Genomic DNA, 143,688 nt, shown 5'->3' with positions numbered 1-143,688 from the left:
CGCCCATTTTTGTGGCTTCTGGGGCCGGCGGTCCCATCTGAGTCTCCATCCAATGTGGCCACCGCAGCCTTGCTTCACCAGGAGGGGAGCATGTCCCCTCCCCTCCCGGCCAGCCCGGCCCTTCTGCCCCGAGGCCTGGCTCTTTGAGTTCCAATTTATTGCAAAGTCTTCAGTATTGACCTAAAGCAGATTTAGGTGATACGAATGCTTTATAGAAAACTCCATTTTCCTCCCTCCTCAGTGCTACCGATTTCCATGTTTTTAGAATGTAAATGTTGAAGAAACCAGAGATTCCCATAAAAAAAAAATTGGGGGGGGGGCCTGATATTTTTACAAGGCTTGTAGTATTTTGTAAAGGGTCTTTGCTGCCTATCTTGGCATTGATCTAAACTCAACCGAAGATTTACTGCAGCTCTTTGTTATGAAAATATGTCTGTCAACTTAAATCTTTAAGAATTTAAACTTGGAGAAATTACACGCATCCCTTTGTTCAGCAATTGATAAACCTGAGAGATATTATCCAGTCACATCCCAGCTACCAACTACCCATGAGACACTGTTTACCTTTCCCACGCCTTAAACTAAAATGTTAATTCAATGAGTTCTAAATTTAAATCTTCCATGGGAAGAGACCTGGAGTAGTCACGTGCATGCAGCTCTTGGTCAGCCTCTTTCAACACTGCTGGCAATTTCCCCCAAATGCAGGACACACTGAAATGATCCTACTCTGACAATAATGCACACATGGACGCATATCCCCTTGGTTCCATTGGACAAATCTTGGAGTCAAAGGGGAGGTTCTAAGGAAATATCTTAGCATATTCAAAAACTACATTTTTTGAAAGCTGCATTTTTAGATTGAACGTATCTTCAGTGATTTGCCCTCTCCAGGAAGCAGATTCTAATTCAGACCACTGACAGTTCAGAAGCTGCGTCACAGAGGAGGCCATGCAGGATCCGAGGTAGGTCCCCGGGAATTTCGCTACAGAGCCCTCCTTCTAACTGTACAAAGAACTCCACACACCCTGGGATCAGAGTGCGGGGACCACCAGGGACCACCAGGGACAGACTCTCCCCCAAGTGCCTACCTGTGAATGCATGCCCCTCCTTCCCTGCGGGGACTGGCAACTACAACTGCTCAGCTAAGAGGAAGAAATGCATCACCACCAAATTCTTCTAAAGTTACAATTATCCCCTTAACTCTTTTAATTGCCTTCTTCTTCTACTTAAACTTTCATTTCAGGTAGCTTCTATATAACACAGAAGTCACGTTCTGGATAGAATTAAAAGAAAATTAACTTGGGGTATAGGGTGGACGTTTTTTGCCTTATATTGCATCTTAATAACCCAAAGTCAGCCTGAATGATGGAAATATTATTAATCCACCTCCGTTTTTCTACTTTAAGTCACAACTTACATTTTGGTTCCAGTTGGTGTTATTTTAATTACAGTAATGAGTATTCCATGTTTCATTATGAGAGAAGCACGTATGAAAGCGTGCTGGGAAAGTTCCACTGGATTTTTGTAGTTCATTTCAGTTTCGAGGACCAACTGCATGTTTCATCTTTAAATGAATACGTTAGTGCTGAATTCCTTTCTCCATGGCTAAGTTATTAAGTTGAAATTATTGTATTTCATTCTGTCTCCAGGCGGGGGGAGGCAGGAGCGCAGGGTGGACAGGTGAATTGTTTCTTAAGCCACGTTAGTTTCAAACAGCTAAGAAGCCCAAAGTTTAAAGTGGATTAAAATGCTGCCTGCCCTGAACTTCAGAAATTGAAATAAACATGGTCTGTAAAAGAAGATGATCTCTGTTTTGATGACAGGCACATGCCTTTGCAGTCCTTTTCTTCCAGGTGAAGTAAACATCTATGCAATAAGCATGATAAATATGTTTCTGAGCACTGGGTATTGTGACTGTAATTAGCTCTTCCTCTTTGCGAGGCGGTGTGCATCAGATTACGTCTAATTACTCCCGAGCAGTTTGCTGGTTTCCTATTTCTGTGAAAAGTCTCACAATACATCTTTACAACTATACAGACACTCATTTGCTTATACTGAGGGCTTTGTGGACAACTTGCTCCCGTTTATTTGAGGGGGAAAATTAAAGGTGAGCATCGTTACAGCTCTCCCTTTAAAGCCAGCAGTCTGTGCACCCGGAAGAATCGATGCCCGATAGGCTGGCTGATACTCTGTAATAAATTCTTGTGTTTATAGACTTTTTCTTGACGAAGTAGCTGGTAATGCTACAGGAATTGATTACCTGGGATGTTCTCATCACTGTTTAAAATGTCTAATTACTTTTACTCCACAGATTTAGGTTTGACTCGCTGAATGCAGGGTGACGAACCAAGGAAGCCCCTTAACCGGACAGACTGTCCCTGCGCACAAGGTGGTGTTGGTAGCAAACCTGACCTGAATGAATCGCATCAGGTGTGATTTCCGTGGAATGTAAGTCCCAGAAATTCAGATGCAACTGAGTTTTCTGTGCTTCAAACGCTTCTTTTAATAAAACCTTCACATCCTACAGAAACTGCTCATAGCATACAGCTTTGCTTAAAACACATGGACATTGATAAACATATTTTCCATGGATATAACACATCCTGTAATGTTTATTTTGATTAGCACACGGTGACGTGTGACCTGGAATTCTAGGGATGATCTTAAATGCTTAATCCAGAGATTAACACAATTAAAAATGAAATTAAAATAAAAAGCAGGGTGGTAGACGTGAAGGACTGATCTTCCAGAAAGGCACAATCTTAGAACAAGAATCCAATAGTACCTGAACTTAACTTTATGCGTGCAACTACTTCTGGGTGTTACTTGGTCTCCTGATTACACAGAAAAATATCAATTCATGACTAAATATTGTTTCAATACCTTTTCATGCCTTTAGACAAGCCTTGTTGTTAGAGCAGCATATGCTAAAAAAAAGGTCAGTTACCCCAATATTGAAATGGATGGCCTTGCTAGTGCTCTAATAGTTTGGGGTTGAGTTGAACCAACTGTGCTTCTGTCCTGATTGGACATTGTTCTGCTGGTCTCCCAACCTGAGCTCTCCACCTTCGGTAAGCTCAGGTGAAAATTTTATTCTTGCTAAAACTACTACATAGACAGATTTCTTAGGTGAGTTTTCCCAAAGCATCATGCCAGGCTGAGCCAGTTCTGTCCTTCTGAAAATACCAAGTCTGCAGGCAGTGCCAAGATCTCCCTGCTGCCCGAGTCCCACGTAGCCACATGGCTTTTCCAGAGCACGGCCGTTTCTAAAACTGCAGTTTCTTTGCATAGGGTTGATGCTTAATAAGCACTCTCTGCATTTAACTTAAAGAAACTGAATTAAAGTGTTTAATAAGCATCACTTTGACATATTTCATGCTTTCTTAATTGTTTGCTAAAGTAACTGTCTCTGAACCAGACTTTTGAGAAGGGGGATTCTGTCTGATGTATGTCACCGACATCTAAAAGAGCACTTAATGGCTCAGTGCTGGGTGAGACTCAGAGGGAAGACGGGTTAGCGGAGGATGTGATGCATGTGCGGGTTCAGCCGCTAGTCCACCTCGACCAGGAGCAGAACGGGGGATTTTTTCATTATGCAAGACTGTTGCTTCAAGAAGTCAAAACTATGATAAATCGAGAATGAATCAAGTTCCTACTGTAGAGCACAGGGAACTATATTCAATACCTTCTAATATCCTATAATGGAGAGGAATATGAAAAGGAATAGATATATGCATAACTGAATCACTATGCTGTACTCCAGAAACTAACACATTGTAAACCGACTGTACGTCAACTAAAATTTTTTACTGTATTTTTTTCTCATTCAGAAAAATTGAAATTAAACTCAACCTGTAATAAAGGATGATTCCTAGATAAACAAGAGAAATCTATGCAATCAAAATCACCCAGACGTGTTAGAGTGATATTCTCCCTTTCAGCAAAGAAGAAAAATCTTGTTGGATTTAGAGTGAATACACGTTTCTCAGAGAAAAACGCGATCCTTGAAGGTGTGTAGCTTAGTATTTAACTTTCCATAAAAGGTTATTCTTTCATCTTGTACTTTGAGGAGGCGGGAACCGATAAAGTACAGCCGGCAGGACTCGAACGCTTTGCATATGATTTGCGAGATTTCTGATTAAAAACAAAAAATAGTCATTTTTTTTACAATTTAAATGATAGAAACTAACATCACAGGGCACATTTTGGTCATTGTTTATTTCACAACCATGTGCTGAGTGCCCACTCTATGCTGTAAATGCTGAGAAGACCAAAGTGAAGAACAGAACAAGGTCTGGCCCTAAACAAGCTTTGGCAAAGTAGGAGGGACCGAACTTAATGGTTAAATTTCAAAAGTTGAACCTGTTGAGCCTGCTGGTCTCTCCTGACCCTCAGGCTTTCTGCCCCTAAGACGTGTCACCAGGGAGCCACCGCGGCCTCAGAGGCAGGTCACATCGCAATCGGCACATATGACGAATGTCTCCAGTGATCCGCCTTCTGCCACGTGTTAGATTCAGGGGTGCTGTCTCCTAAGAACTTGCAACTGTCGTCCTGATCTGTGGTCTTTCTTTTTACAGCCAGGACTTGGTGAACCTGTTTCTGCCTGTCCCCTCCACCCTCCCCCTTGTCGCCACCAATTTCAGAAGTTGGCCTCCTTGGCACGGAAGAAATGTTGGTGCGGTTTGCAGCGCGTCCCACCTGTGCCCTCGGCCCCAGCGAGCCCGTTCCAGTCGATGGGCGACCCCACTGTCGTGGCCCATTACCCACACTCTCCATTTCCTGCCATGCCTGAGGCTGAGCCGGGAAACACGGGCTGGTCCCCCTGTGCGTGTGACGGCTCAGAGGACCGCAATAAATAAGCCTTGCTTTACCCAGTCCCCGTGAGCAGGTGTGGAAAGCTTCCTGGGTCAGCTCTCCTTAGTCACTGATTCACAGCCGCCTTTTTATGAGATGAAGAAAAGAACAATGTGATCGACTGTGTATTTGGGTTTTTAAAAAAAAATCAACACCCAGCTGTCAGGATATATCAGGGAAGTCGCTGATGCCGCCCCCCACGCTCTCGCCACATGAATTTGGGTGCTGCAATTTTTAAAAAGTACTTCCTCTAAATTCATAGCTCCATTTTTTAAAGGCCACCCATCAGTATTTAGTTTTCCCATAGCCTGAGCCCCACCACATCCAAGACATGGTCCCTCTGCTCAAAGACACCATGGCAGAAAGCGGAGGCGGGAGACATGGATGCAAGCACTGGGTTCAGTTACTAAACCTAGGGTAGGGGAGCTCTGTCTGGATGAGACACAAAGACAGAGATGGGGAGAGAGACTGAGAAATCAGTGGGGGGGGGGGGCTGGAGGGAAAGGGGCTGCAGGACAGAGAAGATGAAAGATACCCCAGGTGGAAGGCGGGCAGTGACCCCACAGAGGACCCTAAGCTGAGAGCAATGCAGGGAACAGGGGAAATAATGCTGACAAGTTTCTTCAGAACATTTAGCATCCAAGTTCACCATACAAAAACAGCCAGGACTCTCTGGTTGTGCCTGTCCCTGTGTACCGTGTTTTACAGTTGTCTTAATCCCCAGAACGACACTTGGAAGTTGGCCTTATTCCAAGAGGGAGAACCTGACCTTCAGGGATGGTAAGCAGATCAATAACTAATGAGAGAGGAAGTTAGAGCTGAAACCCAGATCAGTCTGGCTCTGCATCAGGGGCTGCCCACACTGCCTCCCTGGTGGCAGCATAACCTTCCACGCCCTAAACCCAAGCGCAGGAGGAATCCTCCTCGGCTCTTCTAGCTGAAATCAGAGCCACCCTCATTTCCAGAATGCTCCAGGGCTCAGCACGTGATGGGACCCTGCTCACTTCCCAGGTTATCCGAGGGCAAACCCTGCAGGAAGTACACCTGCTGAGGGGGGAGCTAATTGGTTTCTAAGCCTGTCCCCTTGGGGCTCGATGGGGAGGCTGGGGGCAAACAGCCCTGCCTCCACCTTCAGAGACAGTGCCCTTCAGCCCTCGACCTGTCTCCGCGGGCACTTAAAGCAGCAAAGGGACTCAATGATCATCACCATGGTGGGCGCTGTGGAGGTAGCACTGAGCGCCCAGCCACCACTTTGAGAACTAACGCTGACGTTTGCTTGGGATCTCCGTGGATCCAGGGGACTTTGTCTCCTTGTGGGTGTCAGAAGGGAAAACACTATTGCATAGAGGGGGTGCTGGCATGTTTAGTCAGCCTGTCACTTGCCCTTGAAAGTGAGCTCTAATCCCTACCTTAAAAATCTGCAAACTGAGAGAACTGAAGAGAAATTGTTGAGCTTTCTGCATTTAGCCAGGGCGACCGAGTGTCTTGTTCAAACTATGCACTTCTCAAAGTGACAAGGGAGTGTCATTAAGAAATGTACTGTAACAACAGGTAGGAAATAATCTTCCTTCTACTTCTTAGACTCTCTGAGAGACTAGATTTTCTTTTAATTGTGTGACTTGTCCACCTAGTAATAGCTATTAAATGCATTATTTGTGACCCATAAGAATGGGAAGGATCTGGATAAAGGAAAGAGAATTAAGATGATATTTCAGCCAAGAGATGCAACCGCCCTGAAGTTATAGCTAACAGATAATTAAGTATGATGCATTGGAACAGTTGTAACCCTAACGTGTACTAGGGACACTTGTAAACATAGAATAATCAATAGCATTATACAAAGAAGTATAACTTTATCCAAATTTCCTCACAAAGGGAATCTACTTTCATAAGGAACAGCAGCTCCTACACTTTTGCATTTTCATTATTTGAAAACAATTCAGCAGTAGGATTCCAACTGTATCTGTCAGTTACTGCTGCGTAACAAACTGCCCCAAAACGTGGTGGCTTAGAACACAAACATTAATCATCTCACAGTTTCTGAGACTCAGTCCGCTGGGTGGTTCCAGCTCAGGGTGTCAAAGTGTCAACACTTTACTTTGTGTTGGTAATTAGCAACGGACCAAAGCTCAGAATGAAGACTTTGGGCCTCAATCTGGAAGTTAGTCTTTCCACCCAAAAGGGCAGAACTGGTCCAGTTGAATGCACACATGACAGACCAAGTCTGTGGTCCCACAAAGCCTCAAGTTAGAGACATAATCACGCAGGCTAAACCATCTCAAGGTACCAAGGGCAGGAACGTGCCAAGACTGAGGAATAATGGGGGTGAGGTTGGGTCTTTAAATAGAACTTGTGTCTATGATAAATGCAGACATTGAAAAAAGCAGACTTAAAAGGAAGAGTTTCTCATCTTGGCTGAATTTTTGTGTGCTTTTGAAGGATGGCGTAACAAAGACCAGGAAGGCTTATACTTCTGCTCGGGGTCACAGAGGTGAATCCAGTCAAGGTCAATGGCCTCTCCTCCTCCTGTTCTTCACCATCTGGGGTCTTCACCATCTGGGTCACTCCCAGCCCCCACTCCCAATCCCATCCCAGGACAGACAGACTCAGCCCAGGATGGCCCTAGGGTCCTCAGACAGGCCCCCTCCCCTCACCCCTGTCCCCAGGGATGCCCCCACCACCCAGATGGACCTGGAAACCCCTACTCCCCCAGTTCCAAGAAGCCAGAGCCAAAGTGAGCTCAGCATCACCTTGGCAGTTTATTGCTGAGAAATCCCCCCTCCCAAAGGAGGCTTAGTGCACAGGAGTTATAATTCAGCCCACAAACATGCTTGACAAACCCTTCAGCTTTTCTTAATTCGGACACACCTTGTTTCAAGCAACAGGTGTGTTTCTTTATAAAAAGAAAAAGGAATGAATTTTAAAACACACACACACACACACAGTAATTTAAATTCACCACAGAGTTAGCTATTTAGAGGAACCCTGTAGTAAATCCTTTCACAAACTGAAGAACATTTAAGTAATTACCCTCTAATTTATGTGCTCTGTAAGGTAAACTATTTAAATGTCTGGCTTTCTTAATTCGAGGCACACCCGCATTGATAGAACTGCTTTAGAACTCATTATGGCTGACAAATGGATTTCCTTCTTTTCTTTAACAGGAAAAAACCAATATTTTGGTGAAATAGGCAGATGATATCTATTATCCTAGCAAGTGTTGTAACACCAGCTTATTGCAAAGAAGATTTCTAGCTGATCTAGGCTTACTATGATCTAGAATCAGATTGTCTTACATCTCAAAACATATCGTGAGCACAGACATCTTAAGTCGCTTGCAATTTTTATTTAATCTGTGAACGCTTGTAATCTGTATTCAACCTAGTCCTAATTGCTAGGATGGTTAACCAAGATGTGTTTTGATCTCCTCATAAGCTTAACAAGAAAGTGATTGACTGGACTAAGTTAATCATAAAAATATTAAAAATTATTTGAAAGATTCAATTCAGTAAAATCATATAATTGAAATATTTGGAAAAATTCATATATACGTGTGTGTGTGTGTGTGTGTGTGTGTATATATATATATATGAGCAACATGTTATCTCTCACATGTCATTAAGCCAAAATAAAAAGACTCAATGACCATGTAACTTTCCAATCTTGATCATTATCGAATGGAAGCAAGTATGCTGCAGACAGCTTACTGGAATGTACACCCTGAAAGGAACAAAACACTGTCTATAATTAGGAATTGAAGTAGCTTCTTGGCCATTAAAGCGAAGAGCTTGAAAGAATGAAAACAGAGGACAGAGAGGGCTGTTGAGTCCTGTGGGTGAAGCCACAGGGGCCCATGAGAGCTCACCTGTCTTGGGACCTGTCCCGGCGCAGAGCCACTGTGCATCTCCTGGGACACCTCCACCTAGAGTCCAGTACACAGGGCGCCCCCTAGAACACAGGTCAGGGACTTCTCACACACAGGTTACCCCAGCCCTGGGAGTGTGCCAGGACCCCTACTATTCTCTCCTCTCTCCCAGCTAATCCCATAAGGCTCTGGGCTCAACACAGGCTGAGGGAAGGGCATTGTTTCAACCACCCCAACTCACCCAGGGCATACTCAGAATCAAATGGCATCTGGACACCCCCCAGACAATGGAAGCTATTAACTCATCTACATTTCAGGCCCCAAATGCCCAGGACTGACTAGTGGATGTTCAGTGGGTGAACACAAGAAGTAGCTGTAAGGCTAGAGAGCCTGGTGGGGGCTGTACTCAGATAAGATGGCACAGATTCAAAGCCATGTAGAGGGACACAGCTTGGGGACCAGGAGGGCAGGCAGACTCGAGAAGCTGGAGAAGACGAGGAATGGGGTCTCCCCTGGAGCCTCCAGAAGGGACCTGGCCCTCTGACACCTGCTGTTCACCCTGCAAGACCCATTTCAGACATCCTACAGTCCAGAATGGTAAGATAACAAATGTGCAGTGTTGTAAACCACTTAATTTCTGATCCTTTGTGACAGCAGCTGGAGGAAATCAAGTAACCCAGGTGACTCAGAGATACTCAAAAATAGAGATAATTTACAGCCATTTTTTAGCCCTAGTAACTCTCTCAGTATTGGGCAGAGAGGAGGAGAACCTGAAATGTTTGCCGAATTAAGTCAAAACTAAATGTCCATTGACAGATGACTATATAAAGAAGTTGTGGTGTATATATACAATGGAATAATACTCAGCCATAAAAAAGAATGAAATAATGCCATTTGCAGCAACATGGATGGACCTGGAGACTGTCATTCTAAGTGAAGTAAGCCAGAAAGAGAAAGAAAAATACACATGATATCACTCCTATGTGGAGTCTAAAAAAATGACATAAATGAACTTATTTACAAAACAGAAATAGGAAATAATAAAGATCAGGGAGGAAATAAATAAAATAGAGATTAAAAAAACAATAGGAAAAAATAAATCAAACCAAAAGCTCGTTTTTTGAAAAAGTAAATAAAATCAACAAACCTCTGGCCAAACTCACAAAGAAGAAAAAAGAGAGAGCACAAATAAGCAAAATAAGAAAGGAAAATGGAGAAATTACAACAAATAACATAGAAATACAGAATATCATATGAGAATATTATGAAAAACTATATGGAAACAAAATGGATAACTTAAAGGAGATGGACAAGCTTCTGGGAACATACAGTCCACCCAGGCTGAACCAAGAAGAAACTGTCCACTTGAACAAACCGATCACTAGAAATGAAATTAAATTAGCAATAAAAAAAAAAAACCTCCCTACAAATAAAAGTCCAGGACAGGATGGCTTCAACAGGGAATTCTACCAAACATACAAAGAAGAACTCATACCAGTACTTCTCAAACTCTTCCAGAAGATTGAAAAGGAGGGGATACTCCCAAACTCATTCTATGAAGCCACCTTCACCCTGATACCAAAACCAGGCAAAGACACTACCAAAAAAGAGAATTATAGGCCAATATCACTGATGAACATAGATGCCAAAATCCTCACCAAAAGATTAGCAAATAGAATCCAATGGCACATAAAAAAATTACACATCATGATCAAGTTGGGTTCATCCCAGGGACACAGGGGTGGTTCAATATATGCAAATCAATCAATGTAATACATCGCATCAACAAGAGAAAGGACAAAAACCACATGGTCATCTCAATAGATGCAGGAAAAGCATTTGATAAAATTCAACACCCATTTATGATAAAAAAAATTCTCACCAAAGTGAGTATAGAGGGAACATATCTCAACATAATAAAAGCTATAGATGACAAACCTACAGCCAGCATAGCACTCAATGGTGAAAAACTCAAAAGCTTCCCACTAACATCTGGGACAAGACAAGGATATCCACTATCACCACTCCTATTCAACATAGTCTTGTAAGTCCTAGCCACAACAATCAGGCAAGAGAGAGAAATAAAAGGGATCCAAATTGGAAAAGAAGAAGTAAAAGTGTCACTATATGCTGATGACCTGTTACTATATATAGAAAACCCTAAAAGGTCCACACAAAAACTACTAGAGCTGATCGAAGAATTCAGCAAGGTAGTAGGTTACAAGAAAACATTCAAAAATCAGTTGCATTTCTTTACACTAACAATGAATCAACAGAAAAAGAAAGTAAAGGAACAATCCCCTTTAAAATAGCACCCAAAGTAATAAAATACCTAGGAATAAATCTAACCAATGAGGTGAAAGAATTATACACAGAAAACTATAAACCATTGATGAAGGAAATTAAAGAAGACTTTTAAAAAATGGAAAGATATCCCATGCTCCTGGATTGGAAGAATCAATATTGTTAAAATGGTCACACTGACCAAGGCAATCTACAGATTTAATGCAATACCTATCAAATTATGCAGGACATATTTCACAGAACTAGAGCAAATCATAATAAAATTTATATGGAACCACAAAAGACCTAGAATTGCCAAAGCATTACTGAAGAAAAAGAAAGAGGCTGGAGGAATAACCCTCCCAGACTTCAGACAATACTACAGAGCTACAGTCATCAAGACAGCATGGTATTGGTACAAACACAGACATATGGACCAATGGAACAGAATAGAGAGCCCAAAAATGAGCCCACAAACTTTTGGTCAACTAATCTTCAACAAAGGAGGCAAGAATATGCAATCGAATAAAGACAGGCTCTTCAGCAAATGGTGTTGGGAAAACTGGACAGCAGCATGTAAAGAAATGAAGCAACAACACTCCCTTACACCATACATAAAAACAAACTCAAAATGGATCAAAGGCTTAAACATAAGACAAGAAAGAGTAAACCTCCTAGAAGAAAACATAGGCAAAACATTATCTGACATACATCTCAAAATTGTTCTCCTAAGACAGTCTACCCAAGCAATAGAAATAAAAGGAAGAATAAGTAAATGGGACCTAATTAAACTTACAAGCTTCTGCACAGCAAAGGAAACCATAAGTAAAACAAAAAGACAACCTACAGAATGGGAGAAAATTTTTGCAGATGAAACCACCAGAGGCTTGATATCCAGAATATATAAGCAGCTCATACGACTTACTAAGAAAAAAAAACAAACAACCCAATCCAAAAATGGGCAGAAGACCTAAACAAGCAATTCTCCAAGGAAGAAATACAAATGATCTATTATCACTAATTATCAGAGAAATGCAAATCAAAACTACAATGAGGTATCACCTCACGCCAGTCAGAATGGCCATCATTTAAAAGTCCGCAAATCACAAATGCTGGAGAGGCTGTGGAGAAAAGGCTGTGGGAATACAGTTTGGTGCAGCCACCATGGAAAACTGTATGTCGATTCCTCAAAAGACTAGGAATAGACTTACCATATGGCCCAGGAGTCCTGCTCCTGGGCATATATCCAGAAGGAATCCTACTCCAAATGACACCTGCACCCCAGTGTTCATAGCAGCACTATTTACAGTAGCCAAGACATGGAAACAGCCTAAATGGCCATCAACAGATGACTGGATAAAGAAGAAGTGGCATATTTATACAACGGAATACTATTCAGCCGTAAAAACCAACAACATAACACCATTTGCAGCAACATGGGTGTTCCTGGAGAATGTCATTCTAAGTGAAATAAGCCAGAAGGAGAAAGAAAAATACCATATGAGATCGCTCATATGTGGAATCTAATAAATAAATAAATATATAAATAAATAGATAGGTAGATAGATAAATAAGTAGAGAAGTAAATAAATACAAAATAGAAACAGGCTCATAGACATAGAATACAAACTTGTGGGTTGCCAAGGGGGAGGAGAGTTGGAAGGGACAGACTGGGATTTCAAAATGTAGAATAGATAAACAAGATTAGACTGTATAGCACAGGGAAATAAATACAAGATCTTATGGTAGCTCACAAAGAAAAAAATGTGACAATGAATATATATATGTTCATGTATAACTGAAAAATTGTGCTCTACACTGGAATTTGACACAACATTGTAAAATAAATGTTAAAAAATATTTTAAAAATAAATGTCCATCGACAGATGACTATATAAAGAAGTTGTAGTGTATTTATACAATGAAATACTACTCAGCCATAAAAAAGAATGAAATAATGCCATTTGCAGCAACATGGATGGACCTGGAGATTGTCATTCTAAGTGAGGCAAGCCAGAAAGAGAAAGAATACAAATGATATCACTCATATGTGGAGTCTAAAAAAATGACATAAATGAACTTATTTACAAAACAGAAATAGACTCACAGACATAGAAAACAAACTTATGGTTACCAGAGGGGACAGAGGTGGGAAGGGATAAATTGGGAGTTTGAGATTTACAGATAGTGACTACTGTATTTAAAATAGATAAACAACAAGTTTCTACTGTATAGCACAGGGAACTATATTCAACAACCTGTGGTAACCTAGAATGAAAAAGAATATGAAAAGGAATATATGTGTGTATATGTATGACTAAAACATGATGCTGTGCACCAGAAATTGATATATCATTATAAACTGACTACACTTCATTTAAAAAAAAACCATAATGAGATATCACCTCACACCAATTAGGATGGCTATTATCAAAAAAACGAAAGATAAGAAGTGTTGGCAGGGATGTGGAAGAAAGGGAACACTGGTGGGAATGTAAATTGGTGCAGCCACTATGGAGGACAGTATGGAGGTTCCTCAAAAAACTAAAAATGGACCAGAAATCTATGATCCAGAAATCCCTCTTCTGGGTATAAACCCAGAGGAAGTGAAAGTACCTCAAAGAGAGATCTTCACCCTCATGGTCATTGCAGCATTATTCACAACAGCCAAGACATGGAAACAACCCAAGTGTCTGTTGACAGATGAATGAATCAAGAAATGTGGTGTAGCTATACAGTGGAATATTATTCAGCCTTGAACAAGAAGATTCTGTCATTTGTGACAACACGAATGAGCCCGAAAGACATGATGCTAATTGAAATAGTCCAGACCCAGGAAGAAAAAAGTCTTCATGATTTCATTTATATGTGAAATTGAAAAAAGTCAACTCAGTGGAGGTAGAGAGTAGAACTGCGGTTACCAAGGGTGGGGAGGTAAAGGGGAGATGCTGGTCAAAAGTCAAAGTCAAAGGTTGGTCAAAGGGTATAAAGCTGTAGTTACATAGAATAAGTAGGTCTAGAGATCCTACTTACAACATGATGGCAAGAGTTAATGGTACTGGATTAAATACTGGAAATTTGCTAACAGAGTAAGTTTCAGGGGCCCTCATCACATATGTCCACAAAAAATGGTAACCATGTAAGATGATACATCAACTTGATGGCAGTGATCATTTCACTACATAAATCAAATCTCCACTTTGTACACCTTAAATGTATACAGTATTTATTTTTTTAAAAAATATGTCTGCTGAACTGAACGAAAGAGGCCATGATTGTACACTAACTTTTATTGGTTTCACTGCATTCTTCCCTATTAAATGTTGATACAGCCTTACTGAGGAGGAAGGTGGGTCTACAATATATAAGAAATTATAATTCAGATTTATTCAGCAATTATCAAGTGGAAGATTAACGCTATTTTCTTCTTTTTGAGTCTTTGATTTTAAATTCTCTTACCTTTATATCCTCATATTTCTGTGCTTTTAGATTTCGGTGTTTCGAGTCGCTAATAACTAAAAAAACCCTTAAGTGTTATTCTCAGATCACAAACACTGTCCCTCTTCAACCTACCTGAAAAGTATCTGAAATGAGTGAACCCTTCATCCCCTAAAAACCAAGCCTGGAAGTGTTGGTGAAGAGGCACAATCGTACGGAAGTTACAAATAAGCAAAAACAGGAGTTCTGCTGCACGTGACTTTAAATTTTTAAATATTAACCAACCTTGAGCTTTTCTAAAAATTAACCTGAGAATCAAAAGGGCAAGTTGCTGCTGAAAACCCAACTCTAATGTAGCCAGCATGAGAAAAATAAAAGGAGGAACGGAGACCACAGGCAGTTCCGTGATTTGCCAGAATTAAAACTGAGAATTAGAATAATAATTGGAGTCAAGATTCCAATTCCCAAATGTACCAGGGAATTTTGCCATTTCAGTATAGCGATCACATCCCAATAATGACCATGCAGTGCTCTCTCGCCGCGGGGCAGTTTCGGTCACGAATCACTCAGACTGCAGCACAGAACAACACACCTGGCTCTTTGCCGCTGCCTTCTGCTTGGTGGCTGTATATTTATATCCAGCCTCCACCGTCACTCCTCCTAACTCAGCGTGCCCTGGACAACGTTGCGCCAATCAAATACGATGCACAGTATCAAACCTAAAAACTGAAATAATGTGAAAAATGCAAAAATAGATAGCATGTTTTATCTTTTGTGTTTAAAGACATCTTAATTTTCCAAGGTCTTTCGGAGCCTGGGCCCATCTTGGTTCCTCCAGATCCCGGAGAACGCAGAGTCAACCTCGAAGTCCAGCCGCAGCTCCTTCACAATCACGGAACCAGGATGTTGGCTCTGCCTCCACTACCCACACCAGGGAACCTCGTCCGCAGTGGGAACCCCGTCCGCAGCAGGAACACATGAGAAGTCGCCACCAGCCTCAGGACATGGTCACCGGATAACACACAGACGTCACTTCATACAGCTTGTCGAGCATGGAAATGAATGAGGTGGGTCTCATCAATGCCGTTTTAGTTTAGGGAACTGAGGCTGGGCCAGGTGAAGGCATCCACCCAGACCCCATGGGATTCCACCCACCACAGCCCGGGCGCTCCCGCCAATGCCTTCCCCCTAGAGGTGGGCAGTGACAGCAGCTCCCTGACCGTCCTCCCACAGGGAAACCTGTGCTCTTGGCTCTTCATTGGTATCTATTCACACTTTCACTAAAAAGACGCTTTTCTTCTTTTTTTTATTTAAGTATAGTTGATTTACAATGTTGTGTTAGTTTCTGGTGCACAGCATAGCGATTCAGTTATGTATATGTGTATATATATATATATATATATATATATATATATATATATAATCTCCATCGCATATATATGTATGATCATGTGTATATATATAAAATGATCTTCATCGTTAATCTGATTTTTTTTTATGTTTCATTGAGTCACGTTTTAAATGACCACCAACACAGAGAAGAAAAAAAGACTTCCAATGTTGAATAAACATTCCTTCTGAATCCAGTATCATGCGACCAGATAACCAGACGGACCATTTTTTCCTGAATGGATCTATATATTTTTTGTTCAGAGAACTGATTTCCTCTTGAATCCATGTCAGCACAGTCTATGAGTCTATCTTGGTTCTGTGCAGAAAAGGATTTCTTTTCCTTTCATTGTGATGCAGGAGCCCTGACATCTACATATGATTTTAGGGTAAAAACCTGATTTTAAGGACAAAGAAGCTTTTGTTTTTTTCCTCTCTAACCCAGCATCTCTGCCCACTCCAGATATGAGGAGACTTGGATTCCTTCCACATGCCCCAGGGTATTGTCAGCATCTGCATGTTCAAAGCTGCTTGTAGACTGTTCTGTGTTTTACTATCAGAAAGGGCTGCGTGTTAAGGGTAGACCTGGAAATCTCTCCTATCACTTCGGCTCACGTTTCACTGGCAAGAACTTAAACACAGTTCTGCAAGTGAGGCTTGAAACACGGTCCCTCGCCGAGAGGCCACACGTCCGCCGACAGCTAGATTATCACGTTGCGAGAATGGAAGCACAGATTTGGTGGGCAGCCAACTGCCTTCACACGGGGGTGTGCTCACAGTCCTGGGTGTAAGCGTATGCAGCGCAAGTCCACACTACACAAAAGAAACAACGAACCAAGGAGAGAAGACCTGAGGAACTCAAATACACAATAAACAAAACGCTGTTTTCCCCACGTGTGACTGTGAGCCTGAGTCTTCCAGCCGCTTACTGCCAATCCCTGTTTCCTTTGGACCAACCTTTTGAGAACGAAAGGACACAACACCTTTCTGAGCATATGGAAATAGGATTCATCTCAGAAGAAGAGTATCAGATAATAAAAATATTGCTGCGTGACCCAGAGGGTCAAGGACATACCCAGGATGCTTCCAAGTCCTGCAAATGATGCTGAAATCAAAACGAAATTTAAGACCCTTCAAACCCAAACATACGGGCCTTCGACACACATATGGTTTCCATCTCCAGCTGAGAGAGCTGGATCTAAATGGAGTTTCAAAGCACATATGCAGTTTCATAAATAGAATTAGGTAGATCAGGATAATTTCCAACCCAATGTCCTTTGCACAACTAAAGATCTGCTGTTCTAAAATCTAGTCTTTGTTAAAGTTTCCTGGCTGGTCTCGGATTCTCATAAAATTTGGTTTTCACATGTGCTGGGGAAGCTTTAAAGGTTTGCTCTGTGAGGAGGCTGATGAGAATGCCAGAATTTTCATCTTGGGGATAAAGTACATAACTAAGCCCTCCACAATTTGAACATTTGAAAAGTGTTTCAGTAACTCGGATTTGGGGGGTTGACCTTTCAGTAAAAGGTACAGGCCGTTGAAAGAGACTGACCAACGGAACAGTGATCAAAGTTAAAGCTAAGGTATTTCTGTGGGCAAGAGGAATTTATAGAATCTAGAATTGTAGCTCTTTCTGGTTCCTCTGTTAAGAGGCAGCAGTCAGCCTCATCTAAGGACCATAAACATGAAAATATAAAAGAAAAATCGAAAATTATGAATCTAAACCAAGTAAAGGAGTTGTGAGGATGTATCCTGGGGACCTGATGGTCCCTATTTCTTCTAAAATTAAACAGCCACAGCTTAACTCTCAATTTTATCAAGGCAATGGAGACATATGTCAGAAAAGTCCCAGCTGAGGGATTTTGTACATGGAAATTTTATATCCTGTCTATTTCATTTCATAAATGTGCTCTTTTAACACATTGTGTTCCAGGAAACCTCTGTTTGATTTGGGGGGGGGCATGGTTTAACGGTTTGATTCTCCACTGCCTTTGGGCTGGGGGTGGCTGATTTAGCATGCCCGGTTTCGTGATATGACTCCTCTAATTGCTATGGGTCTAGAAAGAAGAAAAAAAGGCTAGAATGTTACTTCCGCTTCCCATTGGTAAACTGACAAACACTTTATCATTTTAATAGATTTCTATCCATCCAGCATTATCTAAATATAATAGTCATGAAATCATTAATGAACATATTCCAAGGAGGTCTCTCACATTAACCATATCAACTGTACAAAAACAGGATTTCTCAGAGAATTTCCAACCTTGTTCCCTTGCTCTGTGATACAGAGGCTTGACAGTAATTGTCTGGATGAATTAATCTACTTTGTTCAGAGAAGGCTGGAAGCCAGCCAGTGTGCAAGTCTTACAGGTAAGTGATTGAAACTGTGTCTCCATATGAAATTAAGATGGTGCAACTACCAGGTGAATTCAGAATGCTCTCAAACTAGTCTACAAAGTCACGGCGGGAGAGTGGACAAATGCATGTCTTGCAATGTGCGTTCTCTCCTCTAGAGCACAGTTTCTTAGGACTTAGAGGACCTGGTAATTAGAAGCATGTTCAGTCCACCCTCTTCTCTATAGTTGGTGAGAATGAGGTTCAGAGAGGGGAAGCGACTTGCCCCAGCTCACGGCCCCCTCGGACGCCCCTTCCAGGGCTCCACTCTCATCACATAACCTGCTGCCAAACCTTCCCGATACACATCTGGAGGAAAACTCATTGTGCCAATCCTGAGAGCCCACAGTCAATGCTGCAATAACCTCAGTTTGTAGTCAACCATTTCCAAAGCTAAGAGGAGGTCACGGCAGTGGAAAATGTGGCCAGTCACCAGGCATCATGGAAGGAAGAGAAGATTCTCCAGGGAAACGGGCTTATGCACAGGCTGCAGCCCTTCTGAGTCAGGCTAATGGGATCTTCTTGGAGTCTCCTGGAAAGAAAGAAAGAGGGAAGATTGCATTTTCTCTCTCTTTTCTCAATAAGACAAGTCAATGTTGGCAGCCCACCCGCCTGGAAAACGGGATTAACAGCCCCAAGGACCCGTGAGCATCCTTCTTCCAGGGACGGGGTCACTGAACCCACAGACAGCCCTAAAGCTCCATGTTGAGGGGATCAAAACCAGCCTTTTTGTCTGGGAGAGGTGTCAGCTTGGGGTGGTCCTCTCCTTCTTCAAAGGTGGAACTCCAAATGCCAGCTTAGAAAGGTGGCATTTAGTTAGACAGACCCTCGGGCTCTTTGTCGGGCAGTTGGAAGGTTTCCTTTCTCACGAAGTAATCCTCCTCTATCCCAGCGTTACTTCTGCGCTTCCGTCTCTGTGAAGGGGTTTCCTAGAAGCAGGACAGACGACACAGCTGAGTAGGGTCACCCACCTGCTCTTCACGCGCAATTTGGCTTTGTTACTGGAATGAACGCATCCAGGTGGCGCCAGCTGCCCCTCTGGTGGGATGTCCGAGCCACAGGAGCAACCTCAAAGGACACGGGATGGAGACTTAGACATGGGTCACCGTGGGGAGTCACACACAACACACAGGACGAGCCGTCCCAGACCTTGTGGTTCTTGGTGCCAGTGGGTGAGCTGCGCTGAGCAGACGTTGTTGACCAGGACCCCGTGCTTTTTCTCCACTGCCAACGTGACTTTCTAAACAGCAGTCTCTATGACTAACTGGCATGGTCCTTCTTAACTCATCGTCACCATTCAATCAAGATACAGTCACTTAGTGCTTTATTCTGCACTGTATTCAGCACTCTTTAAGCTTCCAAGAGCAAATATGTGAATTCTCTACACCCTGATCACCCTGGGGGCTGCCTTCCCTCCTCCTGCCTCTCTACCAGCAGTCCCACTTGGCTGGCATTCAGAGCAGACAGTGGACCTGACCAGAATGGACACACAGTGTCCACAGCTTTCCTGGGCTGTTGTGACATGTGTTTAATTGCTCTGTTTGATGATGACTGTTAGAGGTGGAGCCTGGACTCCCAGTTGCGGGAAAGGTGGACAGAAACACGTAGACTTCACACCACCTCTCCCTTCCCGCTAGCCTGCGGGACCCCTGTGTCAGGTGGGAGGAACTGTTCCAGGACAGTGTACCTGTTAGGCACCAGACGCTTGGGGAGGTGGGGGGCGGTGGGGTGCTCAGAAACCATCCTTCTAGATGCTTCTCTCCAATTCTCTCTGCTGTTATTTCTGTTCCACACCTGTCCCCTTATCACCTAGACTCTTTAAAATGATAGCCACTTAAGAAAAAACAAAACAAAGCAAAAAAACAGAAATACATAAAGGATACAGAAAATCCTTCCTTTCTTCTAATTCCAAAACATCCCCTGAGGACCCTCTTACACTGCTCGTGGGAATGTAAGTTGGTGCAGCCACTGTGGAAAACAGTATGGAGATTCCTCAAAAAACTAAAAATAGACTTACCGTATGATCCAGCAATCCCACGCCTGGGCATATAGCCGGAGGGAACTCTAATTTGGAAAGATACATGCACCCCAATGTTCACAGCAGCACTATTTACAATAGCCAAGACATCGACAGATGACTGGATAAAGAAGCTGTGGTATATTTATACAAAGAAATACTACTCAGCCATAAAAAAGAATAAGATAATGCCATTTGCAGCAACAGGGATGGACCTAGAGATTGTAATCCTAAGTGAAGTAAGCCAAAAAGAGAAAGAAAAATGCCAAGTGATATGACCCATATGTGGAATCTTAAAAAAAGAAAAGAAGGGGGGAAAAGACACTAATGAACTCATCTACAAAACAGAAACAGACTCACAGACATAGTAAACAATCTTACGGTCACCAGGGGCTGGAGGGGGTGGGGCGGGCAAGGGGATGGGAGGGGATAAATTGGGAGTTCTAGGCTGTTATCCTCCGGGACAGATGGGAGGTCACCTGACAGGGGTCAGGCCCCCACCCCCGTGACTACCGCTGCCGGGCACCAGAGTCTGGCCAGGGGATTCCAACTCATCTGTTATTTCATTGGCAGTGATTTAAAAAAAAAGAAAAAAACACCCGTACGTTTATGCTGTTTTCTTCTTTCACCCGCCTTAACAGGTACTATTGCATTTACTCTTCAGAACACCTTTTAGAAAGGAGCTGTGAACAACAGTGCTGTTGCCTCTCCATCCAGGAATACAGCACGCTGTCTGGGTAGCGGACTTCAGAGGTGGGCAGTCCTCCGATGGGTGCGGGATTGTCTGACCCTGCAGACGGGTGTGCTCCGGTCCCCAGACGTCCTGGCTGTTCTTTTCCCAGGGGCATCAACAGGCAACGTGCAGCGAGCCGCGTGCTCCCCTCTGCTGTGATTTCATTGCTGAAGCGCTGGGGGAAGGTCACCATCAAATTAACAGAGCGGGGTGACCTGTGGTGGGGTTCACCCGCCAGGGCAGAGGCGGCCGTCGGTCAGCATCCTGGCTGCGTGTGCAAGGCAGCGGGAGGAGGGAGTGCCGGGCCTTCAAGTCAGCCAAACGAAGCAGCACAACCATATCTAGGCAGTGTTTTCTCTTCTAGAAACTAGAAAGGTCTTTAGAGACAGATGGACTTCCGGTTTCCGAAAACTTATGTGAAACAGGGAGACAAGATGCAATCTGCACGGAAAATCGGTGTCATTTGTGTTTATGCCTTTTTTTTCTTTGCCAAAAAAACAGTAAATTCACTCTTCTTGTGTGATGAAGGCTATGCTCCGTTTTCTTTAAAGTCTAATTATACTTTGGGTAACAAAGTAGAAAAATCTGAACCTTCCCTCTTTTTTTTAGAGAATTGATCAGAGCTGATTCATGAACACATTCATTTATCATGTTAAGAAAGTAGAATTGCTTGTTGGACGGCCGCTCAGTGCCAGGAGTCGACTATGTTAGCCTTTAATCTCTTCGCTCTGTTCCTCCTGAGGTGGGTTGAATTGGGACCATTTTGCAGATGATGAAACTGAGGCCCAGGGAAAATGAAATACTTTTGCTGAAATCACACAACTAGTAAGCATTAGATCTGAGATTCAAAGGTTGTAAGGACAAAGCTCAGGGCAGATCCCCCACGGCCCACTGCGGTATCGGTAAGGATTTTACACACGGCTAAGGTAACAGCATGATAAATCCTCTAACCGTTCTTGAGGGTTGATTCAGTGCCACTGTCACATTTGCACTGTTTGAGAGTGTCCACATTAAATCCTTGCTGTGCCATTGATCCCGCCGTCTACACTCCACGCGTGCTGGTGGAGGTGTTCCTCGTGCATCAGTCCTGGCACCCTGCCTCCTGCTCACGTTCACACCCATTGTAGAGATGAGGAAAGTCGAGCTGAGTCCATAAATCACCCAGTGTCTCACACATCAGTAAATAGTGCCAGAGCCAGGAGACGCTCCAAATTCTCTTAAATTCCCAAGTCCATATCCCTTCTGCTACTTCTCATGTTTCCATCAGTAAAGATAGGAAAGACCCTCCAAACCCCTTTATGTGCTTATTTTAAAATGGAGCTCCCATGGAGGGGGCCAGCCAAGGTCGGAGGTGGGCAGGGAAGAGCCCGGCAGGGGCTTCTGCTCCTGGGAACTGACCATCAGGCAGGTTGCTCTGCAAACGGGGTTGGAGATGCCGGTGCCTCAAAGGGAATACACGGCGTTTCATTTGGAAAATGACCCAAGAACTCAGGGAGAGAAGATTTGGATAAAAAAGGATTGGACCTTTTACGGGAAACATGAGCTCAGAAGTTCTGGCGAGTGACCAGCGTTACTAAATAATGAAACAAGAGCAGGCGGGCATCAGTTTGAAATGTAAATGGGCGGATGGAGGTGTGCTGCTGTGGTCCAGGACCCATGACGTGACTGGAATGGTGAGCCCGCCCCCTCACCTGCTCCAAGGAAGGCTCAGGCACAGAGGCCGGGCAAGGCTACCAGATAAGGGACCCGGAACCCCAACCCCGGACTCCGGCTGCTGGTAGTGTTCATGGCCCTGTCCCCTGGGGGCCCTGACCCCATGAGATGGTAAAAAATGATGAGGAACTGCGAGGCATGAGGGGCAGAGGGAAGCCATCTAAAGAAACGTTCCCTGACCAGGCTGCAGGGGACACACTGGAGAAGACCTTTATCCTCCTGTGTGTCCCTGCTTCTCAGGGGCTGGTGTGGGGAGTACCTTTTGTCTTTCCTCCCTTCCTTCTTCCCAGACTCTCCAGCGCTCTTCCTGCCAATGGATTCCTGTCGCTCAGAGACAGACAGCATCTGCATGCAAAGGAGCAAAAACTACTGACCACCCAGAGGAGCGAGGCAGGGAGGGGAGCCCCCACCTTATCACTCTGGAGATGCCAGGGCCAAAAACACAGATAAGTCCAGTCTGCAGAAGGCAGGAGGTTTCTCCTCCAACGAAACTCTGATCAGAAATCTCTGTTCTGGAAAAATCTGACAGCTTGGAGTGCACACCACAGCATCTTAGATCTGGAACACCTTTTCCACATGGCAAGAAGCCTCTTCGGTCCTAGAAATTCCCTGGAAAATGGAGGCCATCAGAGCCCCCCCCCACACACACACTCTACAGATCTGTTGTTTTTCTCATTCCTGACTGAGACAGTGGCCTGGGTAACTCCAGGGGAAAGCTCGGTTTGTTTGGGGAAATCACAGACACTTCTGTTCAAGGTCAAGGTGGCAGGAGAGGCAGGGAGGCAGTCAGGGGCACCTGCTGTGTGCTTTGGGGGCTTCTGGGGCCCAGGAGACCTGGGTCTACAGTGGGGTGGGGTTAGATGGCAGGGCTGGGGTGGGACAGGTGCCTAAGGAGGTCCTGGCCTAGCCCATCAGGGTGGCAGTGAACATGAACATGTCCAGGATGCAGATGAGCACAGTGTCCTGTGTGACCCTAACGCCACCCTCAGTGCCTGGACAGAGTGAGGTTGGGAGTGGTGGCTGCCTGGCCGCCAGCTGGTTTAGTGGCTGAATCCACCAGGCAGGCTTTTAGCAGCCCTGGGGCTCCTCTGCCCTGAGACAGCACTGTTATCTTCTGCCACTTTTCCCAGAAACTGGCAGCTGTGGCCCCGTGGCTCTCCCCCCTCCCTCTGCTTCTTCCCCTTCTGTCTGCTCCTCCTCTGCCTCTCCTCCACTTTGTACCTCTCCTCTCCTCCTTGTCCTCATTCTTACCGTCTCTCCTTTGGACCCAAATCGGAAGTGATTCCCTTCCCCAGAAATCTGTGCCCTCCTTATGGGCCCCTCTGAGGTTTTCCCATCTTCCTCAGGCTTCTTCGTGTTTTTCTTTTTCATAGTAGATTGTATTCCTTCTCATCGTTTGCAAATATTTTCTCCCATTCCATAGGTTATCTTTTCATAGCCCTTTGCTATGTAAAAGCTTGTAAGTTTAATTAGGAGCTGGAGGAATTACGCTCCCTGACTTCAGACCCTACGACAAAGCTGCAGTCATCAAAACAGTCTGGCACTGGCACAAAAACAGACACACAGATTGATGCAACAGAAATACAACCCACACACTTACGGTCAATTAATCTACAACATACCAGGCAAGAATGTACAATGGAGACAATTAAATTATGCATCATCTATGGCACCTTCAAACTTCAATGCCAGAGTGAAGTTGTGAAAAGAACATACAGCCTGCAAACAGTAAAATATTCACTACATGACCCTTTACAGAGAGCCCAGAAATAAACCCACACACTTATGGTCCATTAATCTATGACTAAGGAGACAAGAATATTTGATGGTGAAAAGATAGTCCCTCAACAAGTGGTGCTGGGAAAACTGGACACCTGCTTGTGAAAGAATGAAATTAGAGCATTCTCCAACACCATATATAAAAATAAACTCAAAACGGATAAAAGATCTAAATGTAAGACCAGATAATATAAAACTTCTAGAGGATAAATAGAACACTCTTTGACATACATCACAGTAATATTTTCTGGATTCATCTCCTAGAGTAACGGAAACAAAAGCAAAACTAAACAAATGGGACCTAATTAAACTTAAAAGCTTCTGCATACCTCTGCATTTTGCTGGTAGTTGTGACTGCAAAGGTCAGGGCCCGGAGCAGAAGGGAACAGAGCGGCCGAGAGGAACAGGGACGTGGTGCTTTGTCCCCAGGGATGCCTCCTGACTTCCCGCCACCCTCTCCTCACCCCCACCCACCCCCAGCCCATTGCTTCAGAAAAGCAATGGAAAGCAACTTGTGCACTTGGAGAATCCTGGCTCCTTTCTGAATAGAATCCCATAAAAATGCATAAAAGTAATCCACAATGGAAATCAGAACAGAGTCAATCACCAAACACTGTCCTCTTAGAGAGAAGAAACTGCCTTGGAACTTATGTTTGGTCTTGATGCCTTAAGATTCAGGGAGACAATATGACAAAACTCTTAAGTTTGTGGACACTTTCCTTCCAAAAATGCACTGTCTATGGCGTGTATTTCTATAGGAAGATATTCCAGCTCATAATTTCAAGTTTATCGGCAAGACTCTAAAACACTGTAATTTAAGGAGCCACTGTTCACTGTAAATACACATATGCGGATTGTATCCACTAGGAGATACTATTTTTGAAAAATTGGAAGTTAATTTATATTTAATCTGGGGAATGTTCTCCGAAGGGAGAAAAAAAAAAGCATCCTAAAGGCAGAACTCTGAGCTTGTGACTCTAGCAGCAAAGGCATGTAGAGGATCTGGGTTTTGTGTGTGTGTGTGTGTGTGTGTGTGTGTGTGTTCGTTTCTCAAAGAACTGTGTGTTTACACACAGGAGATTTCAGCCAGCTCTTCCTTACTCCATTTAGTAGGGAGTAAGAATCGAGTGGCTGAAACTCGAGGGAGAAGAATTTGAGTTCAGTAGGAAGAAAGGAGGCCCTGACAACAAAGCTTGTTAGAACGTGAGGGGAGGTTGCCAAAAAGGAGCTTTGACATCCTTCCAGGAGGGCGTCACCCGTCCTTCAGACCCTCATCTCTCTACACTAACCATCCTCTCAAAGGAGTCAGATTAAGAGGAAAGCAGTGAGGCAGTTCCCCGAGGTCCCCCACCCCACATCTTCCCAGGACCCCCTCCTCGTCCTCATGGGTGGGGTGGTGAAGGGGGGCCCTCCAGGGGCAAGGGCCAGCTCAGCCACTTGCCAGTCATGAAATTTTGGGAGAGTCACTTAACTGCCCCATCTCAATTTTTCAGCCTCACAATAAGCATGACAATAACCACACATCCCTCCTAGGCTTGTGATGAGGGCAGAGCAACTGTAAGATGCCCATTACTGTGGGCCCCCTGGCTTGCCAGGCAAATTCTAGAGCTCCTTTGGGACTGGGAGCGGATGCCCCGTCCCCAGGCATCCCCAGGCTGCTGGGGTCATCACAGCTGGAGGGCCAGCTATGCTTGAACTTGAATGACCTTGTGTGCATTCATGAGGTTGAGTTTTTGTTCCTGCAATTCCTAGATCAGGGGTGTGTTGCCACGGCTTGAGGACTGTGCATTGTTCCTCAGTGTTTTAGAGGAAAGCAGCCCGGGTGGGTGGCGTGTGCCCCTCTGATGTGGGGGGGGGGGCATTCGGTTGACCAGTAGCCCGTGAATTTAGCACTAGCCCCCCCCCCCACTTCCTCCTCTCCCTTGAGCATCCCTTATGTTCTTACTCCTTTGCCAAAGTGCCCAACAAGAGTAGAAAATAAAATCCTTGCAAATCAAGAAATGTAGAAGGGAGAGGGTGCAGCTCAGTGGTAGAGCACCTGCTTAGCACGCACGAGGTCCTGGGTCCAGTCCCCAGTACCACTATTTAAAAAATACTTTTTTAAAGAAATTTGTTATCTTGCAGATTTATAATATATAAATATAATTTATAATATATAAATATAGTACATAATATAATTATATAGCAAGAATAATATAAGGTAACGAGTCCTGTTCTCAGAACCCAAAGATCAGGGTTCAAAAGCCATCTCCTTCCACGTCCAGCTGTGTGACCGGGAATTGTCTGAGATCCGGTCTCCCCCGCCTGCCGTGCAGACATCCCCAGACACTTCCTGCCTCGTGGACTCCGTGTGGGGCTGAGCGGAGGTGAGGCCCCGCCGCCACTGAAAGCGCTGGATGAACGCAGACGGCGGGGCAGTGATGCAGCGCAGACTAAAGTCACACCAGCACCGGCAGAAGTCACTGGATTCCACTTCTGCAGGGTCTGCACCCACCTGTGGAGGAGGCGGCCACACCCTCGTCTCTTCTTTGAGGCCACACTCTTCGCATTTCCCCAGGAACCTGTGTTTTGTGGGAAAATCCGAAAGCAGGTCCCAGGCACCCTGGAATCCGAGGACCAGAGAAGCGCCACCGGGAGGCAGAGCGGTTGTGGCTGCAAAGCGGAGGACGAGCCCCTCCGTGGTCTGCAGTCACAGCCTGGCCCTGCCTGGACCGCCTGGACCACCTGCACAGGAGCGCGGGCCCCTCGGGCCGCGCTTGGAGAGAAGGGCTAGACCGCGCGGGGTCGGGGACGGGGACGCATCTGCCGGGACAGCGCCGCCCTCCGGGGCCGAGCCCGGCAGGAGGGGCTGCCCTCTGAGGACCGATGACCGCGGGCGGGCAGGAAGGACGCGACCCGTGGCACCTGGAGGCCCCAGGGCCCCGAGGGGAGGAGCAGCGCCGCAGGGGCGCGTGCAGCCTGGTGACGCCACGGCCGGCCCCGTCCCAGCGGAGCCGCACAGTCCTCCCTGCGCGGTCCCCTGCTCACTTCAGCCCCCAACGCGGCAGTACTCCAGGTTCAGAGGTCCCGGCCCACGTGCACCCTCCGAGCCCTGCTGAGATCCGGGCGCAGCCCTCAGGAACCTGGCCGGGTTGGGGGCCGCAAACGGGACCCACCTGGGCCCCGGCTGCCCGGTTCCGAAGGGAGGTGCCGCCTCCTCATCCCTTTGCTCCCCATCTGCTCCTCCTTTATCTTCATATCAAAGTCGTCACCATAACCTCATCACCGAAATCCCCCGTCTCCCCTCTGCCTCTCTCCATCTTTTCCTGTTTCTGTCTCTCTCCAGTCTCAGTTCTGCCTATTTCACTTTAAAAACGTGTCTCCGCTCCGTTTCTTCCCCTCCCCCTCCCCGGCTCAAGGTGGTCTTCATAAGCACGTGTCCGTCACCTTCAGCACCCGCTTCCTGCTTTTGCTCCAGGACCCACATCTCCCACCCTCCACTCCTAATCTAGGAACCAAAACCCTTCCCAAGTGTTATGTGTCTGCCCCCTGCTGAAGACCCTCAGTCACCCCCACAGCCCCGGAGGGCTCCCCTTCCCCCAGTAACACGGAGCTCCCACCATCTGCCCTCACTACAACCCCAGTCCCCCGCTAAGGTCCCCCACTAAGCTCTTCCCACAAAATTTCCCAGTGAAGCATCACATCACTGGGAGGAGGCCCTGCCGTCCCAGCTTCACAGGTGGGGAGACCCACACTTTGCCTGCTGCCAGGAAGCAGCCCAGCCAGGAGGCCCGCCCAGACGGACCTGGTCCCCAAGGCACTGCCCTCTCCCACCTCTATTCAGCACCCGGTGTCACTTAGGAATTTTCAGTCCTCCCCCCCTTCCCAGGGCCAACTGCAAAAGGTTTCCCCCTCCCTCTGAGGGGCCCTTATAACTAGGGTGTGTGTCGCTCAGTGGCTTAGTTCCAAGTGTCTGTCCTCCCTGCAAGACTGATTCTTTAAAGATAAAGGTCATTTTGTGTCCCCAAGGCTGAGCACAAAGCTGACACTGGGAGGTTTAAACAAATCGAGTGACGGTCAGATAAACAAGTGAGTGGATGGATGACTGTGCTGAATTCAAAGTGGTCACACTCCTCTGTGTCTTCTGTAATAAAACTCAAAGGGTTGGCTTTGCCACCTCAGAAATTTTGGAAGTGAGTTTCCTGGTGGTGGCATGTCATCAGGGCAGGACCCAGCTCCCCCCACTAAGGGTGGAGTCATCCTCACGACAAAGGCGTTTTTGTGCTTTTTCATTGTTGTCGCGGTCCTTGTTTACTCCAGCTTGTCACCGCACTTGAATTTTAAGCAGATGGGTTTGGGTTCCATTCATAATTTCCCTGATTTAGGAAAAATCATCATCGCAGACGGGGACACTGGCACCTGCCAGCAGCCAGTGCCCAGCAGCCTCTTCCGTCTTGGCACACGTGGCTGAGATCTTCCTCTCCCGGTGATCTCTCCGCAAGCTGCCTGTGATGTTGGTCCCGACGACAACGGGGCGAAGGAGGAGGCCTGGGCTCACCCTTCTGGGGGGGACATTGAGATTCCTGGGCATGGTACCAACTCAGCCATATGTCACCCCAGAAAGTAACTGCTTTTTCCATATATGATCATAACTAATGTTGCAAAGCCTGTTTTGCCTGGATCCTTTTACAGGACCTGTGCAAAATATGCTGTGAGCTTTCACTCCAGATTTCTTTCTGAGGATGAATGGCTCTGCACACACGGAAACACGCTCCTACTCTCTTCATCGGGGGTGATAATTATTCCACCGGCTAATTCCCCGAGTGTTAGTTATACAGGGTGACGTTCTGGCTCAGGAGCTGATGGAAACAGGGATCCTAATGGCCAAATACATCCTGACGTTCTCCTTTCAATTCTTTTTCATTTTTTTTCTGTCTTTACCTTTTAGAAAATGTTAATGTATTCCTGATGAATTCAGTGTGAAAAAAAATATGTTTATCAGCTTGGGTTTCAAATTTTTATTCATAATAAGAGAACAGTAGCACTGCCAGCGCTTTCCAACGTCAGTCCGAGAAGCTTTGCCAGCAATTTAGGGCGTCGCAAATAAGATGACCACATGGAAGGGTTGCAGGTAAGGAGCTGGATGCCCAGATGATAGCCAGCCTGTTTTAATCGGGTCCTGGTGCCTCACTCTTGCCAGGCGTGGGGTTCAGGAAAGCGTGCTCTGGGAGAAGATAACCCTGCAAGTTGTCATTTGGTGACTACAGAAGTTAAGCCTTTAGCCAGGGCCAAATGGATGATAAGTTTGTCACTGTTAACAGGTGCTGGTTATTTGGAGCAAACCAGGCTTTCTCTTGCAAAATCAAGCTACTGAGTTTCTTGCCTGCATTTCCCCCCCATCCATCAAATGGGAGCGAGGGCAGGTGGGCTCTGTGAGCCTCCCATCCTGCCTGCTTGGATTTCCAGCAAACCCGCGCCCCCCCCCCACTCTCCTGAGAAGCCCACCATGAACCACCCGCACACAGCATCCACGCCGCCCAGCCAGCGGGCACCCCACTGGACACAACGAGTCCACCCGGGGGGCTGAGCTGTCCCCCCACCAAAATCCCAGCACATGAGAAGCCTGCAGCTTCGCAGGGCTCCACCCAGCACCCTAGCCGGGTTCTGTATTTTTTCTTATTTATTTATTTTTCGATCGAAGTAGGGTCGATTTACCACGTCGTGTTAATTGCTGGTGTACAGCACAGTGGGTCTGTTATATGTGTGCTGTCTTGTTCTAGGTTAGTACAAGGGATTGAATATAGTTCTCTGTGCTATACTGTAGGGCCTTGTTATTTATCTATTTCATATTTACAGTAGTCTGCAAATCCCAAACTCCCAATTTATCCTCCACCCCCGCCCTCTGCTCCTTCAGTTTTTGCGAAAAGAATTCCAGCTTGACACAGCTCCTCTCAGTACAAAGAAGGGCTGAAGCCCTGGGGAGGGGCAGAAAGAAGGCCTCTGAAAGCCAGGCAGCGGAGAGAGAGGCAGGGCTGGGTCAGCATCCTCCTTCCCACCCCGGGGCGCGGCCCGCTGGTCCCCACTGTAAACAGCGGGGAAGCCCCAGGCCCAGAGCGCAGGTCCCGGCCGCCGGGCGCCTCCAACACCTCCCGGGCATCTGGAGTAAACAGTGCCGGCCGCTCTGCGGTCAGATGGGGACAGCAGCCCTCCCGTTGTTTGGTTTCTAAACTTGCCTCCACCTCCCTGAGTCCTCAGAGAGCTCAGGGCTTGCAAATCAACACAATGTTTAATTAACTGCACATTAAAGTTTCCATCTTCCAAAGGAGGGAATTGGGGACAGTGCACTTTCGGAAGCACTCATTAATGAGAGAATAAATTCTCCAGCTTCCTGAGTCCAGGGTGGTCCTCCCCTCGCTAGAGGGTTGCCGGCCCTAATTCCCAGAGCTTGGCCCGTTCCTCACTGGAGCAGCCGAGTCCCGGTCCCCTCCCAGGCCCACTGTGTTCACCCCCTGAGGCCCAGTCTTAGTTTCACCACACCCCAGAGCACCCTGAATTCGCCTCCCAAGTTTTCAGAAATACTCAAAAATGTTTCCAGTTATCCTAAATTGTGAATGCTTTCTTCTCAACATTAAAGGTGTAGCCACAGCCCTGCTATGAGAGGCATGAGTAACAGAATTAAGTGTGTCAGTGCTGCCTCTGGAATGGGTGTGAGCCACTGTCACTCCCTGGGCTTGGGAGGCACCACCATGGAGCGGGGAGGGACACAGCGCAGTCAGCTTGGCTTCAGGGAGCAGCAGCTGGGGTGGAAACACTTGCGATGGACCAGAAGACCCCCACGGCAACTCCCCTCCAAAAGGCTGGCACCTGCCCCGTGACACCAGTTACCTGCCACTTCAGGCTGAAGCCACACACACACACACACACACGCTGACTGGAGCTCGAAACCCAGAGAGTGGAGAGAGCATCACTCAGATGTCGGTAGACGCCAGTCCTGTTTCTACCCAAACCCACTCTGCTTCTCTGCTCATCCTTCTCCTCACCGGAGGAAGGGCAGGATGTCCCCCCACACCCTTCCTGCTAGAGTCCCTGTGGTGTCACTCGAGATAGGAGCTGTTCTGCGGTGTCCTGAGGCCATCCGTGTCCACGGCCGCTCCCAATAGTAGGACGTCTCTGAGGAAAGGCGAGGGTCACACTCTGTTTTATACACGCGTTATGCACGTTTAGTGAGTCGTGCTCCCGTGTCATTTCCATGGTGCACCAGGCTCTGTGCTTCCTTCAGAACGTAGAGGCTATCTTTCTGGAGGAGGCAAACAAGTAATTAAACAGGTAAGCAAACTAATTACGAATTATAATTAGTGTTAGCAGGGAATGTAAGGAGAGCACAAGATAGGAACTGACGGAGGGGAGGAGACCAACTCCAAATCGGATCTCCAAGGACAGCTTCCTAGGAGGGGGCCTCCTGGGGTGGGGAGGGGTGCAGAGAAGGAAGAGAGTGGGGCGAGGATGCAGCCAGCAGGGAGGACGGCGTTCCCGGTGGAGGGCCACCGCACGCGGCAGACACACAACCAACGCCCCAGAAGAGTTGACAAAGTCGATCTAGTGCATTCAGATCGGTGAGAAAATCTAGTCAAAACATGCTTGGGTATAAACAAAGCGAGCAGTAGGTGGATTCCTGGCTTTGCAGGAGGACGTAGGACTTAGCATCGCAGGCTCGCCTAGGACAGGGTTCCACACTCCAGCTCGGGGCTGTGCCACCCTCAGCTCTCTCCTTTGCCCCTCCCTTCTGACCAGCACACTAACCAAGACACTTGAGAATTGTAGGTCCTCATCCACAATCCTTTTAAATACATCATCTCTGTCCAGACTCCGGGTTTTCTCACCAGCATGGCATCATGGTGGAGACAGCACTTCAGTTTCTCACATTTTCTTCCTTGAAGTCGCTCATGTGATCATCCCACATCACGAGAATGCAGAGCGGGCTGGACACCATCCTCAAACCCCATTAGCTTGTGTTGTGGGTCACTGAAACGTGTGTCCGTTACGCTACAGGCTTCCAGCCACCTGTCTCCCGGGGTTGCATCACCAAGCCACTGTCTGCCCTCCTCCCTCTGCTCCCGAGCTGTGGGGCTGGGACCCAGCCAGCCACATCCAGAGGGGAACTTGGGTGGAGACTCTGAGCGGTAGGGAATGTCTAGTGATGAGGACTTTCCTGGCTGGACCCTGACTGAGACACTCACCCACGAGACAAGTGCCCCTCTTTGTTACTGATAATCACCACCTATGTGCACAGGAACCTGGGCTGCACGCCTCGAGGTGGAGCAGGCGAGGGGAGGCTGAGCATCAGTGTCTGTGTCATCTGATGTGGCTGTGCTGCCCGCCCCTCAAAAACCCCTTCTTCCTTTCTCCTCCCCTCTGCCTTTCACCCTTTTGGGGACCCAGCCCTGCATTCAGCATCAGGACCACACATATGATGATAAACGCTTGCTCTCAGAATCCCAGTCTAGCGGGGACACCTGAGCAAGGTGCTCAAGACTGTGGTCATATTCGAGGTGGACAGGGGTGGGAGGGAGCACAGTCGATGACCCCGTTCCCCAGCCCCGGGGGCGGGTGAGCTTGATGGAAGGCTTCTTGGAGGAGCACAACACAGGGTCAATCTTTGAGCTGCTCAAGTGGTAAGACTGACGCTCAGCAAACAGCAGAGAATTTTAGGAGGCGCTGCATCAGGAAGCACGTTCATGAGCGTGTGGTCCTTTATGCTGGTTCCCTCGCAGGTCCGGTGTTGGAGAACTGGATTTTGCTGGCCACGCCCAACTCACGGAAGACCCTCCTCTCCACCCAGAGAGCCCGATCCACTAGGGGTTTGTATTTTCCCAGAATCCATCTGTTTGTTTTACTTCTCTAATGAGGTATACAATAGGTGTCCAATTATTTCATTCCCAGAACATTCCTTCGAGAGCCAGGGATCTACTCCGCCCCATTAAAACCATTTGCAGGGATCAGCCAGCCCAGTGAGGCTGGAACCTGTAAGTCACTCAGACCCAGGAGTAGCACAATTGAACCCCCACGGGTCGGCCAAACGCTTCCTGCTGCGCCGTTTTGATGAATGACGCTTCTTCTTTAGCCTGGGCCAAGATTTCATTTGTGTGGCAATGGAACACTTTCAATTGTCAACAACAAAAGGCAGTATTTCCAATATTCCTTGAGAATAGGCTTCAAAGCATTCGGCTCCTTTTTCAAAAGCTCCTCAGCCTGATTTTGACGTGGCAGAAAAGTTTTGCGTGCATCCTCGCATCCAGTGTTGTGACAGCTGCATTTAATGAGTGCAAAATGATCAGAAAAACAGCCCTTGCCGTGGATGGCCGCTTGCTGACAGGGGAGAGGGGGTGCTGTAATCGGAGAGGGAAGTCACGCACACATCTGCTGAGGTGGATTTCCTGCCCGTCTGGCCTGGACCAGGCAGCTCAAGGCACGGCCTCGAAGCCAAATTAAGACCTGCAGACGCACATTTCACCGACCCCGTCTTCAAACAGCAGGATGAAGACTCAACCAGGTCGTCCCAGGCCATTCTCGCTGGAGGTTAAACTGTCTAAATTTTCCGTCTTCCTGAGAGAAGTTCTTTCTGGCTAATCTAACACACTTTTGATTAAAAAAGTCATGAGAGGAAAACAAAAAAGGAAAGCTTTACATGATGCATGTATAAAAGCCCACATCAGAAAATGAAGACGTTTTACATGGAGGTGGTCACGGTAGATCATTGTTCAGCAAATATTCACTCCCCCACCTTCACCCCCACCCTGGACACACACAACACTGATTTCCATGGGAAGAATTTACTCTCTCATCGCATGGATGTTGAGTTTGACCTGGAGACTTCCTTTAGCCAATAAAATGTGGGCAGACACGATCACGTGCCAATCTGGCATCTAGACCTTAAGGCACACGTGCTCACTCTCCCAACTCAGAGAGTTTCCATCTCCACCTTGAAAAGATCATGAACCAGACACTTCTGAGACCTCAGAGGACCCCTGCAGAATAAAAGGCAGGTGAAACAGAACAGAACTCCTGCAGCCCGTGGCAGAGTTGTCCCAACTGGCCCATGCACCTGCGGACGTCCCTGGAGGTGATCTGCCCAATGCAGCCAGCCTGGATCAGCTGAGCCGCAGATGACCCGCAGCCCAGGGACATAAGCCAAACTGGAGATTCATTTAAGTCATTGAGATTTAGGGCTATTTGTTACTAAGCATCATTGTGCGGCTTTGTACACTTCTGAGAGAAAGTCCCAACAAGGGGCAACAGTTAATGGCCTAATTATGCCACAGGAAAAAAATTTCAGCTACACCTCAGGCTTCTAGCTCCATGGGCTTGGTGTACAGGATGCAGATGGAGAAGGTACTCCAGCCATTCAGTCCTACTTATGTCAGCAAGGCGACCAACAGCTCCTGCATTTTTCACCTTTGGGTTCCATGTTGGGGTCAAGGAGTTTCACTTGAGAGTAACGTTTCCAAAGCAGCTCCTGGTCCCAACATGCTTCATAGGTTGCTACCTTCTCACACCTTACAGGGGAAGCCACAGGGACCCACCTGTGTCTGCCTCTTTCTCTAGAGTCAGTTTCGTTTCCACGGCTCCATTTCTATCTCCTCTCTTTCCTCCATCACCGAAAGACAGCAGAAGTAAACCGTCACGCTGAACCATCATGACAACGGACTCTTGAGGGGAGAACCCTGTGGGTGTCCAAAAGCTTACTCTAAGTCATATTTGTTTAATTTACGCTTCTCCTGATGAATAATTAGGGCAGCAATTAATTTTAAAATGCAAATGTGCAGTGGTCTCCCTTGTTCTGTTTTGTTTCAAATATCCTTTGTCCTCGGTTCTACTTGTGTGAGAGTCTTAATGGATTTAGTTTAGCAAAGGAATGAAATTATGTCTTCTAACGCCTTATTTACTTGATTGAATCGGACTTTTTATCAAATATTGACTACAAATGTTTGTTCAAGATCATATGCCATAGAGTTTAATAGAGATGAAAACCCATAGAACGGAAGCATCTTTTTTATGTGGCCGGTGGGTCATCTATTCAACCAGCGAATACATGGTAGGCAGAATTTGTTTATGGCAACATATCTGTCTGTATGAACTGGTGGTGGTTTTCTACTCAGAGGGGAATCTCCCTATGATCTCTGAAAATGCCACCAAGATGTCCTTTGAGAAGAGAAAATGTTCCACCCATAAAGACGTTAAAATTAGCTTTTTCTTTTTTTTTTGCATTCTCCGGTGCTGCGAAGATTGAGAAGATGGCTAAAAGTCCACCAAATGCTCCCTTCGACTCCTCATCCATTGACCGCCTACCGACACCTCTCCCACGAGAGTGCTCGGGTCCCTGCTGAGTCCCCCAGGACCTGCTCCGGGATTCAGCGGTCTGGGAGAGCCAGACAGGAAGGCTTCTGCCTATTTCTGTCATCACACTGCCTGGCGTCGTTTCACACGTGTGTTCACTGTTCCTCCTGCACTGGAATGTGACCCAGGGGGGCGGGGATTGTGTCTGTATTCTCAGCATCCAAGCAGGGCCAACTGCGAGAGAGGCCCTCAGGGAACATCTGTGGCTGTTGGAAGGAGAAGTGTGGTATTTTGGAGATGTGAAGAGGAGGAAATGAGAGTCCAGAGGATGGATGCTCTTCTCAGCACAGGGCCCAGTGGAAGGTGGGTTGGCGAGAAAGGCACCAAGGAGAAGGGGAGGGCGGAAGCACGGGGCTCCCATGAGGGCACACGCAGGAAGCTGCCCACAAGAGCAACGGCAGGAGCGTACCCCAGCCGTACAGCCACGGAGGAGGAAGTGATCTGGACTGGTTTGGGGACACCAAGGAGGTTCCACTGGAGCACGAGACCCCCTGAGAAGTGACCAGAGCTGGGACTAGACAGGTAGGGGGATCCAAAGCGGGAGCATCTTGTACCCAGATGGGAACATTCGTCTTTCTCTGGGATCAGTGCTTTTTACTCACTGATGGACACATGTAAATGCCACATTCCTTATTAGTGCAAACACTGAAGAAAAACAGTTGTCCACTTTTGGCAGAAAGCTGAAGCCCTTTTATAACAAACATGTGATGTTTTTCCACTGATAGGCGGCTTGGCTTGAGGGAAAGGACAAGGTCTTATCAACTAACCCCAAAGGGTGCCCAAACCACGCACATCAGACGTGGCTACGTTTTTCTTCCATTGTCTACATACTTAAAGCAACTCAGCATTTTGGTCTGAATTATCTAAATAATGCCACAATTCTTCATTTGCTTTTAGTCGACACTGAAGGCAAATAAAACATAAGTATAAGACTAAGCATTATTCATGTTAAAAGTCTACTTTAAAATAGCAAAGTTATTTGCCTCTGTCTTCACCCATGTGAGAAAATATTTCATACACCAAGAGCTAATAAGAGACCATCAAACAGGCTGTTTGGAGGGTGGTTTTCTTTTGCTTCCTAGACTTTTCTGTGTTGTTAGAGAAAAAAAAAAACCACTAAACGGAGCACGTAGGCAGGGACCACCACCTGCCTCCTTCCTGCTTCAGGTCGAGAGCGTCAGTAAGTGGGAAGCGGCCACCTCTGCGCTAATTACGAATTCCTCTCGTGTGCACAGACTTCAGCCCATGGATGCCAAGGATTTTTGAACTTCAAAAAAAAAAAAAAAAGAGGAGGAATCACAATAAATATTTCATCGTCTAGTCAGCCCACTTTGCTAAGCCCAGTGATCTGGCTCAGCCTCCGGGGATGACTACAGGAGACTGCCCCAGATGCTGCGGCCAAACTTACGCCTGCATGTCGGGGAGGTGGCCCAGCAGCTGTATTCGGGGAACTCAGCTGTCAGAGAAGAGAGAGAGGGTGGGGTCGCCCACACCTACGACCCTCACCACCCCTGCCAGGACACATAGCCGGTTCCTGAACTGGGCTAGTTGACCAGGGGTCCCCTGAGGCTTCGTGTGCTCAGGGTTACACTCTGATGGTCAGGAACGTGTGGATGGGGAGTTCCAGCAGCAGCAGGGAGCTGACTGCCCTCACTTCCCTGGGCCAACAGAGATCCTTCAAGGATGGTGCTCACTGAGCAGATAGTGGGCAAGCATGCGACAAGGGCTTCAGGGTCCTTCGTGAGGGCCCAGATGTTCCAGTTCCCCCATCAGCACAACATGGCCCCATGGCCGTCAGAAACATGTGTCTCCGTGTGCTCATGTTCCCAGGTGTCTGCCTCATTTTCAATGGCTTCCTGGAAGTCCATTGTATAGATGTGTCACAACTTACTTTATCAGCTCCTGCTGGGAGGGGGGAATGGAGAGGTGATGGTCCAAGGGCCCCGAGTTTCCATTATGCAAGTTAAATAACGGAGATCTGCTATACAGCACAATGCCTTCAGCCAACAATTCTGTATTGTGCGCTCAAAATTTGCTAAGAGGCAGCTCTTACGTTAAGTGGTCTTTCCAGAAGAAAAGAAAGACCCGTAATAATAATGAAGGATCGCTAAAAAATTTTTTAAAATAATAATAATAATAATAATCAAAGAGGCAGGAGGAACCTTTGAGGGTGATGGGTGTCTGTGGCCTTCATGTTGGGGATGGCTTCGTGAGCGTACACTTACCCCAACTCACCAAGTTGTGTACGTCAAATATGTTCACGTGTCAACCCCACCTCGATAAAGTGTTCTTAAAAAACCACCTGATGAGAATTGAGGTGGCTTCCAGCTTTTCAGGGCAGAAAGGAATACCTTTGGTTTCTGTTTCTGGCGTTTTGGGTGCTAGTCTTCACTCAGGGGGTCCACAAGGAACATCTCTACGTTAGTTTTGTATATGTTAGAGGTCCAGGACACCAGGTCACTGGACCTGAAGGTACTGGCATTTATAGGTGTGCCCTGCGTTGCCAAATTTCCCTCCAGAAATACCGAAGAGTCCTTTCCGCCACACCCTTAACATCACTGGAGATTCTTAACTTCTTTTCATCTTCATCAAGCAAATAAACAGCAACAAAATGACATCGAGTTTGAATTTACTTTAATTACTGGCAAGGTTGAACGCCCAGAGAGTCATGCTTACAGACCATCGCATTCACTGCATTCTTGCTAGTTGGTAAATCTCCCCCTGATTTATTTTGTGCTTTTCATATTCTTATTCATTTGCCAGGGGTTTTCTACTTTTAGAGACAACAGCCATTTGTCTATAACCAAAAAAAAAAACTTTTCTCAGGTGAATTTTGTTCTAACTTTTAAGCTTTACTTACAGTATTTTTTGCCGTGCCAAAAGGTTACATTTTAGCCAGCTTTATTAAATTCATCCACTTCTGCATGACCGTTTTTTGTCAAGCTTAAAAGAATCTCTCTACTGCAGAATTATTAAGGTAGCCATCAGTCTTTTCTTCCAATATTTTTAGTTTCCTTTTTGCACATTTAAATATTTATGCCTCTGGAATTTGTTTGGAAGGAGTAACAGGGGACCCAGCCTCACAATGTCTATGTGGCTGGTCTCAGGGAGAACCAGCCAGCACTGCCTACTGAGAAATTCATCTCTTCCCCACTGGCCTGGAAAGCCACCTCATGTGTCTCTGTCTGGGCTTTCCCAGGGCCTGCCTATTTCTGTCCCTTAGCCATTACAGCTGTGACATTTTATGTTCTCCTCTAAGGCATCTCCCCAACTACTCTTCTTTTTCAAAATTTTCATGGCGTTTCTATCTTTTTTGTTTATCCAGCTGAACTTTTAATATATGTCCTTATAAAAAAATAAACTATGTTGAAACTTCAGAATTTCCATACACAGTATTATAATAAAGTTTTGCAGGAATGTTATTTACAACAGAAATCAGCATTTTTTTTTTTCTGTGAAGGATCAAATAGTGACTAGTTTAGTCTTTGCAGGCTGTATGTTCTCCTCACAATTTAACTCTGGCTTTGAAGGTCAAAAGCACCCTAGATAGTATGTAAATTAACTGTCTCCCTTGTATATTCTTGCCTCCTTTGTCGTAGATTAATTGACCATAAGTGTGTGGGTTTATTTCTGGGTTTTCTATCCTGTTCCATTGATCTGTGTGTCAGTTTTTGTGCCAGTGCCATATTGCTTGGATTACTGTAGCTTTGTAGTATAGTCTGAAGTCAGGGAGCTTGGTTCCTCCAGCTCCTAATTAAACTTAAAAGCTTTCACACAGCAAAGGGCACCATAAATAATATGAAAAGACACCAACAGGTTGTCCGTTTTTGTGCTTCATCCCGGAGAACTGTGTTTACAAAAGCAAGCAGAGATGCGATGGAATATTGCTCAGCCACACGAAGGAAGGAGGCACTGAAACACACTACAGAGGGGATGAATCTTGAAGACATGATACAAAGTGAAAGAAGCCAGACATAAAGGTCATTGTATGTACAATTCTATTTATATGAAATATCCAGAACTGAGATCCCCACAGATAGGAACCAGATTACAGGTTCCGGGAGCTGGAGGGGAGCCGGGAATGGGAGTAACTAATACTCATGGTGTGTTTTTCTAGGGCAATGAAAAAGTTTTGAAAATAGGCTGCTAGTGGTCACGTATCATTATGACTGGACTAAACGCCCCTGATGCGTACACATGAAATGGGTCAGTTTCATGCTGTGTGGTTTCACCTCAGTTAGAAAACCCCGTGCACTATGCAAACCCCTCTCCGGGTCAGCATGTGGGTGTGGACAGGAGGGAAGAGGCCTGCAGTCTCAGGTATGTGACTGCATCCCCTGCCGTGGTGCACGGGCCAGCCGGAACGACACTCATATTTGCCTCCCAGACCAACGCTCCTTCCATAAAACGGTGATGTTTGGAGCCACAGTGACACTGTGTGGGAACCTCCACGCCCTCTAAGTAATTTGCAGAGGTTGAAATGGACATTGACGAGGAACCAAGCAAAGAGGGGAAGAAAGCACGGAGGAATGTATGTTCAGTAAACACTGTGGCCCCGGGTGATGGATCTGGAGCCAGGACTTACGGGGCAGAGGCACCCACTTCTCCCCACCAGCATCCCCCCAAGTCTCTGCCTGCCTCCTGCTCCCACAGCCGCACGGGCCCAATGAGGCAAGCGGCCAGGTCTGCAGCCAGACCCTCCAATCCCGTCGGAAGTAAAACAGGAGATGGTGAGGATGTGGCCCAGCCAAGGGATCAGGAGGCCATGATTTACCTTCTCTCTGAACACCTGCAGGCTCCACTGATCCCAGCCTCGCCAAGCTGTGCACTCTGAGCCAGGCTGGGCCGGGGTCCAGGGCTGAGCAGAGCTGACCAGCCTCTAGGTCTCACTTAGCTTCTTGTCTGAATCTCATCTTTTAGGAAAAGTGTTTTTAAAAAAACCATCAGAAAAAATATTCTCTGTTCCAATGTCAGAGACTGCGTTCAGGAGCCTCTCATGCAGAGAACTCAACTAGGAGCAGAGTATTTCTATCCTTTAGCGACTTAGTGTCTCTCTCTCTCCATTTGTAGATTGGAACAATATATAATTTTTGTTAACTTGACAAACCGTTTTTCCCATGATTTTTTTTTACCTTTTTGTTCCTGATGGTGCTTGACCCAGCTGATCGTACGTCCGGGCTGTGGGCGGGTAACGTGAAGCCGGTGTCCCTTCTCTCCTACTTTCAGGACAACTGAGAAACCTCAGGGCACTGTACTTCCAGAGCCTTGTGCTTGTTTCTCAGTCCTGCTGCATCATCTGACAGCCGCACACGAGCAGAACCTCAGCCCCCAGCTCAGACCCACTGAACAGAGGCTTCATTTTAACAGGGTCCCAGGCAATTTGGACGCACATTCGAGCTTGGGAAACGCTAGTTTGGATGCTTGTTCCCACGAGTGAAACTCAGACCAGGGACTCGGAAGATGCGTAAGGTGGGCTCCCCGCCCTTGACTCTCATGAGAGCTGGCGTTGGAGGAAGTAACTCTTCCGCTTTCAGATCTCAGAGGATCCAAAACCCATCTAATTCGACTCCCTCATTTTCCAGATGATGAAATCGAAGCCCAGATCGGATGTGCTCAGGGAAAAAAACAGAACTGGAATCAAGGATTTTGCTCTCAAGTTTGGTGTTCTCACTGTGGGTCTGAAGGAAGCCAGGGAACAGTGTCCATGAGAGAAAGGGGGACAGGAATGAAACAGGCAGGACAGGGGGCCACACTGCTGCAGACTCGGGGGTCCCCCAGCATATGGGGGGAGACGACTTCTGCTACCCCTTCCAAGGCTGCTATTTTACTCCCTGAAAGCTGATCCAGATAAAGGAATCCTGACCCCCTTTGACTTCCCAGCATGGGTGTGCCTTTACCATAAGGATGATATCCTGGTCCGTGAGGTCGACCAAGGCACAGGACGATGGATAGCAGGTGTCGTTCTGTCTGCATCCCGCCAGCCACACTCAACAAGTGGTCCCTAGAGTCTGAGACACCCCCATAAAGTTTACCCCAAGGCCCTCAAAACCTTTGGCCAGAGCGCTGTAAATGCAGCAGTACACTCTCGTCAGGCTGTGTGTGGATTACAGCACACTGTGTGCAGACAGGCTGCCCAAACTCACTGCCCCACCGAAAGCTCCACTTTACGTCTAAGCTCTTGAGCAAAGATGCTCAAGGAAGCTGACAGCCCTCTTCCTCCTTCCCCCAGCTCATGATGTACATTCTGCCCTGGACGCTCTCAAATGGCAACTGAAATCGACTTGTAAGATTCTCCCCAAGAACCAGCATTTTTGTCAACAGCCAGCTACGTTAAAAATGAGCACAGCAGCCAGTGGACCTCCACAGAAACCGAGCCCAGTTTGCTGAGCACTGGGAGCGGGAGGCTGGCAGGTCTGGGCCCGGGGTGAGTGACCGGCCGTCTGCGACCTTTCCTTCCCATCCCAGTAATAAATAATCAGTTTGAGGGAGCTGATGGAAGGAGACAGGAGTGAAAAGTGGCCTGACACGTTTATGAGAAGGATTTGTCCTGGGCTTCGTAAGTACAGTGCCCTGCGTTTTTTCGGCTGTACTGGAAGGAGGAGAGAAGGGTCACCTGCTTCACTTTGCCCGCCCACAGCTCCAACGTACGATTAGCTGGATCAAGCCCCATCAGGAAGAAAAGATAAGTGAAAAATCATGGCAAAAACCAGCTTGTCAAGTTAACAAAAATTTTATATTGTTTCCAACCCACAGATGGAAAGAGAGAGAGACACCAAGTCACCAGAGGATAGAAATGCTTTGCTCCTAGTTGAGTTTTCACAAAAGGCTCCTGAACCCAGTCCCTGACGTTAGAACAGAGAGTATTTTTCTGATGGGTTTTCTTAACCCTTTTTCTAGAAGATGGGATTTGGGACCACAGCTTGCTCTGGTATCTGCCAGTTGCACGAGCTGGTGTTTCCTGGGAGGTGAATGGCGGTGAGGACGTGTTCCTTGATCTAACAGCAGCGGCTTTCCAATCGCCAGACACGCGCGGCATCATTGATCAGGTGCCCTCTCCTTGTTTGCATTGGAACGCAGCTCAATTTACACCAATTAAAGAATGCTTGGTTTGGGTATTGAAGAATAATTAAGGGGTGCAAATCCCCAAGGGCTTCTAAAGATGACATCTGACTGGAATGGTGATTAAGGCGTGAAGGCAGCATTAGTATTTGAACAGTTTGACTGATACACGAAATCATTACACCGTCTCTCCAGGAAGAGTGACATCAGGTCAATGTGTGTACTCGCCTGGTCACCCTAAACAAATCTGACAAGTCTAATTTTAAGTAATTGCTCAGACTTGAGTGGCCGCCTCTGTCCCCACAAGGGCAGCTGCCTGGACCACGTCTTGTAATTGAGATGTGTCTTTAAACTCCGTGTGTCAACCCAACATGCAAATGAGCTCTCAGGAAAGGTTAAGGGTTGGTGATGCTCTGGCGAGTTATTTTCCAGTCAAATTTCCACGTGAAAACTAGACTGCAGCCGGAAGTCAACACATGGCCAATTCCTCCTCATCCCATTAGGAAGGACGGGGATTCCTAGCTACATCAGACCCTCCCGTTCCTCTAGAGACCATCTCGAAGTGTGTTCCCTGGACCAGCCACACCACAATCACCTGGAAACTTGTTAGAGATGCGGTTTTGTCCCCACCTCCCCACAGGCCTGCTGAATTGAAAACTCTGGGTTTCCAAAACTCTGGGTTAGGTTGCCTGGGCCGGAGATTTAACAGCCAGTGTCAGAGCCCAGAGAGGTACCGTGTTCTGTCCGTGAAGACCATGGCTGCACGCGTGGAGAACCACCGGCCCTCCAGCACCACCTCCATCACCGTGGTTCCTGAAGGACCATGAGGAGCAGAATCTCCGGGGATCCTCACTAGGTGTGCAGTGAGGACCACAGAGCCGCTAAGCCACAGGCACGTGGCGAACGCTTGTTACTGCTTTACAACCCGGCATCTCACCGGACCCTTCGGGACTTCTGGACGGTCCTCTGGCACCGTTAAAAGTGAGTGATGTGTCGGACAGAGAGGAGGTAAAGAAGAAGCGTCTTCTCCATTTAGAATATAATTGAATGTAATAGGATTTCCTGGAGAATGCAAGGAGGGGACCCAGATTTGGATTACTAACCAGACAACAGGTTTCTGATTTAATCATTGTAATGAATCCCTGTATCTTCTGCGGTCATATTCCAGTCTGACAACCCTTGAGCTGCAAGGAACCGATTTACTTAACGACAAGGGAGGAAATCCAATCAAAAGTGGAAAATAAGAGCAGTCTCATTTGAGGGCTGCAGGAGCCCCAGTCCCTGTGTCCCAGCAAGCTGCCCAGTCAGGCGGCTACAGTGTGCGAAAAATTAAAAGGGCTTTTTCCAACTTGCCCGCCTGCAGCAAGACAGACAGAGCGGGTTCACACCGCCTGCTCCCCTGTCCTTGCTTCCCGGACACCCGGACGGCCCAGGTGAGCCTGTGCACCTGCGCCCGGCCCTGCCCCTCCCCGCCCGCCCCTTTGCCCGTCCCTCTCCCCACAGTGATGCTCAGCTGTTCAGCCTTTCATCCCGGCGCCCTGTGCGGGGCAGGGTTAAAATGTGCCTCTGAATGGGGAGGAGCAGACAGGGTGGATTAATGGCAGCGGCAGAAGAGCGATACAGCCTGAGCAGAACAAAACGAGGGCGACCCGGACCAAACAAAGCAGCACAATAGATCATTTCTGAAAAGTCACCGGGCAGCTTTGAAACCCAGGCCTCCGCGGTCCCGGGCAGTTTTCGCCGCCACGGGCTTTCAAGACACATGAATGGAAAGGGAACAGTAACTCTTTCTCCTCCCTCTTTTCAGGGGTCTTGTCGGCAGAGAAGGATTTACCATTCAATTCCCATACTTTTATGTGGGAAATTAGGAATTGGCCCCTTAAAAAGAAATTGCCTTTTTCAACTCTCATAAATTGTGGCCATTTTATAGATGGACCAACACTTCTTCTTTCTTCTCCTCCTTCCCCTTGGAGTTCATTTTTTTAAATATTCATAAATGCACACACATTTTCATCTTCGTGTTTCTCAAGAATGTTTTCTTCAGAGAGTCTCCAACCAAAGCGGTCTCTCCTCTTTCTGCTCCCCGGAGTGGTTGGTTTTCGTCCTTCGCTGTTTCTGCATTTGACCATGCACCACCATAGACACAACTTCCTTTTTGAGTAAAAAGTCCTCGCCTCGAAAATATGAACGTCTGTGTATTTGGAAAGGTGGCAAGCAAGGGGAAAAGCTGGTGCGAAGGTCAGAAGAGCGATAACATAGGATGTTGTACTGATTCCGGGACTCGGTGGCGGGGCTGTTTGAGCAGCTGCTGTCCTGGCCGGCCTGGAACACATGCTACTTTTGAGCTGCCTGTTAGAGACAGTCACGTTTTCCCGGAGGAGAGCTCAGTAAAAGTCCCCATCTGGGAGGCCTGGCGGCGTGTTTGCAGGGGACAGCACGGATCAGGCTCTCTCCTTCTCCGCAGCCTGCACTGTTTGGCCACGTTAATCTCATTAACATTCCCCATCAGTTTCCAGGGGGCAGAAAGGAAGGTGTGAGAATCCAGAGCTCCCGGCCTGAGCCTCAGGCCCAGAGAAGCCGAGCGCAGGCTCCGGGCCAGCACATCTGACCAGACTCCCCAGGCTTCTTCAGGGGGCGCACACCGGGAAACCTTGTCCCGGGAAATCCAGCCACATCTGACCCCACTCTTCCCTCCCTCCTCCGGCCCCCCAGGAGGGCCCGGCTCCAAGGCCCAGCCCCGGAGCAGCTGCGCTGGCCGCTCTGCAGAGCAGTCAGGCGGACCCAGAGTCCTGGGAGAAGCCTCCAGGGTGAGTGATGGACAGGAGGGTTGGGGAGAAGGGGAGGTTTCCCTCCTCAGCAGGTCTGCAAGGCCAGGCTGGGCCCACAACCATTTCCGGATGTGCAGACGCTGAAACCTGGGCTTCCTGTCTCCTTGGACTCTTCAGATATGCAAAACACTCACCCTGCAAAGGAAGTCTCACAACACACTCAGCTTGGACTCCTCCAGACCCTGACATCACTCATCTGAAAAAAGCAATAAATCAAACAAGTTCCTATTTCTTGGGGGAGGGGGAAGTAATTAGGTTTTTATTTACTTATTTATTTTAATGGATGTGCTGGCGATTGAAGCCAGGACCTTGTGCGTGCTAAGCACATGATCTACCACTGAGCTACACCCTCCCCACTAACAATTTCCTATTTTTCGGACAATATTAAAAACCTTAGACATTTGCAGTAAGTGTATCAAACCCACACGTTGTAAACCTAAACTGACACCAACGTTGTGTCCGCGTATCTCAACAAAGCAAGGGGAAATAAAACCTTCCAAAGAAAACCCCAGGAATAATGGCGTTCACATCAGCAAGGCCAGGAGCTGTGTCGTTCCCTTCCTGAAATAACTTAACTTGTTCAAAGTCATGTCCCAAGGAGTCAGGATATTGCTCATTAAGAGCTAACATCTCACTTAGAAAAATTAATCTCTGAAGGGAATGGTGGTCCTTAGACACAGACCTGACTTGCTGAAGAGAAATAGGTAAGTAGCTTTAACGGTCTGGGAAGCTATTACAAATTCACTTCTCCATTTCCTCCTTTGCTGTCTCTAAACCAGAGGTAGAAATTCCGAAGGCCGGGCCCCTCAGAAGCTTTCCAAAGCCCCAGCACAACTCCTGCAAACACTTTCAACAGCCTCAGCCACAGCCCCGCACTGTGAGTGTGGCCCGCGGGGCAGCAGTGCCGAGTGCTAACCAGCCTTCCCCAGCCTGCCTGCAGCTGGACAGATGTCCGCTAAGAAACCCTCTTGTGGCTTAATTCTTCCAACTACTATTTGATGTTACTACGCAAGATGGAATTGCTTCCTCTTTCACTTCACTCTCTGGAGTTGTGGGTCCAGGCTGGCGGATGCTGCGTTTCACGCAGTGGTGAAGAGACCCAGAAATTCTCTGCCTGTTGTCGCCTCTCGGGCCTGCAGGGCACGGCGCACCTGCTTGGTTTTATGGGGCTTTCAGCACATGCCGGCTCCAGCCCACGGGGAGACAGAGGGGGGCTAGGAAGAGTGACGCCCTGGGAAGACATGAGACGGCAGTGGCCCACGTCACTTCTGCTCACATTTCATCAGCAGAAAATGTCGTCTCATGTCCTGAGAGGGCGGTTGGAAAGTCAAGTCTCCAGCTGAATGATTTCATGTCCAGGGAGAAAGGAAGACAGATTTGGAGAAAGCCGGCCATCTGCTGCGTGTTCCTCAACTCCTCTCTGAGTAGAAAACATTCCGGGGCCTGTCCAGGGGGAGCAGAGCCTGTGTGCGGACTGTCTTTGATCAGAGGAAGAGGACCTCCCACCCAGGACCCCCAGCCACACGGCGGAGCTCCGGAGAGCTGGAGGGGGCAGGACCTCAGGGGTGGCAGGCGCTGCAGGAGATGCCAACATAGTCAGCCCTCCCCTTTGTTTTCACACCTGAATTTTCCCATTCAGCTCTTCACTCACCAGGCAAGGACAAGCAAACAGCAGGGAACCAGGGCGCCCGCTGCTCTGACTTGAAGGGCAGGAAACAGACTGGCAGACCTCTTCCGTGTCCTGAGACAATCCTGGCTTAGCACCCCCCTTCTGTGTGACCTTGAGCAAATTACTTAATATCCTTAAGACTTATTTTGCTCACCTCTAAAATGGGAGCTAACACACCTTGTCACATGCTCATTTTTAGAATTAAATTAGCTCACACAAGTAAAGATCTTTGTATTTTAAGAAACACGTGGAGTATAGATATTCGATCTCTTTTTTTCTTCTGGTCAGTGGCTTTTTTTCTTGCCAAGTCCCAGCCTAATAAGCCATCTCTCTCCTTCAGCCTATTCAAAGTCCCCCAGACCACACCCTGTTGCTTAAAGCCTTCTCTGAAAGAGTCCAGGAGCGTTTGTCTTTCTCCTCTCAACTCCCATCGCATCCTTTTATTGAATGCCTCGTGTTATCCACTGATTGTGTCCTAAGTGTGTGTCCATTCCCACGGCTGGATTGCAAGCTCCCTGAAAGCTCTGGGTACTATGTTGGATCCCAGTGGCTCATAACATCTAACACAATGGGACTGCACAGTAGTCACTCAGCAAACGTAGAAATGGAGAGCTGAGCAGATCAAAGCTAGGTCTGCCCGACCCTGGAAAAAGACATTAATTCAGTCCCAAACGTCGGTTGATTTAGGATTTCCTTTTCAAACAGTAAGCTGGTCTGCCGATGCGGACTGAATGGCTGACTTGCTATCCCCGTGTAGACACTGAAAGCATGGCCCAGAATTATACTGCAGACTGGAACTTCTGGTAACTCAGGATACCGCCTCCTGGGTGGTGTTTATTCTATGCCACAAACATCTGAATCACTGAAATTGAAATCCATCCAGATTCTGTGTCTTGGGTTCCAGCACTTTGTGGACTGGCACACGTGCCTGAGAGGTATCTGGGGAATGCTCGGCCCTTCAGTCCTCTGAGAATTATGCCACGTTCCAAGAAAAGCTAAACAGCTCATTCCTGCTTCACCCTCTCCTCCTCCAGCCTGGTTTCCTGAGGATACTTTTTAGCCAGACTGGTTGGTGTGTGTGTGTTTTTTTTTTAATAAGTTGCTGGAAACTAAGAATTTTCAACTTAAACGTCTATGGAAGGATTCTCGAGGGCGTCATCAAATGAAGAATATGATCCTTATTTCATCTCTCATGGATGAAAAACACATACACAGGAATGGCGGCCACTCAGCGTCCTGCGCCGACGAATTCCCCAGAGCACAGCTCAGATCCACCTGGACTCCCTCGGCGTTCTCCCTGCGGGAAGCGAGCTAATAAGTACCACCAGTAACGAAGCTGTTCGCTTTTTTTTTTTTCTTTCTGCAATGCTTTTATCATCCAGAGAAATGGGGAACTTCGTATTTCAAGGGCTTTTTGCACGGGAAATCCTAGCACGGCTTTAACACACACTGACGTCCCCAAGGGGGGAGCTACAGAGCAACCCTGGAAAACTTGGACACAGCAGCAGCGCTTGCCCGGATGGCATCCATCAGGGCCTTCCAGAAGCAGAGTGATGAGTGTATAAACCACCCACCAACGTGGGCGTGCTCCAGCGCATCGGAATCCTTGGACCCTGTTTCCAAGAGGAGGCGTCGCCGTGGGCTGCAAAGCTCGGAGCCCAGATTCACTCCCCAAACCCAAGCAATGAGCTTAAAGCAGGCAAGGAAAATGCTTGGTTTGGCTTCAGTGGACAGTTCAGGCCAGCGTGAACTGGGCAGGCAGGAGAGCCCAAGAATCCAGTAAAATTCTTTAGAAGAGACGGGCTCGGGGCAGCAGAGGTGACCTGGCCAGGGACAATGTGCTCCCCCACAAGCTAAAGACGAAGACCCCGAGTCTGTCCCAGTTGTTTGTGGTGCTGATTCGTGACAGTGAGACACATATTTTTAACTGCTGTATTTCATGGTCTCTATGGTCAACATGCATTTTTTTCATAAATAAAAAATTAAAATTACAACCTTTAAAAAACGATAAAGCCCCGCCTCTTTCTTCAAAATGATGAAACCGGCGACGGTTCCCAAGAGGACTGTTGAACTCAGCCTTCATCAAGGAGGAATGAAGGGGGTGGGGGGTGGGCTGGGAAGGGACAAGTGGTCCCCTGAGCACCGAGCAAGGGGAGGGCTGACCGGGAGCACGGAAGGCAGGACTGCAGGGAGGGGTCTCAGCAAACCCACGAGGATGCTGGACCCCTCGGTGCAGGCTGTTGGGAGCTCACTGAACTGGTCTGTGGATGGGCGGGCCCCTGTCGGCCCCGCACTCGGTGAGGCCCTGAGCAGTGAACAGGCAGGCGGCATCGGAGGACACGGAGGTACACTTGTCACAGCAAAGGTGGCTTGGTCACGTGCTCACCAAGGAGTAACTGAGTCCTGCAGGAGCAAGGCAGCTTGAAGTCCGAGGACGTTTGTCCACAAGTGTGCGGCTGGCCACATGCAACACTGGGGGCGTGGAAGATATGGCATTGGCCAGGGCACTGCCTCCTGCCCATGGTGGAAACAGAAGGCACCTTCAGATGGGTGCCTGGGGAGAGCGCAAGGGGCGGTCTGTGGATGGAGGGGTCCCTAGGGTTAAGGAAACCCAGACTAGGGTGAGCCGTTATCACCCTGGGCTTGAAGCAGCCCTGGGAAGGGCTGAGTCCCGCCCAACAGAAAAGTAATGGTGTCACCCTCGGGTGTCAGGAGGGACGAGGGCACCAGCACCCTGACCCCACATCCTGCTCCCCAGTTTTGGCTCCAGACCCAGCCAGACCCGAGGGCAAAGAGGCCATTGATGTGCTTTTGCTGACCCCCCTCCCTAGGGCTCCCGAGGGGCACACGGAAAACGTCCAGTCCGCACACTGTTTACTTTCTCAGCCTCTTCCTTCCCTACTGGACCTTACGCTCCCGGAGGGCCGGGATTCGGCTGGTCTGTTCCCTGCTGTGTCCCAAGGACCCACACACAGTCGGCACTCGGAGAATATTTGCCAAATAACTGAATGGGAGCAAAGAAGAAAACCACTTGCCCAGGATTTAACAGCAAGTAAGCAAGAAGACAAGCAGCATTTTATAAAAAGGTAAAAATAGTCCTTAACAGGGCGTTTCCCTCCGGTAAACCGCTTCTTATTTTGGCCATTCTGCCCAAAGCAAAATCCAGCCAACACATATCAGAAGGGGAATATGGGAGAGTGTAAGATTGGCTGAAAAGATTGTATTTATACTTTGCTTGGAGTGAAGAAAAGTTTGGGGAAGGGGACCGAAGAATTTTAAATTGCCTTGAAAAAAAAAAATACAAGAAATAGATCTTTCTCCTGCCTTTCAGACCTGTGGTCTAGGAACGAGGGGACAGTTGCCAGAATTATTAAAGAAACCCTGTGTTCAGCGGTGGAAAGATGTCAGGTTGTGGGTTTCTCCACCACAGGAGGTTTTGGAGACCAGCGTTGTCTGGATTTGATGACAGGTAATGACATTAACTAATTACGAAACTAATCACATTTGGAGCGGTGGAAGCTGAGACCTCGATAAGCGTGGTCACATCCCTGACTTCAGGGCTTCAGGAATCACAGGCTACGTTCTCTCCCTTTGCAAAGCTTGACCAGAAGCCTTGCGGAGTCCTGTGTCTGGACGTTTTGGAAGCTACAGACACCAAGGCGAGTCGGAACCAGCGTTCTGAATGGCAGCGCCCAGTGACCCCGCTGGCACTCTGGAGACCCTCTGAGGGTCCCGACTGGCTGAAGATGAGCCTTGCCCACCCTGTCATCAAGAAACTCCATCAAGGTCAGTGCCTGGCCCTCCACCCAGATTTCTCTGCCCCTAAAAGCCTGAAGACCCATTACCCACCCCTCTGGGCCCCCATCACTGGTTGGGTCACTTTTGACAAATTCCAGTCCATTGGAGCCCCAGTTTCTTCCTCTACAAAACAGAGAAAAGAAATCAGCCCCATTTGCCTCAGCAGATTGACGGGAGAATCCGCTGAAATAGCGTCCACTTAGCGTGTTCACGACTGTACCTGTCAACAAGGAATGTGTGACGGTATCAAGCCAGTTGACAGGCCAAGTCCCCGCGACACAAATGCCTCACTCGTCAGGCAGCTGGCCGCCTTATTCCCAGGGCTCAGCAACCCCCCACCCCGCCACTGCCTCTGCCCCTCCCACTCTCCCCGGCCCCGGGGGTTGGGGGGAGGCCCACCTCCTTCAAAGCATTCTAGCCCTTCAAGGAGATGGCAGAGCCGGAGCCGGGGCCGTGGAAAGGCCCTGGTCATTCTTCCCATCCAGGAGCATTCCTTAAGCCCCGACTCAAAACGTGAAAGGAAATGAAATCCCCAAAGTAAACACTCTCTTTCTGTCACTTGGAAAATTATCTGCATCTCCTTTCTCTTCCTAACTCACTCTCTCCAGTTAAAGCCATCCTTTGAGCTCGGCCTCACTCTGCCGAAGACAAGCCATCGCTTCAGAAAGGGAAAAACATTAAGAGATCCAGATTTCAATTAACTTTGCCATTGATTTTTGTGTCATTCTGGGGGACACATTGTTCTTTTAGCAAAGTGGGGGAAAGAACTCAAAGAAGGTTCTACTGCAGGCAGGGGGCCAGAGCTGAGCCCCACCTTCCTGGCCCCCAGGCCTGGCTGAAAAGCAGAAATATTAGGAAAATGGCCCGGAAGAGAGACCTGTGGCTGGCCTGCAGGTGACGGTGGAGGGCCTGGAGTTCAGGCGGAGAGCCGGGGCGAGCGCGCTTCCTTGTTTCATTCCAATGTAATTTATGTATTTGGTGCTTCGCACAACTCTCCTCTTTTAACTGTTAAAAATATATGTATCCAACCTTTTTTAAAAAAACTGCAATTGTTTCGTAATTGTTGAAAACACATCAATCACAGCAAGGGACCAGTGGCTCACACGCCTGCACACGCGGGCACACGCATACATACGCCTGCACACGTGGACACGCACATGCACACGCTATACAAACACAGTACAGGAAGGCACTGATAGATACAATGTGTCACGTGTCATGTCACTGGCTGTCTCCTGGAGGGAAAGAGTCTCTGGGAAAAGAGATTTAAAACAACAGGCAGTTTAATCAGGTAAGTACACAGCATCCATCTCCGTCCCCCGGAAATATGATTTCAACGCAAGGCATGAACACGACTCTTCTGAGCGGTGGAGTGAAACCCACTGTCATGAGCGCTTTCGGGGGTGGGGGCGAGCCTGCTGGTGTGACGATGAGGAGGAGGAGGGGTTAACTGTTAGAACCGAGCAAAGGCAATAAGCTGTCATTTATAAAGGATGCACTTGGGAGTTTCCTTTTGGAAGGTTGATCCCAGCTATACTAGACTATCCTGAGGGCCTCTGTTCCTCCATCCTTGTCCTGTTTGGGTCTAAGAGACCCAGTAGGCACTTCACGAATAGTTGTAGGGCCAAAGACACCCCTGTGTTGTGAGCCCTGGAGCCTAAGCCTTGTGTCCTAACATCTGTGACACTAACCAACACTATCTTTAGTACAACTAAAAATGATGTGCTTGTCAAAAAATGAAATAAAATAGAAACCGTCTCTGTCTACCTTCGTGATGTAAGAACCCAGGAGGCAAGACTCTTGTGTGCTTGAGCAGACCATACCTGAAGCTGTGCTGCATCACGTAAGCTTCCCAGTGAGGCAGAGGGCGACAACATGTCCAGAGGAAGGACTGGTGGCCACCAGCCACAAAAAGAATACTCTTCCACAGCGTCAGAGTTGAAGAAATGGAGAGTGCTTTGCCTGGTAAGAGAAAAAGAAGAAAAAGTGTCTTCAACCATTTGGAGAGTGCTTTCGGGCATAAGAATGAGCCCTATTTTATGTGCATCAGGAAGAAAAACTAGAGCCAGTCGTGGAGTCTACGTGAAGATGGGTTTGGAGTCAACTGAAAGAAGAGGTTTCAGTTACTGCATTTGAAGGTAAGACGTACAGCCTGGAGCCACAGTGAGCTCCAAACGCTGACGGTGTTCAAGACTAGGGAACAGGCTCCTGACGGGGATGCCCTATCACACCTGCTGACAGGGCTGTGATGAGGACCAGGAGATCGTGGCTTCAGACGCCTGCTATGCATGTCATGGGTGGTGCCTTGGCCACCCTGCTCTGGGCTGCCCCCACCAGATTCAGCTCAACTTCCCAGCAACAGACTCCCGAGGGAGCAACCAACGGAGCCCCTCTGTGTAGCTCATGACTAGGCTCTTCCCTCCCACCCTGGGGCTCCCCTGGGACCCCTGGAGCATGGGACACTCCAACAAAACTGAGCAACCATGCTCAGCCCGGAAATAAGAGGGGGAAGGGAAGGGGTATTAATGTCCTGGGAGGAAAACCGTTGACCAGTTGGAGCTTGGTGCCTGCAAATAACTGTTTTCTCTTTCTTCCTCTCCCTCCCTCCACCCAGTCAGTCTCTCCCGAGACCTCATACTTGGCGCTTTGAGAGGATGGTCCCTGCATTATTGCCCTGTGACTGCTATAACAAATTACTGCAAACATGGGGGCTTGAAACAGCAGCCGTGCATTGGCTTATGTTCTGGAGGCCAGCAGTGCTCACTCAGTATCGCTGGCCCACGTGGAGCTGTCAGAGCGGGCTGAGCTCCCCCCCGGGGCTCTAGGGGCGGGTCTCTTCCTGGCCACTGTCAGCTCCCGGGGACTGCCCCCATTCCTCGGCTTGGGACCCCATCACCTCTGCCTCCACAGTCAAACTGCCTTCTCCTCTTCTGTGCGTCAAATCTCCCCCTGCCTCCTTCTTATTATAAAGACAGTTACATAATGGGAAAGAATCTGAAATATATATATATATATATATATATATATATATATATATATATATATATATCTGAATATATATATATTCATTTATGTATAACTGAATAGCTTTGCTGTACACCTGAAACTAACATTGTACATCAAGCACACTTCAATAAAAATTAAATCTAAGAAAAAAGGAATAGTTACAGTTGGATTTAGGACCTACCCAGATAATCCAACGTAATCTCGCCATCTCTAGATCCTTAGTCACATCCTACACTTGGATTGAACTCTCCACTGAGGAGACAGCACGGGAGCCCTTCCTCCAGCTCTCTGTTCTCCCACAAACTCGTAGATGTGACCCATTAAGAACTCTGCACACAGGCGCGGTGGTGGCAGCGGTGGTAACAACGCAGTAAGGGTTCCTGAAGTTTTCGGCGAGATTTAACTTTTTTCCCCAGAGCATTGCTTAATCACTTAAAAACAGGCTTATACGCTGAGGAATTGGAGGTAGTCTGTTTCAGTGGAATTTTACGCTGTGTTGAAAGATTTATTTCCCCTCTACAAAACATTTCCAGCGTGGTGACTACTTCTCAGTAGAATACCTGCTCAAGGATTAGAATCAGAAAAAGAAGGGTTTTCCCACAGCAAACGGAAGAAAACTCGCTTCACCACAAGAAAGTTAAATGAATTAGTTAATGCTTACAAATTTCTTCGAGATGAGAAGCGTTGTCTGTATCGGTGTTAAGCCCTGCAATGAACACACCACGTTTTGTGCTGAAACAAGTTACGTTTGTTACAACAGCAGCGTCCTGGGTCCTGGACCTATCGGAGAGGTAGCACGGACCCAAAGCTGACTCGCAGAATCAGATGCCACCACCTCCAGATTCAGTCCACAGGGTCGTGACTGACTGACGCAGGAGAAGGAAGAGAACGAGGCAGAATTTTCTAATGTACCTCCCAGAGGGCTTTGCTGGTGACAGCTGCATGATGGAAGGTTCTGGAAGGTTTTGTTTTGTTTTGTCTTTAGGAGGCCACTTCACTGGTACCTTGTTTCAGAGAATCATATGACTTTCAGGTTCACAGAATTTGAAGAGCTTAAGTAGCCAATGACACTGACTTTGAGTGAGAGGGAAATATTGGCAAACTTCCCCATGAAATGGGCAAGTGTCAAACACGGAAACTTTCAAGAACTTCCCCTTCCCCTATCACGACACGGCAGGTTCAATATTCTGGTGGAAGCTGCTTCCTCTGGGCACATTTGATAATCATCACTTCCAAAGTTACAAGAGACATCATTGAAAGAATACAATCTGAACGAAGACCGTCTGGAACAGTATAGTAAAGGAAATCCACAGCTGGCAGGTTTAATAGACTCGATTAATTTGACAGTTGATACTTGAAAATGTCTCTGATGTGGATTCCCTTGGACTTTCTGTACGAAAGCCTAACTTTCAAATCTTCCAAACCTAGATTGTCTCCATCCTTTAGCTGCTGGTACAATCTGCTAGTGACATTTCAGTATCTCTCATCCTCTTTCTTGGTACGTACATGCATGCACACACATGCACACACACACGCACACACACGCTACCCAGAACAACATCTCAGGCAACAGTTTGTTGAGTGATAGGATTACTCCCCCCCCCAACACACCACCAACTCTCTTTCTTCGTGTCACAGATAAGGGCCAACCACTTGGGCAGCATGGGAGAAATCTACGTATTTCTGGAGGACGGCAGCCTTAGGGATCCAAGAACAAAATAATTCTGAGTCTTCCAACTCTTTATACAGTCATCGCTCTCCCTGAAAAATTCAGTCCTTTTTCCAGTTCACAGCAGGCTCTTAGATAGTGTTGACTAGTGAGTGAAGGAAGGAAGGAAGGAACACGTGGACTAAAGAACTGAGCATTCCTGACGCCATGGAAAGAAGCATGACTTACAGAATCACGCGGTGCCCTGGAAAGAGCAGCGACTGAAACCAAGAGACTCAGCTTCCTGTTCTGCCACTGGCTTTGCTCTTTGATATTGGATGGGCTGCATGTCCTCGTGTGCCAACAGAGACAACACTCATCCTAACGTTTTTATAGATAATGTCTAGGCCACAAACACAGCACCTTGTGGCCCAGAAAACACTTGGATTCACATCCTCTTGCTTGACCCACCCTACCACCAACTGGTGGCAGAAGGTACCCATCTTTTGGCCTGGAACCAGAAGTCCACATATTGGCTGTAGGTCTTGAAGTAGTTCATAAAGGTGCGCCCCAAGCCTGAAGTTCCAGCCGCGTCAGCATCTCCTCCTGGTAGCGGACAAAGGAAGAGCCCAGCCGTGATCCGCGACTTGCCACCAAGACAATCATGGCAGAACATTTTCTCAAACCATGACTTCTTCCACCAGATCCTTCTTACTCCCTGATACCTACACACCTGTCCTGGACACCCGTGACACAAGCACGTTACCAAAGGCCATCAGCCTCCCATCCAGTGAGGACCACTCTGAGCATCCCTGCACACACGTGTCTCAGCATGGAGTAGATATTTAGCAGATACTCAGCGCATTCACTGGATGGGTTATATCAAGAGTCAGCAAACTTGTTCTGTAAAGAACCCGAGAGTCAACCTCTTCGGCCTCTTGGACGGCACATTCTGTCACGCTGCTCCACGCTGCAGCGCAAAGGCAGCAGCAGACCACACGTGCACAGGTGGGTGTGGCTGTGGTCCCATAAATCTTAACTTACAAAAAGAGGCAACAGGTCAGATGCCCCCTGTGGGCCTTTGTTTGCCAAACCCTAGGACTGGAGAAAAGCCTTGATGTCAACATGATTTCAGCCCTTCCTCTTAGAGGCCGGGTCCTGACAACTCTGGATTCCAGCTCTATCCAGGCCCTCATGTCCCTCGTCTTCCACTGTCCCCTGAGAAACACCCCCTGGCAGCAGGGACCTGGAGCACTCACCCTTCACATGCAGTTGTTCTGAAAGACAAAGCAGGGGCAGAAATTAAACCCAGACCCCAGTCCTCGTGCCAGTCCCAGCACATCAAGGGCCCCTCTTCAAACGGGACCGAGGTCGCTGCACACCTAATAAAGAAAATAGAACTATTCTGTGGCTTAATCGTCTTTTAGTAAGGGTATGGGGGGCCAGGTTTACTAAAGGCCCTTATAAAACGCCAGCTGAAAGGGAAAAAAATGCTTCTTGGCACCGCAGAACCTTTTTCATGTGAAGCTACATGATCACTTTTCATTCTGTTTCCCAAGCACCCCAGGGCACCCATCCATGTATTAGGCCCCTAATGGCATGAATCTAGTTAAAAGGAACCAAGCAATTATTTTAATTAGAAGAGAACAAAAAAATAACACTCCTGGATTCTGTTTTAAGGGACAAGAAGGAAGTAGTCGGGGTTCAAAAAGATCCCACAAAATATTTTTGTGAAAGGAAAAATAATTAAGGCCAAATTTAGACCGTACTTGTGATAATGGGCCAAATAAAATGAATGGCACCACTGTGCAACTAAAACCCATTCATAGCCAGGAGCCCCAGAAAATCCATTTTTATGTGATACCGTTCGGAGGGCAGAGCCACTCTGACAAAGTGAAGTGAGCGTCGAGGAGAGACTTGAAGATCCCAGTGCATCTCCTACACAAATCCTTACAGCATTTCTGTGTAAATGCTTTGATTAACCAGAGAAGAGGGGGAAGGATCTTGGTCCATTTGCTTTTTGTGTAGGATTATTCTTTTTCCATTGAAATTCTGAGAGTAAATTGTTCAAATTTGCTACTCTGGAAAAATCTATCTCTATAGAAAACCCTTGTTGCTAATCCGTCTACACAAAGCCGAGGCCCTCGTTAGAGAGTTCTAACCACTGGAACGGAATTCAGTCACAGAGGAGGAGATTGTATCTGTGGATTTGCCAAAACCTTGGCCTTCCTTCTGGTCACGGCATTTTGGCAATTTTATTCCATCCCAGGCTTCCAAAAAGAAATGAAACTCAAGCCAGCCAGCCGGTCAGTGTTGTCCTGTCTGTTCAAGTCCATAGGTGTTTTCTGAGCACCTGTAATGCAGGGAACACAGCAAGCCATGGATATATGCAGATGGCTGAGACCTGGACCCTGCCTGCAAGTCTCATCACAGAGAGATGCACGGGCAGGAAGGAGACCACGCAGCCCCAGCTGGGAGGGGTCAAGGCTGTCTGGGCTGAGCTGACTGTTAAAGGATGGATTCTCCAGGAGAAGGACCAGGACAGTCTATTCCTGGGGGAGAGAGCAGCACACACTCACACTGGAGCAGAGAGCCCCGTGGTGCCCAGGGGGAGCCATCAACAGCTGAACGTGATGGAGTTTGATGCCAAAGACCAGACTGGGGAGGAAGAGCCCAGTCACGGGGACTCCGTAGCGTGGTCATGAGCCTGAACTTCACCTTGCACAGCGACGGAGAGCCACCAAGGAGGTTTCAGCAGGGGCTAAGGAGGCCAGCTTTCCACTGTAGAGTGAGCATGTGGACAGCTGAGAAGAGGATGAAATGAAGGCATGTCCCACAAATGCAACAGCCCAGAGGACAAGTGGGAGTGCAGAGACGGGCGAGTCATGAGATGTGTACCATTGAAGGAGACTCTAAAAAGCAACCCTGTGGAACAGTGAGTGACTGAGAGGTCAAAAGGAGGAGATGAACTGGCTTCAAAGAGTCTCACTGGGGTCAGGTGTTTTACCCGAATGCTTGCCATTTGTCCAGAAAGTTCGCATCTTACAGGTTCTCCTTTAAACCCTGGACTGGCCTTGACCATGAGTCCCAGGATTGAGACGCAGCGGCAGATCTCAGCCTTAGGCACATGAGCATATGACTGCTAAGCGTCGCACAGAAGTCCTAGAAGAGGGTCTCACTTCCATCTACCTTCCCATGCAAAACTCACACAAAACCAGCTTCCTGCCCTAAGTTTGACGTAAAATCTACAGAAGCCTAGAATGAAAGACGGTTGTGGTGAATTCTTACTGTGATGGTTGAATCTATGTGTCAGCTTGACTGGGCTAAGGGAGTTCTGGGTGTGTCTGTGAGGATGTTTCTGGAAGAGGTGAGAATTTGGACCACTGGGGTGAGAAGAGATCACACTCACCACTGCGGTGGGCACCACCCAATCCACTCAAGGCCTGAATAGAACAGAAAGGCAGAGGAAGGGTGAATGTTCTCCTTCCTTGAGCTGGATGTCCATCTTCTCCTGCCCTTGGACTTTGGAGCTCCCGATTCTCGGGCCTTCAGAATGCAACCAGGTGTATTATATTCTCTTGCGATAACTTTTAAAGGAGTATAATCTGTAAGAACACTGAATCACTATGCTATACACCTGAAATTAATATAATATTGTAAATCAACTCTATTTTTATTTAAAAAAAAGAATACAACCAGGACTTACACCACTGCCCCCACCCTCTACCCCCAACCCCGCAACTCTCAGGCCTTCACACTTGGATTGAGTCACACCACCAACTCTCTTGGTTCCTAGTTTGAAGATGGTGGGACTCCTTGGCCTCTAACTGTGCTAGGTGATAGGCTTCCTCTTGTACATCTATGTGTATTCTATTGGTTCCATTTCTCTAATATATAGAACCCTAATATACGCAGGACAAATGACATATATGTTTAACCACTATATGAGATTAGATTCATTTGTGTTTTAATTTCTTGAAGACTATAAAGAGGACAATTCTCACCTCATTTTATAAGCCAAGTAAACCTCAGTAACACACCTGGCAAGGACACTGCACTGAAGGGAGATTACAGGTAAATTTTATTCACGTGTATTGTTGTAAAAGTTATCACAACATGCAGTAACACATAAAATAGACAACACAGCATAACAGAGTTCAGTCTAGTCCAGAAACGTAAGATTGGTTTGACATTCAAAAACCTAGTGAATAATTCCCCACATTAACAGAACAAAGAGAAACAGTCATGTGATTCTTCTATAAATAAGTGAGTGCTTGATTTATGACAAAAGTGTGACTCCAGAGCACTGGGGAAAAGAAATCTCTTCTATTAATGGTGTAGAGTCTATGGTTATGATGGAGAAAAAAAACAAACCTGATCCCAACCTCACACCATATACAAAAGTCAATATCATGTGGGTTGCAGATCTAAATGTAAAAGGTGAGTCGGTAAAGCCTCCAGAAGGCAACATCAAAGACTATTTCGTGGCCTCAGGACAAGCAGAGCTCTCTTAAATAGGACATAGAAAGCATGACTTATAACGGAAAATATTGGTAGATTAGACTACACTAAAATTAAAATCTTCTGTTCAGCCAAAGACAGCATTAAGAGAGTGAAAAGTCAAGCTCAGAGTGGTATATGATGTTTCCAATATATATAACCAAGAAAGAATCATATTTGGAATATATCAGTGTCTTCTACAAGTCAGTAAGAAAAGATGAACATTACAAGAGGAAAATTAGTAGGACCCTTGAGCCCATTCACAAAATACCCAAATGTACATGAAAAGATGCTCAACTTATTAATAATCCAGGAAATCAAATGAAAGCCACAATGAGATTCAACTGCACACCGTGGAATGTCTAAAATCAAAAAGACTAAGAGCAGCCAACTTCAACAAGGACGCAGAGAAACAGAACTCTCACCCACTGCTGGTGGGAATGGAAACAGACACAACCTCTTTGGGAAACCATTCGCCCTTATGAAAGCCAATGACAGCCATGCCCTAGAAAGTAGTTAAGTTCCCCTCTGGTCTACACACCCAGCAGAAGTGCATGCACACGCCCACCAAAGATTTCCACAAGAAAGCTGACAGCAGCCCTCTCTGCAATAGCCTGAAACTGGCACAACCCGAACGTTCATCAAGAATAGAATGGGTGAACTGTGTTATGGAACTGATACAATGGAAGGAAATACAAGGAGGGAGAAATACTGTATTTCCACCCAGCAACGTAGGTACAGCTCACAAAAATAACATTGAGAGAATAAAACCAGGCACAAAAGAACAGCTGCCATGTGATTCCATTTATATGATGCCCCCCCATCAAAAGAAAGAAAGGAAGAAAGAAAGAAAGAGAGAGAGAGAAAGGGAGAGAGAGAGAAAGGGAGAGAGAGAGAAAGAAAGAATCTATGGTGTCAGAAATCAGCATGGTGTTATCTTTGCAGAGGAAGGAGGGGACCCATCACAGGGACAGGAGGGGACATGGGCTACGTTCTCTTTCTCCACCCAGGGATGGTTACAGGGAAGTGTTCACCCCAGGATAACACACCGAACTGCATGCTTCTTCGTGGAACTGCAACAAAGCTTCAAAAAAAAGTTTCATAGTTTGATTTCCATTTCTGAGGGGAAGTCAATGGAGGGACTAACAGAAAATAGTACAGAATCTCTTTATTAAAATCAATCAGTGACTTGCTTTACCTGGGTTCAGTTTGCTGTCCTGAGGTCAGAGCAGAAAATGGAAAGAAACCGGGGGTACGATCACAGGTCAGTGGGGCTGGGAAGAAGAGACTGCCAGAGAAATGAATAAAACCGGGACCCTCTGCAGTTTAGCTGAGAGGTGAGGAATGCATGAGTGAAAAAAGAAAGAAATTAAAGGCTCAATGTATAAACTAATGGCATTAATGAAGGACCCCCGGGGAGTCTCATATATTTCTAGCCTTATCATATAAAGCAGAATTAAAAGGTAACAAATTTCGGCCATCTACAAGGAAATGAATACTTTTGCGAAATGTATAATTAACCTCTACCCAATGGTTTAGTCAAATCCCACTCCTCCCTCGAAGAAAAAAAAAAAAAGATTAGCTATTTATAGCAGCCGAACCAGCATCCGCAGTTACACTGACTAATATTGTGTTACAAAGTCGCCCCTGCTTCCAAGCAATAACAGACAGCCAGCTGGGGTCAGGAAGGAAGTTCCCCCTTTGGTGTAGTACCTCACCGCTCTGTCATCTCCGAGTGAACCATCCAGGCGGTGCCTGGCATGTGCACCCCGGTTCCCGGCACCTGGCTCTGGGATCCCGGCGGCTGCACACAAACCGGCTATTGTCTCCCTCCTGGATGACAACACCTGTAGCCCGTATTTAGAAAACACCTTGTGTTTCCAAAAGGTAAACACAAGGAATATAATCAAATTGTTCCTAACACTACTGTTTTTATATCAACAGTCTATAAATATATGGAAGAACTCAATATATGTGTGAAATAAACAAGGCAGGGATGCCTCTACGGAGGTAATTCAAAAGACAGCTCAGTAATTTAGCAGCTTGGGTTTTCAATTGTTGTAGTTTTCGGCACAAAACACATAGATATTATTCATCAAAGTGATTGTCCTGCACACTTGTATACCTTCTATAATTTATTTTTTTCAGGGCTTTTTACTTCAAAGAAATCACTAGCTAATGACATTTCAGACTTTAGAAATTTTTCTGATAGCACGCTGGAATTCCCTCAGGGACAGGATTGTGAATAAGTGAATTTTTTTTTTAAAGATCATTAACAGATATTACAAACCAATTCAAACTGAGCATTTTCTTTGCAAATTACCTTTAACTTTTAAAGCCATTGGAAAAAAAAAAAAAAAGGCAGTGAGTGATTTAATTTACTCAACCTGTCTACAAATTGCCGCTTTGCACTTCAGCGGTGATTGCATTTTTCAACCCAAAAACATCTCTAACTGTCTCTAATAGAGATATTTTTCCAAATTATCACACTCAATGAGTGATATTTCAAAAGATGGTAGGGTTTCATTTTTTATCATTTACAAGTTGCCCTGGAATAGAGATCTCTCTTTTTTTTTTTTTTTTTTTTTTTGATTAATATGGTTAAAGTCAAAAGAGCCCTGCACTGTCTATATCTGTTGCTTAATTAAAACTCTCAGGTAATTAGCAGGTTTATCATTTTCTGGGCAAATGGACAGTGGGCTTTGGTGGTAGGCTGTAGGGGTTTTGAGGTGAGGAGGGGCTCTTTTATTTAATGATCAAACCGTAGTTGCTGAGCTAAAGAGCTAATACTTGGGGTGGGAAGCACCCTTACTCTCCCGCGTACCGTCAGGCCTGATTCCTACTTCCATCACACCCCCCGTTGTGTGTGTTTTCCATTCAAAGAGCTCCCGGGGACTTCAAAGAGGGTTGACTGCAAGCACAGGCTACGTGGGAGTCCTGAGCATCTCCAGAGCAGGCCCAGAGCAGGGAGAAACCATGCCAAGACTAGCTTGCACTCGAGCCCCCGAACCATGCCACAAAATTAGAGGGTGTCCCCTGCCTACACCACCCCACAGTGCATGGGGGACTGTCCCCAGGCTTGCCAAGCGCTGTGCTGGCTTCTCAGGCTACTCCTTATAAATATTTGATGAGCAGTGCACTATTTATGACAGAATGTTAATAAGAATATTCTTTGAAATTGGAGTCCAAGGTAGGTTTAAAAGGGGTCATTGTTTGAGGGACCGCAGGGTTGTTTTTTTTTTTTCCCCATTTAAAGTGCAAAATCCATTTACCACAAACCAAAGGACTCCTGCACCTTTTTGGGTGTCCCATCAACATAAAATGGGTAGGGGTCTACTATGAAGGATTCTATTTTGGGAAGGGTTCATTACATTATTGAGGATAAAGAAACATAAAAACTAATATTTTGCGTGTCCCGTGTGCCACATATTTTAATTCTCCTCTTTGCATCCTCACCAAAATATTATGCTTGTGTTAGATTGCATGACCCCCCTTCTAAAGATGGAAAAACTGGGCCTCACGGATATCCTACAAGTCGTCCACTCCAGAGTCTCACAATGGTCAGTGCAGAGCTGGTCTGGAACCCAGATCTTCCCAACCCCACAGCCCTTGTCTGTTTCTCCACCTGACACCAACTCCCAGGTGTCAGCCAGTTTCAAATGTCATGCTCACCTCTTCCAGCAGCTGCCATTCTCCAGAGCTGGAACTCAGAGCTGATGAGTTCCATCCAGTCAGTCTCAGGCAGGGAGCACAGTAGCCCACGTGCCGATGATTAAGTTGCAAAAGAAAAGTTTGGCCCCAAAGAGTTCCCAGTGGGATCCTGCCAGGAAGTGTGGAACCCAAGGTGGCCAGAGAGCTACACGAGCCTGTTTGAGTGCCATGTGTGTGTCCCCCCAAAAGCGGGTGCACCCAGATGGACCTCAGACAACGGGTGGTCCTAGCCATCATTGCCAACTCCCTGGGAGACAAGTTTGAGAAGAAGGACGGGAACAGGCAAGAACTCCAGGAGGACAGAGGACCCAGATGCTAATCTGTAGAGGCAGCATGTCCACAGTCATCACAGCCCACATTGTTAAGTGTTGGGACGGGAGGAGGAAGCTGGACCTTCCACTGATCTCCCTGGATGCTCCCCAATCTCAAGATGTGGGAGCCCCGGTGAGGTCCGAGATGTGGACACTAGGTGGTCAGAGAGTGAGATCGGGGGCTGAGCCTGTCTACCTGTGGGCAGACATGGAACAGGGGCCTGGCTGCCCCACAGAGTAATAGGAACCCCCTGACCACCCACAGGCTCCTTCCTGTTCCCTGCAGCAGGAGTCCCCAGGAGCCATGGAAAAGAGCCCAAGCAACTCCCTGAGGTCACTGTATCCATCACTGTCCCTGGGCTCACGGAAAGGTCACCAGAACAGAGACAAAGGTTCCAGGAACTGCGCACAGGGAGGTGGCTTTGCCAAGCCTCTTCCACTTCTCCGAGGCTGTCTCCTCATCTGGGCGATGGGCGATGGTGAAGACTGGGACCCCACTTCTGAAAGTTCTTCATACAGTCCCTGCTGTGGAGACAGAGTCTCGTTAACCTTTTCTTTAATTTCAGGCATGTTTCTTAACCTCAGACTTTTTATTCTCATCACTGTAGGTTGGTCTTCTTGTGAAAAGAAATCTAAATGGGAGTGATTGTTCATGTAATAGAAACTACTGCATATAAAACAGATAAACAGCAAGGTCCTGGTGCACAGCACAGGGAACTATCTATATTCAATATCTTGTAATAACCTATGATGAAAAAGAATATGAAAAGGAATATACATGTATGTGCATAACTGAATCACTATGCTGTACACCAGAAACTAACACAACATTGTAAAGCAACTATGCTTCAATAAAAAAAAAAAAATAGAATGAAATGAAACAGGATGTTTTCCAAGCACGAAACATCAATTTGTTTATTTGCATTCACTCAAGAAATCTTTACACACGCCAAGCTGAGGTTTCAGTCAGGCGTTGTGATTTTGGATTTCTAAGAACACTTTACCTTGCCTTTGCATTTAGGATAAAAATCAAACTTCAAAACATGAACCATGTTTGAGCCCAGGCATGACCTGCCGGCCTCCCAGACCTCAGCTCAACCAGCTCACGGCTCTCCCGCCACTCTGGGGAGAGGCTGAGCTGAGTCCCACCACCTCTGGGGTCTGCTGTCCCTCCTCTGCTGGCCTGTCTCCTCATTTTTAAATGTGCTCTCCTCAGAAAGACCTTGTGTTGCCTTGGGATCCAAAATCCCCAGCCTTGATCGGCACCCCTGTTTCGACTTCCCTCAGAGCATCGTTTCCATGTGTGATGCACTCTGTTTGCTTGGTCCCTTGTGTGCCGTCCATCTCCTGAACTCAGCTGAGCCTCTAGAGAGTCAGAGATCATCTCAGTCTACCCCCCGCTTTGTCCCCAGGCCCCAGCACAGTGCCTGGCACACCAGGGACACAGGAAATGGTGTTGCCTTAAAGCAGGTCTACCTGGTGCGAAACAACGTAACACCCCAGGCAGACATTTGCAGCCACATGGATGGACCTGGAGATCGTTATTCTAAGTAAAATAAGCCAGAAAGAAAAAGAAATATACCATATGATATCACTTATATGTGGAATCTAAAAAAAAAAAGAAAAAAGATGACACTAAAGAACTCATCTACAAAACAGAAACAGACTCACAGACATAGTAAACAAACTTATGGTTACCAGGGGAAAAGAGGTAGGAAGGGATAAATTGGAAGTTCGAGATTTGCAGAAACTAACTGTATATCAAATAGATGAACAACGAGTTTCTTCTGTCTAGCGCAGGGAACTGTATTCAATACCTTGTAGTAACTTATAATGAAAAAGAATATGAAAAGGAACATATGTATGACTGAATCACTATGCTGTACACTAGAAATTGACACAACATTGTAAACTAACTAGGCTTCAATTAAAAAAAAAAAGAGGTCTCTACCTTGTGTCATCAGCTGCAGGGGCTGCCCTTGAACTGAAGGAGGGAGGATCTCATGTTTCCTCCTGCACACACTCAAGTTCTTTCCCCTGCAATTAATCCCTGCCTCCTCCCTGCCAGGTGGCAGCGTCCATCTGATCTGGAAGGAAGGCCAGTGTTTACTCCCAGCCTGGGAACGTCTTACCTATTCTCAGGGTCCTGTCCGCCAAGAAGGCAAGGCTTCCCCGTCATCTAAGTGTGAGGTGGCGATGAGCTCAGTGTCCTGCGGGGCCCAGGTGTGACTCTCAGGGGCTCCCTGGGGCTCCTCTGTCCGAGTCAGCACTGGGGCCAGTGACAGCGCAGAACTCAGCTCCGGTCACCTGGTGAGTTGTGGACTCCTGCTGCAGGGTGGAGTGTTGCAATTTTGTTTCCTTATTAGATCATTTTCAAAGTACAGAAAGTATATAGTTGTAACAAGTGAATATACAGGGTAACAAGTGAAACAACGCTTAGAAATGTGAATAAAAGCAAAGATACTTATTTCTCCTCATCCCAACTCAGTACCACTCTCCGGAGACGACCACGGGCAGGCTTATGCCTACATTCATGTGTTGTATGTGTACCTGTACAATGTGTATAATATAGTTATATTAATACATAGCTATATTATATATAATTTTACAGAAGTGGGGTCTAAACACTGGTGGAATTTTAGTGCAGAATCCTGTCTTCACTGGATTACTTCTTATCTACGTATATGGTTTGCCTGTCTTAAGCATGGCAACTCCAAGTACTTCCCGGAAAGCACAGGTGTGTTCTGGCCAGAGGACCACACCTGTGTGCGGCGGATTCCATCTCATTTTTGTTCTCAAACACACCTGCCTTGGTCGCACTGGAACGCAGGGGAGTCCCCAGAGGGGCGGCCCTGCTGGTGTTTTGTCAGTTGCTGGTTTGAGGACATTTGGGAAGATGCCTGCCCCAACACCCCCCGCCCTGGGGGGGACTCAGACCAGCCCAGAGCAGGGTCTCAGTTTCCTGTTGCTCCCTGGTCCCTTCTGCTCCCGTTTCGAGCTGCCAGGCCCTGGATCGCCTCCAACCTTGTCTACTTTTGGTGGCCTTCTCTCAGTAACAAACCTTTATACCAACGTCTCTTTCCCTTTCTCGCAGGCACCTCTCCCCATCCGTCCATGGGCAGAGCTGTGCAAGTCTTCACTGGGCACCCACTGACTCCAGGTAACCATTCCTTCTGACCCTCCTGGGACAGGTCTGGTCAGGTCACAAATTTGGTTAACATATTTGTTTCTTGCTGTGTAGGCTTCAAATGTATTCAGATAGGTTATTTCAACTAATTCTTACAATAGCCCATGAAACAGACATGGGTCTTCAAAAACATTAACAAGCAATTTGCAAAGAAGACATTAAAATGATCACATGAAAAAATATTCAGTCTTGCTATTAATAAAAGAAATGCAAAGTATAAGGACACTGACATACTTTTTGCCTATGAATTAGCAAATATCTATAAGAATGCCAATTCTCAGTGTTTACCAAGGGAGGACAGTGGACAGACACTAACCTGCTGCTGGTAGGACTATGTATCGGTGGCACTTCTCTGACCAATAACTTGCCAAGAACATACAATGAATTAGAAAAACATGGAATTATGCGATTCCTCTTGTAGGAACTTATCCCCAGGAAATAAATGAAATGATGTGGAAAGTTTAAGCTACAAGGATGTTTAAATATGTGACAGATTAAGTCAAAATCAAGTCATACAATAAGATACTCTGAAAAAATAAAAATAATCACGTGTAAAAAGATACAATATTGCACAAAGCTTTCTGATATAACTCTAAAAAGTTACACAAGAATATGTATTGTCTGAGTCCCACATATATGATAGATCTGCATGTGGATATAAATGTCATGTACCCCAAAGTGTTAAGAAAGGCTATCTCCAAGTAATGCCATTATTGGGGGGGGCGGTATTTTCTTCTGTTCCACACATCTCAATTTTCCAAAATATTTTTAATAACCACATATAATTTTCTAAAGAGAAAAGCAATAAAATGGTAACATTAAAAAGTTGCCTTTGTCTAAATGGAACCAGATTCCATTCTGGCGGAATTCTTTCATCTACTCACTCATTCAGTGAACATTTACTGGACTCCTACTGTATACAAAGCATTCTGCTAGGGGATAAGGGTACAGAGATTTTTTAATTTTTCAACTAAAAAAAAAAAGAGAGAGAGGTGGCCTCTGCCCAGGAGAAGGCACTCTTGGTAAGCAGGAGGAAGCCAGTGAGGGTGCTGGTTTAGACTGGGAATGCCAAAGGCACAGCTGAGGCCATTAGGCATTATTCCTTCCTAAACCCAAGAAACAGCCTCAGAGGATGTTGATGCATCTGGCCCTGCTTGGGTGAGATTTAGCCTCAGAATGGACCTGGACCTGAAAAAAGTGGTTTCGGAGAGTGAAAAATGGAGAGAATGCTTGAGTGTGAGAACCCCCCGTGCTCTGAAAGCTCTCAGTGCGTGGGTCTCCTGCCAGCTTGAGGCAAGTTGGTGGAGTGGCGTGGCTGCCAGAGAAATGGTCCCGGGGGGTGTCTGACAACAGACAGTAATTGGCAGGCCCAAAATGATCATCTTTTGAATAAGTGGTAAGTGAAAAATTCAACAAAATTCCCTCTAAAGCATCCCCCCCTCCCCGAGTCTCCCTCTTGAACAAGCATCCTGCCTCCCACTGTTCCCAGATGACCCTCCCCTTTCCTTGCAGGATGGAAGCTCCCACACACACCAAAGCCAGCTTTCCCAGCATGGAAGCCACCCCGGGAAGCGTGGCACTTGCCGTCTGCAAGAAGTCTTTGCAGCCTCTAGGGTACCATTTTGTCACCCCATGGGATCATTGCCATACTCCAAGTCAACTCAAGGCATCTGCTTTGAGCTGTTTTTTTCCCACGAATAGTGAAGAATTTGTTGATTCTTCCCCAGAAGGCCACTTGTGACCAGTGTTCATTTGGGGGCCTGGCTGGGGTTCCGAGGGGGACCACAGAGAAGTGAGCCAGCCCTCCTGGGGACTTACCTGGTGACCTCATTAGCACAGGGTTCTAATCAACGGAGCCACCAGACACATACCTCATTTCAGGCACTGAGGCAGTAATTTGCTAAATGTTAATTCTTAGATTAACTACAGATGAGTAGAGTTCCTGGGGGAAAAGAATGAGAGAGATTTGTTAATTCTTGAAAGGAAATTTGGGTCATCATCCTTTTGGTGAGTTTTAAGATATGATTCCAACATCTGAAGATGACACTCATCAGGAACCATGCTGCCATGACTTTGCAGGGGACAGGCAGTAGTTACGTTGATTGATTGACTGATTGATTGATGGAGGTGCCGCGGATGGAACCCAGGACCTCGGCATGCCAAACACTCTGCCACTGAGCCATACCCTCCCCCTGCCCCACCATGATTTTTTTCAGTCAATATCCGATCAGGAGACTTTCAAGGAAAAACCAAAAGATGTCACTTCCACACTTGCAAAAACACTGCACTGTGAATCTGTACTGACTCCTTCAAAGTTCCTATTTCAAACTCAGGCACAAAACTCAGGTGGCAACTTGAAGGAAAGGTACCCATATCCAAGGCAGAGATGGTCCTTCCACAGTGGGAGTGGCTGGACCCCATTATCTCTCCCCCCAACCTGAGAACCCTAATTCCTATGGAGAGAAGTCCCTCCCTCCAGGGGTTGGGATCCCAGACCCACAGCCCTGTCTCAGCCCACTCCCCGCTTACCTTAACCCCATCTAGTCCCTGAGGGGCCAGTTTTACAAATAGCAAATATGGTTTGGAACAAAGTTTAGACACCAGCTCAGCATCCTGTGTCGTGTTACGTTTCTATGAATATTTCACTGACTAGTCAACTCCCAAGAAAAGTTTCCACTTTCAGGCCATTTCAGCTTCGGGGGCTCCCACCCCAACAGCGAGCTTTGAAAATGATATGGCCCTGAAAGAAGCCAGAATAACTTTTTTAAAAGATTAATAATGAAGGGTGAAGTTCCCAGCCTTTGTCATCTTGTGGAAGAGCCCCTGGGAGAATTGAACGTGGGCCCCTGCGAGCTCTTCCATAGAAAAGCCTGCTTGAAAATGCACACATGTCTTGCGGGAGAATTTCTATGAACGGAGAAAGGACAGGAAGCCAGCCTTGCATTTTGCACGAAAGGAGCTTGAAGATCACCTTTATATCCAGGCGTCTGCCCGCTGTAAGTGAGGAAGCCCCACAGCATCCCCGGGGAGACCAGCCTGACCTCTGGGGAGCAGCCCCGCCCTGCCACTTACCAGCTCGGTGGGAGGGGCCGTGGGACAGTCAGTATCTTCTCTGAGTTGTCAGTTTCCTCACCTGTGAAATGATGAGAATTACAGTTACTGCAAATAGCAACTGTCTCCACATGATATAATGGACATGAAATTCTTTAGTTGGCTGCCTGGAACCTAGCAACTAGTCACTGAAAGTTAACTGTTGCAGTTACAACCTGTCTCCTACACATGGCGCCCTCCGTGCCCGGGCCTGCATTCCAGATGGCCTTTCCTTTATAAACCCAAAATAAAAATTAAGTTGTCCTACAGCTGTAGCTGTCCACCCATGAAGAAGATACTGACGCTCAAGCTGACCACAGGCAAGCTGAAATAGCGCACTCTGATTCAAGCAGCTGAGAGGTGGCGGCCTGCAATGAAAAGAGCTACCCCTGGTTTCTACATGATGCCTTCAAAAATGTTTCCTCGTGGAATACATTATAAGACGGCAGAAGGAACTTTCCAAACTGGCATGATCAAAATACACAATCTTACATGTATTTCTACAGCTCTCCAGCACACCAGAATTTTAGTCAACCCAGAGATTCTCAAGAATTTCAAAGCTTGAATGTATTATTAAAAATCCACCCATTCAAATCGAATTAGGCTAAGTATATTTTTATGAAAACACAATCTGAGACAACCCCATTTTCTATTCAAGGAGCACTCGTACAAACACTTAGTAGGTTACAGTTTAAAACTTCTCCCCAAGTTCCAGTTGACCATTAGGAACTAAATAAATGGAAACAAAACTGCTGAATAGTATCTGTCTGACAGTCCTGGGCTCCATTTGCTACTTTAATCTCCAGCGGGGATAGTTCAATAAAATAAATATTTTTAATTTCCTCTATGCATTTCCTCAAACCATGCCAATGCACTTATCTATGGCTCACTTAGAAGACTTGTTAAGCAGAAACCCCCCACACTTACTTAAAAGAGGATGTTTGATTTTCTTATAAAAATGGAGCAATGGACGTGAGTGCTCATTGTTTTAATGCACCGAGCCCTTAATCATTTCCAGCTCTGATTCATCAGAAAAATAGTACTCTTGAGGGATTTTTTTTTTTTGGTCACTAAATATTGTCTTTCATTTTGAGGTATTTATTTCTTGCCAGAAAATGATACTGTATTTTTTTTCCTAATGATGAAGGATGAAAGATGGAGAGAATTCCATTTGGTGATTATTGGACCACAAAGAAGTAAACCGATTCAGAAAACAAATCCCCAAAAGAAAAATAAAACACAGTATGTGAGGTGGAAGCATGGAATTCTTGGCGTATATTCAATTGGAGCAAGGATTGGTAATTTAATAACATCCTTGTTTTGTTAATATTTGGATGGGGGTGGGGGCAGGGCGGGTAAAGCTCCAGGGCTTTAGCTCTGGGCCACATTCCCTGTACTCTCTCCACCATTACTTCAGCCAGCAATGGTGTTTAAAGGCACAAATCCTGGAGGCTTTGCAAGGGATTGTTAAGACATAGGCCATGGGCAAGTATCCAAGATGCCATCTTTGCAACATAAGCCAGAGACTACAACAGAGCCTTGATCTCCTCAGGGCAGTGGGCAATGGAATCACCTCCAAAGAAAGCCCACTCTGAACACTATTCCCAGAGGCCCAGAGCATCACACCCAAATCAGAGCAGACAGGTGAACTCATGAAGTGAAACCTGCCAATTGCAATGATTCTGCCAAATCATTCTGGGTAATGGTGCCACTTTCCTTTGAACTGGTCCTTCTAGCATCCCCCTGCTGGTTGCTGAGCAAAGTTTGGCAGGAAAAATCGCCCCAACTTTGGAAATTCTGGCCACACCTGTGCACTTCAAAAGGACATATCTGAGTGGCCTATGCGGTAAAGGAGTTAAAGGTGTGTAGTGATACCGCCCTCCCTGGGACCTGAAGGTCATGGATCATGTCATTTTTAGCTCTGGTTCTCTTTCAAGTTTAAAGGAGGAGAGAAAGTACAACTGGAAGAAAATGGAAGGGAAAAACAAGTCAAATTGAAGAGTGTAATAAGTTTAATCCAAACTCAATCCCAAAGACGGTTCCTTTCTTCCATGATTTTTTAATTCCTAGATTATGCAATGTGTAGAAAAGAAAGCAAACTTAATTACTAAAAAGCTTACCAATGCCATTGTCCCCATGATGGCTTGAAGAGAAACATGATATGCGTCACACAAGTGTGTGTTTATGATAGGTAGTGGTGGTGATGGTGATGATGGTGGTGATGATGGTGATGGTGGTGGTAGTGATGGAGATGGTGATGGTGGTGGTAGTGACGGTGGAGATGGTGGTGGTGATGATGATGATGATGGGGATGATGGTGGTGGTGATAATGGAGGTGATAGTGGCAATGGTGATGGTGGTGGTAGTGATGATGGTGATGGTGGTGGTGGTAGTGATGGTGGAGATGGTGGTGGTGGTGGTGATGGTGGTGGTATTGATAGTGGCAATGGTGATGGTGGTGGTAGTGATGATGGTGATGGTGGTGTTGGTGGTAGTGATGGTGGAGATGGTGGTGATGATGATGGGGATGGGGATGATGGTGGTGGTGAGGGTGGTGATGGAGGTGGTGGATGTGGTTTTGATGATCTGTCAAATCCCCCCAAAATTAATTAAACACTTGAACTCATATATTAGAGACTTGAAAGTTGAACTCTACCTGTCTTGTCTGAGTTGTAGCTTTTTTATCCATCAATTGCTGATTAGTCTGATCACAAAGATGTTCTTTGATTAAGACCTGAAAAGCACTTTCAAAAGAAAGGGAAAAAAAGTGGAGTTAAAGCATCTTAGTGAGAGATGTGTTTCTCTCTGCAGTGAGTTTTTATTCTTCACTATTATTTTCATTATAATCATTGTCACTGAAAGCATTTCAAAGTATCATAAGATTCCAAGGACACAGAACATTCAATGCATGGAGACGGTTGTGGAGATACGGGATACTTTGTTCGCAAGGCTCAAAAATGTCTAGAAATGGGCACTGGCAGTGCTAGTTACCATAAACGTAGAGAAATCCCCTCCCTGGGTGGTTTTGTTTAATCAAGGGTGAGGTCGTCATAGGCAGGTTATTTCTATTTTTCTCCTTCTCCTTTTAGGCTCAGAATAGGATTGAAAGTCCCTGACACAAACTCACAGGCATGGTCATGTGACTTTTTGACCAAGGAACTGTGAGAAGTGACAGGTGTCACTTCTGGACAGGAGCTGTAGAAGCCTGGACAAGCTTTACCAGGTTCCCTTCCCCCAGGTACAAAGAACAGTCTCCCTCGTTCTGAGTCCCTAAATGTCTACAACTGGCAGACACCTATTGCAACCCAGGATGGACACAAAATGGGATCAAAAAACAAACTCTTCTTGTTTTAAGCCACTGAGAGTTTTCCCCCTTTATATATATATATATATATATATATTTTTTTTTTTTTTTTTTTTTTAATGAGAAGAAACTTACGGTTACTGGTGGGGAGGGGATGGGAAGGGATAAATTGGGAGTTCGATATTTGCAGATACTAACTACTGTATTTGAAATAGATCAGCCACTGAGGTTTGTATGGTTAATTTTCTATCCCAGCCTCACCTTCTCTATCCGAACAGACATAGCCAGCAAGGAGCCAAAACAAGAGCATTTACAGCCACTGCTGGTCACATGGGAAAGGACTCTGCCTCTTTCTGAGAATAAACCAAATCCTCAAGGCTTTCTGTTATCGAATCACCAACTCTGAGACATATCATCTTTCCCTGGCAAAGGTCTATTTTAGCAAAAAGTGCCAAGGATAAAGGTCTGATATGACCCATAAGCAATTGGAAGTCGCTGTGACCCACACACACTGCAAGGTACTTTAGGGTCACTTTTGCCTGAGGTTTACTTCAAACAAACCACCTTCTCACCAGGATCCAGCAGACACCAACTCCTTCTCATTTTCAGAACTGTTCATTTAAAGACTGCACCGCTCAGCGGTCTAAGCCTCCTTAAGGAACTCTACTTTTAAGAAAACCAAGTCTCACAAAATTAGTACATTTCCACATTCAAAGTGAGGTGGCAAATGTGAAAAGCCATCTGTGCCCACCCTCCCCTCCACCCCACAAACTTCCCCACCACCCAGAGCTGTAGCTTTGCACGAAAAATCTAACACATGCAAAGCATAGAGGCTCTTTGAAAATTTGGCCCAGGGTGCCTTATATGTGAGTTGCAGTCTTACAGAGGCTTGCCAACAACAGCAAAGAGGAAAGAAAAGGAAAGGTTTTCTTTTCTCTGAACTTGGGAGTGAAACATAAAACTCCTCTTTTCCACGAGGCTGAATGGCTCCAATTTTCTACACGCAAGACCATCTCTTTGTCACTATTACCTTCATCATATCCACGTGTCTTTTTAGTGGGCATTTCTTTCCTCTGAAATGAGTCACGTGGCCGCAGTAGCCCAAAGAGGGCCCCTGTTGAGGGGCCTGGAGTCCTCACCAGCCCTCAGGGTCTTTGTAAAGATGAAACGAAATGGATGATATGAACACGCTTTGTAACCCAAGAAGTGCTACATTCAGGGCATTATTTCTCCCACCACATCCACGGTGTTTGCTGCGTCTAACTGACATGCTTTAAGTTCTCTGCAGCCTCTGAGTACAGAGGAAATTAGCATCCACTGGAAATGCTCCAAGTACACAAGTCACACAAAAACCCTATGAGCTGGGTGTTATTATCTCCAAGAATGCAAAGAGATGAAGAGAATTCAGCCTTGACCCAGGACGGGGCCAGCCAGGGCATAGGGAGGGCCTGTCCAATCCCTCCTGTGTGTCCGTTGACTCAACGCACACACACAGCGCCACCTCCCATCTGGGTGGGTGGGGGCAGTTTTCCTGCGACCAGCCAAGTCTGTTCCGAAAGGACGGGTCTGTTCGCACCATCTACTTAGTGGATGAGAGGACTGCCCTAAACTGCCCGCGTGAAGTCGGCTCCACAGAACTCTCCACCTGGAGTCTCCTACATGTCACCAAAGCCCGCTGGACAAGGAAGGACCCAGGAAGGTAAGGGATGAAGCAAAGGCAGGGTCTGTGCCCACGAGGAGGAAGGGACAAGACTGAGCAACCGTGGAAAAGAAATTAGGGAGCAAGGCCAACTACAAAGTCAGTAAAAACTGGATGAAAATTAGTTGTCCATCAACATAGACTGGTTTACAATCCCAATAGCTGGGGAGATCTCTGTAGGAAGGAGACAACGTACCTTATCTATGGAAGCAACGAGAACTGGAGGTGACAGGACACTGGGGATAAAGGACAGTCAACAACGCACGAGGGACACTGAGCAGAAACCTGAGAGTGGGGCAGGGAAGAGATCCAGCAATATCACTGAGAAGAAGAGACCCACGGAGGAGAGCAAAGAAAAACAAACGTGGGGATGGGAGATCCACTGCGAATAGTAAAAGGGGGGCCAGGGCCAAGGGGAAGAAAAGCCAAGGAGCCAAGTGAAAAAAACTAGAACTAAAACTAAAACCAACAGGGTTGAAATGACCAAGATTACGTCTGCCAAAAAGTATATACACACCGTCTTCTTAGAAAACAAGTTGAAACAGGCACCAGAGGCACTAGAAAATTCACCAAGGGCCAGATCATCTGACTCAGGTTAAGAATGCTGATAAAACCATCAGCTACTTAAAAGGGCATAATAGGGGAGGGTATAGCTGAGTGGTAGAGAGCCTGCTTAGCAAGCATGAGGTCCTGGGTTCAATCCCCAGGACCTCCATTTAAAAAATAAAAACAAAAAACCTAATTACTTCCCCCACTGAAATAAAAAAAAGGCATAATCAGAAGAAGAGAAAGGAAAGCGCTCTAATATTCAAAACACATGCAGGTTTCTTTAAAATATATATACACACACACATATATATATGAAATATATATATATATATATATTTGTTGTGAACCTCCAGATTTTTAGCTGTCTTTTTCTCCACTTACTTTCCTACTTTACAGATCCCAAAAGTTATGCATTCATCTCAAATGATTACCAAAAAAAAGTTTGTAATCTCTTCCTTCACCTCTTTGCAAATGGCATCACAAGAAATTCCTCATTTGGGGGGCTACATCCCTCTTCCTTTCTAGTGTTCTTTGACTTTGACCTACTTGAACCATCCAATTTATTTTTTTTAATTTAGCTCTACTTAATTTATTTACCGAGTTAACTGGTTCACCACCTTAATTGGAATGTAGAGCTGAATTATCACTCCTTTTGGTCCAAACAGGTCAACTGTTTAAGGCTATAGACACCTGATGTCCTTTCCTCAATATTAATTAATTTGCACCACCTCTTCACAGCATATCATTGACAAAATGGCTTTTCTTAAATTCTGGATCTACAACATGAACATTCAGTGTCATACAGTGAATGTTCACCGCTAAATTCCCAAAGTTGAAAGGATAATTTAAGAGTCCAGGCCACTTTATTTGGATAATTTGTAGCCCATGCCTTTTCGGATGGGGAATTATGCCTTTATAAAGCACATTTTCTGACCTCTTTTAGTAATCTTTTCCATCAGAAAAATCTTCCTGGTTGATAATATGTGGAAAGATCTTGCGTAGGATTCTTTGAACAACTTGTAAAGAAGGAAATGTTTCTTTATTCAAAATGATAATGTTTTCCATCCCAGAACATAAAAATATAATTTAGGAAACTGTCCTGGTTATCTTTGTAACGTCATGGTCCTGTTTTCTAAATAACACCTGTAGAAGCATCATTTAGATTTCTGGTGTCAGTGCCTCACTGGCGAGGAGCAAGGTGGCAGGACTATTTTTCCCTCCATCCAGATGCCTGTTTCATATTCACTTAGCAAAACTGCCCTGGAATTCACATACATCATTAGTTAATTAAATAAATATAAAGGCCATAAGGACAAAAGAAAACATTCTCTAGGTGGATTCCAGATGCGAAATCCCAGCAGAAAGGTCTCAACTGTCATCTGTGCAAATGCATAAACTCTCCAAGGTGAAATTCCATCCCCAGTTCTGAAATATACTATCCAAACCCAAAATTACCATGCAAAACCAACGGTGTTTCCAAATCAAAATATCGTGGGTACTTAAGCACAGTGAGAGCTCCCGGAGCCTTAGGGAAGGGACTCAGGAAAGTCTGAATAAGGTGCATCTCGTGAGTGTCAGAGATCTTTTTCCATTGTTTGTTCTCCATCACTTTCCATTTCGTGGGATGTCTACCATGCCCCACGGACGGCAACACTGAGTCACTGTGGAGGTAGCAATGCTTTTGACCCATAAGTTGGTTTCTTCTAAGGAGCCCTGGACATACTTTATTTCACTTCTTTGAAGCCCTTATGATATGGAAGTCAAATATTGAACACCTACGAATAAACAAATACATTGTTGACGGAAGGGGTTAGAGTTAACCTAAACCAGCTAAGGTTTTCTGATGGCTCGCCATTCCGTTTTATTGTGCTTGCTTTATCCATGTGCTCAGAGAGTTTGACAGGAGAATAATCCAAGGTAGAAAGTTCAAGTGTCCTTCAGCAGAGCCAGGAGGGGCTGGGGAGAAGTGGAGGCGACAGGACATGGATGTCTTGGGGACAGCATGGTCACTCAGATCTCTCCCAGTAGAGACAAAGGGACAGCAAACACTGGCAGTCTCTTACTTCCCTTCCTTCCAAAGATGAAAACATTACATTGTTACCCAAATTTGCTCTTACCTCCCACCCTCTGGGGTCACTTGGGACTCAGGTTGGGTCAATGAATCTCCCCATCAAGGTGAATAATGGTTAAGAAGCAGATCCTTAATTGAACTGCTTAAGGAAACACTCAGTGCAGGATGTATTTTTGGTTTTACTGATGCTTCAAACATTACAGTTATGGTCCTTTAGGGAAAAAATACACTTTTGTTTCCTTCGCCATTGAAATCTCGTTTATGTATCTCAATCCTTAATCGCGTCATTTGTTTTTGTCATTTCAATTGGTCATGAAACATTCTGTCAACCATTCGAAAGATGAATTAATAATAAATAAATCTCAATGTTCTCAGATTTCCTAGTGTCATCAGGATACGTCATCAAGTATGTGATTTGTCAGACTTCATATGAAGCTCGTAACTTCAGACATCTCACTAGAGGACCCTTTCAAACCCTCCGCCTGAAAAACAGTCTCCGTGGAGATCTGAACTCCAAAAAAGTTATCGCCTTTTGTTATGTCAAATCAGTTGTTAATAAGTCTGCAGGCTAGAAGAGTATCTGGGGAATGAGAGTGAAGGAAGGTGGGGTGGGTGCCGACCTCTGAGGTTGGAATCTGGCTTGCAGCGTGCATGTGGAGTTAGCCCACACGGGCCCTTACCAACCGTATGGGCTCAGAAACAGACGAATACATCTGGGGGAATCTATCCAACGAATACCTCTCAAATTAAGAATTTTTGCACAACAGATCGTGTTGTCTTTGGAGGTTGGGTCTATAAGACACCATAATAACTAATTATAAAGTGAAAATCTAGGAAGCCTTCTGGATTCAGAGCTACACCCTGTGAAACATACGGAGATTGAGGCCAGCAGTGCCCACTACCACAAGAGTCTCCTCATAAAGGTGGGTCTCTCCTCGCTGACCGCGTCTCCGCAGCCTGGTGGAGTGCTCCTCCCCTGCGCTCCCACTGGGATGCCCTGGCCACACCTGCCTTCTTCATTTACCCTCCTCCAAGGAAGTCCCTCTGACCTTGGGGTTGAAATAGCGAGCCGAACCTCGTGGAATTTATCATCAGCCTGGCATCTGTGCTCAGCAGCAGAGCCTCATTTCAAAACAGGACTGTTTCCTGGCTCAGAACTCCAGCTCCGAATTCCTTCGGCTCAAAACTGATGGGAAAACAGATCTTCAGCATTCTTCTGATTTAGAAATCATTCAAACTGACAACAGATAAGAAATTGACGAGGAGACTTGAAACCCTTCATTTACATAGCTGTCTCTCTCCCTTTCTACACAGGAAAGAACAGAGCATCCTTAACCTTGATTTTCTCACTTCCCCAGTTTAAAGCACAGCCGATAACATTAATTAAAGTGTGTGTGTGAGCTGGAGGGTACAAGTTCTATTTCATATGCTGTGCCACATGGCATTCTAGAAGCACTGTACAATTTTTAGGTGTGCTTTTTTTTCCCCCAACTTGCTATGTATGCAGCCATGCACACGATTCAGCAGAGCCTCGCCTAGATGCCACACAGAAATGCCACAGTGACAACCTAAAGATGAAGGCAGGATAAATGTTGAGGGCATTGGTGACTTGAGCACTTAGGTAGATGGCGGCAAGTTTCTGACTCGGAACTAGAGAATGCTGGTGCTGGAAGGGGCATTGAGATGGTCTGGTGCAATCCTTTCATTTCACAGGTTAAGACCTGAGAAGGTGGATTAAACAATTAGTAAGGAAGAACCCCAAGTATTTCTTATGATGCCAAGTCTTTCCTCTATGCGGGTCATAAACCCCTTTGAGATACTGGTATAAGGCAGGTCTTTACCAGAGAGGGAGAAAAAAATACCTTCTTCCTGTATACACACACCAGTGTTTGCACACAAACTCAGGAGGGTCACAGAGACCCCAGTGTCTACTTCTGGCTGCCTGACGGGCCATGGTCCCCAGATTAAGAACTCCTAGCCCTTCAGAAGCAAATTTTCTAAGTAGAAAGTGCTCCTTTCCACCCCTTTAAAAACTTATCTCCTCGAGGATGTAAACTAGAGTGAATGATGTCATCTATACAGTTCGGGGGGAAGCAATCCCAACAACTCAAAGAGAGGAATTAAGCCTTCATCAACATTTCCATATTTTTAACGTATTAAGTAAAAAAAAAAAAAAAAAAAAAAAAAAAAAAAAAGCCTCAGAGAAATTTCAACCTACATATATTTTACTACCAATTTCACATATGGACCTGGAAGATGGTTTCTCCTAATACAGAGATGGTTCAGCAGTATTTAAATGACTCCTTATTCCAAGTCATATAAATATACACCAGATGTATCTTTTGTAAATGTTATGTTTTTCAACTTCTCAGCATTTGCAAGTAGTTGAAAGCTATGTCAAGCATGCTTTAATGGGGCATAAAAGTATATTGTATTCAAAGAGATGGCACGGCTCTGTAATAGGTGAAAATACAAATGTTGTCAATGGATACATTTTCATTTTATTGATTTACACTGCATAATAGAATGCCCTGCGTTCTCCTTTCCATGCGAGTTCTGTATCAACTGAAATATAACTAGGTATTTAAAAATCATGCTTACATTAATGGTTTCTCTAAATGACGAAAAATCCAAAACACAGAATTTTGTGACTAGAAGGCAACTCAAAGATCAACCAGACCCCGTACCCTGATTTACTAGATGAAAAGCTGAGACCAGAAGGGCAACACTGGGCACCCAGGTCACTAACCTACTTGCGGCTTCGCGCATGGATTTATAGATCCCGAAACCGGAGGAGCCTTACTGATCTCTTTGTACTTTCTGCCTCCTGACTACCTAAACAAAACAAAGCAAAAAAATAGAAAATACAAAAACATATCATTTACTGATTTCCCGAGACTTACCAGGAAGCAGACGTGATCTATATTTTGCAAACTGTCAAACTATCTTATAGGAAGTAAAATACAGGAAGTAAAATGCCAATTGCTATAGCATTAAAAATTGTCCAAAAATATCACAGCACTATTTCTCCAGTATAAAATTCTAATAGACTCGAAATTCGCTTTTATATTTTTAATATAAAAGATAACGGTAGTAAATTCTTTTCTGAACATTTTCTTTGAGGTAAAATATTCTATCAAAGATGTTTAGGAAATATATTCAAGCCATCTGTAATTGACAGTTCATCTTGAAAAGAGTGCCTTTTTAAATAAAAGTGAACATAGACTGAGAGCTGACCATAAAACTCTTGTTTATAATTTTTCTCTCTTTTTTTTTTTTTTTTTTTTTTTTTTTTGCCATGGAGAATGCAAACCCTATTGGGTATCATGTATGTGACCTTCTAATATCTCTAAGCAAGAATTTAAGGGTATGCAACTTCACCCTGGCTCATTTCTCCCAAATTCATTTCCTTCTGTCTCATATTTTTATAAACTGCCTCAAATCTTGTCTTGGAATGAGGCAGAATATTAACAAATTAATAACCAATTAATTATTGGGTGAAAGTCATTTTCTGAAAGCCTTTGACCTTTACAAATAACGTCTCACCCTTTGGGGGCCAGTGGCCGCAAGGAAGATTTCGCTTAGAATAAAATCACTGCAGAGGTTTTTTCCAACCTTTATGTCACTGTCACGGTGGAGTCCCAGTGTTTCTCAGAGTTCCACAGCTGACTGTCTTTCCTCCTGGACCCTAAACAAAACCCCATCCTTCCCCGTCTCACCAGGAACCAGCCTGCCTGCACACACTCTGCTCTCAGCCCAGATGCACGGCACTCCCGGGGGCACAGAGTGCAGCCTCGCTGATGTATCCTGGACTCCCTGGAAACAGCTCCATTGTCTCCAAACAGCACCGGGACGAGGGAGAAGGTTAAAGACAGTGGCTCTGCTCGTAGCTGCGAGGCATCGCCCAGCCCTTAGGAAGGCATCTGTGAGCTGAGAGCAGAGTGAGAAGCAGAACTAGCCCCACGGCTCCTCCATCAGCCTGCAGGCAGACAGGATCTCCGGATGCGAGAGCCAACGTCAAGTTTAGGGACAGTGCTTCCTCCCCAGGGTGCTCGGATACAGAAAAATGGACACACCACTGTTGTCTACTTAGTGCAAGATTTATAGACTGTCTGACAGCCTTCCCCCTGCTATATACCTCAGTGTAATTGGACCACCCAAACTAAACTGCAATACTGATCGCAGGTTTATCTGTGAGCCTTATTCTGTTCTCATCATCCCCGAGGGCTGGGAGACATGGCCACCTCTGGTCCTGGTGCAGACGGGGCTGCGAGAGCCTGAACCACCCTTGTTTTGACAGGAGACTGGCGGGGGGCGCTGCGCTCACAAATGCCACAGGACTGCTTTGCAAGCAGGCACAGAGGCATCCCTAAACGGGGGACATCTGGGGAGCTCCAAGAAGGGGAGAAAGCAACAGGGTCCCCAGAACTGGGAAAACAGTAAGGCACCTCTGTTAAAAGCACACTGTCCCCAAGAGATATGACCAACGTTCAAAACTGGGCGACAGCACTCGTGACCTTGGGCACGTGACCTCGCCCCTGGAAGCCTCGGTTGGTTCATCTATCAGACCAGAATGTATGGTCAGACTGGATACAGGCTACACCTCAAAATGTGTTTTTTTTTTAATCTTAATGGAGGTACTGGGGACTGAACCCAGATCCTCGTTCACGCTAAGCATGTGCTCTACCACTGAGCTATGCCCTCCGCAGCAGATGACGTTTAGAGGCTCAAATAGGACAATGCACTCAAGGTGAATGTTTCAATATCTGGTACTTGATTAGTCCCTAGTAAAGCGTGGCCATTATTATTACTGCTGTCATTGTTGTTGTTGTCATAGAAATTCTCTTTTGAGTCTATGCTTGGAAACGAGAAAAGATTTGCTTGCAAGCGCTCACCTTTTCTCATCTCCCCAAACTCAGAGATGGAGCACAGGCTGCTGAATCCTGGTGGACCACCCATCCTCCAGCCCATTCAGAGGAGTTCAAAATGGAAGACAGAGAAAAGGATGCCCAGGGCCGCGTTCTGACCCGCTGCTGCATCCCCAAGCATGGTTACCTCGCTCCCATGACAAAGTCCAGGCCGAGGGTGGCAAGAACATCTTCAGAAGGAGATGGGGGCAAACCTCACAGACAGGCCCTTGCCCCGGTCGCCCTCCCAGTTTATTGTGAGGACAGTGGAATCCCTTCTGTTTCACTTCCCTGAGGTCAAGAGGGGGAAATCCCATCAAACTTGAAGTGATGGATGTTAGGGGTTGGGCGTGGGGGGTCCGTTGCTGAGCAATCTTGCTCACCTCCAGCGAATCCACGGTTCACCCTCCATAAAGACCCCACCCACACTCAAATTGATCGCCAACAATGGTTTCTTCCCGATTTCACCTGCCCCACTGCCACACCACCCCTCCCGTCCAAGTTTCTCCAGCGCCTTGGGAAACCAGTTCAAGGCTTTCTCCATCCCCCAGGGTATCCTACCCTATCTTCAAAGCCCAAGCCGTGGCACAAGAAAACTTAAAAACAGACAACAACCCTCTATTCGATGCTTACTTCAACCATCCCTTAGGAAAATGTAAATAAAACTTGCTTTTCCCTCTCCACCAATTTAGCTGTTAACCAATGCCACTGAATTGACTAGGACTGCAAGCAAAAATCAGCTCACCGCCACAGCCAAAGCAGGTGCCGCACTGACCTCTCAGACCCAGAGTGCAGAAAGCCTGAGTGACTGGGGAACTGCGTCCAGTCTCCTTGGAACGAGAGGAACTTACTTTACTTGTAAAGCAAGTTGCCCTCAGCAGTCCCCCACCTCACCCCACCACACACACACACACACACACACACCCTGTGTGAGAGCTGGGCCCGGTGGGCTGGGCCTGTTCAACAGAGAGGAGTGAGCCCCGTGGGGCCTGAGAGAAGGGAAGAGAGAAGGACGTGCTCCTGCCCCCGCTCTTTAAAGGGCCACTCACGTGACTGCAGTTTATTTCCTGTTGTCCGCTGATTTCACGTCCAGGGCAGTTCATCAGACGGGGCCCAGAGCCTCACACATGAGACCTTTCCTTCCGGCTAACACAGTGGTTGCTCACGTATCTAACGCACCAGTGTCAGTGTTTCGCAGCAGCGCTGTTCTCAAGATGCTTTTGTATTTATTAGAAAGGATATTTTTTTAAATCGCATCAAAACTCTTTTGACGTCTTGGGTTGTTTTTTTTTTTTTCTCCTTTTCTTGAGGGAGCCTGCATTCTGGGCGAAGGGCGGTTAACAGTAGCCAGTCCCAATGGGCCAACATCTGCTTCTTTATGGGAACCTTACTTGCCAAGTGGCTGGACAGCAGTCCCCACTTGGTATTCATGGGAAGTGCTTGCTGAACAATAATGACAATAATTGCCTCTGATTCTTGTGTTTACAACACTGCCAAAGTATCATTAGGGCCTTATTTATAGATAATAATGCTTATTAATCACAAGTATTTGAATTTTGGAATGTATTAGATTAATATTCTTTTGTACCTCAGTTCTGTACTAATGCTGTGAAAGACATTTACTGAATGCAACTCATTGGGAATGCTTATTTTGAGCTGCAAAATAATGTGTGTAATTTGCAGGTGAAAGATAAAGAAATTACACGGCTACCTCTCGGCAGCCTCCACCGTGATCGATGACCAACATGGAGAGTTAGGCCCTCACTCTAAAATGGGAAAAGAAAGAAGCAAAATAAATATCGCTGTAGGACTTACTTCCAAAGAAAAAAAAAAAAATCTTGTAAATTCTTATGACAGGAGAACTTCCTAATAATAATGTCTGTTATCTTGTTTGGCCATAAATGTTCGGTGATGGTGTGACTTCGTTGACGAGGGTCTGGGGTGAGGAATAATTAGTGGTTCTGTAACAACTCCACGTTGTCTAAGTTTTTGGAGGCTCAAGGGAAAAAATCCTGTACGACTGACTAATAGTTGTAAACAGCAAAAGTACCATCTTCAGTTTAACTGCCCACTTGTTAAACAGCCTTCACTCATTTATTCATTAAATCTTTCTAGATGTTTAATTTCTGAACAAGCAAACATTATAGCTATTAAATGCTTCCTTATTTTCATGTGCATCTAGAAATAGCATATCACCACAAATTTCAAAAAATGATTGCACTTTTTCTAAGATTAATACGAAGAACATAATTTCCATTAATGTACCTGAAACAACTTTATAAATAAGTATAAAAGCATTACTAGCCCAGAGTTTTCACCTGGCCACTCCTTCCTGCTATTACAGCAAACGTGAAACCCTCAGTGTTTCTTTTTTATCTAGCCTACATTTTTATTTGTTCTTGGAGGAGTCATGCTTTATGCGTCAGAACAATACTTCAGTTGTTGAATTAGATGAATGCAAGATGTCGTGACACAATTTCCCAGAAATTTTTGAGAAAGAAAGCCAAGCTTATTCATATAGATTCTAGGTGCTATTTTTAAAATAATATTTGCAACTAGATATCTTTTTAGACCTTGCCTGTAATTAATGTTTACTAATGTCCTGTAAACTGAACCCAAATCATGCTCAAGCTTATCCTCTTCTACCAAAGGCTACTGTAAAATTGTCTACCACCTACAGCACGTAACACTGTCACATCATATTTTTGTCCCCCAAGACAGTAAAAGTGTTGCACCTTTCAATTTGCCCAATTGCCCTGAGCAAATGGTCCTCCCTAAAAGACCCCTGAAAATGCGTTCAGCAAACGTTCCCATGTCAGAGCACACAAGGAGACTCCCATTCTAATTCATTAAATGTACAATGCTAACATTTTAATCCATTGCTGAATGTAAATAACTTTAGCAATCCCAGTTGGACTATTTAACATTAATTTAACGTATTTTATAATATGTGTGTGTATCTCCTCTCGTGGGGCTAAGTAGGAAGGTGAACAATTATCTAATAACTTCAATCAATGTTCTCAGCCAAACTGGCAAGTCAGGCCCCTCCACTCTCTCATTTAAATCTAGTAACTGTCACCTGGAGGGCCACTCAGGGGTGTGCTCCCCTCTCCGAATTGGTACAATGAGGGCTCAAGTAATACCTTACAGAATCAGTTGCCAGCTTACAAATTTAACCACTACAGATAGTCAATCTACACTGCTCAAATTTCACTCTCTCTCTCTCTTTTCCTTAATAGCTAGGCAGAAAGGAAGACAGCAATGCCTGAATTCTTCAAATAATTAATTAAATTCTCCAATTTATTTTGCCTTTGGTAGACATCACCCGGTTATGATGCTAGTACTTGGATAAGGAAAGAGAATAAATGTTTTAAGAGCACAGACACCCTCTCACCTCGATGGGTACCGGTCATAGTGTCTCAACAGTGAGGCTGAGTGCCTGAAATCCCCCTGGGGGTCCCTCTGAACCTCACTAGAGCAGTCTCACCCAACTGCTTAGTCTAAGAAAGAAAGAGAGAGAGAAAGAGAGAAAGGAAGGAAGGAAGGGAGAGAGAGAGAGAAAGAAAGAGAAGAGAGAAAGAAAGAAAAAGAAAGAGAGAAAGAAAGAAAGAAAGAAAGAAAGAAAGAAAGAAAGAAAGAAAGAAAGAAAGAAAGAAAGAAAGAAAGAAAGAAAGAGAAAGAAAGAAAGAAAGAAAGAAAGAGAAAGAAAGAAAGAAAGAAAGAAAGAAAGAAAGAAAGAAAGAAAGAAAGAAAGAAAGAAAGAAAGAAAGAAAGAAAGAGAAAGGAAGGAAGAAAGGAAGGAAGGAAGAAAGGAAGGAAGGAAGGAAGAAAGAAAGAAAGGAAGGGAGAAAGAAAGGAAGGGAGAGAGAGGAGGGGGTAGGTGTGACGGGGGCAGGGGGGGTGGGAAGGAGGAAGAAAATGGTTAGTCTATGAAGTTGGAGTTTAATTTGAAAGTATTGGGAAGAGAATTCACTCTGAAAAGTGGTTTCACAGAATAACTTGCTCTCTACCAACATCCGAGCAGTTTCCTAAAAGCCTGGTTGGATATGAAACTTGAGATCTGCCAACATTTTATAGTTGCCCTGAGTTAATAAGCATTTCTCCTTCTTTTCTTTAACTGACAATTTTTTTTAATAAAATTGGATCTCAGATGCCCAAACTCTGGGCAGGGGCCAGGAGGGGGTGGCGGTCATTTGCTATATTATAGTTGTGTCTGCTTTTTGGCCACAGAACACCAAAGTATTTATTCTTACAAATCTTTCTATATGTGTAACTTGAGCCTACTAAAATAGTCCTTCACTCACTTCATTGATTAAATCAACAGAAAAGATTCTTTTACACTTTTGTAGTAAATGACGCTTCATCCAAATTTTTGAATCTACACTGTGGATTTTTAGATTATATAGCCTGTTTCCTAATATCACACCACACCATTAGATAGAAAACTTTCTAAAATAAAGGACTAGCTTATTTTCACAGTTGATTTTAAACCCCGTCTAGAGTAAAATGTTTTTACTTCTTTCCAAGTAATATTCTTTTTTTTTTAATTTTTCATTTGCGGTACTTCCATCATGTTAACTTCAAATTTTTTAAGAGATTAAAAAACAAACCTCAAAAAGCAGTTGGGCTAAACTGATTTTTATTTTCACAAGCTCGGCACTAATATTTAGACACTACCGATGAGTCATCAGTCTTTGAAATACTCTCTCTGAAATAAACAAGCAATAAATTATATGTGGGAATAAATGTCATCATAAACATCGTATATGTTTTTTCAGTAAAGAAATATACATTTACATAAACATAGAAAAGCTAACAAAATATTTTGTAATATTAGTAAAAATAACTCTGACATGAGACAGCTCCTTCTATCATGGTCCTCAAGAAAGATGCAAAACTTTATCATTTTGATTCTTTCTATCAATAAGGAGAAAGAAATTTTCAAGCATAACATTCAGGTATAACATCTCTTTACATTTGCTCAGCACAAACGGGCATTTGGATTCTTGCCGGTGTATTCATTTTAACTGTACTTTTTACTTTCACCCCCCAAAAAAAGTCTTTGAAAATGGAAAGATTCAAAAATACTACCTAAAAAGAAGCAAATAAGTAACATGTCATCCCATATTCTACAAATCACTTCAAGGATAAATATATGCTTACAACTTGCTTTTACATTTTGAATTATCACTCGATGACTGAATGTCTTTTTTAATGATACAAAGGCCCATAAAATTAAACTACTTAAAAATGTTTTCTTGACAGCAGAAAAGGAAAATTAAACTAACGCTCTTTTTCACTGCGTGCCGGATTTAATTTTGGTTCTAAGACAACAGTATTTAATTTGCAAGGGAAAAAAAAAAAGAAAAAAAGTAACTGAATTTAGATAGATGTTTACATTCTAAATGTACCTTCTGAAGTATGGTGCCCTTTTCATTTTATGCAAAGGAAGTTAGGTTCATAGTATTTTTAAATGAGGTGTGCTGAAAATATTAATGTGTGCACAGATTTTTTTTTTTTTTTTTGCTGATTTCTGTGGTGTCATTTACAGCTGGCACAATTCAGATTTCAAAAGAAATTCTGACTTTTTTTTCAGCAGGAATAAAAACTCTGCCTCTTATTTTAAGACTCTTATAGAATGTATTGTTAATCGTGGAAGTTTGGTACATTACACATGGGCATGTCACATGCAAATGTATTCAGTGGGGTATGTATATATTTTGTTACGTTATGTACATAAACATCTACCCTCGTGCATATGCATATTTACATCATGCGTAAATATGTGCATATTACCAAAGGGTCCTATACTGAAGAGGAGGAGTTTCTAGGGACTGCCATACAATATTTTAGTTAACTGTTAACTGAGGGCTGTTTTCTATGAAAGTAACTAGGTTTTCTTTTTTCTTTCTTTTTTCACAGTCCCAAAGGTGGGCGTGTATAGACGTGGTTTAGTTATTCCTGTTTTCCAAAAGGCTAGTTTTATCATCTTATGTCAACATATGCTTTAAATAAATTAGTAATGCCCTCGCCTTCACCTTGTCCTTCTCTTAGGAAGGCCTATGGGCAAATAGCTTGATAAATAATTCAAAGAAAAGCTAAACTTTGATTCCAAAAACAAAAGCTCATCTGGTTAAACATTAACATTTTACCATTAACATTCTTTACTAAGATTTAGCTGTCTATACATTATCTTATGAAAAGGAGTGATTCTGAAAGAGTCTGAAGACACTGGCTGGTGAGGGTCTCTTGAGGTGAGTGTGTATAAATTTCACTTAGAGCCTTTCGCCAGCACAGAAGAGCTTATAAAGGATCATGGCTAACAGTAAAACCATCTGATGTCCATCTAAATCCAAGAAACAAAAAATATGTGTACCACTGGGCTTCCCAAGTTATTGAAAGCTCTCAGATGCAAACATTAGGGCAAAAGGAGGACAACTAACAGTATTGATAAAGTTTATTTTTAGGATCCTCCGAAACTCATGCCATCAAAAATACAGTTGGGCGATTGGGTTCATATTCTGTGATGGAGAGAAATGTTTAGCCTTTTTCTGAATTCCCTCTGCCCTGTTCTCCCCTCCAGCGTTGAACGGTCTGGATGAGACTGGTTCATGTTGTGAGGAGGGATTTCATTCGGTCCAAGTTTTCTTCTGCTAGTCTGCTTTTCTTTTTCAAATAAGAGATAACTGACAGCCCTGTTTTGTATGAAATTATGGAAATCACAGACTGGGAGAAAGGGGAGTCATTATTTCAGAACTGAAAAGGTGCGAGTGTCTTCATTCCGCCCCCTCCCCACAAATTTCCCATCACTGGAAAGGAGCCAGTAAACTGGCTGGCTGGTCAGCTAAAGAGACCCAAAAAGTGGTTTTTCAATTGATTCCTATCTCCACCCGACGCCTCCCAAACTAAAAAACAACCTCCACGCAGGCCATTTTAAAGGCCAGGACAGAGAAGTAGCAGATACATAAGCCCCAGAAACGTGGCTTCCCGGTGGGTGGAATCCAGTCTCCAGGGCAGACTGGTGGCTAGAAAAATGCTCTCGGGCGCATCTGTCAGCGAACATTGTCCCTCTCGGCTCACCCTCGCTCACGTGAGTCCGGGTGTTCGCCGAACATCCTTGGGCCACAGAGGGATCTCTCTGGGACGCAGATGGGATGAAGGCGAAGGAACGAGACTCCCGCGTGGGGGGCGGGGGAACTCTAGGTGGCCGATTTAGATCTCAAGGCTGCACCAGAGCATCCCTCACCGCCTCCCGCCCTGCCCTGCGCGCGCACACCGCACTCCCACGTACACACCTCACACACACACACACACACACACACACACACCCGCACATGCGCGCACACCTGCACACACACACCCGGACCCAAACACCGCACATGCACACACCCGGACGCACACACACCGCACGCGCACCCCGCTCCAAGCCGCTCTCCTCGCCAGACGCGCCGGAGGGAGGTGAGGCGGCCGAGCCCCTCCCCGCGCCCGGCACTGCCCCGCGAGCGGACAGCGCGGTTCTGGGGCCTCCGGAGCCCGCCCGCTCGCGGGAAGGAGGCGCGCGTCCGCCGGCTCCAGCGGGGGCGGCCCGACGCCGGCCGGAGAGGGACGCGAGCGAGGCGGAAGGGCCGGGGAGGGGGGACCGGCCGCGCCCCCGCGCCTCCTCCCGCGCGCTCTCCCTCCCCCTCCTGCGCCACGGCCGGCAGCTCGCGCGCGGAGGGGGCGCCGGCTGTGCGCGTGCGCGCGGGCCGGGCGCGGCCGTGGGCAGCGCGGGGAAGCCACCCGGGCCGGGCCGCGCGCGGGCGGCGCGCTGGCTCCTCCGGCGCCGGCCTGCAGGGGGCGCGGCGCTCGCGGGGCCCCGAGACGCGGAGGAGGGGCCGAGGAGGCCGGCACCGAAGCGCGTTCGGCCGCGCATCTCCGGAAGGTCGCGTGGATCCCGGAGGCCGATGCTCGCTCGCCGGACGGGGACGGCGTTTTCACACTTGTCACCAACTAGTCGGGCCCCGCGGCCGGAGGGATTCGGGAACTGGCCGAGGGAGGGCGCCTCCTGGCCGGTGGCCTTGCCTTCCCGCTCGGTACTCCGGGTGGGGAGGGGGGCTTTTCTTCTCGCTCTCGCACCGCCGCACCCGGCGTCGGAAAGTTTCCTACCACTTGGGGGACGGAGGCGGACGAAGTGCGAGCCTGCTTCCAGGCCGGGACGACCCGAAAGTACCCGAAGTGTCGCCGGCCAGCCGCGCTCCCGGCTTCCCCAGCAGTCACCGCCCCCCCTGGCCGAGCGGCCCCGTGGACGCCGCAGGCCCTGGGCCGGGGGCCGCGGAGACCTGGGAGTCCGCCGCCCGCCCAGTGGGCTCGGCGCCTCCACCCGCGGGGATTGCCCGCCCTGCGGCGTCTCTAGAGGAGGACGATGGGGGCCGCGATCCCATAGGAATGGAGTTTGCGTCCTCTGGGGGCACCTAGGGGGCTCGGTCCCGCCCAGGGCCTCTGCAAATCCTCCAGGAGGGCGCCGGGGCCGAAAGTGCGTTTGGAGTAGAACCTCGGACTCTGGGGTGATTCAACGTCCCTTTCTCACTCCAGAAGTTCAGCTGAGCTTGGGTTGGTGACTGTCCCCCGTCCTGATCTGGACCCAGCACCCAAGGCCAGAGGTGTGCAGATTTTTTTTTTAAGACTCACATCGTGTAAGTGTGAGATTTTTATCAGGCCGCACAGATTACTTAAAGCGTACCATTTCTCCGCGATTCAATTTTATTAGGATTTACTCTCATTTGTGCTTGGCTTCTCTAGGGAAATAATGCTTTGATTAATGTAATCCTGGCCCGGGATCCGCCACATGCCCCTCGCCCCTCTCCCAAGAGAAAGGGGCCTGTTTGACAAACAATAACAGAGCAGCAACTCTTGCAATCTGCCCACACCTTCGGGGGGTGGCTGGAAAGAGGGTGACACACGATCACACGCCGTTTGCTAAATGCAAGGGTGAGTAGAGGGAGCGGGCTCTGCAAGGGATGAACTTTCCAGACGCAGAGTCCTGGGCCCCGAGGCGCGGGGGCTCACGGGGAGGGCCCCCGGGCGCGGGCCCGCGTGGGTGCCTGTGCGCGCCTGCCCTCTGCTCGCTCAGGCGGTCTGTCTCTTTGTCCCTCGCCACAGGCCTCGGCGACGGAGATCTGCGCGCTCCCCGGGGGCAGCCCCCGTACCCAGGGCGCGTCCACAGCGCCCACGCGTGGCCCCAAAGCACCTCGAGAGCAGATCTTAGGGGAGAACTAGGCACCGACCCGAGGCGCCCCGCAGCTGCCTCAACCTCGGCCTGGAAGCTAGAACGCAGGGCCAAATTCAAGGGCTCTCCTCATGCATAGATGCATGCACCCACCCAGCCGTGCACACAATACAGATCCGCCGGCGCAGGCCCCGAGAGCTGCGCTCGCCCCTGCTGCGGGCTGAGAGCGGGAGCCCCCTTCCCGCTCTCCCTCCTCCCGCACAGCCCGGCCCCCTCCCCGAAGGAGAGCAGCTCCATTACGAAAAGGAGCGCAGAAAGGAAATCCCAGGCTCCGAGGCGCCCGCCGACGCTCCTCTGGTCCCCAGTCCCCACCCCCACCGTCCCCAGCTCGGGGAGGGCGGGGACGCGGCGGTGCGAGGGGTCCTGCCCTGCTCCGCCAGAACAAAGCCCACCGCGGGAGCCCGCGGCCGCGCACCGAGCCGGTGACAATGGCGAGGCGGCGGCGCCGAGCTCCACGTCCGCGCTCCGGAGGCGGCGGCGGGCGGGAAGGAGGCCTAGAAGATGGGGTGCAACTTGTACCGGGTTTTCCCGGGCGGCGGCATCTCGCTGCTGCGTCCCGGGTGACCTGTTAGGGTGACTCAGCGTCTACCTCGTGCTTCGTCCCGCACCCCTGTCTCCATCTCTCCGGTGCCTCCGGCCCCGCTCTCTTCCCTGCTTTCTCCACCTCACTCGCTCTACGTTACTCCTTCTCCCCTGGCCTTTTTTTTTTTTTTTTTTTTTTAATCTCTTCCCATTTTTCTTTTCTATAGAAAAGCAATGCTAATTCGAATTCTGAAGGCCGCTCTGGGTGTTCAGATTAACAGCTCGGAAGCCTTGCAGGGCAGTGCGGACGGGAAAAAGCAGAGTAATGGACGCCTCTTAATTTTATTATGCAAACTGTACTCTCTGTAAAATAAAATGCGGTCTAAGGAAGGGGAGTCCGGCCCTGGGACCTCCACAAGCCACCGCCTAGTTGGGAGAAGCTGCTTCTGGGGACCACAAATCACAGGAGAGGTGGGCAGGGAGACCCCACCGCTGCAGAAATGAGACCCCCAGTGCAACCTTTCCAGGGAAAGTTCCAAACCTCATTTCCTAACCCTGGAAAGGAATCGCTTGCCAGACCCTAGCCCTGAAATCATAGTGCCTCCGAATTTCAGATGCTTACTTGGATAGTCCGTAGTTTTCCTAGTAAAGTTTTATCTGTTTAATTTTTGCGATGTGAATTTCAAAAAGAGGGAGCACGGCCTGTGCCATTTGGACAATACATGCCTGCACTTCTGGAGATTTTTTGCACCCTGACATACATGAAATTAAGATTTGACGTCTGCCCAGCACCACTGTAAGCCTGAGATCCTCCCCTTGGGCTTCACTGAGTAACCAGGCTCCCTATGGGAAATTCAGGAGGAGGGTGTGAGTGGACACGTAACTTTTAACTTGGGGCAAACAAGCCCCAGTTGCATGAAGTTACAGTGAGCAAGGTCACTTGGTTCAACCACCAAAATCTCTTTGCCAGATATTTTAGTGCTGAAATTCTATTGCTGCAAACCATGGAGTAGTTGAGGTATCAAATATCAGTGAATATTGGTACTGAATTTTCAAAGTGAACAAAATAGCCACATTTTCTTCAAGACCACCCCACCCCCAACTCTGGGCTGCTGGTCCAGGATGGGCCTAGGGAGGAAGCTGGAAAGTGAAGTGGGAGCTTCAGTATTCACAGGAGAAAAGACAGCACAGGAGCATCATTTGGGAAAAAAATACCCAAAAAAGAGCAGCCTTCAGCCTGAGCTGCAATCTGAACCCTGTTCCTCTGACAATAGCTAAGTTCAAGTGTCAAAAATCTAATAATAATAATAATTAATAAAAAAAAACAGAGGTCTGCAACAAAGGCTCTTCTCTATCAGGAGACTAGCCAGTTCCAATCCAGAAAGGAGAAGCTGTATAGAGAATTTGGGGGTTTGGAGCAGGAGGGTGTCCTCCCAGGTAGAAAGGAGAGTTAATTCTGTTAGGGCCATGAGCTTGGAAAATCCAACCACCCCTCTGGCAAAGCTGAGTTAATATTTTGTTTTTAAAAACACAGATGCAAAAACACCAAGTTGACCTTGGAATATTTGTCTAGCTAGACATACCCACATGTTTTTGTTAATAAATCATCATCATCCCTCTGGTCAATCAGCCGGGTTCTCAGTTACCTCGTCCTGTGAATTTAAATTCCAAGAAGACCATTGTGTTGGTGGGGGGTGAGGGGAGCAGGCAAGAATAGTTCATCGGTTGTGCCAGCCACGACTTCCCCAGCGATTGGTAGCTCTCATTACCAGACTTGTCGGGTGTACAGATGCAGCTACCGTGGGCAGACTTGGAAATGGGTCGTTTTTAAAGCGTCCACTTGATGACCAACTTATCGGGCTTTCTTAACTCAAGACTCCACAATCTGAAATGGCCTGTGGTTTAAAGCTGCCCTCTAAGCATCAGATGTAAAGCTTCTTACTTTCGGGTGAGAAGTCGCAGCTGTCTGAATTTATAATTGCTCCTTCAAGCCCATCTAAGACAACGAAGGGCTCGCTCCTCTCCTACAGATCAGATAAACCAGTTATCAAAGTGATACAAAGAATTGGGAGGAACCACCGGTACGCTTCAGAAAACTTCGCGAGACTTAAAAACAACTTATCCACTGCCAAAGCAACAAATTCTCATTTCCACCCAAAAGCTACCGTGCACGAGCCCTTTCCTTTGTGTATGGCCTACAGTGATTATATAGCCCCATGGATAGTGGTCACATAGCACAGAGATTAGAGAGTGTACCCAGCACACAGTGGGTTGTGAGTATGCCAAACACTTCCATTTGTAAATGCGAACAGCAAATCTGAGCTGAGCTGCTACAGTATCAGACACAGCACCTTCTCGTTCTCAAATGGACGCAAATGAAGAAATACCCACTTCGTATTTTGTGCATTTGACCCAGGTAATGTTCTTCATTCTCTCATTTGGCAAAAGCAATTTCACCATCCCCAACAATTAAAAGTCTGTAGCTTTGCCCAGCTCTCTGGATCTTAATTCATACCCAGCTTGATTATTTCCACCTCCAAATCATTATAGAATATGCTAACTCGCTCTCTATAATAATGTCAGTCCTGAAATTAACTTGTTGCTTTACCCAGAATTATTCTTTTTGGTTTTCTTTACTTTCGATAACCTAAGACTGTAGATATCAAGAGAAGCACACTGTTTTTTTTTTTTTTTACTTCAGGGTTGTTTTTTTTAAAGTAACTTTGCAAATAAGGAACGTACGTACGTAGCAGCCAAGATAGTAACAATCCCAGATCTCATGAAAAGTGATACCAAAAATGATGCTCTATATATGTACTCAGCTATGCTTTGCAAAATGCCTGCCTAAATTGAAAAGTTCCTCTTCTTCTTCATAATTTTTAAATGCATTTAGCAGCTCGGGGCATGCAGACTAACCTAGAGCTTTGAGGCACTGGTCCAGTGCATGCGGACCTCCCCCAGAAGTCTTTTGTCCGAAACATCCAGAGAGCTGAAGAAAAAGTGATGTTTGGACTCAAATTACATAGTTTCTTCCATTTTCCACTTTGTTTCATTAGCACAAACCTGACAGTTACACTTCCCGACTCTGGATGTGAGAGCTCGTGGACAAAAATCACGGAGTGAGAATGGTTTTCAAAGTCTCCTTTGCTTATGTTACTCTAATAATCTTTCCACCCTCCTAGATGAAATACCATTTAAATGCAAACCTTGTCTTTTTCAAGTTAGTTTCAAAGAAAAACTTCTGGCTGGCTTGGAGTCGAGTTGGAAAGAATAAGGTGTCTTTCCCCCTCCTCCAGAGGACTAGCGGAGCCTCCAGCCCTGGGCCCTTCCCAGCAGGTGCTGGGACACACTCGCAGGTGCAGGGAGCTGCTGATCCACGAAGTCGGTTTCTCCCTCCCAGCCTCTCCCGGCTTCTCTTAGTCAGGCTCTCTAAATCTCCTTGGGAAAATTGTGAGTGACAAACAGACTAATTCCTCAGAACCAGGAAGGATTTGCCCTTCACTATTTTAGGAAGCTTTCCACATAGCTTTTCATCCTTCGCCACAATCAAGTTCAGTCTTCCTTGGCAGCATCTAAAAATCTCTGAGGCAGAAACCCAGTGCTCTCTCAAAACTTTTCTTCAACCGTGTTAAGTCACATTGTGCTAAAAAGTTTCCAGCCCACAGTTACCTCTACACCATGGCCGGTTTGTATTTCCTTTTCCCTAACAAGCCTTTCAAGGATAAGTCCAAAATCCTTCTACAACCAGAGCAGGTACCAAGAATGAAAGGAACCACTAAATATCAAATGGAGTAAAAGAGAGGTCCAAGATGCCGGGCTAAATGTGCAGGAGCATGAGTGTTACTGAAAAGTCAAAGCATGCATTGAATTGAAAAGCGTTCACTATTTAACAGATAATACCTTTAGGGTGGATTTTATCTTCTTGACTGTTTCCAAAACAACAACAACCTGCAAGGTAGCTTCTGAAGTAGCTAACTACATAACCTTAATGATTTTTTTGAAAGCGTTTTTGCTTTCACAGCCTAACTGTTTTCCAGACTTCTATACAGTGCACGGAAAGAAATGGAGGAACACTTTTGGGGACGGTTTTTCTTTCAGGGCCATTTCACAGAAGGGGCTGGGTGGGAGATGGGGAGGGCATTGTCCTCCTATTTTAAGGCCCTGTGTTATGCAATGAATTCACTCCTCGAGCTGAATATGCATAGAAAGGTAGGGGCATTTGTTCCTTTGGCAAGTTTGGGAGAGCAGATTTGCTTTTGAAACGGCTACATTTTACTCAGTACCTGCTAAGACGAGTCAGTGCGCCCCCTGCTGACAAGTCAAGAGTGCGACTCCTGGGCACTTCCAAAGTTTATTTTGTTCAGTAAACCGTGTCATATAAAATTAACAACAACCAATAAAATTAGCTTATATGTTTCAACTGTAAAAGTCCAAAACAAAATAAAGCTAGTTTTGGGGGCGCTAGAAATCTCTAGCTTGGCTTCTTCTCTTTGGCTGAACCAAGGTCCTTTTATCTAAAGCCCAGTGCACAAACATATAGCTTAATGTGACTAGTGTTCTTCCTTTTCTTTCTTTCTCTATGGCAACCAATATGCTCTGCTCAGAAATGTTCCCCATCAAGGAAACAAATGATCTTCAGGGAGCGGCTCTATATGGCATCTGGTCCAATGGAGCACAGAGAGTTAACCTCAGTCAAAAGCGACGCTGCCAAGCACGCAAACAAGGAGTGGAAAACCGGCGATTCTTACCACCCACCCACCCCCCCCCCGACCAAAACCTCTTCCTCCCTCCTGACAAGCCATTTCATTGATTTGGCATCAACTGTTTCCAAAGAAATTACAAATTTTAAATCGCAAGGTGTTCTGGATACAAAAGGGCAATCATATCCCAGCCATTTGATTCTACCCCCTCGGCGCCCCAGACGCGACTTCCTTTAAAAAGAACAAAACCAAGAACCTTTGAGAATCCTCTCCAGCCCCGTTGCACGAAAGTAAGGTGCTCACACGGGCTTGGACGTGGCCTAGCTATTTCCTCCACCCATATTCCTCCAATTAACTTCCCCTAGCAAGCAACTGCACCCTTAATTTGTACAAAACCCAGGGACGGTGGCAAGGAAGGGTGAGGGTTGGGTGGGGGGGCAGGGCGGCTGTCAAAAATAGGAAACAAAGTAAAGCAGTTTGCTATGCTAAAGCCCCAGCCTCCTTTGGGAATAAAGTGTAGGATGTCCTGGTTAGTTTTGATTGATCACCCTCTTTCTGACAGACTTTCCCTATCGAGCTGGGAGGCTGCAGCCAACCGCCTGCTCCCCAGACACCGCATTAACCAGGGGTGCTCCGACTTCCTGCCTCTTCCTCCTCCCCTCCTTCCTTCTTCTCCCGCTCTCTGCCCTCCCTTTGCCAAGCCCCCTCCCTCCCTCCCTCCCTCCATCCCCCTGCTCCCAGCAGGAATCCCCCACCCCAACTCCAGGCAGGCACACACAGTTCACATCAGCCCTGGCTACAGAAAGGGGGTTTCTTTCCCTCTAGCCCTGATTCTCCAGAAAAAGAAAGAAAGAAATCCAAAAGCAAGAAATATTTATAACAGTGCTTCATAATCACTTCTTTTCTAGGGCTTTTATATTTCCCTGACCATCAACAATTAAAATTAATAGCACTGTCTTCACCCCTCCACCCAACCCCGCCAAAAAAATAAGTGCCTTGCTGTGGAGAGCTTTGGAATGAGTCCATCTTTTTATGTAATATTTTAGCAGAGCTGGGTTTTTTTACTCTCCCCCCAACGCTCTTTCCCTTCCTTCCTTCAAAACAGTTGCTCTGTGAATCCTGTCTTGTCCCAAGCCAGGAAAATAAGCTCCCAAACCTACAAGAGCATAAATAAACCAGAAAGGAGGGGGAGAAAAGAGAAAGCAGGGAAAGAAAATGTAAAACACTTACCGAGCAAACTTCCAGGGTTATACTTTAAAATAAATGATGTTTTATTGTTTTTTTAAATAAGATGACTGAGGGGGAAGGCATGGTCTCAACTCCCCAGAACCAGAACGCCGCCGCCTTAGTCTTCCCCTTACACTGACTCCTCGAAGCCTAGCTCTCCGCTGGTCTATTATTTTCACCAAAATATATGAAAATGTATGCAAATGAAAATCAGCACTAACTGTTCTCCCCTTGTTATATACTTTGGATTTTTTTTTCCAGACAAAACAATCACACTCTGCAAAGGGAGGGGGCGGATGGGTGGGGCTGGGGAGCGAGTGGAGAACTAAGTATGCGGAGGGGGAGGACGAAGGGGACAGACCTCGGAACAGAAGGATATTTCTGATTTCGAGGAGCACGGCGTTTTGGGGGGCTTCCCGGACGCGCATACACCCTCCCTGAAAAGAAAGAAAGAAAGTGAATGTGTCTACAGAGGCGCTGTATCACGTTTCACCAGGCCACCTGAGGCTGTTTTTGAAAGCGTGTACTGTGAAATTCATAGCAGTAATTTAGACAAAATCCTCACTGTATATTAATGAAAGGGCCCCATGGCTCTGTTCCTATCCTCCCCATTCAGTGTAAACAAAACCACGAGACTCTCCCGGTTTTTGAGCCGGATCCAAGCAAAATCGGCAGGAAAGGAAAACACGGGGTGTTGGCACCGACGACTCAAACGTCTACACCTGGAGATCTCGGATTTATTCAATGAAATCTGTGTTCCATCTTTCATCTATACATATACGCGTACATAAATATAAAAAGGAACCTTGGAAGGGGGACGCAGAGGGAAAAACCAGTTCTAGCTGGGGTTTGGTTACCGCTGCCCTTCGGGTCTGTATCTTAGCAGTAATGGCTTGGCTAAAACCTACCCAACCAGGGCATCTCTCAGCCCGCACGCCGGAGCTGCCCCGGATCCTACACGAACGCTACGCGTCTGCCGCTAACCTGGAGATCTCGCCAGGGCTGGGCACAGCGGCTGGGCTGCAGAGCTCCGGCTCTAACCGAGTGCCCCTAGCTGCGCTTGGCAGAGGAATCATTCGCGGGAGAAGGGCGGCCCCGAGCACCCCGGCGGCTCCGCGTCTGCGTCCGGGGTTGGCGAGCGAGGCGGGAGCCCGGGACCGCCCGCCGGAGCCGAGGCCCGGGCAGCGGGCAGGGCGGGCGCCCCGCGGCCGGGTGCGGGGCGCACGCACACGCACATGCACACTCATTAGGGACGATGTATTTATTGAATGTCCGAGTCGGGTTAGTTCATTGGAAATCCCCGAGGAGGGTTCAATTTGCCCTTGTTTTCGTTGCCACTTTCTCTTTTTTCTTGGTTCGCTGAGGCTCCTCTGTGCCGCGTTTCCGCTCGGCCGCGTCCCCCACCCCCGCTCCTCCCGCCCACCCCGCGCGCTCCCCCTCCCGGTCCCCTTAACTCTTTCCGCCGGGCCCGGCTGAGAACCCGCTCGGCGCCGCCGGCCCCATCCACTCCGCAAACCAGCTGAGGCAGGAAAGAAAGGAAAAGCACCACCGTGCCTAAGAATAGCGAGCCGGCGAAACGCCACCAATACCAACCGCACCGAAATAAATAAATACACACCCGCACCCGCACACAATGTGAGCGGCGGAGGGCGCGGCTGGCGGATCCGGTTCCTTAGGCCGCTCCCGCGGCGGCGGGCTTCCTGACGCCTTTGGGGTGGACACACTTGCGGTGTGTCTATGGGGGAAGGTCGGCCGATGGCTCCGCCGCCCGGCATCCCGGGACTCGCCAGGGCAAGCACGCTCCTCGCCGGAATCCCAGCGGAGGGGGCGGGAGGAGGGAGAGGCGGGGGTGGGGAGCTCGCGGCAGCCCGCGGTCCGTCTCGCACGCGCGGGCACCGCGCTGGTCCCAGGCTGCAGGTTTCCCAGACGATGGCATCCGAGAACTTAAACAAAGGGGGCCGCCGCCGGCGCGAAGCGGCTGAGGAAAGTTGCGGTGGCGGATTTCCAAGGAGCGTGGCCGCTACCCGAGCTCTGGGCGCCGCGAGCTCCCCCTTCCCACCCCCGCCGAGGCAGGGACGGGGGCCGTCTGGCGAAGGAACAAGGAAACTTTGAAACCACTGGGGACACATCTGCCTATAGGTATTAGCGTGAATGGCGCATCCGTGCCGCGCGCGTTACAAATCTCTGGGATGGGGTGGGGGGCGGGGAGGGCGGCGACACAACGCAGTACCAGGTGGAGTGGGTAGGTCGCTATTTTTCATGATTTTCCCTCTATGTTCTCCTGCTGACCCCCCCTCCTTCTTCCCACCCCACTCCCTTTCTCTCCCCTTTCTTTCCCCCTTCCCAGACCTATTGCGATGCCCAGCGCCACGAAGGGAACACCAACGTCTCGGCCGGACACTAAGAGTTAAGATGTGGCGGAGGGGGTGGCGGGGGAGGGGCGGGGAGGAGAAAGTGGCGAGCGGGAGGGAGGCGTAGGGGTTGGGGGGGGGGGCGACAGATTTCCAGCTTCTACGACGCTCTGCCTAAATTAAAAAGCAACCAATCGGAACGGCCGGAAGGGGGGCCGCGCGTCCTAAGCCAGTCATTCCGGGCCTGCCAATCACCCAGCGGGTAGCCAATCAGCGGGGGCCCTGGTGCTCGACTTCCTTGTATTTGGGAAAGTGTGGTGGTGGGTGCGCGCTCGCGGCGGAGGGTAAACATTCGACAGTCCCCGCTCTGAGAGGGAGGGACAGAGAGCGAACTGTCAGATCCGAGCGGATCGGGCGGGCGAGAGAGGGAGAGAGAGAGAGAAAGAGGGAGGGAGAGGGAAAGAGAGAGGGCGAGCGCGCGAACCAGGGCGGAGAGCGAGCTCCCGCGGCAACTCCGCTCCGGCACGGCCAGCGCCAGCGCCGTCGGTGCACCCTCCAAGCCGCGCACGGTGCCCACTGGAGTTGGTTGTGTATCAAGGATCCCATATATGCACACACACACCTCCACCAATGCACTCTTCTTCCTCCTCCTCCTCCAGACCTCTGCTGGGAAAAAAATAAAACACCAACCCCAACCGTCAGCAGCAAGGTAACAGAGAAACTCAACCTCGTTTTTCTCCTGTTCAATTTTTTTCCTTGTTATATTTGTTTCCTAATTTCTGCCCAAAAGGAAAGATGTCGCATCAGGCTGTGACTGTTGCGAGGAGAATGAAAAAGGACTCTTGTTTCAGAGGCAGCCAAGAGCTCCAGCAATAGCAACTTCAGAGAAATGCACCATCGAAAGAAGTTTTCCTAGGACACAACAAAACTTGAAAGGAGAGGACCAGAGGGGGAGAGCAGGAGCCAGCCTCTCCTCTCGGCACGCGAGCAGCCAGCATCACCACGCCTTCAAGGACGGGAAAAGTTTTCCTACTCTGAGGGGAGCCCAGTGAGCTGCGTTCCTGGGGAGGAGGCACGGAGCGGCCAGCCGCTGGTCGTCCACGGTTTGGTTAAGAAGAAAGGAGCGGCTTCTTTCTTTGTGTTTCCCGTGAAATCTCCACTTAGCAGGTGGACCGAGCCCCGGGCCCGGGCCGAGTCCGCGCTTGGCCGCGGACAGGAGGAGGAGGAGCGCGAGCCAGCGCGCCCGGCCCGGAGCCCCAGCGCAGGCCCGCGCCCCGCCCGGCGAGCCCCGCTGGAGCGAGCCGATCGCGCCGGGGCTGGGGGGCGGCCACGACCCCCCCTGAGGGGGGCGGCCACGGAGCGCGCCCCGAGAAGCGAGACCCCCTCCCCAGAGCGCGGCTCCTGCTGCGGCTGCTGCTGCTGCTGCTGACCAAGGCCGGCCGGCGACCCCCGCGCCCTGCCCAGCGGCCTTGCAGCTGCAGCCGGCGGCGGCGGCGGCGGCGGGGGCGGAGGCGGCGGCGGCGGAGGCGGCGGGGCCGGCGGGGGCCCGGGGCGGGGGCGGGGGCGGAGCGGGGGGAGGCGGCGGGAGGCGGGGGGGCGCGGCGGCGGCGGCGGCGGCGGCGGCCGCGGCCGCTGCTGCGGCGGCGGCGGTGGTGGCGGCGGTGGGGTGGCGGGAGCGGAGCGGCATGGCCACGGCGGCTTCTAACCCCTACCTGCCGGGGAACGGCCTGCTGGCGGCCGGCTCCATCGTCCACTCGGACGCGGCAGGGGCCGGCGGCGGCGGCGGCGGCGGCGGGGGCGGTGGCGGCGGCGGCGGCGGCGCGGGGGGCGGCGGGGGCGGCATGCAGCCCGGCAGCGCCGCCGTGACCTCGGGCGCCTACCGGGGGGACCCGGCCTCCGTCAAGATGGTGCAGAGCGACTTCATGCAGGGGGCCATGGCCGCCAGCAACGGCGGCCATATGCTGAGCCACGCGCACCAGTGGGTCACGGCCCTGCCCCACGCCGCCGCCGCCGCCGCGGCCGCCGCCGCCGCCGCCGTGGAGGCGAGCTCGCCGTGGTCCGGCAGCGCCGTGGGCATGGCCGGCAGCCCCCAGCAGCCGCCGCAGCCGCCGCCGCCGCCGCCGCAGGGCCCCGACGTGAAGGGCGGCGCCGGGCGCGACGACCTGCACGCGGGCACCGCGCTGCACCATCGCGGGCCGCCGCACCTCGGGCCACCGCCGCCGCCGCCGCACCAGGGCCACCCCGGGGGCTGGGGGGCCGCTGCCGCCGCCGCCGCCGCGGCCGCCGCCGCCGCAGCCGCTGCGCACCTCCCGTCCATGGCCGGGGGCCAGCAGCCACCGCCGCAGAGTTTGCTCTACTCGCAGCCTGGGGGCTTCACAGTGAACGGCATGCTGAGCGCACCCCCGGGGCCGGGCGGCGGCGGCGGCGGCGCGGGCGGCGGCGCCCAGAGCCTGGTACACCCGGGGCTGGTGCGCGGGGACACGCCCGAGCTGGCCGATCACCACCATCACCACCACCACCACGCGCACCCGCACCCGCCGCACCCGCACCACGCGCAGGGGCCTCCGCACCACGGCGGCGGCGGCGCGGGGCCGGGACTCAACAGCCACGACCCGCACTCGGACGAGGACACGCCGACGTCGGACGACCTGGAGCAGTTCGCCAAGCAGTTCAAGCAGCGGCGCATCAAGCTGGGCTTCACGCAAGCCGACGTGGGGCTGGCACTGGGCACGCTGTACGGCAACGTGTTCTCGCAGACCACCATCTGCCGCTTCGAGGCCCTGCAGCTGAGCTTCAAGAACATGTGCAAGCTCAAGCCGCTGCTGAACAAGTGGCTGGAGGAGGCGGACTCGAGCACCGGCAGCCCCACGAGCATCGACAAGATCGCGGCGCAGGGCCGCAAGCGCAAGAAGCGGACCTCCATCGAGGTGAGCGTCAAGGGCGCGCTCGAGAGCCACTTCCTCAAGTGCCCCAAGCCCTCGGCGCAGGAGATCACCAACCTGGCAGACAGCCTGCAGCTCGAGAAGGAGGTGGTGCGGGTCTGGTTCTGCAACCGGCGCCAGAAGGAGAAGCGCATGACGCCGCCGGGGATCCAGCAGCAGACGCCCGACGACGTCTACTCGCAGGTGGGCACCGTGAGCGCCGACACGCCGCCGCCGCACCACGGGCTGCAGACGAGCGTGCAGTGAAGGCACGGGCGCCGCGCGGAGCGGGCCGCCGCCGCCACCACCGCTGTCATCCCGCCGCCGCCCCCGCCGCCGCCGCATCGGGCCGGGCCGGGCCGCCCTCTCCTCCGCCCAAAGACAGGCATGCCCGCCCTGGGAGGAACGGAGAGGGACGCACCGAGGAGACGTGGTTTGAAGTCCAAGGAAGGAGGGGCAAGCAAACAAACCAACAAACAAAGCATCACAAATGCCCAGACTGTTTTATATACGCGTACATGACAAAACCAGAAGAGAAAAGGGGGCGATCATGCGATCTCGTTTATACCGTGGTGGTGGTTCGTTTTTGTTTTGCTTTCTAAAGAAGGGTGAAGATGCCTAGCGCACCAAAACTGCACTCGTGAGGTTTTTCCCACCCTGAGAAATCCTACATGGCGACGGTGGATAGAACCTAGCACCTGCCTCGTCTTCTCCTCTTAAAAATTGAAAGAAAAAAAAGATTTTTTTTCTTTATAAAGAAAAGCATCCTCCTCACTTCCACCCCCTCCCTCCAAAGGGCCCCCGCCTCCAGAGAGCCAGAGAGCCACCGAAACTTTGTTTCCTGGGAGCGACCTGAAAGCAAGCAGAGGCACTGGGTTCAATCAGGGGTGACTCTGCGCTCCCGAACCCTGTTATTCTTGTCCATGTTAAAGTCACTTGGGGACAAATTGACTGTGAAACGGGAAGGAGAAAAAAGAACAGTTTCCAGAAAACAAGAAATATATATATATATACTCACAGCTTCTGAAATTAACAGACTGATAGCAAAGCCAAAAGAAAAAGAATACGTATCCTCAACGTAACCTTGGAAATAAAAAGCATCACGAAAGAGCAGAGGGATGGGCGAGGGAGCAGGGGACGTCCACCGGCGAGTGAGGGAGGCCCCGGCCAGTCCAGGCACGGGCAGGCGGACTGGGCGTGGAACAAGGCCCGGCTGCCAACCCCGGCTCATCTGCGGCCGCTCGGGCGGACGACGCCTAGAGATGCCACCGCTAATATTTTTTTTATTAATATTTTTTATTTTTTATTTCTGGACTGACTCAGATCAAGGGAGTTAGAAAGACAGCACTTCTCCGGACTCCTCTCCTCAATCCGTTGCCAACTTTGATCGAATGGGTGCTGTGGAAGTGATTATATAATACTGCCCTTTCCAAGCAGTGTTTTTGGTAGGTTTTAATAAACAGACTTTTCAAAAGACGGCAATATAGAATTGTTAGATCCGTTGTTGATCTAAAAATATTTGCTTTATATTTTCATTAAATGACTTCTTTTAATATTTTATTCAGAATACTTATGAACTGCTGCAAAACGGTAATTTATTTTTCCCCAGATCTTGTATTACGTGTTTTTTTCAGACGAGCACAAATCAAAATGAAATGAAAAAATATGGACAGTTGTTAGGTAATAAGGGTATCTTTTGATGTGATCATTTGATTGTAATTTAATTTGAGTAGTGATTCCGTAAGAGCTGATCGAGAAAATAAATTTGTTAGAATGAAATAGTCTGTGTCTGATGCATAAACACTGTGTGGGAAGAAAAAGAGTCCTCTAGAAAATATTTTTTTACTAATACAAATCCTTAAGGGATAGTGCTAAGTGAGGAAGTAGGACCCTGCTCCACCTAAGATATATTTGCAAACCTAGAGTAAAGGTCAATGACAGAAACCGCTAGTAATTGACATAAATAGTCACTCCTTGTTAGTCCATTAATTTCACTATATTCTTCTCTCCCTTAATTTTAGTGGGTGTTTTTAGTATTTTTCAGTGAGATTATCTCAATGCTAGTCTTTTCCTCAGAAATACCTGTGTCCTTTCATCATCTTTATCAGAAAGTTGGACTACATCACCAGTAAAAAAAACATGCCAACTGATTATTAATGGTTAATACAGAGTGCCCCCCAAAGTTTAGCCTCTCTTTTTCCTCTCATCCCCCACCTCCGCCATATCACTTCGTCTCTTTCCTCTTCTTCTGAAGATTAATACTTGTAAAGAACAGCTTACAAGTCGATGAAATATTTTTATATCAATTACTTCTGGTGAATAATTATCTGTAATTAAGTTTAAGTTATTAAGCTGTTTTTTTTGGGGGGGGAGGTTGTTTTTCCTATCATGAAAGTAGTTCTAAAATCCTGATTATGGCCCACACTGCTTTCTGTCAGTGTGATTACCAGTTCAGACTTAAGCTTCTAGGTTTCTGTGTTTCGGTCTCTCCCCAGTATGATTCTAGATCTTCTTTCCTGGTGCTGGGGTTTTTTGCTTTTTGATCACTCTTTAGACACACCCTGCAGAGCGGTCACATTTATCAAGTTAATGTATCAATATTTACAATGTGGGAAAGTGAAAGTGTCATGCCTCAGGTTGTAAGTAACAAGACAGCAAGACGCAAGAGGCTCTGCTTAGTTGGGTCCGTTGGTATTCTACTTTAAAAAAAAAAAAAAAAAAGCTTTTGGAGTGAGAAAGCAATGATTTTGCAGATTAATTTCCCCCAATCTCATCGAGCTGTCACTCACTTTTCGCATCTTCTCTCATCTTCACTCCCTCTCTCTGTGATATCGATGCAGGGGTTAAAAAACCCAGAAAACTGTGAGAGCAACAAGGAACAGTTATTTCTTCCAGACAGACCCTGTGCCACTTTCATAAATCAAGCCCAGCCAGATGGCCATGTATTGGGTTGCATTATTTTAAACACCAAACCGTACTAAAAATCACAATCATTTTGATTTGTGAAATCTGAAAAAGGCCATATTTATTAAACAGAGAGCAGGGGGAAAAAATGAAAACAAGAAACCACAATTTACTTTTCTTTGCCTCCTTGTGTTCTGTTTCTCTTGCTATTGTAATCTCTTTGCCCAGCAAATTTACAACCTGGAGTGGGGGGTGGGGACCAACTTCATCATTTTTCCAGGGTCCGCAGGGGCAAGCACAGAAGGCCCTATTGGAAAGCTGGGGATTGGGTGTGGTTGCTTTAATATGGTGGACGCTCCTGGCACGTGAGATGAAATATTGTTTTCCCTATGGGACTGGCAGTGGTTGATCAGACAGGGAATGGGTCTATTTCACATTTTAGGAGGTATCTGCTTACCTATTTGGCTGACAACAAAAGAACTGACATTGGATTTCACACTGTTTTCTATTAAAAAGGAACCTTTGCTGATTACTCTGGAAGAAGCCCTGATTTGGGGGTAGCAGAGTAACTTAGTTCGAGAAGCTGGGAGAGCTGGCCCACTTTCTTTCATTATTTTGTATTTTTGAAAGTGAGCTAAGGCTTGCACTCCATTTTTTTTTTTTTTAAATCAGCCCTTTGAATGTATTTACAAAATGAAAGTCATGGCTGGAAAACAAAAGAGGGCAGAGATAACTGAGAGGTTTTGTGCAAAGGCTTATATTGTTACACATGTAAATAATGAAAATATTGTTATATATCACCAGATCTTTTTAATGAATTTGGTCATTGTGTTCCTTTGCAGCGCAAGTGTCTTGTGCTTCGTCAAGTGTCCATTTGTTCCCTCCATTTCGGCCCACCCTCCTCCTCCCCTCCCAACCCAGTGACAAAGTTCTGTTCCATCAATCTGGCTAATCCCAAACTAGGCCCATTTATAATCTGCAGTCTCCTGTGGCCCCTGACCAGTTGTCCAAGCCACAGCCATCTCATTCACCCAACCCTCTTCCCCTGCAAGTCTGGGCGATAAATCATTCAAGGTGTATTTAAAATAGTCACTTTGCTGTTGTTGATCTGCTTTTTTTTTTTTTTAAGGACTTAGCCAAGGACTACTTCTTCGTTCCAAAACAGAACTATTCATTATTAATCTTAGAGATTCCTTCTGCTTTCCCTGTAGCCTCAGTGTTTGCGTATTACCACATCCATAATCTGTTTTGTATGAATGGTTTTCAACATTCAGAGAATACTTGGTTCTAAAATTAAATGCAGTCTATGCTATGGATAGTTTTATCGATAAGTGTAATATTTTAAATAATTTTAACAATTAAATTTGTTTTTTAAATTATATATTTGTAAAGTATTTATCCTGTTGGAAGCAACAATATATTGTTGTATTTATTCATTTATTTTTGTAATAAATGATCAACCTCTTCAAGCTAAATCAAAAATGACACTTTTATATATGTATACAAAATGCATTTTAAGAGATGGGCCTATTTGCACCAATTTGTATGTAAATAGAGGAGGATCCATCAATAACTTGTAGCTTTCAGAACTAAATTGAAGGAAGAAACATTCTCTCCACATGGAGTTTAGTTTGCCCAAGTTCCAGGGTAATTAATCAAACTCTAAAATGGATGCAACAAGTATTAGCACTGGATGCAGACTTGAAATTAATTATTTAGGAGGTGGACCTGGTTTTTTTCAAGGCAGAAGGATAGAAATGAAAGAATTCACTTCTTTCATGAATTGCACGTGGCTGGCTGGCTGGACTGATTAGACTAGATGCTAAGGTATCAGTGATAAAACCCCGTACCTGGCTATGCTCAGACGTCTGTGGTGGGAAAGGGTGTTGAAGGAGAGTTAAGACTTTGAGGTTATCAGTGACCCAGAAGCAAGGTGATGTAGGAAAAAGAGTTGTGTGATGTTTAAAAAAAAAAAAAAAAAAAAAAGATCCTCTAAAAATGTCCCTGAGTGAAGACCCAATTTCTCCTCTTCCTGTTACCGAAGGCAGGAGCAATCTGTACAGGTGTGGTTGTGGTGGTGGCGGTTGTTGTAAGAGTGATACGTGTAGGAAGTGTGGGGGTCACCTCTCCAGCTTTCCAAGTTCTGTAGGTCACTTGGTCATCTCCGTTTCTCAGGGCGGCTGTTCCGGGGGCCTGAAGGTCACCCACGTGACCTCCTGGCTGCTAGAGCCCCACCGTGGGCTTGATCTTGATTTCAATAAGGAAATCAGAGGGCTCTGGGTTTGCCTCCTGAACTTTCCAGTCTAGGAAAGGAAACAGTGCGGAGGCTGGAAGGGATGGGTGGGGGTGGGGGCGGCGGAGATGGCAAGGATACTTGTGTAATCAGATTCTTTGATTTTGTTAGCCTGGCTCATGGCCTATTAATTAGATTACTCTCTCTTTCATTCTTGATTTCACATCCGTGTTTGTTCCTGTCTCCTAAAATGTGGGCGCGAGCGTGGCGAGCGCTATGATGTCACTGCCGGCCAGCGGCGGCCGCCTGGCCTTCTGGAGGGCCGTGGGCTGCGTTCTTGATGAGTCGGGTCTTCCTCGAGGAAGAGTCGTTCTGGAAGTGACCTCAGAGGGGTCTGGGAAGAGGGCAACTGGCCTTCTCGCGGCGGCTGGGTGCGCGCGCGCCGCGTGCCCGTGGATGCGGGCGCGAGGAGGGCGCCGCGCAGAGTCGCGGCCGGGCCTCTGCACCCCTGGGTGCCGGCGGCTGGCTCAGGTGCAGGGCCCGGCCCAGGTGGAGGTGGGGGATCGGAGGAGCGGAGGAGGAGGGTGCCGGCGCGGGCCGCCGGCGTCCGAAGCCCAGCTTCCCCCCGGGGTGCCGCGCGAGGCCGGGCGCCCAGGTGGGGCGGTAGCTGTCAAGGGGGCGGGAATGGGGGTGTCCCGACCCTGCCCGGCCCAGCTCTGCCCGGCAGCCGGGCCGGAACAGCTGCGGACAGTCCCACAAGCTGTTTTCCTCGTGGCGACCATTCAGCAAAACGCACGATCCTTTCTCAAAGATTTAAATTTCGCGGATGAATTACCATACACCGGTTGCTTAGCAACTAAATTCAAGCAGGGCTGAGAATATGCAAGCTTTTTGTATTCTCATTAATAAAAATGCCACTCTGACACAGCAACCCGACTTTGGATCACTGCAACTTCTGTAAAAGCCGTAGGAGAATACAAACCGGTCCTGCCATTTAATTACAGATCAGAATGGCTTGAAACGCGATGTTTTGTTCATCTATCTTCCTAAAAGCGATGTAAAAAATAACGGCTTTTCAAGAGCACTAGTAAATTCTTCTTCTTTTTTTTAATGGAGTTGTCTATCGGGGTTACTGATAATTGTCAACTGAAACTTTTGGAAACAGGTTGAAATTTCCCCCTTCGTCATTAATGCTCAATCCTTCAGCCCACAGCCTCTGACCCTGCGCTCCGTTCACAGCCTAATAATTACAATTACTGCCCTGATTCTGGAACAGCTCGGGCCTCGGGAGCCCTGGAACTTAAAGGACAGTTGGCACAGCAATCGACAAGGCCCGTGGCTGGAAAAAAAACCTAAGGACTTGAGGACTTGTGGGAGTTTCGTGGGGAGGCTGAGAGGTCGCCTGAGCGGCTCAGGCTCCGGGCGTCCAGAGACAACTTCTTGGAGGGCACAGGGGAGAAAGGGCAATCGCCCTCTGCTCCACGTTTGCGGATTTTCCGTCCTGGGCCTGGCCTCCTCTGCCGGGAATTTGGTCGCCGCCTCCCCGTGCGGACGATGGAGTGGAGAGGGCTGAGCCCCGGACCTGCTGGCCGACTGTCTCTGGGCCCCACGCCCGAGGGCCCTGGAGGAAGAACGCAGGTGGAGCTGGAGCCACGGGTCTCCAAGGTCAGGGCCTGGGGTTTCCATCGGGAACGCTGTGTGTCCCTTCCCGCAGGGTGCCGCGCAGGGAGGGGACGCACTGAGTCGGAACAGGGCCCAGCCCTGGGCTGCAGGCCGCGGGCGGGGGTGCAGGGGTCAGCGGGGCCCGGCCTGGTGCGCGGCTCGCTCGCATTGTTCTCAGCGCGCCGAGGCCGGAGCGGGTTGCGAGCGGGGGCAGGGCGGCGGGAGGCCGGCGCTCGGTGGAGTTTCGGGCACCAGGCCCCGCCACCGGCCCGGGCTGGAGAACTGGGGCGCCCCCACGGACGCTGGGGTCGGCCGCGTGTGCCCGGCCGCGTCGCGGTCCCCTCCCGGGCGACACTGAGCGGGCGGTGGGCGAGCGCGGCGGCAGGGGAGGCAGGGGTGCCCAGGCCACCCGCCAGAGGACTGCGCGTGCACCGCCTCTGAAGCTGCCCGAGGAGGCCGCGGTCAGCTTTAGAAAGATGCGGGGCCAAAGTGAAACTCCCTAGATTGGTTCCAACAGCGTCCCCCCCGGCAGCCGAGCCCCTTCCTCCCACTCTGGCAAACCTGCCAGAACTTCAGAGGTTACTTTCCCCCCAGGTCAGCCTGGCTGCGTGAAGACCCTGAAGCCCCCAACTGACTCAATTTAACTCGGTTTCTTTGCAGAGAATAACCAAAACCAAAAACCCAAAACAGTGGATATTAAACCAGAAGTTGAATGTTTGCCACATTAAATGCTCAGAGGCACCGGAGTTCTCAGGAAAACCTACATAATAAACAGGAAGCCATTTATTTACAAATACAATTGCTCTAGACAAGCCACATTCCATGTCCGTAATTCATTAATGGAATTCGTTCCTTTTCTTCCCGTTGGAAAGGGAAATTTTAGCTTTTAAAAATATCTGGGTCTTGGGGGCAGGGGAGGAGAGTGGCTAATTTACCTGTTCCTAGAAAAAGAAGCAGTGGTGTCTGGCCAATTCCTGCCTGTGGGGACGTTAAACAGTATAAAATAACCATTTAAAAGATATTGAGAGGTTTTGTGTTTTTTGGGTTTTTTCTTTTTTCTTTTTTACTCTTCAGAAAATAAGTTTGTTGGTAGTCGTTGCTGTCCCCAGAGTTACCCAGTGAAATTGCACTGGTAACATAACCCTAGTTGGAGAGCGTGTGCGTGCATGTGAACAAAACTAAAATTTAAATGACTTGAGCTGGCTGGGAACACAGCAAAATTTTATCGTAAAACTCACTTCATTGCCACCGTTTTAGAAATGTCTGTGGCAATGTGCCTGCTGCCCCCCCCCCCCCCCCCCGTTTCCTGAGTCACACCTGGGGTGATGCAGGCTCTTGGCTTCCCCATTACCAGTAAGCCAGTATCACTTACCTGGAGAACTTGAGTCTGGTCCTTATTAACTTGGGAAGTTTTCTTGAAGTGAGTCCCCTGCCTCTGCGAGTTGGGAGAAGTGCATTGTTTGGGAGAGAGGTCACATCCAGGGGAAGGTAGAATCAAGTATGAGTCTCTGGGTGACCCAAAATGAGTAAACATCAAACGCACAGGACACACCTGAGGTATGTTTAGAGCCTTGTGAAGTCCCCAAAGGAGCAGAGTTTACAAAGGACAAAAGGAACACTAACTGTTGTCTATGTTTCATTGTTGGAGCTACAAAGTAGCAGGATGAACACTGAGAGGAAAGCAAACACATCTTTTTTTAATTCAAAAACAAAAACAAAAGGACAAGGGATGTTCTGACGAAGAGCTTCCTGAGAAATCGCACATTAGTTCTGTCCTGCAGGGCTGCCTCCCTCCCGGCACAAGGCAAGCCCATTTAGTAGGCTGGAAATTTGCACACTGAAATAGAATAGATATTCATTTCAAAGAGCTCGCCTTGCACCAGCCCTGAAATAAAAGATGCCCAAACCTACCACCCTCAGCCCACCCAGTTTCAGGCAGGACCACTTAGAGGAGTGAAGGGGAACCAGGCATGGTGCTTCCATTCAGCCCCTGTAAGAATCTCAGAGAGAGAGAGTCTATTTTTCATTGACATCTCCAAGGTTGAAAACTCTCCAGTAGAATTTTTAAAAATTAATTAAATAGGTCCAGTCAGAAAGGACAGCATCACTTGCTCAGGCAATCCTACTGATTGTAACTCGTGCTCCTCCAAGATTTCTTCCAAACAGGGCTTTAAAAATGTTTCAGACCTGAGAGATGTCTGACTCTTCCAAGATCTGTTTAAGAGTTGTCCTGGAGGTTTTTTATGCGAGAGGGATGCTAGGCAGGTCCAGTGACATCTGCGGGAGTGGAGGTGTGGATATTCAAGGCACTGAGCAGCCCGCACTTAAAACAGGGTTTCTGATTTTCCATGAGGGGGCCTCACAGGGCAGCACTGCTTACCTGTGTCCCTGGTCCCACAGGTTTTCCTCAGTGTATCAAAGAGGAGGGCCTGCAGGTGAGGGGGTGGAAGTAAAGGGAGAGACCAAAAGACAGGTCACTTAACTATCCCCTTTGTTCTGGGCCTTGGACTGGGGGTTCCAGGAGGGGAAAAAACAGCCTCCCAGGAATGAAGCCTCTGTGTGCATTACCCCGACACCCCCACCATGGCCCCACCCCAGCCAGGAAACCAAGTGCTGGCTGATTTGGAGCAAATGGGTAAACTCGAGGAATTCCTGTGTGAGTGTTACCTAATATATAGAATTTTCTGCAGGGAGAGGGGCTCAGCCTTGATTTTTCTCCAAATGACTACGTGCAGGCAGAAGGGACTAGAAAGAAGGAATAAGGACAAGTTAAATAGAAAAACCATGGGGAAATGGGACTTGTGTGGCCATATACGCCGATGCATGCAAGCTGAGGCACATGTGAACAGCCACTTACTGGTACATCCTGTCTGGGCCCTGGGCATCTTTAAACATCCTGCCTCTAGCTGTATTTGGCTAAAGAGGAGTGGTACCTAACTTGGGGGTTGAGGAGGGCAATCCTATCCAGGAATACTGGGCCCTGGTTGCCCTGTAGGAACCAAGTTAGTGAACACCTTTTCCTCACCTTGCTCTTTCTGTCAGAATCCTCAAATCCTCACTGTGGGGGGGCAGGCCACCCCCTGGCCAAGGCCCTGCTGTGCACACCCCAGCCACCCCGGCCTGAGGCAGGAGAGCTGTCCTTTCACCAGCAGCAGGAGGAGGAGGGCGCCGCTGCAGCAGCCCGAGGTCACATTCAAGAAACCTGTTCTTCTGGGAGAACTTCGCCCCAAAGGCGCAGGCGTTGCAAACCGTGTTCTTTTGCCCCCAGCGTGAAGGGGAGATGAAGCCAAAGGACAAGCATTTTGCAGGAGGGGATCTGGAGCTGGGCGGTGGGTCCCAGCAGATCCCCAGCGACAGGCCCCCTCCGCAGGGGGTGGTGATTGGGAGTGGGGGGCCAGGAAGGCGCGCCAGCTGACAAAGCTGTAACAAAGGATTCCAACGAAAGTGGTACCACGGATCTTTACAGGATCGCACACCTTCCAGGCGTGTCCCCAGCTCCCCAGGACAGAGAGTCCGTTGATTGTTCCCCGGGCTCCGCGGACGTGCCCGGGCTGTCAATGGTGTGGTGTTGCTTCGCAGCCGCGCCCCGCGCTCCTGCAGGCCCCCGTGGGCAAGGGTGGGTGGCTGGGCCCCGGCCCCGGGCAGCCCAGGGAGGCGCTGGTCTGGTTGGGCCACACGGGTCACCCTCGGTTGGCCCCGGGGAAGGTGGTGGGCGGCGATCTGGCCTGGCGATGCCTGGTGGTGCGGCCCTGAGGACTCCCCGCGCATCCCTGCTGGGCGAGAGCGAGCGCACTGGAGAAGGGAGCTCGCGGGGCTGGCGGGCATCTGAGTCACCAGGGCCTTGGCAAGAAAGCAAGCAGGAGACAGTGGAAAGGACGCCTCCCACGACGCGATGCTGGGTCGCTGGCCGAAGCAGGTGGGCAGCCCCAAGGCCTCCGCCTGGGCCCTCCATCCTGCACCCTAGACCCGCTGCCACGGAGCCCTGGCGTTGACCCTGAGCTCCAGCGCAGCCTCGGCCTCCAGCTGCTGTGTAGCAATTGGCGGCTAGGAATTGGTGCCCTAACACAGAGGTCGGGGTCGGGAAGGGTTGAGACCAGCACAGGAGGGAGAGGGAGTGGGGATCGGGAACCCCAGAGAGACCTGTGACTTCACCCTCACGCTCCCACTGGGTTCCAAGTTTCCCAGTGCAGCTCCCACCTGCCTTTCCCAGTTTCCCTGGGAGCTGGAGGCCCAGAAGTGGGACTCAGTGAGGCCAGCAGGAAGCGAGAAGCTAGGGTCCAAGTTCAGGACCAGGGGTAGGTGGAAGAACCCATCAGGCCGAGGTGACCCTCCGCCGGTGACAAAGTGGGTGACAAGGACAAAACCTTGGGAGAGCAGTGGAAGTAGGTCTAAAGTGTGGTCCGTGATTCTCTACTTGGCAGTGTCCCCTTTCTCTGTTTCAATCCCGGGGAGGCCTCTGGGAATGGCTGCTGACCTGGGCTTCCAGCTGCCAGCGTCCACCCCACTGGGCCTCCCAGCTCCTGAGCTGCCCAGAGTGGAAGACTTGCCCAGGCTGGCCCCGGCCCTCAGGCCAGGCCTCCAGACGCCGCTGACTCCCCCACCCCCATCCCTGCTGGCCTGAGCTGGGCTGGGCCTGCGACCCCACCAGGGGCCCCGGCTTGGAAATTCCAGCCAGTCAGCCCAGCATGGCAAGAGGGCTGGAGGCCCTGAGTGACACTAGCTCCTACCCCTGGCGACATACAAGTGTAAATGAGATGCATTTTGGCTGATCAGTCCACTGTATTTTCTGCAACTTAATGTGTCTACGTCTTGTCAACTCCTCCAGTCGGGAAGAATAGCGGAAGATTTTAAAGAGAATTTGTGTGTGTGTGTGTGTGTGTGTGTGTGTGTGTGTGTGTGTGTGTGTGTGTGTGGTTTCCAACTCCAATTCCATACAGGGAGATGGGTGAGAGTAGAGACAGAGAATTGCTGACATGAACAACATGATATAAACCCTCCTCAAATGCAACTTTAAGCCACAAAGAAGGAAGGAGAAAGAGGTGGGGGTGGGTTATGGCGGCTGGTAAGAGACCCTGGTGGAACCGGGTGAATCTAACTGGGAAAAGTTTCAAATTGTAAGTTTCTTTTCAAGAACAAAATTCATTTGTATTTACTTGGGTGTAGGGGAGAGACCAGACTCCTTCTCCGGCTAACCTAACATCTAAGGGGCCACTTGGGGGGAGGGTTGGGGGACTCATTGGGAGGGGAAAGGTTTTCTGACACCGCAGAGGCTCCAGCTGGGAGCATGTCCTCTTCATATGTCAATTTCCAAACAAGTTGTAAGGAAATTGAGGAAACTTGCCTCCAAGGCTCACCAGATTCCCCACCGGGTTTCCAAGAAAGCAAGTCTTCTCAGGGATGATGGGGGCCTTCGGTAAGGAAAGGGGAAGGACCACACGACCTCTGGTGTCTGCCCCAGGCGGCCTGGTAGGGTTCACTGGGGAGCTTTCTTCCAGCACGGAGCCTGGTAGGACCCAGGGCCAGCTCCAGCCTCCACTCCTGCCCCTCTTCACAGCCATGTGTTGTCTCAGGTTTGTCTGCAGCTGACCCAAGGAAGGGGGACAACAGATTTTCGGAGCCCTGTTCCCCAGCCCTGGCTCTCTCCCTGCTGCCAGACTCTGGGGTAGGCAGGGCTCCCACTGCCCTGAGTTACCGGAGCTATGTACTGGCCTCTAGTGCCCTCTTTCCTGGGAGTCTCAGGGTCAGCAGGGAATTTGTTGCCGAGTATGGAGCTGCTGTGTTAAGATCTGTCTCTGGGGTCAGCTGCCCACTCAAAGGAGCTGTGAGCTTTAACCCGCAGGATTATAGGGTCTTCTGGGGCTGCTGAAACCCTGACCCTGCCTCAGGGGCCTCTGGTGGAAGCAGAAGCCAGGCCCATCTCATTCAGGCGAGGTTTTTGGACCCCTCAGGTGTCCAAGATGATCCCGCCCCATCCAATTTGGAAGATTCCCTTCTCTGCTGTATTCCTTGGCTGAGGTGTGAGATGCCCTCACTGCAGGGCAATTAACTCCAACAGACTGGAATGGGGCGGGGTCACGTGCTTCCCGGTGAGAGCAGCGGCCACCCAGCACTCTGAACCCATGCAAACTTTTCCACCGCTGAGCAGAGGAGTTTGCTGGTCGCAAGTAGCTCAGGTTTCTGCTGTTCAGCCTGGGCACTTCCATACCAGCCTGGTAAATACATCAGATCCAGATGTGTGCTACTGCCCTGGGCTTCCACCAAGAGCCAGCCGAGGTGCTGGGGAGACATTCCGAACACATTCGCTGCCCCGGCTCGGCTCACCCACAGTCCTGATAGGCTGGTCGGGAGGGCTGAGCTCTGGGGAATGAGCAGAGGGGACACCTCCAACTTGCCCGGTTGCTTAGCCTGACTGCATCACGGTGGCTGTCCAGGGCTCCCGCAAGCTGCCCTCTCCTTTTTTCTTGCTGTGGATTCCCAAAAGCAATTTATTCCCTCCCTCCTTCCCTCCATGCCACCTCCTCCCATCCCAAAGCTGAGCATGGATTTCCATTTGGGATGAGAAGGGGTACCACCAAAGAGACAAGGAGGGGTGGTGAACCACCTTCAGCCACAGTAACCTTTACACCAACAGACACAAGTCTCACTAACCTCCTCTTTTGAACAGTTGCTCAGCTTATGACAGGCCGAAACCATCTGAACTCAAGAGCAAAAAGAAAATTTAAAACCCAGACCAAGTTACTTATTTCTCCTCTGCTCCCTGAGTTCACCAACCCTCACCTCCTCAACTCCCAGCCATCCCAGTCTCCATCACCCCATCTTAAAGATTTAAAGCACTTGTTTCTTAAACTCTTCCAGGGCTTTCAGCATTACCAGAGTAACTGGAGAGAGAACACACCCCGCCTTGAGCCACTCAATTCTGCATCCAAGCCAAATAGCCACCACCATCAATTACACTTTGCATAACTTGACACGGCCAGAAATGAAGACTCCGTTATTTACCAGAAGTAGAAATAAACTTCACTGAAAGAAATAAATGCAACTTTGACCATGGGATACCTACTGGCCCTCTGAAAACATCACCTCTGTCTTCCCACCCCCTTTACTGGGGTGGAGTGCTGTAAAAATCCAACGCAGCAGAATTTTGAAAGAGCGTGATCACCTGGAGCGGGTTTGGAGTCCTAAACTCCAATCATTAGTAATAAAGTCTTTAATAGTCATAATTGGTATTTAATTGCTTGATCTGATTGGTGCTTTATTCCTGACCTGATTTAGTTTCACCCGGAGGTACAGGTGGTCCGGGATCAGTGGAGGGAGGCCATTTGCAACTTTTTCAAGCAAAAGGGAAAGTACTTCTGTTATATTTGTAGACATGTGTCTCACATATTTCCCCCTGTCTTTTGTAAACTAAGAATAAACATTACAGATCTGGGTTTTAATTTATCCAGATGGAATCATAAAGTACCTAGGAGATTATACACACACACACACACACACACACACATACTATGGAATTGAGGACACAAGGCTGCTCACACTGAAAGGAAGGAAGAAACTCAATACTGAAGCGGAAAGAACTGAACCGCCAGCCGAATCGAGTAACTAAGCAAGTTCACTTTATTCCTTCGCAGGAAGAGGGTGCGCGGCGGCGAGGGCAAGTTGCCCCGGGTCTTTGAACAGGGACATCGCGAGGCGGGTCAGACCTTCCCACCAGCGGCCCCTGGCCCCTCATCACCCCCTGGTCCCTAACACACACACACACACACTCGAGCGCACACACTCGCTGCTCTGTGCTGGGGTCTTCGTTCCGCCTGGCTCCCCTTCCCAGAGCCCTGCCGGCGGGAGCACCGGCGGCCCTCCCTCTCCGGCCCCGGCCTGCGGCCCGCTCCCCGGCGCCCCGAACTTACCCGGCGCGGTCCTTCCACTCCGCACACAGACAGGAAACCGGCCTCAGTCGGGGCAACATTTGAAACCACACTTTGTCGATACCATCGGAGACGAGCGCACACTTGGGGCTCTGAGCTCCCGAGCCCGCTTCTAGCAGAAAGCCGGGGGTCCGGGGGAGGGCGGCCGGGCGCGAATCCTCCCTCCAGCCGCGCGGCCGGCTTTCTTATGGAAATGAACGCGGCAGGCCGCGCGCCCCGGCCCGCGGTTCCTGTCCTGGCTGCGGGGACCCGGGCGCGGGGCTCCCCTCCGCCCGGGCGGCCGGCGCCCGGCATTAAATATTCATAGAGATCGCTACTTTCTTAAAGGAGAACCCACCGCGCGGGAAAGTTCACAGCCAAGGGCAGGCACAAAGGAAGGGCTCGCTGCTGCGGGTTTGAGGTCCGGGAGGCGCACCCCTCTCAGCGGCGGGGCCCGCGCAGGCCACACTAAGGAGGGGACTGGGGAACGGGAGCGCCTTATCGAGTCACTTTCCTTGGAGAGAGAGGAAGGAGAGCTGAACTTGGTGGCGGAAGGAAAGCTCGCTCCCTGATCGCTGAACGGTTATTTAGAAATAAGCCCTCGCATCTGACGGCCTAGAATCCTCACGAGCTTTTTTTCCTTTTTTTCTTTTTTCTTTTCTTTTTAAGGAGGCCGCTTGACTTTCATTCGAACTCCACCGGCATCGGGGGCAGCAAGAAAGTTTGGAGTGTGTTGGTGGAAACGTGAGCGCGCGGACCAAGTTTATTAAAACCTTGCAACGAACAACAATTTCAGTGAAACTGTTAAAACAACAAAACCCGCACCTGCCCGCTTCCCTGCAAAGCAGAGACCCGGCTTATGCAGAGCCGGGCGGCCGGCGCGGGAACAGCGGCCGGGTGCGGTTTGGAGACGCGTGTCTGCGCCCTGGCTCCTCCGATCCCAGCAGCGCGGCCGGGCCCGGGGCTGACCCGAGTGGGTGTGGGGCGGGGGGCGAAGAGATGGCAGCGGCGGCCGGCGTGCCGAGGCCTCCAGGGAGCGCCCCATTGGGCCGGCCTCGCGCGCCCCGACAGGCCGGCTCCGTCCGCTCCCGGCCCGGGGGCTTTGTGTTCCCGGCCCGGCGCACTTTGGCGAGTGGTCGGAAAGTCTCGAGCGCCATCTAACGGGAGCAGCAAAAGCTGACGCCGGGTGTAGGTTAGGACGGGCCGCGCGGGCCGGGCGGGTCCTGCGCATCTCCTCCCACACCGGCTGGACGCCACCCCCAACGCGCGCACCACGCACACCCTCGGGAATCCGCGGAGCCTACCTTCCCGGGGAGGGGACGGGAGTGATGCGGCGCCCGCCTGCCCGCCTGCGTCCGCCCCCTGCGCCCCTGCCCTCTCCTCCCTTCCGCATGCCCCCAGGCCGCGGGGGAAAAAAGATCGTCTTGCACCTGCCTTAATGGGACCCTGGTGTCCTGCAAGCGCTCCCTTTTTCCTTTTGGCCTGCGATGGAAATTACCAAGAAGTCCTGAGCGGGAGCACCTGTTTTCCGAAAGGATCAGCCACATAATGAAGGGGTGTGCAGCCAAAGAATCTTCGAGAGGGATGGGGAAAGGCAATGAAAGAGGATAATGGTAACAAAACAAAAAAGTGCCAGTGGAGACAGATTTGGTCCTGACGGGATTTGGGAGAGCTTCAGGGTCTGCTATTTGCAGGAGCCTGAGGAGAGGGGAAGCCCAGCTGGGGCCTAAGGGGAGGCAAAGGAAGCAGGGCCCAGGAAAGGATGGAAGGAGGGACCCAGCACCCCAGAGGTAGGCTGCAGCCTGAGGGTGCTTAGGCCTTCCCAGGGTTCCAGGCCACCATGAGGGCCAGGGACCACGGGCGATGCACATGGTGCCATGTGCTCCTGTCAGCTCAGGGGATTTCTGCAGAGCTGGGAAGTTAGAAGGGCTGGCACCCCGACCAGCTGTGAAAGGAGGACCAGAAGGGAGGAGAGGTGCTGATCAAGGCCCTAACCACCCACCCTCCCCAGATCTCACAGCTGCTGTCCGTCCTGATGCTTTGAAGAGTGGGTGACCTGTCTCCGTGCCTGCAAACAAAGGACCAGAGGCAGGAGGCCGGTGGGCAGCCGGAGACACCAGGTACTGGCCCTGAGGATGCAACTCGCGGCTGGAGTCTTAACTCAGGGAGAGCGGTGGAGCTCCCAGTCCAGGCACAGAGCTGGTGAGGGACTGAGAGTCTCAGGCCCTGCCCTGCTGGGTGGGTAGGACAGAGATCAGAATGCCTGTTCCTCTCTCAAGTATGCCATGAGAGTAGAGCATGATGTCAGGTGGACAAATGGTTTTTATTGTGGTAAAACATGCATACATACGATTTACCATCTTAACCATTTTTAAGCCTACAGTTCAGTGGCATTAAGCACATTTCCACTTTTGTCCAACTATAATCCACCACCATCCACAAAACATTTTCATCTTCCCAAACTGGAACTCTGTATCCATTCAGCACTAACTCCTCACTCCCCTCCCCCAGCCTCTGGCACCCACCATTCTCCTTTGTCTCTATGAACTTGATTCCTTTGCGTCCCTTATATAAATGGAATCAGACTGCATTTGTCCTTTTGTGACTGGCTTATTTCACTTAACGTAAAGTCCGTGTTATAGCATGTGTCAGAATTTCCTTCCTTTTTAGGACTGAATCCTATTCCATCATATGTATAGACCACGTTTCATTCATCCATTCATCTGCTGAAGGACGCCTGGCTGTGATCAGCTTTTGGTGACTGTGAATCATGCTGCTTTGAAAGTGAGTGTACACCTATCTCTTGGAGATCTTACTTTCGATTCTTTGGGGTGTGTACTGGATTGCATAGTGATTCTACATTTAATCTGGGGAAAGCCTGCATTACCTTTCTCCATGGCAGCTGCATCATTTTATGTTCCCACCAACAGTGCATGAGAGTTCCGATTTCTCTACATCCTCACCAACACTTGTTATTTTCGGTTTTGGCTTCTTAAATGACAGCCATCATAAGGGGTGTGAGGTGGTACCCAATTGTAGTTATGAAACGTTTTAAGTGTAAATTTACAAACGTAATGGAGTAACACTAAGAAGGCAAAGTGGGGATGGGTCTCAGTAGAGGGGGAACATCCTGGTGATTATTTCAAATCTCTGCTCTTTAATTTTTGAGCCCAGTCCTACCAAAGGGGGAGAAGAGAAACGATTGAGGAGGGGGCACACAGACCTAACACTGTTTGATGGTCCTGTTTTTGGCCTCTTTCTAATCACAAGCTGGAAAATTGAAACGCTTTCATATTAACCAGCCCTGTTCCTGTCTTTGCTGCCAGAAGGAGACCAGAGATTCAACATCTCTTGGGAAGAGAGAAGAGAAGGGAAAAAAATATATACCGTGCTTGTCTTCTGCCTGGATTCTTTGATTTACTCCATTTGGAAGAGATGCTAGTGTCCCCAACGTTGGCAGTGTGTATGGACTGGTGGGACTCTCTGAAGTCCTTTTTCCTAGAAAAGAGCTGAGAAACAGCAAGTGTGCGAGCGGAAGGGCGGCCGTCCCACTCCGGCTGGGAGCCGTCTCACTGCTGAGCACCCCTCTGCTCCCTCCCGCGGCCTCAGCTGCTGGTGAGCTCAGCCAGCCTTGTGAGGAGTCACTTGTGGTGGATTTCCAGAGCACTCCGTTATCCTTTCCTCTTCTTTTTAATATTACAGCCTGCGGAGACAGGTCAGTGTTTTTATTGCCCACATTTTAAGTGAAAACGTCTAGAGTGGGCACAAGATAATCAAGGGAAAAGACTGTGGTGCCAGGGTTGCACCCAAGCTCCTAGCCCCAACTTGGCCTTGGCCACTGGACCACACTGCTGCTTTCATCTGACAGGAGGGCTGGCACCGGACACAGATGAGAGAAACCAGAGCAGCCAGCCTTGGCAGAGACCTCGACCTCCCTTCTGCTGCCGGGCCAAGTCTGCCACTTGCTGCGCCGCGGAAGCTCTGCGGTGCTTCGGGGTGGGGGGGGGGCGTGGAGGGAGGAGGTTTCGGAGGCACCTCCCCGCATCTCGGCTCCGTGGGGCCCAGCCTTCCCCTTTAATTGCTGCGGGGGATCCCCAGAGAGGAGGCTGCACTGCACATCAGGAGCTCCTTACCTTAAGACAAAAGAACACAATCGCGATGGTGCCACCCTTCCCTCTTCCCTTGTTAGAGCGACTTCCAGGTGAGAGAGAAGATGCCAGAGGGTTACGTTCCAGGGGCGCTGAGACTGGGAGGCCTCTCAGCATTCTGAAACGGCTTTGTAGTGTTTGGATCCAAGCCATTTGCTTCTAGAGAGAATCACATTGGGTAGGAGCTTGCCTTTTCCATTTGCAATGGCTTATTAAGTATAAGCATCTCTCTTCTCTGTTTACTGAGCGATTAGCTCTCCCGCCAATGACCCTGCCGGGGAGAGAGCCAAAGTGTGTCCTGAACACACAGTTAGCCTGCAGCACGTCCTTCCCCCACACCCAGAGGCCCACCCACAGGACTCGTGCTTAACGCTGGGATCTTCTTTTTATAGTCGGCAACGAGCATCTCCGCCGATGGTGCGATGTCATCGATGCCACCCGTGTTTCCCGTTCCATCCCAGTCCCAGCGGAGAGAGAGAAGGGGGACCCGGCGTGGCAGAGGCGGGCCTGGGCTGTGCCGTCTGCACGTGGCTTGACGGGGAGGCCACAGCCTCAGGGCTCACGTGCCATCGCTGATTCTTTGCTGTGTGTCCCACAGAAGACTGTCCTTCCTGTCCTCACAGGACAGGACAAAAAGAACAGAAAAGGCTCCTTCCTGCACCTGAGTGCAGGCAGTTGAAAATTCTGGAAACCCATAAGCAGTAAAGATTAACCAGATTCTGGCTGATTAGTAGCTGGTCACCTGGCTGAACTGGCTGGGTTTGAGTAGGTCAGTTTAGTGGGAGGTCAGCCCACCGGGAATCAGCCCGACTCCAAAGGTCGCAGTGAAAATAAAATCATGCCATTTACCCACATTTCAGAGACTGAATTCGGTTGTAAGGCTTGGTCTGGAAAGAAGGATTAATTATTTCCAACTAGGTGGATTCTGCGTCCTCTCAGCCAGTTTCTCCCTCGTGCTATGGAGAAAGCATAAGGTATATCATCGATGTTGTGATATAAACACGTCTCCCTGCCTGTACCACGGGGTAGGCTAATGAAATAATTCAATCAGACCAGCTTCCGCCTCTGCCACGTTCTCAGCGGAAGCTCCGTGCTCTTGTGCTGCTGTGCTCAGGCTGCGCCCGTGCTGTTCCGCAGCTAGCATCCCGACGTGAGGGTGGTGTTTGCTGAGTCTAGCGCCCTCTTACACTTACAGGACACAGGACTGCCGCGGGTGCCGGCTATAGGAGCTGGCATCTCGTCTAAGGGCTGGGATTACTTCGTCTGCCCCTCATCCCAACCTGACCAACCACTAAAGAAAAGCAGACTTCTCAGCTCGCACTGCTGGGGTGGGGGGAGGGTTCTGGGGTGGGCAGCAGAGACAGACTTGAGCTCTGTTTGAGCTTCAGTGCTCAAAGTGCTTCCCACATTTGGGCCGGAACACTTAAAGATCGCTGCCTAGTGCTTTGGCGAGCGGGACAGGGCAGCGGTCGTGGGGTGAGAGGTGCCCTGGGACCAAGGGCACCGAGTCCTTCCTCTCCCTAGGACCTCCTCCTGTCCCTGCAGCCTCAGTGCTTTGACTTCAGGCAGAGATCCTGTTCCCAAGCTGCCAGGGTTCCCTTTGCACCTGCCGAGGGTGCAGGTGATGTGGCCGCATCACAGGATGAGTATGGCCTGTCTTCCTGGAGCATCAGAGCACCACGTGATTCTTTAGGGGACAAGCTAAGTAATTTAACCGATAAGCTCAAACTCTATCTTTGTAGAAACACAAGCATGAATCTATCCTCCAATAGCACACAAAATCATCATATAATTTAAAAACAAAAACCCAGACTTCAGATGCATTTGGTGATTGGAGCCGATGGCTTTGGACCAATACCTGGCCCTTCTCCTCCAAGCACATGCGGTTTCTTCTGACATTAGTGGTATTTTGGTGGAAATTTTTGAGAATTCTGCCTTATAGCATCTTCCCCCTCCTTTACGTGGTTGAGAATTTAAGTTTCAGGACATTATATTTTAAGATTCATCCTCTCCCCACCCACCTCCACCCCCCACCACATAGACAGATTTGGGGCCACCTGTTCACTCCTCAGCCAGGAGGATGGAAGATTCCTGCTGCCAGATCCTTGCCTCCATCCCGCGGAGTCTGCAACAATGCCCTCCAGCATGACGGGAGGAGAACACGCCCTTGGCTCCACTTCCAGGTTCGGGCTTGGACGGCGTGTGGTCTGTGCAACCATTAACCCATGGGACTGGCTGGAGGGGCACCAGGTCCCAAGGGACACAGCCCAGAGGCCCCCTGTACCTCCATGTCCCCTGCCTGCTCCAGGGTGTGCTCTGCACCCGACCACGCTCCCTGCTGCGATGTGTGGCCGTGTTTGTAGTCACTGCTGATGCCACTGATTCCTCCCCTTCATACACGTCCACGTACATCTCCTCTTGTTCTTTTGGGCAGTGACACCCATTTCTTTCTGATGTGTTCGCCTCCCCACACCAAGGGATGGAGGCAGCACCCAGAGAAGAAAGAAAACCTTTTCCCCTGCTTTCCTCTTTTCTCCTGAGGATCAGGATGCGCTGGGCTGGCTCAGTCCCCTGAAAGCTGCAGCCATCCCTGTGCTCCCAAGCGATGCCCGTGCACACAGAACCCACCTCTTCCCACAGCCATGTGCTTGGCAGAGGGTCTGTCTGTTCTGGGCAGGGGTGGGGTGGGTGCTTTGTTCCACTAGAGAAATGAAGACAAGCTGCCCTTTGCCCTGAGCAGAGATGGTGAAATTAGACTCAGGTGGTCATGCAAATGCTCTGAAAAGTCAATGAGGAACAGACAGTGTATCAAAAACAACATATTCCACGAACAAGGCGAAAGTTTTGTTTCCTAGAGGTTTTAGACTCTTAGAGGGTGAAGACAGCTAGTTTATGTCACATATAACCTTTTAATTTCCCGTCTAGTGTCTTCCACTTACCGTCTTCTTTCATTCACATCCAACCCTCTTTTTCTCCTGTACAAAGATCACACTGAAGTTCACTGTGCCCTCTCTGTGTCTGTCTGTCTCTCTGTGTCTGTTTCTCTCTCACATGTGTCTCTCTGGTACCCACACGTCAGGGTACAGTCTGAACAAATATAATATTTTATAGCAGTTTCTCAAACTGGCTCTTCCACAGGATGCCTTGACTTTCTACTGATATAGAGCCTGAGGCATGACCAAAAAAATCAATACATTTTCCCGAATTCAGTAAAATAAACTTGATTCAACTTCTGGGCGATAGTGATTGGCTGGGCGGCTAGGCGTGGGGGCTCCCCGAGCTCCTCTGACGCGTGGCCGATGCCGGGTGGGCCTGCCCTAAAAGCTGTCTTATAGCTGGAATATCTGTCACAACACCACCACTGTCCCCTCCCCTCCACCGAATCTCCAGGTTGCTTTTTTTTTTTTTTTTCTTCCTTCTTTGGAAATGAGAGAAGAAGAAGAAATAAAACCCACATTTATGGGGAAAATAATGAAGCAGGTTGATATCTTGCTTGTTGCCTCGTTGGTGGATGTGGACTCACTGAGAGATTAGGAGAGCCGATGAAATCGACTGCCAGGGAACGGGTATCTAAGAAATCACAGGGTTTCCTTCTTTGTATGGTTTTCCCGTCTTATCTGAGTTTAAAATTTCAGATACTGGTCTGACTTAATCAGCACACTCCATGGGAGGAAGGAAGACCTGCATGTTTTTATTTATCCTTTTCTTCCTTCAGCCTCCCCAGTCTCTCCGTGGAGTAGATGTTAGAACTAAAACGGTGTTCGCCCCGACTTTTGAGATCCCGCATGTTGATGGTCCGAGTAACCCTATAAGTTCCCCCACCCCCACCTGGCATCGTGTGACCGAAACACTCAACGTCCGACTTCAGAAACAAACTCACACTCCAAGTTGTGTAAACCTTTGCCCAGGATTCTCCTCTCCTCTTTTTAAATTTCAACTTAACTTTCTTCCTCTAGGACAGAACCATGGAGACATATCACAGAATAAAATGAAAGCTTTGCAAAGTGTATTTAGGGTAAGAATTGACTACCAGAACAACAGGTGAAAATGACAGGGAGCAGAAAGCAAGAATGGTAAGTATCAGAAAATAACAGCATTCAAATGTAATTCTGTGCCTGGAGAGGGCCTGGGGGGGATATTAGCCCCCACCCGTTTCCAGGGCAATGCCACTCAGAGAGGAGGGATGGCCAGCGTGGCGTCCTCCTCGTGGAAAGCAGGTCTTTCCTGTGGAGAATTACAGGGGTTACCCCTAAATGGATTAAGGGGAGGCACTGGAGGAAAAGAGCTTGTGTTTTCTGACCCTCGAGAGGTGAGAGGCCCGCCCCTGGTGGCCAGGGTGTTGGAGGGGCGGGACGCCCTGGCGGGTGACGCCCGAGCCACGCGGCACCAGGCAAGCAGCACCTGCCCCCGACCGACCTGTGGTATAGCCTTGGCCTTGGGACTCTGTGAAGCAGTTTAAGACTCTGGATTAGCTCTGGGCCATAGGAGCTGCACACTGACAGCATCTTTTTTTTTTTTTTTCTTCAAATTGGGCATGAAGGCACGTTGCTCAGTCTTCAGGCAGGGCTGGAGCGGGCCATCTTCCCGCGGTGGGAGCTCGTGTCGTGCACCGTCACTCGCGGAAGGTCTGGCAGAGGACAGCTGGAGCCATCGCACAGCAGCTTTGGATTCTGTCCAGCCCCCTCCGCTCTCAGCCCAGCTCTCTCCTTCCAGCATCTGGGAGACTGACAATTTCAAGTCTCCACTCCCAGAACAGAGGGGAAAACACATTTCCAGGACCCTCCCATCCCAATCGTATGTTTGATGTCAGAAAATCAGCATGTCGTCTTGTAAAGATGCAAAAGTTTCGGAACAAATATCCTTAGGGTTCTGACCACAGAGAAGGTTATGGACGGTACTGGGGGGGAGGCTGTTTGTCCCTCCAGCAACAGAAAGTCAGGACACACTTGGGGTTGAGGGGAGCCCTGTTCCTAGGGAGACTTTCTCAGAATTGCAAGGCTGGCCATCAGGCTTATGGTCAGAACTAGGAAAGGGGCGGGGCGGGAGGAGGGTGGAAAGGACGCCTTCCCTGGGTGACTCCTCAGTGACACCTTTCAAATCCACGCAGGTGACACGGACACGCTGTTACCTGTGGGGACTGAGAAGAAGAGAGACCATGCTTGTTACGTTCAAGATGACCCCCGTCAGATCGGTGGGGAGGGGGCTGTGGAAGGGACCACAGGAAGGGTTGAGTCCAAAGGATGGCACACAAGTCAACTCGAAACTAGTTTGGAATAGTGGTGAAAACCCAAACACGCTTGTTTGGAGGGCAAAATCAAAGAAATCCACTGGGAACAAATGCAGAGTAACTGGAGGATGGAAACAACCAGAGATGGAGAAAGATGGGTCCCATGTAAGAAAACGTGTGGATTTCAGTTCACCATCACTCGCTTCCTACCAAAGAGTACCCGTTTGCGACGTCCTGTGCCTTCTGTATAAACACCCCCGCTCTTGAGAAAGACACGTTTTCCTCTGAAAAGCGCACCCCTGGGTCTTCCCGGGGGCAGCCTAGCTCCGTGTGCAAAATGGGCATATTTCTACAGTCTCTGAGAGGGCAAGCCTGAAACACTCTGCAAAGTGTGAAGGTTTGCGAGGAACAAAATGAGTGTTTCCTGTTGTGCGAGAAATCAAAGGGCTAATACGGGAGAAAAACACTCCAGGGGGAAGGGCACCTGGGACCCCAGGCGGGCAGCATGTTGGCATCTCCGCCTCCTTCCCTGCTCTGTGATCTGAGAAGCTTTCTGAGCATGGTGAGCACATTGTGTGTTGTTGCTCAAGGATTTCTGCATCTTGGAAGGGACGGGTCCTGATTATGAGCAGAAGGAGTGAAGTGTCTCTCAAAGCATGGTTTTGTTATCTGGACTCCAGAAAATGCGTATGTGAATATCACCCCCAGGAGAAGGAAGAAAACACGGAGGGGAGATGTGCTGAGCATCATCGGATGGAGCCGGGGGTTTCCAGCTCGATTTTGCCGCTGCTTCCCCAGCCGTCCACCCTCTCCACCTCTGGAGAGTCTCAGTCACCAGTTTGGGGTTTCCGTTTACCGCCTGCAAACCCTGGCCCAGGGCCCTCCCTCGTTTCTGCTTCATCGCCTGCCTCCTTCTCACCATCCAAACACTGGGAGTCAGCGCCTCCCAAGTCACGCTGCTGAAGAGAGGGGAAAAACTTTCTGCATCAATACTGCAAAGCCCTAAAATGCTTGTTTGCAGCGGTCCTACTCAGTGACCATCATCAAACAGTGACGGTGCTTTTCAACATAAGCTGCACCCAGCTCCTAGTGAGCACGTGGGGGACTCTCTCTGCCTGACAGTGTGGAACTCGGTGTGAGAGGTAGCAGGGCCCCACCTTCCTGGCTGCAGTTGTAACACTAGCAGCTCCTAGGAGCAGAGACTCCACTGCTACTAAATGTTTTCCACGCACGATCGTGACAATCTTGTTGAATCCTCAAATGTGCATTAAAAAAAGAGCGAGAGAGAGTATGTACTTTATAAATAAGAAAAGGGAAGGTCAGAGGAATTTGGTAACTTGGTGGAGGGCTCCCAGCTCATCCCTGGGGCCTATACCTTCCAAGCCTGGACCCTCTCCTCACGTGGACCCCCCCCCTCCTGTAAAGGCCTCGGCTCAGATGAACCACGATTCTGAGCCCGAGACCCACACTGAAAGGGCCGCCATCCTGGTTCACCTGCCCAGCAGGTAACTGCCTTCCTCCGCTCAGTGTTTCCGGCCAGCGCCGTGCAGGACCCGGAGCAAGCACCTGGGAAAGGCTTGTGAAGTCGAATTAGTTTTCAACTTTTGCAAAGCTCTTAAGTCCTTCGTGTGAAGAAGCCCACCGTGGCTAGTGAACAGAGGCTCCGAACTCACAGCAAGCGTGTTATCAGGCCATCCCGAGCCTTGCTGTTTACTCACTGACTTATCAGGATCCAAAGCGAAGGTGCCAAGCCGGCCTGGGCGGCCTGCTGGGTGTGATCGGGAGCTGGTTTGTGATGGTGCCTGCCCTCCTCGCCTGGGCCAGGTACGCCCCTGTTTCTCCAGGGACACCCCTGCCCCATGGTACCCTGGTGGCCGATTCTTGTGGCTCTCACCCCTCAAGATCACCCTCCCTCCCTCCCTCCCTTTCCTCTCGTGACCACAATCGAATATCAGAGAGGAGGGACCTCATTAGCCAAACTCCGTGTCTGGAACAGCCTGAGTTTGATGAGAGACAGGAAGTGACACCAAGCACCCGTGGAAAGGACACAGTGCCACCCAGGACTATTTCTAAGCTCGTAAGTGCCCAGTGGAAGGCACCTGGGGTTTCTCTCTTCTCGCTCTCTGGCTGTGCTGGGTCTCCTGCCTTTCAGTTACTCTGGGAAGTGTCCATTTGTCGGTTCCAACGTCTGGGTCTGGGTGCGTGTGCCTGGTGGGACACAGCCAGCGCAGCCAACGTGCTCCTCCGCATCCACCCTGCTCCTCCGCGCCCGACGTGCTCCTCCGTGCCCAGGTGCAAAGGCAGAGATGCCCACCCCACCCGTTCCATCCTCAGGCCACCGGGCCCGTGTCCCGGAGGCCAGGCCGAGGAGCCTGCAGTGGAATTTCCAGAGCAGGGCAGCTGCGACTGCTGGGGGCTGTGAGAGAACAGGTTCAAGGGCGCCTAAGAGGGTAAAGAAGAGACGGGGTGGGCGGAGCCAGACCGGCTCAGTTCACTCCCAGGCCCCTGCAGCCTCCAGCTGTGCAGCCTCGAGGGAGTTCCTCCCCCTCTCTGAACTCGAGTGTCCCACCCTGTAAGCTGGAGAACCTCCACCCTCGAGGTTTTTGCAAAGCTCAGATGAGACCGTTTGTGGAGCATTTAGCGTCTGCGGTGCGTCCCGTGAGCCTATCCCCGTTGCAGGCTGGGCCCTGTGGGGCTGACTCATCTTCCTTCCCCGTATGCGCTTGCCCTGAGGGATGTCATTCAACCCCATTTAATATATTTTATCTTATTAGTTATTTATTATTTTAGACGACTATTACTTTACTTTGTAACATATTGCAGGTTAATATTTTAGTGTGTTGAAAATTACTCCGTATTTTCTAAGGACTGAATATACACTAATGAATAAAGGCTGGGTGTCTACCACATGCAGGGCATGAAGACAGGAAATGGCCTGTTGTTTGCCGCTCAGGTAACTGAAGCAATTTGACAGAATGTTCAGGACTGTTTACTTCAAACTGTGGCAGCAGGGCTGGTAGAGCACGCGCTTGGCATACACCAGGTCCTGGGTTCAATCCCTGGTCCGTCCATTAAAGTAAATAAATAAATAAACCTAATCCCTGCCCACCTCCCCCCACCCCATAAAAAATACTTTAAAAAAAAATATGGTAGCAAACTATCATAGATGTATTTGAAAACCGATTCCAAAATGTGATGGAAGGGTTTGGTGACAACTGGATTCTGAAGGATTTCGGGGCAGACCCCCAGAGTGGGAGGGTGTGTCATGACTTTGGGAAACGAACCTCTAGCTGGCTTGTGGGGAAAGATTGTCTCGTCAAGCAGAGTTTCTGCTCAGAGTCATTCAGTAAACTATAACATATTTATGGGAAAAGAAACTTGATACAAATCTTTTGTTTCCTCAGAGTACTTTAATGGTGCAGCCTCCCCAACATCAAACATTTCTGTGAAAAATTAAAAATTCAATCAACCAGCTGTTTCTAAATATACAAAAATCTGGTACAAACCACCAAAATTTTTCACTCCAGGGTTTGAGAAAAACATCCTTCAGACACAGCCAAAAGCACATCGTGCACAGAGCTCGTGAGGAATGCAGCCTTCCTGAGGAACGAAGAGAAAAACATCACGGGCAAGACTTTCCCATCAGGCGACTCAAGTGCGCGCCTGAAATCAGAGGAAACCCACGGATGACGTGAGCCCAGGCTCCGAGGTGAGGTGGGGGCCTGGACGGGAGGCCCCCCTGTGATTGGGACCACGGACTCTTCGCTGACCAGATGGCAGGACTAGACGGAGTGGTCGGACCTTCGACGTTCTGACTCCATCATTTTGTCATCATCAGGTTCAGTGATGAAGGTGGTTCCCCCGAGAGAGGGACGACTTAGAAACGTCTGCTCACTTCCCCTGGCACCAAGAACAGCCCACTTCCTGCTCAACCTGCCTCCACAGGTGCTTTGTCTTCTTAGAGGCAGAATTAGAGGAGCTGCAGCTTTTGAGCATTTCAGGTCATTTGAGTGCTTAATAATCTCAGCGGTGAAGACCTGACCATCTCAGAGATGCAAGCTTTAGATTGACAGGATGGCAGGTGAGTGAGTGATGGAGGTCAAAGAGGACAGTCTTCTCAGAGGGGTTTGGCTGCACATATAACCTGCACTCTGCGGTCAGATTCAGGCCATCAACATTAATGCTATTACCTTAAACTAGAATGGCTCGCTTATTCACAGAAAACTCCAAATGCATAAGGACAGGGTGGCTCTGAAGAATTAGGTTTTACAGGCAATGGACAATGTATATACACACCAGCATACAGTCTGAATTTCATGACCCTCTGAGTCACTCAGCGATGCCAGGTTCACCCTTGCCTTTTGAGAATGAAGTGAACACATGTTGGCAAAGATGAATTAGAAACATCCCTAAAATATTTATGGTCCCCAGGAGTGTGTCTGTCATTGGTGGGGTGGCTGGCTCACTCTGGGTCTGATTTTATCCTGAAAAAGTTGGGTCATCACCCCGAAGAGAGAGCTGTTCAGATCAGCTCTTTGGACCGGAGAGAAGACAGTCCACCTAGGACAGAGCCGCTGGGGTGAGGTGCCCCAGGGAAATCCAGCCGCCCTGGGGTAACCTGCAGAGAGCAACGGCCGACCTCTGCTTGGTACCTTGGGCCAAAATTATCCCTACAGACAGTCTGCACAGCTTTCAACAAGGATGATAATTACCAAACTGAATGAGGACTGGAAGATGTAGTGCGTGGGAAGGAATTTACACCAAGGAGGTAAATGAATGATGCTTAGATCATCTTAGCTCTCGTGGTTCTAGAGACAACATATCAATGTATTATATGAAATGACATGGTTGTAGGTACTAGCATATTGACTGTGCTAAATGTTTGTGGTGGAGGATGGTGGGTCACCGGTGGACTCCAGATCTGACTGTCCGAACTGAAAATCTTTTCCTGCGAATTAGCTCCGCAGCCTTCAGCCCATCTCTCAGCATCCTTCTGCCTCATCATCCTTGTGTGTCCAATGTGGTTTTGCGAAAGTTTTTGTGAGGGTTAAAGGAGATCAGATGTGTGCAGGCAGTGAGCAATAAATACCTAGCACCCAGCAAGCACCCAATGCATGTTCCGCATTGTTAGTAAATTAATAATTCGACAAGGACTCCTCCTCAGCTGCATTCACCATATTGTCAGATTGCTTTCATCTAATGACTTCACTTTTAAAGCTGCTTTTATGAAAAATAAAATAAAAAAAACAAGGACCTACTGGACAGCACAGGGAACTATAGTCAATTTCTTGTAATAAGTTATAATGGAAAAGAATCTGAAAATATATGTACATGTATATATATGTATATTAGCTGAATTGCTTTGCTATATATCTGAAACTAGCATTGTAAATCAACTACACATCAGTCAAAAATAAACTTAAAAACAAACTGCTTTTATACACTTCTCTGAGATGATTCATTTATTTTTTTCTCATGATCCTCTGGAGGTATCCAGGCCAGGAATTTTCAATGACAGGTGAAAACTCGGGCCTGTGAGTTCCAGTGAGTTCATGGTCGGACAACTCATGGTGACAGTTCCCTCCTGGTCTGCACCCCGCGTGGCCCACCCCTGGGTCTGCATCCACCAGGGGCAAGGACAGCACCTTCGTCCACCGCAGTCAGCCCAAGTTATCCCTTTACGCAGGGCCCAGGGAGCTGGCTGCGAGCTGGGCCGAGTTCTTCAGGATGGAATTAACATACAGGTAGATAAGGCTAGTTACTTTCATGAGAGCATCTGGCCATTTCAGTGAAAAGCAGTGTCTGGAACATCTACAGAGACAAAGGCCCCAGGGCCGGACAGCAGGCAGGCTGCGGGGAGCTGGCCTTTCCCCCCACCGGGTGTCATCCAGGAGCCGCATGCCCCCACCCCCACCCCCACCCCAGGAGGCTGGAGGAGCAGGACACCGGGGCTCCCAAGCCTCCCCCAGAGCTGCTGGGTCTCTTCGTGGCCTTGGGGTTTCCTTTATTTCTGGTCATGTGCCCACCTCTCCCCCTACAAGTGCTGTTTTCTGGAGGGACTCTGTCTAGAACTTGACCCCAAAATCCCAGTCAATCAGTTAGACCCACTGGCCCGGCCCATGGTGAGTCCTCCGCAGCCCCTCACTCCAGGGTCTCCCCCATCACTGGCCACCACATCTCAGACGCCCGGTTTTGCCTTTTTCTCTGCAGGGTTTTGACCATTTCAGAGCCAGTCAGACTGGGTGGAAACTCAAGGGTTATTCTTCCTAAAAACGTCTTCACTTCCAGTTGCCCACGTATTTGGGGGAACAGCACAAGCAGCCGGGTCCCCGCACATCTCTTCCCTGGTTCCGCTCCTTTTCATGCTGCAGTTCACAGGATTTTACTCTCTACTTTCTGGTTGTTTATTTTCCTTAATAGCCTTTCATGAGGGGTCTTATCAGAAGCTTTCTGAAAAGTACAGTAAATTACATCTACTGGGTCAAATTTGCCTGCAGTTTTATTAAGCTGGAAATTGTTCCTGTAATGTTTCCTGAAAACGTCGGATACTACGGAAGCCACAGACATGGTAATTAACATGCAGTTCGAGGAATTCAGGCCCAGTTACCCAAACACACGGGAAAACAGCAGAGCCGCAGGAGACAAAGAAGCTTGAGTCCTGCCACCCTGCTCCCGCCTCTGTGTCACCTGCCGCTTCCTGTGCCCAGTGGTCCTCGGAAGTAAAGGTTGGGTCCAGAGGATAAACACACTGGAGAGAAAGCTTGTCTATTGCGGGGTTTGGAGCATTTTCGTAACCACATAGGGTTTGCTGTGTCCAAAAAGAGCATCACCAGGCACTGAAGCCTCTGGTCCAAGACACAGGGCCAAAGGCCGGGGAGCACAGCTGCCTCTCTAGGAAGTTCTCAGAACAGTCCCCCAGAGACGGAGCAGCTCTGACCCGCAGGTGGGCAGCTGAGTGTATGCTGCCAGGTCGTCGCAGGGACAGATATTCAGGGAGAGGGGCTTGGGAGGTGGACGGTCAGCATCAGGAGGCCTGAGCAGCAGGGAGCTCGAGAGCAGAGGCGAGAGGCCAGAGTCCCAGAGTGAGGCGGGAGCAAGTGCTGAGGTGCTATGTAGGGGCGGGGGCGGGCCGGGGCCTCAGGGATCTCAGGACTCTGACTTTCCAGCTGGGTGTCTCCCAGCCCTCCTGTGTCCTCATGCAGGTTAGACCGAAACCTGGCTGGAGAGGGCGGCCTCGCCCTGTGACTGGTGGCACAGCTGGTCCGCGTCTCCGGCACACCCTCCCCACCCACGAGTTCTCTCAGGCTGGTACGTTCCCCAGGCAGCATGGCACAGTCCAGAGGTTTAAGGCCAGACCGGGTCCGAGTCCAGCTGGATGAAGGAGCTCTGTGTGACTCCAGGACAAGGGCCCCGTGACCCCGGCAGCTTGTGATGAAGGTTACACGAGATAGTGCTGTGTCTCACAGTCCAATCCGCTACATGACATCTGCATCAGTCACCAGCTCTTTGCATTGAATGTATTTTCCTTAGTTTTTAAAATCATCTCACAGCCTCATCCATCAGTGACCCAAGAAACACCCCTTAGGGACAATGAGCTTGTGCCTGCATCCCTGGCTCAGAGCCTGGCTGAGCGGGGAGACCCAGGAGATGCCAGCCCCCTGCGCAGCCCCTGCCCTCCTCCTCGTCCCTCCTTAGACCTGGCTGAAGCCTGTTCACTGCTCCCTGCCCAGAATCTCCTGGAAGGTGCCTGTTTCAACTAAGATGAACCTGGCTGGATTTATGACAACCTCACACCTGACCACGGGCATTGCCCACGAATCCAGCGCCTGGACCAGCCCCCCACCCCAAACATCCCTGTTTCTTCCTCTCTCCTTACAAACTCACCATTAAAATCCCAGCACACCTGTGATGGGAACTTCAGAGGAGACTGAGATGGAGACAGAAGCAGGGCTAACACCCAGAGGGTTGTGGGGTTGGAAGGACTTCACTGGATGCTGAAGAGAAGGGAACCAGCAAGGGAACAGGGTGGCCTGAGATCACACTGCTGGTAAGAGTGGGACCGAAAGCCTGGACCCTCTGCCGTTCTGAGTCTCTGTTTCTACAGAAGCTGCTGGGAGCTCCTTCGCCCAGGACTGGAGACCGGGGCCTTGGCTCCCAGAACCAGCAGGTGCTGGGAGCTACTCATTTTAGTAGAACCACACCTGGGAGAGAAAAAAGAGGCTCTTCTCCGTTTCCCTCTCTGCTCCCCCATTTCGACCTGGGCAGCCACCACACAACCACCAAACCAGCCCCTGAGAACCTGCAGTCAGTCCACGGACCACGCGGTGGAGAGAGCCTCAAACTCCCCTGAAAGGCCAGAACCCACCCAGAGCCGGCCTGGCCCTGCCAACCCAGAGGTCACAGGTATTCCGTGGTCTCGGGCTCTAGAAAAACACCGAGGATCAGGCAGTGAAGACTCCGAAGACAGCCTTTTTTTCTGCACTCTGCCGGAACACTGAGATAAAAGTGAACCCCCACCTCACGTCAGATGTTTTGAATGCATTTCAGCCACTGCTTAATATTTGAGAACACTGGACATGAACTGACATTTCAGCATCCCGGCAAAGGACAAGCACAGAAGCCGATAAAAGCTCCCCTTCTGAGGCCTTAAGAAGATGGACAAAGACAGAAAGTGGCTGGATTTAAAACTCTGACCCATGTGGCTACTGAAAAGTCTGAGAACATGCATGTCTTCCTTCATCACGGACCAACTGGTTGTAGCCCAGCTCTGTATCCCCCAGTGTGACGGAAAGTGGAGGTGGGGCCTCCAGGAGGTGACAGGTGATGGTGGTGGAGCCCTCATGATGGAATCAGTGCCCTCGTGGGATGAGGACTGAGAGCTAGCTCGCACCCTTCGCATCTTCCCATCAGGTGAGGATGCAGTGGGAAGCTGGCCTGAGGCAACCCGGACGGCAGCCTGAAAATATTGCTGTTTAGACTAGAGACATCCAAATATGATTGTAAAATAATAAATCTTCATACCATTGTGATAGATTATGCCGTCAATTTTAAAGGCAGGATTTGTTAAGTAACATTTCAATACATAGTAGAAATTCTAGTATCAAAAACGTTACATATTTAGTACTACAACCTCTATGATATGGAGGTAGTCTAACACAGATGGCTGGCATATTTTACTCCAATAAAATAAAGCATGTGCTAGTGATTCTTCACGTAGATCTTGCTAATAAAAGGTACAGATAAAAAATATTTTTAGAAAATGAGAAATTTTGACTTTTTTCTACATGAACTTTTGAATGTTTTCCTCAGGTGTTAGATTTAGGATAAGACCATTTCCCACACTTTGTGTACCTTTCTCTGCCTCAGTTAAAATTCTCACTAAAAGGCAAGCATTTTGAAGGTGAATAACCACAGGGTGTGGAGAGAATGCATTCCAGGAGTCCACTTGGGAGAATCAACATTTTTTTTCCTGTTAAATTTTTCATGGAATTCCTGCTAATAGTATGACAGGTACCTGAAAGCAGAGTCACAAGATAAAACAGATACAGAAAGTTATTCAATTAGTGATTGGAAGGAAAGAGGCAAGAGAGCTTTCAGTGACTCCTGAAAATTCTCCTTGCAGAGCAAATGCAGGGGGGTGAAAGCAACGGTTCTGTCCAGGTGAAGAAATTGGAATCGTAACACGTGAGCATCTGATGCTGATGAGAGGCCGTAGATGGACCTCTCCTCGATGGGAGGGAACTGGAGAAACCGACGCACAACCTGTGGGTCCAAGGTATCGATGTGTGTGCCTGAGTGTGTGTGTGTTTGCACTTAGAGGAAACTCTGCCCCAGCCCCGCAGCAGGAACCCGGGCAGGCTTTTCGGGATGGGGCCTGGTTCTTCCCTTCCTATTAAAAGGGAGAAACTGGGAAAAGACCCATCTCCCTCCTCCATGCCTGGGGACCCGGTATTTTCGGCATGATGGAGAGAATCAGATCCGTAGGCACAAAACACAGCCCTCTCCATAGAAGGTATCTCTGTGTGGCGTGTCACAGTCTATTATGGGTTTGCGTGGGGCTGGATTCGATTAACTACCCGAATCCAAGTCAGCCTTCAGCATAGGAAAATATTGGCTTGGAAAAGACTTCTCAGTAACGAATATAATGCAGAATAGTGAACGGTAGCCAAAAAGGTACAAAGGTGCAAAGCCAATCAAGGAAGGGCAGATGTTTAAAGACGCCCTTTGCTATTCAGGATTGTGATCCAACAAAAGCAGGTACGTTTCTGCTTTCTCAGTTTCCAAACAGGAGAGAGGCCCTTGGAGGGTGTCTGACGCTCTTGCCCCTTCTACGCTCTGTGCGCCCGGCAGGGCGGGGGCGATGACGCCGCAGCCGACGGCAACCAGTGCCAAGCAAGGCTTGGATATTGGGAATTTGGGTGAGGAGAAGGCACTCCAGACCTTGCAGGTGACATTCAAAGACTGCCCGTGTGTTTCTGTGTGTGTGTGTGTGTGCGCGCGCGCGCGTGCGCACGCGTGCATGTTTGTGGATACCCACATATAAGAGGCCAGTCTGGGGAGGGTATAGCTGAGTGGTAGAGCATGTGCTTAGCGTGCATGAGGTCCTGGGTTTGATCCCCAGTCCCTCCATCAAATTCATTAATTAATAAACTAATTACCCCCCCAAAAATAGCAAAGCAAGACAAAAAATATTCTAAAAATAAAATTTTTAAAAAGATGCCAATCAAGTTCTGCTTTCCAATGGACGAAAGAATCACAAAACCAAAGCCATGGGTCCACACACAAGCGGGGATGGAATTAGGTAGTTTGTCTACAAGCCGAGGTCGAGAGGGGCCCGGGCGTTGGCCCGACGTAAGCAAAGCAGCCGGATGGTCTTTGTTCCACCTGACTCAGTGACCCCCGGACTTTGCACCTGCGGAGGGCTCGATAAAATAAAAACGCCATGGTTTGAGCGTATCCCAGACGAAAAGCCATAAAATATGTATCCGCAACGTTGGGTTACACATTAGCAACTGACAACTGCACATCAAAAAAAAAAGTGTCCTTATTCTCCGCACACCTGATAGGAAAACCCGGAATGAGTAAAGAAGAAAGAGCTGTGTGCAGGAGAACCTTTTCATTTCTTTCCTTCTATGTACAAACATGAATAATTTGACATGATGTTTAGACAGTTTCTCCCTAACTTAAGTCTTTTAATTAAAATGAAAGGAAGGAAGGATGCTTTAAATATGAATGCGGGAAGGTGTGAGCTGGCAGCCGCAGCCCGCCTGCCCCGTGCTCCGTCACTTGAGAGCACAATAAACTCTCATCTTCTCCCACTGTTTTTTCATAATGTTTACGGTTGTTTTCGGTAACACGTAAACCGTGCGGGGTGCGATATCCCCCCTATTACACGTCAGGGGCACATATTAGACGAGAGCCCGTGCTTCCTCTGCTATTTACCTTCCTGGCAAATCAGTCAATGTATTTTCCTCGACTCCACCAGGCAATATTGCAGGGCTGCCTGCGGCCGGGAAGGTAAATGCTAACTTTTCGGCCGGTGCCAAACGGGCATGCCCCGGGCTCAGCACCGAGTGAATGAGAGCAGTATATTCTGGGCTGAAAAATGGGCTCGGATGTCGGCCCTGGTAAATTACGTGATGATTAAAATGTGGCGCGGTCCAGCCCGTATTATTTCATTTTGCCTTTTGCCGGCTCCCCGCTGACTGCCCCACCTTGCCTCTGGTTCCTGTGTGCTTAACTTGTAAAAATGCTAAACAAGTTTTGATATTTACCTGTTTATGATGAAATTGCAAAATGATCGGCTTCGTTCTGTTCTAAACTAAGGTCTGCATTAAATGTCATAGCATTTATCTTTCATAAAATGAGACAGCAAGGACACTAATTTCCTAGGTATTCAATCACTGCCCTGGACCACTTGAGAGACAGCCCAGAAGCGAGCCTGCCCACAGTTCACAGCTCACTGACAGCCCTGAGATAGAATCATAAAAGTCAATTAATCATTAAAAGCTGTTACAAGCACATATCGAACCAGTCTGGCACAAAATGTTAATCAGTCCAATATCAATATAATAAATTCCTGCAAATTGGAGCGATCGATATGTTTAGGGCCTAATGAATCAATCTGAGGGCACCAGGCCGCTCCTTGGGGTCCCCGTGACATAGCAGCCGGCCGAGTGCTACATCTCCAGGCTCCCTGCCAACAGAGGTCACCCATCCTAACAGGCTGTTCACTTCAGCCGCAGTTACCACGGTGACAGCATGTCACCACTGCCCTCATGTCCTTCTAGGTAAGGTGGAAACCAATGCATCACTGCCTTTGATGGATTTGTCAATAATACTTAGCTGGGGAGGGGGGCAGCCCACAGAACCCTCGCAGGTCTCAGTCCCTGAGCAGTTTGGTGTGATTTAATTGTCTGAAGAGGTGTGTGCTTCTGCATATATGCAGGGACTCAGCGGTGGTTACAGGAAGAGGGAGTCGGCGGTCTGGCCGACTGTGTTCGGAAGCCTTGGGAAAAGAGCCCAGGAAAGAGCAGGCGGCCTGAGCGACGGCCAGGCTGGTGTTACATTAACCGCCGTGTAAGTAAGAAGTACCCTGCAGCCTCTCAGATTAAGAATTTATTAGCTACAAAATTTTAATACATTACTCATGAGTGGAAATGGAGTCGGCCTTCACTCCTCCCAGGCTGAGTCTCTGTAGCTAGACGCCAGCACATGGGCTTTGGATGCTGGCCAGGAAGAGCCCGTCAGGATAAATTTGGGGCAGCGGGAATAGCGGGTGGGGGTCTGTCTGGGGTCCTCTCCCTCCCTCCCCACCTTCTCCTCACTGCCTATCACCTGTGACCTCCCTCTTTCCCAAGCGGATCCAGAACTCAGAAAGCTTGGCACAGGGAGGACTCACACCAATGGGATTTTCCAGCAGCCTCTGCATCATCTGTTTTTCAAAACCAGGGTTTGTATGTTTCCAACCATTTTTATCTTTCACTCTGCCTATGAAAACTGACCAGTGAAGGGAGCCAGGCGCTGTTTCCACACTGCAGAGTGAAATGAAACCTCTTTCGAGATAAAAGAAATCTCAGCTCCTGGGACTCAGGGGAATCATCGTGTTCCAGAACCTTCACTGTCATTTAACATAAAACATAAAGGTTAACACTGAATAAAATAATATCCTGGCTGATTATTTTAATAGTCTCAAAGTACAGCAGTTTCCCCCTGGATTGCGGTTCTCGAAGGCATGGACGATGCACTCTTCTGAGGATTTTAAGATACCTTTATGCCACACCAATGGGATAGTTCAGCTCGGTTTTGTCCCGAACAATTACCAGGTGTGCCTCTCTCGCGGTCACCTGTCCCCTTACAGAATGATGGAAGCTGTGCCCACCCAAAGAAATGTTCATTTCTACTGGCCAGTTATTTTAAAAGATTTTTTTGTTCTTACCTGCATAAAAAAGAGGAAAAAAATCACTTTTTATAACACTGGTCTGAATTATGGGAACCATCAAAACAAATTACAAATTCTACACTAGAGAAATAACTATTCAACACATTGACACGGGGATGTTCAGGGTGTGCAGACAAAGGTAACGCCGTGCCTCCGCTTAATTGCCCTGACACCGCGCTTAGCTCCTCCAGCGACTCTCTGAGAGCTCAAAATCTCTCATTGTTATTAATTGTATTCCTTTCAGAATGTAATGTCACATCGCTGCAGGCTGAGCTAATGAAACATACCCGTATTACCAAAATAGGCATATTTCTTTTTGTTCAACGCATTCTATCAAAACTGTCTACTAAAGACATTGTGTTAAAGATCCTTTCACTGAGTAATATAAAGAATCTCTCAACTACCTCAACATTTCTATTACACGATTACCAAAATGCCCAGGAGGACGGAACACTATAGTGCGAATCCAGTTAGCCTATAAGACTATAGAAATATTGCTAATTCCTGCCTCTGATTTATGTTAATATTAATGCTAGATTACGTGCTACGGCTTCCGCACGGCCACTGCATACCAATTCGCACAAAGGCAGGGTGCCCCCACGCACCGCGGCTCTGCGCCTCTATTCTAATGAGAATCTGAATTATTTATCTCTATTTATCCTACAGGAGTTCGCTCGACCCCAGTCCCGTCTTCCTTTCCTGCTGCACATCAATGCGTGTAAACATGACTTCATAGCAGCTGCACGCTTCACATGTCCTGTCCTTTTCCAGCCACAAGGATACACACTTGGCAAAAATGTTGCTCCACTAAGAGAATTCGTTTAAGCATTTATTTGAGGCAAACTCTCCTAATTAAGTCAACTTTAACACAGACACGCAAATGGCAGCGTGCAGATACGTCTGGCGCCTAACGCAGTCTGCTGAGCCCAAAAGTAGTCAGTTGCAGCAGGCCAAGGAAATGGCTAATAAATCCCACCTCTCCTTTCTGTAATCTCGCTGCTGGGAAACCAGTTGTCTGTCGGGGGCTCTGAGGGTCTCAGGGCAGGATTTTCCATTCTGCACCTTGCCCCTTGTGTCAGCTCCATGGAGATGTTTTGGTGGTTCTGATTTTGCACTGATACTCCAGTGAATGACAGAATACTTCTGCATCCCTCTTGCTCAAGGACTTGGCAGAAAGGCTGCGGTGGGTTGGAGCAACTGACAGTCTTGGGGAGGATTCAGCCCGTGGCTGTGGAATGGTGTATAAGTCAGGTTCTCCAGAGAAACAGGACCAGTGGGACACATATACATGTATATAAAGATGTATTATAAGGAATTGGCTCATGCAATTACGGAGGCTGAGAAGTCCCACGACCTCCTGTCTGCAAGCTAGAGGCCAGGAGAACAAATGGTGTCACTTTCCCACCCAAGTCCCAAGGCCTGAGAGCCAGGGAAGCCAGTGATGTCAGTCCGAGGGCAGGACAAGACTGATGTCATAACTCAAGTCATCAGGCAGAGGAGAGCGTGGATTCTCCCTTCTTCTACCTTTGGGTTCTATTCATGCCCCCAGGAGATTGGATGAAGTCCACCGACACCAGGGAGGGCCAGTTACCTCCTTCAGTCCAGCAACTCAGTTGCTAATCTCATGCAAGAACACCATCATGGACACATCCAGAAATAATGTTTTCCCAGCTATCTGGGCCTCCCTTAGCCCAGTCCAATTGACACATAAAATTAACCATCACAAAAGCCTTAGCTTTTCTGGGATGGAGAAGATTCCGGTGGGGGGGGGAGCGGAGGCTGGGATATGAAATAGGGTGTGGCGGGAAACTGTAGGAAAGCATTTACAAAGCTTTATGAAACCAGTATTTCTGTTGGAAAGAGTGAGCTGTCCAGAGTTGGAATTCCCCGTGTTTTAGGGAGCCTAATGTGGCTTATGAAAGTCACACCTACTATTCTGTTGCTGGTGAGGGGCTGTTAGAAGGTCAGCTACTTGGGGCTGCTGAGCGGAGGTTGAACAACTATCTGAGCC

General features: G+C 48.4%; 2 protein-coding genes and 1 long non-coding RNA gene across 45 annotated transcripts; 2 read left to right on the top strand and 1 right to left on the bottom strand.

Moving 5' to 3' along the window:
- Nucleotides 1–47,614: 47,614 nt before the first annotated feature.
- LOC105072226 (uncharacterized) lies at nt 47,615–125,614 on the bottom strand. Of its 43 annotated transcripts, none has more exons than XR_012503118.1 (11): nt 125,067–125,118; nt 122,249–123,965; nt 118,865–121,092; nt 73,302–73,389; nt 70,628–70,688; nt 70,085–70,295; nt 66,501–69,497; nt 59,256–64,893; nt 57,106–57,123; nt 54,380–56,452; nt 52,454–53,154 (listed from the first exon to the last, which is right to left on the bottom strand). XR_012503118.1 is itself a non-coding variant. In XM_074354822.1 (9 exons), the coding sequence occupies exons 5-8, from the start codon at nt 119,174–119,176 to the stop codon at nt 113,368–113,370; spliced, it is 1,227 nt and encodes a 408-aa protein (XP_074210923.1). In that variant the 5' UTR covers nt 119,177–120,018; nt 120,296–120,382; nt 120,880–121,092; nt 122,249–123,965; nt 125,067–125,596; the 3' UTR covers nt 111,708–113,237; nt 113,341–113,367. The 43 variants fall into 43 exon arrangements, 13 of the variants coding, with proteins under 13 accessions (XP_074210923.1, XP_074210926.1, XP_074210918.1 ...); XR_012503121.1 differs by having other exon boundaries at nt 64,779–64,893; XR_012503119.1 differs by having other exon boundaries at nt 64,019–64,893; nt 125,067–125,117.
- LOC141575496 (uncharacterized) lies at nt 99,472–102,394 on the top strand. Its single transcript, XR_012503127.1, has 3 exons — nt 99,472–101,028; nt 101,237–101,295; nt 101,900–102,394. It is a non-coding gene; the product is annotated as an uncharacterized LOC141575496 (long non-coding RNA).
- POU3F3 (POU class 3 homeobox 3) lies at nt 102,818–104,558 on the top strand. Its single transcript, XM_010959095.3, has one exon. The coding sequence runs from the start codon at nt 102,926–102,928 to the stop codon at nt 104,426–104,428; it is 1,503 nt and encodes a 500-aa protein (XP_010957397.3). The 5' UTR covers nt 102,818–102,925; the 3' UTR covers nt 104,429–104,558.
- Nucleotides 125,615–143,688: the final 18,074 nt, after the last annotated feature.

Source organism: Camelus bactrianus, chromosome 28, assembly GCF_048773025.1.
Source record: "Camelus bactrianus isolate YW-2024 breed Bactrian camel chromosome 28, ASM4877302v1, whole genome shotgun sequence".
NCBI classification, from domain to species: Eukaryota; Metazoa; Chordata; class Mammalia; order Artiodactyla; family Camelidae; genus Camelus; species Camelus bactrianus.
The sequence above is the reverse complement of the archived record's forward strand: the minus strand, read 5'-3'. Positions and strand labels throughout refer to the sequence as shown.

Bases quoted from the DNA above. Each gene is read 5' to 3' on its own strand.
- POU3F3 (XM_010959095.3), top strand. From the start codon at position 102,926: ATGGCCACGGCGGCTTCTAACCCCTACCTGCCGGGGAACGGCCTGCTG.
- LOC105072226 (XM_074354823.1), bottom strand. From the start codon at position 119,176: ATGCCGGGCGCCGGCCGCCCGGGCGGAGGGGAGCCCCGCGCCCGGGTC. The intron at 114,801-118,864 runs GTAAGTTCGGGG...TTTCTTGCCAAG, and splicing joins GAGTGGAAGGACCGCGCCGG to GCCCTGGTGACTCAGATGCC. The intron at 113,706-113,985 runs GTGAGGAAAAGG...CCTTCTTTCTAG, and splicing joins ATTCTGACAGAAAGAGCAAG to TCCCTTCTGCCTGCACGTAG.